We start from the raw sequence: 144,179 nt of genomic DNA on the forward strand, positions 1-144,179 counted from the left end.
TCGTCAGGATGCACTTGTTTTGACCAAGGGTGCGTGCAGGACTTCCTAAAATGTAGGACATTGGAAATTTAGGAAGTATCTCAGCCAATCCGATGAATGCATCCATTCAAATATTTTGCATCCACACAATTGGTGCGTGCTGCAACAGTCAAATGCTCCCATTCATTTTCCCCATTCATATTCCTCGGTTTTTTCTCTGGTATGGATTGAAGTTGATTATGGACGCCATTCAAGCACGAGGACATATCTGTTACTGGCAACTGCAGCCTTGCATTCTGAGAATGGCAGAAACCATGGTCCTATATTGCACCATTATTATAGCCGCACTCACTCTCTCAGGACACAGCATTATGCTAATGGTCACAGTTCTAGAAATCCATGAATTTGCTTTGGTGTTTTGCTATTAAGTAAAACTCTATTAGTAACCGGCGTGCTGCAAAAGCAAAGAAAGCCACTTACTTATCGGTCCATTTCTGAGCCTTACTTTCTGGTAATCCTGCTCACGTTGCGCAGCGTCCTTTGTGCCGGTCGTCGCCTTTGTTCTGTGTTTCTTTATGCCGCCATGGAAAGGGAAAAGGGACTACGTCTTGTCCCTTCTTCCATTCCACGGCTGCCATTTTCTTTGTTTACTATGTCCACTACAGATAGGTAGAACAAACTACATTTCCCTGAAAGCAGAAGGCATTTTTGTTTAGTTTTTTTTGTTACAAAATGCGCAGCATCTCGCAACCGAAAAAAAACACCATTAGTACCCCGGTCTAACGAGCTGGGGTACTAATGGCAATACGCCCCTCACCGGCAGGTCATTACCACATCTGTTAATGCCTCTGGGCCCTTCGTTAACTATACACCCCACAGGCATTACCTGACTGGCTTATTTCCTTAATAATCGAAGGCAGGTAGATAATCCAGGGACTTCAATACACAATTTATCAATCCTGTATTTTAAGGATTATGATTTCTTTTTTATCAGAATCGGTTGCCTCCTCAGAAATCCTGGAAAGTGGTGAGTAGCTCAATAGCTATTATGTAAATGTAGATGCAGCATCATAAAGGGGACAACAGCCATTTCCATTCATTATTAGTTTTAAAAATGATCAAGGGCACATTCCACGATGCCAAATATGAATCCCTCTGGATTTAGCTGAAAAAAAAGTTGGAGCTCTCTGTGACATATTTTTAATTAATGACATGTGCTTTGTCCCTGTCTGAAATATATGTATGGAAACTATGATTTATTTCAGGCTAAAGGAAGCAATACTTGTCTTCATTTTCACCGAACTATTCAGTCTTGTTACATTCCATGAAAGTATGAGTTGTGTAGCCATATCCAATAAAGTACTTAGTTGCAAAGCATTTTTCAAATGCACCTACACACACCTCATTCCCCACCACCATGACATCTCAGTAAAGGGTGACATTCACTAGTACATACTGGTATTGCCTCAGTGGTGAGGACAGCTTAAACAGAACACAAAAGCACACACATAAAGGTTTGCATACTTCTGATGTGAAAGGATCCCAGAGCTAATCAGCATTGCAAAACCATCAACATTGTGTAACCTCCCAACCAGTGAAAGATTGCACCCTGGGTGTGAACACGCACAAAAACACACATCAGAAAGTTAACCACAACGGAGCGTCTCAGAACAACAATACAATGAAACTGCCCAAGGACGGCATATGTCAAACAATAGTAGTACATGTTGTCAATAACAACTGAAATAACACTAGAGATAGATAAAAATTACAATGACACTGAAGTAATCAATTTAAAACAGCAGCACAAGCATTAGCGATCAAATCATTTTCACAATCGGGCAAGGGAGAGGGGCAGTCAATCCCGGACAGGGGAACAGGAGGCAGTGGGGAGGGCAGGGATCAACCAATCGCAGGTTGGGAATGCAGGCAGAAACTGCCAGTGGCCTAAAGCTTTCTCTCAGCTAGCGTAGGCCCTTCCCTGAGTGCCGCCATTTTGTTTTCTCTTTTATTCCTTGGCTTTTGCTTTTCATAATGTAGTTCTGAATACAGTGACTGTTATAGTGGAGACCCTAAAAATAAATACAATTTACTCAAGACTTTACAATTGGGTTTGGGAAATGCCATTATTTATTCTACATGTTACAAATGATATTAAAGTGCCAGAAGTCGAAAGCATAGTACCTTACAAGGCAGAACCAGCGTCTATGTCATTCGCGACTAAGCAATGTCTCATCCAGTGGAAATTGGACTGCAGATGGATAATGCTGCCACTTAAGAGCCAAGGCAGCACCTGAGCCTAGAACTTTTGACTGCCAGGCTATAAGAGTGACTGACCTCCATATGGATACAAAGCAGTACTCGAAAACGAAAACAGGTGATCACAGAGGAGCAAAGAGGGATTATGAGTATGGTGAATTAAAAACATGTGCTATTTTAAAATTCCACATATTTTTAAAAATGTCACCCGATTATGAGATGAGATCCTGTGGGATATTTACTGCATGACGTACATGCAATGCGCTGTAATTAGTTAATATCGTTATGTTCATCATCCAGTACCTTCTATGTACCCCATACCTTTACTACCAAAGAATCCCAACTCATAGTTAAAACAAAGGGGGGTCTGGGAATCTCTCTACCAGCACGAACACAGCCCAATGACCTGTTCTTGGGTGAATAACCCCTGGGAGAGACTCTACCAAGTCTTTAGCTCACTGTCCCTTTCACAGAGAAGAAATGTCCCCGCATATTAGCCTTTGTCCTGCCCAGGGGCAGTCCAGCGCCGAAATGCTAGGCAATTCTCCTCTGAACAAGAGTACCATCAGTAACCCCATACACGTGTTTCAGCCTTGTTGGGCATCATCAGTGAGGTGAAACTGTTGCCTCTCTAAGAACAGTGAGCAAGGGGTCCACGTCTGGATCGCCCTGTTAACTTAGGGTGAAACCCAAAGGTAATTTATTCAAAACAAAGGGGGGTCTGGGAATCTCTCTACCAGCACGAACACAGCCCAATGACCTGTTCTTGGGTGAATAACCCCTGGGAGAGACTCTACCAAGTCTTTAGCTCACTGTCCCTTTCACAGAGAAGAAATGTCCCCGCATATCAGCCTTTGTCCTGCCCAGGGGCAGTCCAGTGCCGAAATGCTAGGCAATTCTCCTCTGAACAAGAGTACCATCAGTAACCCCATACACGTGTTTCAGCCTTGTTGGGCATCATCAGTGAGGTGAAACTGTTGCCTCTCTAAGAACAGTGAGCAAGGGGTCCACGTCTGGATCGCCCTGTTAACTTAGGGTGAAACCCAAAGTTAATTTATTCAAAACAAAGGGGGGTCTGGGAATCTCTCTACCAGCACGAACACAGCCCAATGACCTGTTCTTGGGTGAATAACCCCTGGGAGAGACTCTACCAAGTCTTTAGCTCACTGTCCCTTTCACAGAGAAGAAATGTCCCCGCATATCAGCCTTTGTCATTGGGCTGTGTTCATGCTGGTAGAGAGATTCCCAGACCCCCCTTTGTTTTGCATTAATTAACTTTGGGTTTCACCCTAAATTAACAGGGTGATCCAGACGTGGACCCCTTGCTCACTGTTCTTAGAGAGGCACCAGTTTCACCTCACTGATGATGCCCAACAAGGCTGAAACACGTGTGTGGGGTTACTGATGGTACTCTTGTTCACAGGAGAATTGCCTAGCATTTCGGCGCTGGACTGCCCCTGGGCAGGACAAGGGCTGATATGCAGGGAAATTTCTTCTCTGTTAAAGGGACAGTGAGCTAAAGACTTGGTCGAGTCTCTCCCAGGGCTTATTCACCCAAGAATAGGTCATTGGGCTGTGTTCGTGCTGGTAGAGAGATTCCCAGACCCCCCTTTGTTTTGCATTAATTAACTTTGGGTTTCACCCTAAGTTAACAGGGTGATCCAGACGTGGACCCCTTGCTCACTGTTCTTAGAGAGGCACCAGTTTCACCTCACTGATGATGCCCAACAAGGCTGAAACACGTGTATGGGGTTACTGATGGTACTCTTGTTCAGAGGAGAATTGCCTAGCATTTCGGCGCTGGACTGCCCCTGGGCAGGACAAGGGCTGATATGCAGGGAAATTTCTTCTCTGTGAAAGGGACAGTGAGCTAAAGACTTGGTCGAGTCTCTCCCAGGGGTTATTCACCCAAGAACAGGTCATTGGGCTGTGTTCGTGCTGGTAGAGAGATTCCCAGACCCCCCTTTGTTTTGCATTAATTAACTTTGGGTATCACCCTAAGTTAACAGGGTGATCCAGACGTGGACCCCTTGCTCACTGTTCTTAGAGAGGCACCAGTTTCACCTCACTGATGATGCCCAACAAGGCTGAAACACGTGTATGGGGTTACTGATGGTACTCTTGTTCAGAGGAGAATTGCCTAGCATTTCGGCGCTGGACTGCCCCTGGGCAGGACAAGGGCTGATATGCAGGGAAATTTCTTCTCTGTGAAAGGGACAGTGAGCTAAAGACTTGGTCGAGTCTCTCCCAGGGGTTATTCACCCAAGAACAGGTCATTGGGCTGTGTCGTGCTGGTAGAGAGATTCCCAGACCCCCCTTTGTTTTGCATTAATTAACTTTGGGTTTCACCCTAAGTTAACAGGGTGATCCAGACGTGGACCCCTTGCTCACTGTTCTTAGAGAGGCACCAGTTTCACCTCACTGATGATGCCCAACAAGGCTGAAACACGTGTATGGGGTTACTGATGGTACTCTTGTTCAGAGGAGAATTGCCTAGCATTTCGGCGCTGGACTGCCCCTGGGCAGGACAAGGGCTGATATGCAGGGAAATTTCTTCTCTGTGAAAGGGACAGTGAGCTAAAGACTTGGTCGAGTCTCTCCCAGGGGTTATTCACCCAAGAACAGGTCATTGGGCTGTGTTAGTGCTGGTAGAGAGATTCCCAGACCCCCCTTTGTTTTGCATTAATTAACTTTGGGTTTCACCCTAAGTTAACAGGGTGATCCAGACGTGGACCCCTTGCTCACTGTTCTTAGAGAGGCACCAGTTTCACCTCACTGATGATGCCCAACAAGGCTGAAACACGTGTATGGGGTTACTGATGGTACTCTTGTTCAGAGGAGAATTGCCTAGCATTTCGGCGCTGGACTGCCCCTGGGCAGGACAAGGGCTGATATGCAGGGAAATTTCTTCTCTGTGAAAGGGACAGTGAGCTAAAGACTTGTTCGAGTCTCTCCCAGGGGTTATTCACCCAAGAACAGGTCATTGGGCTGTGTTCGTGCTGGTAGAGAGATTCCCAGACCCCCCTTTGTTTTGCATTAATTAACTTTGGGTTTCACCCTAAGTTAACAGGGTGATCCAGACGTGGACCCCTTGCTCACTGTTCTTAGAGAGGCACCAGTTTTACCTCACTGATGATGCCCAACAAGGCTGAAACACGTGTATGGGGTTACTGATGGTACTCTTGTTCAGAGGAGAATTGCCTAGCATTTCGGCGCTGGACTGCCCCTGGGCAGGACAAGGGCTGATATGCAGGGAAATTTCTTCTCTGTGAAAGGGACAGTGAGCTAAAGACTTGGTCGAGTCTCTCCCAGGGGTTATTCACCCAAGAACAGGTCATTGGGCTGTGTTTGTGCTGGTAGAGAGATTCCCAGACCCCCTTTTGTTTCCCAACTCATAGTTAGATAGGTATTTCAGAAACAGGAGGTTTTTACTGTTACAACATACTCATAACGAGGCTCCAAGAAGTGAAACCAAAACAAGCCATCAAAAAGGTTCTATGTCATTATTTCGATTTTTGTCTGTCGCCTGACCAAAAGATCAGGGTTTTTTTTGGCCGATTTTAGGTAGCCTACAAAAATGGAAATAATTACATTCCCCTACACCCCAACTCTCTCTTCCCGTTTTTAGTCCAAATCGGGGGTTGCACCCCCAAATCCTCTGCCCTCAGCGCCTTCCACCTCCCTCCTCTCTCAAGCCCCCCCAAAACGCACACAAACACACACGCGCGTACACCCAACACATCCACAAACACACACACACAAGCTTACCCAATCTCCCTTGTGGCTGCTTCCAGGTCTTTGCGTGCCTGTAAGCCACTGCGCACACACTCGTGTTCATCGTAGGGGCTGACAGCTTTATTTAGAAAGACAGCTCTGTGCTGTCACAGAGCGGTGTTTCATAATCGTTTTTTTTCTTCGATTTAAAAAAAAAAAAGGTCTATTGACCTAATACCATCGAAAAACATCAAGTACTTCCTAATGCTTTGAGGACAATTTTGTGAAGAAGTGAAGGCCAAGTGTGAGGGCGTGGAGCATAGATAGCCGTGCAAGAAATGTATCATAACACACAAGAGCAGAGATGTGCTTACTATATCCCATACAGTGAGGTCACCAAAAATGTCAGGTGGGCACTATAAGAGACCACTAACATTACATTACACAACAAATTGAAGTATCCAGTAGTGTTATTAATTCAAGCCTCAACCTTTGCACTGCTCTTGATCCAGGTCTTCTCTCTAAAATGGCTGGGCATGGAGATTTAAAGAAATTAGTAATGCTGCAGCTGATGTAAGTAGTTAGAAGGGGCACCTTTTTTCCAAAATTAAAATTTTGGAAAAACTTCTTTTTTTATGAGGAGGCTATTCTCATGTATTGAATTTGTTTAGACTGTTGCAAGCTTTAGAGAAGGACATAACACACACACATACACCCTTGTTTCAAATATAAACTCATTTTGTTCTAAAAAAACAAACATACCCGTGTTTAACCGTGTTTAAAACAACACACACGTTTTACATGCCCATTTAACTATAGCAAGCGTTCTATAAAGTTCTACTAATCATTTTTTAAAAGTAACAAAAGCGCACAATTGCGCCCGCGCTGTGCACACATTCACATTTCCCATCGGCGCTGGAACATTACACTTGTTTTGCCAGCTTCTATATTCAGTGGTTCCATGGTCCTTACAACATACATGCTTGGGCATGCTTGACCCTGCTGTACCCCCAACAATGGTGTGCCTAAAATCAATGCCACAGAGGGTGAAGCACTGTTGTTGATTCATCCTGAGGGGTTGGGGGGGCCAAGGAATGTCTGGGGAGCCCCTAGGATCAAAGTTATTTCTGGTTCACCCATCGGGGCCTGAGGAGTGTCTGGGGGCACCTAGGATCAAAGTTGATTCTAGTTCACCCATCAGGACCCGAGGAGTTTCTGGGGCCCCAGTATCAAAGTTGTTTCTGGTTCACCCATCGGGGTTCAAGGGGTGTCTGGGGGCCCCATAACATGGAGTTGTTCTTTTGTTTCATCCAAAGGGGCATGTGGCTCCAACACCCCAAATTCTTCTCTTATTTCTGAAAACCAGTGCCATGGAATGCCTGGAAAATGCTAACACAGTGTTTTTTGCAGGTGCGCTGGGCTGGGGCACTGTGTGCTGAATGATTAATTATAACTTCTAAAGCTATGTTGTTTGTGATATATTGTATGTGTTTTATACAGTTTTCAAGATGTATAATGCATCATGTTTTTTATCTACAGCTGTATTATTTTCAATTCAGAGTAAGTTTCGACATAGCGCTTAAACGCCGGGTAGAAGCGTGCAGCCATAGAAATGTTTGTTTGATCAACATTTAGAAGCTTGAAAGTCGCACCATTCGATGTGATTTAAACTCACTGAGAGGCACAGACTTGGATATCGGTGCATGCTTTGCTAATGCGCACATATTTGTGATTTTGGGTCCCACGCTACAACAACCCTTCATGTGTGTGCTGGCAGGCCGTTCTAGCTGCAGCAAGAGTTATTTTGTCAAAAAACCTTTAGAATACGCCCAAACCGTGATATCACATGTCCACGAAAATATTATTTGGTTTTACAGCTGCTGGCAACCTGTTTACAACACCCTTCAACAGCAGTTTAAACACCTTCGGGGGTGTAGAAGGAATGCCGAGAGTCTCAGCGATGACCGTTTGTTATAGCTGAGCATGGTGAATATGATTATGTGGACGATTTGATGAGGGATCAGAATGCCGAACTATAAAAAAAACCTTTACTCAATATTCCCATCATCGCAATCTGAGCATATGTTATATCGTGTAAAACGTATTTAACAAGGGGAAGAGTAACAGATCGATAACACTAAACGCTAGTTATATCATGTTATTTAACCCCACCTGCGATAAACAGCAACTAGCCGTGATATCCCGCCCAATGTATCTAACCAAAACGCATTTTTTCATGGAAGCTTTTGTAGACACGACCAATAAGCCCTACAGATATCTCCTGGTTGATTTAAAAACAACCACTCTAGAGGATTATAGATTACGCAACAATCTAGTTCCACCGGGGTTACCCGCTGTTTATATCCCGAGAAAGACATATAAAAAACAACATTAAGCACAATATCGTGCAAGTACCCAGTTGCGCTTTCACCATGTCGATACGCATACGATGAAACATGTTGAAAATTCTTGCATATGCCACCCCTCATCAACATAAGGCCATTCTAGCCACTGCCTCTAATGATCTCGTGACCACTTTTGCGGAGATTGCCCAGAACACTTTAAAAAACATAACATTGGACTTGTCAAGCTTATCAAACAATCTCTGTGGTGGTGAGGGGTGATGCGGATGGGATGGGATATGGCTGTAAGAAGCCAAAAAACAGGTGTTTTTTATCCCCAAAGTCTGTGAACAGTCCTGCGATGTCCGCAAACACTTCAGATGTTCAGGCCATCGATGCCTATTTCTGCATTGCAGGGTTGGATGGCTTATAACTTTGGCGCCACTCAATGAAACTGTATATAGTATTAGAATTTTATTATAGAGCTCATTCTGAGTGGTTTTGGAAAGGGTGGAGCTGTTTTGTCAATAGGGAACAAAATTAGAGGGGGGTCCCAAAATATTGTAAAGGCTTGTAAATGTGGTACCATTTGACGACCTATACAACAGTTTTCAAAACAATTTTTCATCTAGACAAATGTTTTTGCAAGGTTTGGTGGGTTTCTGTCAAGAGTGGGCAAAATTAGAAGGGGGTACCAAAATATTGTAAAGGCTTATAAATAAGGTGCCATTTGACTAATCTACACAAAGGTTTGCAAAAAGATTTAGATCTAGATATAAATGTTTTTGTAAACTTTGGTGGGATTTTGTCAAGAGGGGGCTAAATTAGAGCGGGGGTCTGAACATTTTTAGATGTCTTTGTTGCTGTTGGACGAATGTGGACAAAGGTTTGCAGAAAGATTATAGACCCAACCTTGAATGTTTGTGTAAAAACTCAATGGATTTTTGTCCAATGGGGGCTAAGTTATATGACTATTGTGTGCACATATATTTTGACACTTGAAAAAATAAAACATGGGCAGATTTCCAGCAAACTCATGTAAGGAGAATTGGCATGGTCCATAAAGCCTGGTTTTGCAAATGTGCCTGTGTTTCAAGTGTCAAAATGTAGGTACAAACATTTGTGATATACCTTTGTCAGTCAGTCAGTCAGTCAGTCAAAAAACTTTATTCGGCCGAAAAAGGCCATCAAAGTACATCCTACCAATACAGTTGTAAAGCTAAAGATACAATTGTAATACAGAATTGCAGTTGCACAACAAAGGATAAACAACAGGGCGTTATAAAGTACTGCCCCCTCCATAGAAGCCCCCACACAGAACTTCTAAACCAGAAATTAATTCTCACCAACCCCAGAACCCTGCCATTTCCCATGGCGCCTAGGTCCTAAGGCAGTCAAATTTGCCCCTGATAGGGGGCTGTTGCTCAGGGAGACCCCGATGTGGCAGACAGGGGCCTTGATGGGGAATGATTAAACTGTAATGCAACTTTTCCTTGACCACATTGCATTGGGACATTGCATTTTTCTAAGACAGCCCTTGCCATGTGGGTATTCCTCAAGAATAGTTTAACAGTGTCCGTATTTGCTATGGGATTGGACAGTCTGGTACACTCCAGCAAAGACCCTCTGGAGACAAAACTGCAATTCCCCACAGCCCGCAGCCAGTAAAGACATTTGTTATGAAGGGTGTCCCTTGGTTCTCTTGCAAAGGAGGTCGGTTTTGGGACACCATGGAAAAACACCCTGGAGGAGCTGCCACCTTCACGAGGATGATACCCAGACATAGGCCTACACAGGCCAGGGATTAGGGAGCCAGCCTCCCTCCCCACTGGACGCAAGATTCCCCGAGCACTCCCAATGGGGTTCCACAATGCTGAAGATTCAATCCCCGGATTTAAAGGCCCTGTAGTCCCAATGGTCTCCCTTCATTCAGATAATACTGGGAGATTATCCGCCTCTGGTCCACTCTTCAAAAAAGGGGTGGACCTGTCCACAGAAACAGGGGATAGCTCAGAATGGGAGGGGTTTATTCCCTTGGCAATTCCAGGTTTCAGTCCCCCAGACCCGCCCCCTGATGAACACATTCCTCCCCTTCCCACTCCTCCTTCCCCCTTGACCCCCAACACCCCTTTAATCAGGACAAGTAAGAGATTTTCAACCTCGGACATCTCAGAGAACAAAAAATGGGAGGGGCAACTTAGCGAGTTGGTGAAAACTAAGGAGGGTGGGACTGATGGACAAGGTTCTCCATTAGTGTTGGAATTAGAAGCCCAACAGGGGTTGAGAGGAGGGAGTGGGCTAACACATGGCAAAAACGGACTCCTATTGCTGGGTGGACAACTGGGCTTTTCTCCCAAACCAACCATTCCCACGTCTCCAACATCCAATGACACATGCACAGGAGGTGGAAATGAGTGAACTTCAGGACGATCCAGTGTCGACTGCAGGATTTGGGTATCGAGGTCTTGGTCTAGGCCAAGATATGGATGAGTGGGGACCAGTTCCAAATACAAAAGGGGAGCGCAAGATAGAACAGAATGTTGAGCCATTGAAACAGAGCCTCCAGCAAACTCTGACATGCCCGATGAAATCCTCTCACACCCATTGACAGTTTATTCAAAAGGTCAGCAGTAGCCTCACAATTAAAACCCCCACTGTGAGTAAGCAAATTAACAGGGTGTGCAGAACCTTCCAAGGAGGGGCTGGTCAAACTGTTGAGAAAGGAAACAGCACAGTACCACAGGACCCAAAGGGACCTGCCAACAAACTAGACATGTGGGAAACTCACTCTTTATCCCTCTCTTCTTCGCAGACAGTGGCCATAGTCTCTCCCATTCCACAAAGGGTCCCATTCCATGGTTCGTTGCCCTGCGCGACCCCCGGAATCATACGCAGGGTGCCCCTCCTCGATCTTCTTCCTATGATGGGCTAACAGTGTTTCACTGGGACCGGGGGACCTTGAAGTTTCAAAAGAAGGGAGGATTGCGATTGGTGATGAGGGGAGAAAGGGGAAGAAATATCTCCTTCTTCTGCAGCTCCTGAAGTTGTACTCCGAAGTGGGCCCACCATCATGTGGCTTATATGATAGGTGGCCTCAAGGATCTGCTCCAAAGTTACAAAAAGTTTGCCAAATCCGGGGGGGTTCCCAGGGGCGGAATGGTAGCTCACCACACCCCCCAACGCTGAAGGCCCACAACAGTATATGGCTCACCTCACAGTCCGGTCCAGCAGATCAGGCCCCCCTTGGAGCCGCTAACACCCCCAGTGGGCCATCAACACCCCGCACCCTTTCCCCGCGGGTTTCACCCGTTCGGGGTGGGGTCCGCAGCAGGAATAGGTGAGGGGGCGTGGCCAGAGGTACGGGGGCCCTCCAGGGACAGAAGAAACAAACAGCGGGCCGCCAACACCCCGCGCCCTTTCCCTGCGGGCTTCACCCATTCGGGCTGGGGTCCGTGGCAGGAATAGGTGAGGGGGCGAGGCCAGAGGTACGTTGTCCCTCCAGGGACAGAAGAAACAAACAGCGAGCCGCCAACACCCCGCGCCCTTTCCCCACGGGCTTCACCTTTAATGACTGAGGTATAGCCTGTGACCATGGGCAGTGGCTAGATTGTCCGGTTCATGGCATAAGGTCATGACCCGGGCAATCTAGCTACTGCCCATGACCACAAGGGATGACAAATGGGACAAATGTCCACCTGGGACCGGCTATGTGGTAAAGTTATTTGAAAGTGGGATAGGTTTGAAAGGGGACAAAAATGTGCTTATGTTAATATGGTCATAGGGTTCTCTCTTCGCCTCCTACAGGCAGCCATGGCAAGGGAAGAGGGACTCTGTGTGGAGCCCCGCCTTCCCTTTCCATGGTGGCCATTTTGCAAAAGGATTTTCCTTCCAACAGTGCGACGCCGCAGGAATCCCGGTGTAGGAAATAAAATCCTTCATCCTAATGGCCTAATTGCAGGGGCTGAAATGGGGGATAACGGTCCAGAGCCCTCGTTTTCCGCCCTTGCTTCGCTTGGGCCGATAACTTGGGCTGCTGGGCCGCTATCCCGCGTTCCGGTGCCTGGAACAGGGGATGATCGCCACATTATTTCCATTAGCATAACACAAAATGCTAATGGAAAGGTTGGAAGATCTTATTGAGTCTATGCACTTCACTGAGAAATGTAAAGTCGTTGGAGTCTATAAGATTGATTCTACTTTTTACCTTTTTCTTTTCCTAAAGGAACCTTTCTTTTGTTGTTTTTTAATGTCTTTTTTTTGCAGGAGAGGTTAGAACATAAGGTGAGGAGGGAAATGAAGAAAGAGGCAGCAAGCACTGATATGTAGGGGCAGGTGGACAGGGGAAGATGTTGCGCATGTTTTACTTATAAGGTAGGACCAGTGTTTCTCATGCTCCTTGATTACAGCTTCAAAAGCACTTTGAAATTGCTTCCCCTGCAGAGTGGTGTGTTGCAGTATATTCAGAGGACTGTTGTCTTCGAGACACATATGGATCAACATCCTCTTTTATTGCTTGCAAGGTAGCTAGTGGGATTTTGTGTCCCACAGAAGTAGGCTCTGTGGTTACAGTATTGGTTGAGGAAGATGAAGTGGAGGAAGATAGCCTACTACTTGGTAAGAAAGGAACAACCTTTCTGAGAGCATAGCAGTGGTTGGATTTGGTGTGGTGGCGCATGGAGGTGGTCGCATAGGAGTATGCATTTCACTAAGTTAGCTTTAGCCTTTGGTACATTACCACCGGGGTTAAAGAACTGCCACAACTATGATTCTCTCTGGATGCTAAAGGTAGGCACTTACTCTACATCATCTTCTTGGTCCTCTTCATTGTCTTTGGAAGTACTGTGCTTTTTCTGTTGTGTAGGTCCTCCAGCTGGTGGTGGTGATGGCTCTTGGGGAGGAGGGATGGCAGTAGCTGATGCCATTTTTAAGATAAATAGCAGCTTTGCTAATATTCCTCCAAGTATGTGCTTTGTACTAGATTGTTAATGGATAATGAGTAAGACTAGGTGTAGGAGCTGTGCAAGGGTACTTTTTGAGCTTGAAAGTTCCTAGATCAGTAAAAAATGCAATTCCGAACTGTCCTCGAGGCACGGACCTTGATCGCCAAGTGCGGACGTGTTTGTGGATACGTCAACATGCCGTTCACGAGTGCATGGTCACCTGGCAATGTCCAGAAAGTGTGCAATGACGTCAGACATTCGCGTACATCGGCGGATGCAAAAACAGTGGGAAACGTTGCAAAAAGTGAATAGAAGTGTTAAAAATGATGCTAGAAGGTGGGAAATATCAGTGTTTTAAGGTGAAATTTTGTAAATTGGACACAAATGTTGCTATACTGAAGTAAGTATGATATTAGTAAGACTTAGGAAAATAGCAGGCACTGGTAAAAACCCATGAAATTACCTGAAATAAATTTGTTAAAGGGACTTTATGGTTAAGTTGCACTTATAAAAACCTATAGAATTCACTGAAAAAATGTTGCTAAAGGGACGTTACGGTTAAGTTGCAATAATAAAAACATATGAAATTCAATGAAAACATTTTGTTAAAGAGACGTTATGGTTACAAGTAAAACTGAAAAGCCTCAGAAATCTGCCAGTTATGGTAAGCTAAGCAACCATAACTCGCGGCACCACCGTGCACTGCTAAGACTAATACGCAGGATATCAAAGATGACATCACAATGTCATTGATGACATCACATGTGAAATTAATTTAGATGAAAAATCCCTACAAGGGTTTGTGTTTATAATGTTGGTAACAAGATGTCAGGGGTGATTGGGAGACCTATCATGAACTACTTAAAGGAGAGTTCCGGGACTTTTTTTTTATTGTCCCTACGGGTCGGCCATGTGTTTGTAAGCATAAATCGGTAGATCGTAGGAAACTTTCCTATGGACCTTACCCGACTTTTCGCCCCTTATCGCACTCGAAATCAGCCTCCATTTTGTGATAATCCTATCATTCCGCCGCATCGACCTGGCTCACCTGCCTTTGCGGCACTAAATCAAATCCCCCGCCCCTGAAACAGACTTTATCAAAACATTCATATTCCCCGCCTCTATCCGTGACGTGACTGTGCTGCGTAGGCAAACGCGCCCAGGCGTCTTCTACGCGACTCCACACAGACCCCGGAAATCAACACAGATCAGCTCACAATACAGCGCACCACAATTCGGAATATGAAACTGTACTTTGAAATCAAACCGCAAGATTGTAAATGTGGTAAAGTACATTTATTTGACATCAAATGTTTAGAGAATATTCAGCGATTTGCATTTTTATTTGCTCATGTTCCAAAAAGTTCGTATTGAGGAACGCGATGGTCCTTTGCTGTACACAGGGTCTTAGAGCATCTCACAATACAGCACCACAATTCGGAATGTGAAACCGTGGTTTAAAAGCAAACGGCAAGATTGTACATTTGGCAAAGTACGTTTATTGGACATCAAATGTTTAGAGAATATTCAGCGATTTGCATTTTTCTTTGCTCTCGATCCAAATTAGTTCGTCTTGAGGGAAGCGATGTTCGTGTGCAGTACACAGGGTGTTGGTTTACGATAAAAATAAGCTCTTCTGTCGCACTGATAATCGCATGGCTGTTCCAACAACGAGGCGCTAGGCCACCACAATGGTAGGTATGTTGCATCTAACCGTTAGTACCGCGTAAGGGCATACTTGTACTTGGCGATCGTCCCATAAAATGGTCAGGGTGGTAACGTTGTTCACGCGGAGAAGCAACTGGCGGCTGTAGAAGCCGTCCGCCGGTGTCTGGTACTCGTGACACAGACAGTAGTGAATGATGTACCTAAAAACATAAAAAATGAAATTAGTCTCACCATCAGATCCTTATTAAAATTATTCATTTCATAGCGAGGACAGCGCTACTGGGTGTACACAAGTGTTTAAAGGCGTGGCGAGGCATGGAGGGGGGGGGGAGTGCAGGTGGAGAGTGGAAGGGCCCAGGACTGAGGTCGCAGACAGTGGACCAGTTGTAGCAGGGGAGAGGGAGAGAGAAAGCAGAAGCAAAGAGGAAGGTTTTGAGGTGCTTCAGTAAAAGCAGATGTTTCTCCTCAAGATAGTGCGCGGTAGAAAACAATATGCCACATAGAACGAACAAGTACAACTGAACCCGTCTTTAAAGCCACTGTATAGTAATGAAATTGCGGTATAAACTCATCAAAAGTTACTTACATTATATTTGCATTTTCCATTGTGTCTCTGTGTAGGGCAGACCCGAAACACCACTCCTTCTTTGCCGACGTTACTTCTTCTAATGAACGTGGCTCATCGTTTCGTTTCTGAAATTTTATTCATTATCTTTTCTTAGTCTTTCAGGATGGTCCCGGCCTGTCAAGGTCAAATCACAATAGAACCTTATATTGGGTCGTGGGCCGTTCCGCCACCCGAGCAAAACATCAAAGCAGCTGACCTTCACTTTGAGCGAGCACACATTTCTAGTTAGCTGCAGTTAGTTTTAGGGACATCTTGTCTGCGTGCCTTTTTTTTTATTGTCCCTATGGGTCGGCCATGTTTTTGCAATACGGAAACATTCTATAATTTTTGTAAAAATGATTTATATTACTGTTTGGTTTAATTGCAATGGGCCTGCAACATGAGGAGACTCGAGAGAACAGACAATCAAATTACAATCATTTAAACCGTGATGTGTATTTCTCAATGAGCTCTGCTTTAGGTGGACATGGAACAGAGGCAATGTTGGGTGGCAATGCAGTTGTCCCCTGCATAGGTTCGTTCACCACTCCATGTATGTGCCTATCGAGGACATCTACGATAAGTCTCTCAATAAACTCATATTGCATATCCTCAAACACTGGTTTGATCACCCATTGTTTACTTCTTTTAGTGAAGGCCTTATTGTAGCGAAGCGTCCCTAAAGTTCCGGTCGTCCTACTTTGTTGACGGCCAACATTATGGTTATGTGCCAAGACCGCTAAAAGAGTCCGATTTATCATGCCTTCCATGCCAAAATGCAATCTTTTGGGCCTGTACTTGAGGCACATATTGTGGAACACCTCCAAATCTCCTGTGTGGCAGAATTCCGTGAGTCCCCTCAAAGCTTTTGTTATAGTTTTATCAAATACAATCTTTTCAATGGCTTTGTGAGTGGGTGATGAAGGAATCAACCACTTCTTCTTCCGTGCCTCCTCTGTGGACAAATGGCCATGTTCACATTTGTGGAAATGCTCATTTGTCGACCATCGATGTACGTTGCTACAGTGCAACATTACTGACCGCCATTTTTCCAGTAGAATTTCCAACGACCCTTCACATGTTTTTGAGCTCCACCAAAGATGGTTGCTGATTGACTTGGACCACTGTGAAATACCTTGCAATTCTTTTTTTTTACCTGCAGCAGACAATTTTTTATTGATTGATTTTGCAAGATGCCAAACGTCAAATTGGTGATTTATATTTTTGTACTGTTCTCTCATTGTCTTGGCAATTGAAACGTGTCTGTCCGTGGCTATCAGGTCGATCACCATTCCCCGCGATTGTAGTTCTTGCAATGATGCTACAAAGCCAACTTTCTCCATGGCCACTGAGGATGTACTTTGTGACACCTGCACGACCACCGAACTCACAATTTTCTTACTTTCCATGTCCTGAAAGTGGTAGGTGCAGTACTTGGCTGAAAATCCTGGGCTGTCGCACTGTCCATCACCGGCTAGCCTGAAGCGTTTGCCCGCGAATGTACTTTCCATTGACATTTTTTCCATTCTCCAAGCTTCGCTGATGGCTGGAAATAGATAATCGGTTTGGTATTTGTAGAACTGACTTTTCGCAATGAAATGGATTCCCACAAACTGAAAGAAATACTGTAACTTTTTAAAACTTGAACCACTAAAAAGTGCGGCCGCTGCACAAAGTAGATTGCCTGCTGGCAGTTGCCCCAGCATGGGTTGTGCAGACCATGCGAACGGATGATATTGTGTACAGGTGGCATGTATTTTAAGGTTAGTGCCTCGAATTGCACGAGTCACATTAATCAATGGCTCCCCACATACTTCCCCACCAACCGAATGCCCACATTTCATCATCATAATAATATCCATCAAACAGCTATCGAATACAATGAATTTGGCCTCTTTCCTTATACTTTCACTCTGCATCCCAGCTGGTTCGGCCTGTAACGTTGAGGACATGTCACTCGCATGAAAGGTACAATCTCTGATATCGTCTTCCGCTATGCTGAGTGATATTGATGGTGTTTCATTGTCGTCCACGTCATTCTCTTCCATTGCAACATCTGTTCCTTGTCCGGAGATGGGAGAAAAAAACAATGTCTTCAACTTTCGCGCGCTCTTATTTTTTGCGGGTGTGGATTCTGTGAATTGATCTCCGACTGCATCCAAACTACCAGGAGGACATTCACTATCAATGGCTGGTGGTGGTATAGCTCCGTTGTCAATCACTTCATATTCTTCCCATTGGCACGATGCATCTCCAGTCTCAAGTCCCTGCCAAAAGGTTTGACAAGCAACATCTCTCGTTCGCTTCACTGTCTGTGTAGATTTAGTTCTTACACCCACTCGCAACTAGAGGACAGATTAGAAAAGGGATGTTCAGTTTAAACACAACTTACAGTATTGAACTATTGACAGTGAAAGACAACATAATATAGTGAACAGGACACTAACCTTCTTTTGCTTTCTTTTCTTTGAAACTTTCTTGCCTCGAACTTCAACATCTGGACGCTGTTGCTCCGACTCGTGTGTGCATGTCTCCACTTCCTCTCGCGCTGCAACGACTATATTTTCATGATAAGCACATCCATCACTCACTGAGGCTCCATCGACTCCCTGAAACATAGAACTTTCATTAGTATGTATAATAATATTGAAAACACAAAATGTACTTGGGGACCAATACCCATACGTACATCTCAATAGCAAAACACGAATGAACGCATTGTGTAGAACATTCAAACGACAATAGTTCACGCATTGTTGATCTAGTTAGATTGAACTGTCAAGATCCATACCTCGGGCTCCGCATAGACTTCCATTGATGATATTATTGAAGATGACGCTTCAGCAACTCCCTGAAACACAGTAATTGCATTAGTATGCTTTTCTATTTTGTTAAAAAGAACATAAACTTTGAGCAGGCGTCAACGGCTCATCTAAATAGACCTGCACAAATGATCAGTTGTCTAAAATAAATAATGGATATGTAAATATGATTCGATTTGCTCGATCGTTGGAAGTGTCACCACCCAGAGATCTGCATCAACTACTAGGGGTGATGTTCTTGTAGAAGAAGCTCCGTCATCTCCCTGAAACATAGTACTTGCGTTAATAAAGAAGGAAGTATAGCGGATGGAATCACGTCATATGATTTCGCTTGATCGAACTGTCAGTATCCATACCTCGAAATGCATAAGAACATCAAGGGACGATGTAACTGCGGTGCACACTTCTGCAAGCTGTTGCGCCGACCCGTAACTGCATGCTCCCCCTTCTACTTGGACTAATGCTCCATCGACTCCCTGAAACATAGGACTTTCATTAGTAATGAACACAATATTGAAAAAAGAAGACAAATAGGAGGGCGACGACAGAAGGACATATCAATGGCTAAAAACGAAAGAAACGTACCTCGAGCATCTGAGTGACATCTACGGTTGTCGTCAATGCGTTGGACTCCTCAGCATCTCCCTGAAAGACAGTACTTGCATTATTTTGGATAACAATAATTATAACTGAAAACAAAGACTAGAGGACGAGTACAAGGGTGTACCATTAGGTAAAATAATTACACGATCAATTAAAACTATTGATTTACATGCCTAAAACAAGTCAGTGTCAGAATAGCTAAGTAAGATTACCCGATAGGCGCTTGAAGTGGCTGATGACTGCAATAACGACACGGATGGAGAATCTTCCGCCTTCATATTGAGTGGATACATAAATGGGGAAATTATTGTTAGCTACTGCTACACACTACCGCAAGGCCGAGAACTAGATCCGTAAACTTGACTCACCAGTGGAGGCATGTGGACGAATAGAGTGGGAATAGCGGTTGAGAGCAATTTTCGCCTCGCTCGCGGTGTTTTCTTCTTTATTAGCAATGATGTGGAGTACATGTCTGGGCTAAAGTGCCTGCTGCAGATGCGGTATCGATCACCCCTCTTGTCCGCAAAGACTTCTAGGACTCTACTTTCTAGCTCAGAGGCTGGATATCCGCAATATCGGACCCATCCTCTTATCTGATCTATTGTCTTAGGGAAAACATGCATTATAGTACCTTCAGATTTGTTATGGGTCTTCGAAGGGCAACCGCCAATGGAACAGGCAGGCATTATGGAAAGTTCTGAAAAGTAAAGATCAACAATTCTCTATGAATACCAATGTGTTAAAACAGTAAATGACACATAAAAGGTTCAATGCAAGGTCCGTTTTGGTTCTTGGAACTATACACGTTATTCACATGCGGATAAGTATTTCAATAACTTTCAAAAAATAGAAAAAGTAATTTGACTAAACTCAGAACATGTGACTAGTTCCTTGCATGTACTGTCGTGAACGAAAAGAAAACATGGATGCAATTTGATGACTACTAGCAAATAGATATAAATTAAAAAATTGGACGCAAAATGATTATGGTACATGGACTTACCTTGACGAACAAACAGTTAGATGCAGGGATCAGAGTAGTTTCTTGTCGTAGAACAGGGAGCAGTTCACAGGTTGCAAACTGACGAGTTTGCTCAAAGTGGTCACGGAAGTTCACAGAGACGAAGAGCAGATAACCAGCACCTTCACGGGTTGACTAGCAAAGCGCAAAGAAGTTCTCATTAGAAATATGAGGTGGGTTATAAAGAATTCGAACCAGGGGTGTGTTTGTGAATGAATGACGTGTATATGTCGTGGCATTATGTGGATTGCAGGGGGCCGTCCAGCGTGAGGGGGATGCTTGGCAGGAGACACGGGGTCTGGAGGTAGACATGGGAACAACAAACCCATGCTCTATAGACCACTTTGAAGTGTACATGGTCTTTGGCACCTCTTGGCCTTTATCGCTCCCTGACAGCTCCACTTGCCAGCAGCTCAAGTACCCCGGTGCGAACTGCCTTTGATAGGGCGGGGGGTGGATCGGGGCGGTGGTCGTGCAGACAAGACCCGTTTGCCGCAGGGCCTCACCAAGGAGAGGCCATCTAACTGAATGTAAGAGGATGGCTGCAGGATCTACTACATGGAAGGCAGGGGGGTGAGTTTATAAATACCTCACCCTCCCAGGAGAATATACACTAGATTCATTTAAAAAATCAAAACAACCATTGTTAAAATATATGTTGGGCTTTATTTTAGATTTTAATTAAACATAAATAATAAACATTACACATTGTAAAGTTGAGGTTGCAGCACATCGAGGGAAAATCCGCGGTATTGTCCACTGTCACTGGGGAAATGTTGTCTAATGGCAAGTACCGCACAGGCAGGTATTACTCTCCGAACGCGGTGTCCGAGCCTCCCGTGAAGCCACCAAGTGAAGCAACGATAGGCCACCAGCCTGTACCACCTGTGAAAAAAAAAGATGCAAACTGTATTAAACTGACCAAACTTTCTTATCAATGTCGATTCAGGTAACACATGTCATTTTTCTTAGAAAAAAATTATATCTAGAAAATGCACTATATGGAACCAATTTACATGCGTTCCAATGATATGTAAATGTAATTTTATATGTGGGAGACGACCATGAAATAGTGGTGGCATCACTGACATCACAAACAGAGTATACTTACTCGTTACTCGGATTACGCGGACGAACAGTGCCACGAAGTTCGTGCATAAGCACCATCATCATCCTCAACACTGTCCGTGAGAGGCAGGCTTCCCTGAACTCTGGCAGCTCGGTGATGCATTGCGGACTTTGCTCGCCTTCCTGCTGACTTTGCTCGCTTTCCGAAATGTAGGCCAAGCACCCGGAATTTTCACGGCAGCAGCAGTTCTCCTCCTCAGTTGGCATTAGCTCGCACCGATTGCACGTGCACCAGGTGGAGACGCCGTCCATGCGACATGGTCCAGGCTCTTCATCCGTTGACTGGTCCTCCCAACTGCCGTCCGAATCCCCATCGTTTTCGCGTGCTTGCCTTTCCAGTAGTTCTTCCTCGGTGTACTCGGGCTCGTACATATACGGCATTATTGTGGCCATTGTGCGGTAAAGATAGTAAAATAATTTATAGCGGTGGTACTGGTATCTGTTCACACGGGCTACAAGCGGCGAAGGTAGCTGACCAGAGCACTGAAACGAGTCACAGAATACTCAAAGTAACACAGAGAGAGGAATGGAATCGAAAATCTGCTGCTGTATGTTGTGAAACGGTCTGTTTATACTTATTGGGGAAAGAGGCGTCCTGCCATTTCCATGGCAACACGTCAATAGCTGAGGCGCAGCGATTGTTGACACGAGACGTGCTTGAAATGGGCAGTACGCGTCTGCTGATGTCAGGCTCAGGGGCGGGGGATTTGATTTAGTGCCGCAAAGGCAGGTGAGCCAGGTCGATGCGGCGGAATGATAGGATTATCACAAAATGGAGGCTGATTTCGAGTGCGATAAGGGGCGAAAAGTCGGGTAAGGTCCATAGGAAAGTTTCCTACGATCTACCGATTTATGCTTACAAACACATGGCCGACCCGTAGGGACAATAAAAAAAAAGTCCCGGAACTCTCCTTTAATCTATTAAAGAATGTACTCATCTAAACAACATTGTATTGGAGTGTTGTTGTTAATACAGGAACCTAATCATGCATAAACATAGGCAATCGCTGCAGCATGCACCATAGAAGTATAATATTTATATTCTTATAATTCTGGATAGTAAAATAATGAATGCTACCTTATCAGAGTTTTGAGTAATTTTAAACATGTAATAACTAGATAACAATTCAAGACTTACTACACACTTGTGCTAGTACAAACAATAAATATGAAGACCCACAATGCATACATCAGAAAATGTTAATACAAATAAAGTTTATCTTCATGTATACAAATGAGTTGTGTGTTTGAGGCCTGATTATTGCCCCACGTATGTGCACCATGAGCTGAGAACAAACCCTAAGGAAAGTACATTAAGAACAAATTAGAAGGTCTAGATATATAGCACCTTTTGAATGTTAGTATTCTGAGTGAACAAAACCATCTGGCCTAGATATGTCAGTGAACAAAAACAAGTGGCCCCGATAAATGATGTCATCAGTGATGTCATCAATGACATGTGTGATGTCATCTTTGATGTTCTGGGTGTTAGTCTTAGCAGTGCACAGTGGTGGTACAAGTTATGGTTTCTTAGCTTACCATAACAGGTGAATTTCTTAGGTTTTTCTGTTTTACTTGTAACCATAACGTCGCTTTAACAATGTTTTTCATTGAATTTCATAGGATTTTACTAGTGCAACTTAACCATAATGTCCCTTTAACAATGTTTTTTCAGTCATATATATATCTATAGCTTGCACATGATTACATTGCTACTAACATGGAGAAGCCATAAGGGATGATATTGGAGTTATAGGCCATCAAACCCAGCAAGAAAGGAGACAAGTTCGAGAAACACAGACAAGCTGACACTATCCCCACAGCTCGAGGCAAGCAGAAATGGGAGGCACAGCCAAGGACAAAGGAGGAGCATGTAAATTCCAGCTACCAAGATAGTGAGCCACCTGCAGAAATTCAGGCTAAAATCCTCATAATTACAGATGACAAGGCTTCATTTTGTGGTGTCAACACACGTCACCTAGACAGAGAAGACTGTACCCAGAGAACCAGAGGATAGAATATGCAAGTGTGCCTAAATTTCGTTCGCTGGCTGCACTCTCACAGGCTTGGGGATCAGAGAATGGCAGCATTAGAGAACACTTTGCACCTCCATGTTCCTTCCCACCACCCTGGGAACTGCCTGGGTTCCCAGGGTTGGGGCAGAACACACACTGTTCAATCCAAATTCTCCTTCAGCATGGGGAAATCATTTGTTGCAGGGGCCAATGGTCCTCCTGCGACCATGCAACATGGTAGATGGGGCTCTAAGATGTGGTCCTAGGAGAAGTCACTGGACATGGCCAACCAATCCGTAAACTAACCTATGTATTTCCTATATGTAGCTTGCCGAAACCGACCAATCCGCATAGTCGATAGTTTTCCAAAAGGGAACCTGTGTTTATGATGTCATCTCGCAACAAACAGGGGTGCACAAGCTTAGAAGCTTAGATCTCTGGATGAAACTTTGTTTTTCTTGCGTAATCCCTGTTCGTTTGCTAGTAAATGACAGTAACCCTGTCCTATGGCTGAGACTCCGTTCTTGTGGCTAGGAGTTGTTGATAGTCCCAGGTGTACTCTGTTTTTATTGACCCCGGCCACGCTGTACAAGGTTGCAAGACTTATTCGCAATGAAAGCTTATATCCGAAATTTGATATTCCAACTATAACAATAAGCAACCGTAACGTTTGACAGAACTTGCATTATCAATGACATTTAAGTACAGTCGGCAGAACGATAATCAGATTAGCCAAGAAGTACACATAGGGTCAGACTGGGGTTTAAAATTTTGTCAGCCACCATTGAAAAAGTGGCCCACAGTTGCAAATGGCAATTCATTACTTTTGTGACAGACTGTTTGAATAGTACCCAAGTTGTAGTTGTTTGATAAAATATGATGCAAAATGTGCATTTTAAAGAATATTTATTCAGCAACACCGGTCAAAACTACTAGCCGCATAGCGAAGTAACTTATCAACTTGGCTTCCATTGGCAAAATAAATTGGTCCACATTTACCCAAAAAACTGGCCCACACTAGCATTTTGCGTTTTTTGTTCTGGCATTGCCGTATAGACCAGTCCGAGCCTGAGTACACAAACAAAACGTCAATTTTCTGATCTGTCTGTCAAGAAGCCACTTTCAACTGGATAGTACATTGCAGTAACCAAATTCAAACAGTTTAACCATGAACACATGCAAGTGAAGGGCTTTCATGGATCTAACATTGATGAAAACAAATACTGAGTTCAAACTTTCTGGAGAAGGTTCCATGCAAACCTCAGAACAGCCTGCAGGCATAACAATCAAAGGGGGTAATTCATAGAATTTCGCGCACAAGTGGCGCACGCGGCTGCCGCACAGTGTGCGCATGCGACTGTCTGCGCCAGCCGCGTGCGCTAAAATCGATTTCCGCGCACAGTGTATTCATGGATTTTAGCCTCCAAAACCAAAACCAGCTGTAGCGCAGAGTGGCGCAGCGACCCTGCAGCAGTGCCAGTTACACCCCTAAGAACGCCCTCGCGCAAGGAAAAGCCATCAAAATCCCCAATCCAGCGCAAAGGGCTGCGCTAACCCTGGACCAGTATACAGGGCTGCCAAACAGCAAACGCCAAGCGGAGACGTGGATTACTGGGCTTCGCGTGAAGTTTCACACGCGAAAGGGCCTGTGCGAGTGGGGTACGTGTATAACTGGGGTTTGCGTGAAGTTTCACACGTGATTGGAGCAGGGTACGTGTATTACGGTGTTCGCGGGAAGTTTCACACGCGAAAAGGCCTGAGCGAGTGGGGTACGTATATAACTGGGGTTCGCGGGAAGTTTCACACGCAATTTCAGCAGGGTACGTGTATTCAGGGGTTTGCGGGAAGTCTCACACGCGATTGGCTCCAGGTACGTGTATTTCGGGGGTGTGCGGGAAGTTTCACACGTGAAAGGGCCTGTGCGAGTGGGGTACGTGTATTCCTGGGGTTCGCAGGAAGTTTTACACGCGAAAGGGCAACGCCCGTGCGCGATACACAGACGCGCTTACGCACTAAGGGCCTTTGGTCCCATGAAATCGCGTACGTGTGCTGACCCGGTTACGCGCTAAGGGCCTTTCCTCGAATTACACGCTGACGTGCAATTTTTTCACGTGCCAAATCACTCCGTATCAAGCTGGCCACGCATAGACACACAGAAGACCACACTCCTGCCCTGAAGGCCATTTTCCTGCCCCCCAGAGCCCTGAACACGCTCCCACCTGCCATCTGCTGCTGCCTGACTGTCTGCTGCCCACGTGCCCTGCTATTTGGTGCCTGCACATCAGCCATCTGCAGGGGTCCAGTTGCTGTGTCCACCCTTGCTGGAACAGAACATTCCCGACTGGGATACCATCGCTCCACAGCCCAGCCCCAGGACCCACTTGCCCACCCACTCCTGCCTCTGGGGTTGCCATGTCGGGCACATCTCCATCTGGCACCACTGGCAACCCCCAGCCAGAGAGGCAGAGGGCTACCAGCTTCACTGCCACCAAAGTTGGTGTCCTGGTGGAGCATGTCCTGGGGCATTATGATGCCCCCTTCGGAACATCACGCGCCAACAAGGAAGGACGGGAGAGGATCTGGGACGACGTAGTGGTTGCCATCAACGCGGAGGGCGTGGCAACCCGCGACATCAAGCACGTCAAGAAGTGCTGGGAGGACTTCAGGTCCAGGACCCTCCACAAGGCCCGGCGCCTCGCGGAGGGGGGCCGGGCACGCATGAGTAACATCCAGATGAGGGTCGTGGAACGCGTGGGCCCAGCGCTCCATGCCTAGATCCTTCAGAGGCAGTCCCGCCTGGAGTTGAGCGGTAAGTGGCCAAGCATTGCTGTGTGAGACAGGGCATGTTGCAGTGGGCTGGTAGTCTGATGCTTGCCTGTATGTGTGACATAGGCCATGTATGGATGTGTGTGTGCAGGGACATCATGGTCATGCATGTGAGACCAGTTATGTGTGAACCACATGGTTGGTGCATGTGTTTTAATGCAACATGGGGGCCTCTATGCGGAATGCACACATGAAAGCATGGCTGTCTCTGTTCCTGGACATGAAGGGGGGGTGAGGAATGGGTGCTAATGTCATGTACATGTATGGTGCACATGTGTGTGTGTGTGCCTGAGATGTGTGTGTGTGACTTTGAAACGCCATGGATGCATGTGACTTTGAAGGCAACATCTTGGTTTACAGAGGCCATTCTACATGGATGTTGATGTTGATTGCAGGCGCCAGGACTGTTTCTGCATCTGAGTTGTGTGCATTCACCCATGTGTTGTGGAATGACAGGATGGAAGTGACATTTGACAGTGCCACTCATGTGTTATTGCTTCCTGTCTAGGGTATTTTGTACTGTATCCTGATGCTTGTGTTCTATCTCTCCCTCTACGCAGCGTCAAGTGAAGAAGAGGGAGGAGACGGCTCTCTGGAGCCAAGCGGTGGGGATGCCTCCACTGAGCAGCGACGCAAGGCCAAGCCACCCTCCCAGGAATTACCATCATCCAGGAGCGAGGGGGCTGGTGCTGCGTCTGCCACAACGGCTGTGGCGGAAGGGCCGGGTGAGCCCCCACAGGGGCTTCCAATGGCGGAAGATGGTGTGGAGACATCCAGGTTGGTGGTCTCCACAGAGGAGGAGGAGCCCGCTACTGAGCCGCACATGGGGCCTGGTGGGGGTAGTACTACTGGTGCAAGTGGTGCAGTCCAGGGCCAGGGTCAGGAGGCAGCACAGGTCACCGCAGAGGGGCCTGTGCATGTCACTGTCCCTGACCTTGTGACTGCACCACCATGCACCAGCAGGGAGGCCCCGTCCCAGGCCCGTCCGCAGGTAGGGGAGAGTGCCATGTCATCTGCCTTTCCACTACCTGTGGACGAGGGGTCCCACGAACGTATGGGCTCCGTCCTGGTTGGTGTCACGTTGCGCATGCGTGTCATTCGTAATTACGTGCATTCTTCCTGGGCAGAGAACGCACGCCATCATGGAGAGCAGCGTCGTGACGTGGCACTGCTGGGAGGGGCCCTGGTTGGTGGGTTCCTACATGTGTCGCGCACTCTGGCGGACCTCTCCTCCTCTGTGGAGACTATGCACCAGTCGTTCTCCACGCCGTCTATCGGCCCAGATTCCACCAGGGCCCCCTGTGGACCTGGCCCGACCAACACAGCCAGCTTGGTGGAGCTCACAACCCTGCCACAGTCGGGAGTCGGCGGCCCAGCAAGGGTGGACACCACAACTGGAGACCAGCTGATGGAGGATGTGCAGGCACCATCAGACACGGCACATGGACAGCAGCAGCAGGAGCAGGCTCTAGGTGGGAGCAATGATGGCTCGGGGCCATTAACATCGGAGGGGCAGGCATCGGCCAGAGGGCAGGAGGACCCAGGAATGGGAGTGTCTTCCGTGTGGCACCGGTTGGGCCAGCAGATAGGTGTGGAGCGGCGGCGGGCGGAATAGGCGCGGCTCACCATGGTCAGGGCGGAGTTCTCTATGCGTCGGGCTTTGAGGCGGGCAGAGTGCCTCGAGGCAACTCGCAGGGAGTTGGAACAGGCCATGAGTGCCTCCCTGCGAGACCTCAGGGCCAGGACAGAGGCCCGCCTCCGGCAAATAGACATGGAGTTCGATGATGCCCTGGCCCGGGGCACCACAGAGTGAGCCACTGGACTTGCCCGCCGCCATTGTATATAGTTAGATAGTGTTAGGTTTCCTTTCGTTTTTTCTTTATTTTGGTTGCGCTTGGACAATGCACCATGTTTTTGTATATAGTTTTTTATTAGGTAGTATTTTTGATAGGTTTCATTTCATCAGTTGGGCTCATGGACCCTGGATTGTTCATCTGTACATAGTTCACCATTGGATTGTTCTCTTTTTTTTTATTTTCCCCATGGAGCAATGGTTTTCACTTTCTTTTTTCCCTTGGATTTGCTTTGTTGGACTGTGACTTTGGACACCATTTCTTTTGGATTTCTTTGGATTATGATTTTTTTATTTTATTCTTTTACGGACATGCATCTTTTCTTTTATTATTCCCATTGTTGTGTGTTGGATTTTGATTACATTCATGTTGTGTTTAATACATGTTTTTCTTCATACTTCGATGTGTGGTATTATCTCATTGGTTTCATGCATGTCATGATATGGGTTTTCACATTCACTTGCACCCATTGTGTGTGTGTGACGGACATGTGTTCATTTACATACTTGCCATTGGGGTTGTATCATGTAATTGCCTTTTCTATGTGGGTGGATGCAATACTTGGTTGGGTCTTTGGGCTGGGGAGGCTGGCCAGAAGGGCCATGATTGAGGATTGTCATGACCTGGGGGGAGAGGGACATGAGTGGGACATGAGTGGGGGCCTGCTGGCAGGTGCCCTGCACTGCTGGTGGGTGGGGGTGCAAGGGGACATGAGTGGGGGCCTGCTGGCAGGTGCCCTGCACTGCTGGGGTGTGGGGGTGCAAGGGGACATGTGTGGGGGCCTGTTGGCAGGTGCCCTGCACTCCTGGGGGGTGGGTGTGCAGGGGGACATGAGTGGGACATGAGTGGGGGCCTGCTGGCAGGTGCCCTGCACTGCTGGGGGGTGGGGGTGCAGGGGAACATGAGTGGGACATGAATGGGGGCCTGCTGGCAGGTGCCCTGCACTGCTGGGGGGTGGGGGTGCAAGGCGACATGAATGGGGGCCTGCTGGCAGGTGCCCTGCACTGCTGGGGGTGCAAAGGGACATGAGTGGGACATGAGTGGGGGCCTGCTGGCAGGAGCCCTGCACTGCTGGGGGGTGGGGGTGCAGGGCGACATGAGTGGGGGCCTTGCTCGCAGGTGCCCAGCACTGCTGGGGGGTAGGGGTGCAGGGGGACATGAGTGGGGCATGAGTGGGGGCCTGCTGGCAGGTGCCCTTCATGTGTAGGACTCCCTGAGCACCCCCAAAATACATGTACCCTGCTGAAATGGCGTGTGAGACTTCCCGCGAACCCCCGTAATACACGTACCCCGCTCGCACAGGGCCCTTTCACGTGTAAAACTTCCCGCGCACCCCCGAAATACACGTACCCCGCTCGCACAGGGCCCTTTCGTGTGTAAAACTTCCCACGCACCCCCGAAATACACGTACCCTGCTGAAATGGCGTGTGAGACTTCCCGCGAACCCCAGTAATACACGTACCCCGCTCGCACAGGGCCCTTTCGCGTGTAAAACTTCCCGCGCACCCCCGAAATACACGTACCCTGCTGAAAGGGCGTGTGAGACTTCCCGCGAATCCCAGTAATACACGTACCCCGCTCGCACAGGGCCCTTTCATGTGCGAAAATTTCCCGCGCACACCCGAAATACACGTACCCTGCTGAAATGGTGTGTGAGACTTCCCGCGAACCCCAGTAATACACGTACCCCGCTCGCACAGGGCCCTTTCGCGTGTAAAACTTCCCGCGAACCCCTGAAATACACGTACCCTGCTGAAATGGCTTGTGAGACTTCCCACGAACCCCAGTAATACACGTACCCCGCTCGCACAGGGCCCTTTCGCGTGTAAAACTTCCTGCGAACCCTAGGAATATTGGCCCTGTGCGAGTGGGGTACGGGTATTCCTGGGGTTCGTGGGAAGTTTTACACGTGAAAGGGCCCTGTGCGAGTGGGGTATGTGTATTTCGGGGGTGCGCGGGAAGTTTTACATGCAAAAGGGCCCTGTGCGAGCGGGGTAGTGTATTTCGAAGGGGTGCGCGGGAAGTTTCACACGCAAGTTTGCTGTCAGAGTGGTGAACTGAATTTCGGGGGTGCGCGGGGATTCCTATACGTGAATTGGCAGTGTGGGTCCTCCCAGGTGTTCCCTCTACACCCCCCACGGCCTCTGAAGGCAGCCCACACCACAGGCGACTACCCTGTACCCCTGGTCATGTCCCGCAGGCAGCCCATCTACCATGGGCATGCCCCCCAGCCAAGCCACATGTCAGCTTGCACTATTGATCACCCACTCATTTCCCTTTGCACCCCCACCCCCCAGCAGTGCAGGGCACATGCCAGCAGGCCCCCACTCATGTCCCCCTGCACCCCCACTCCCCAGCAGTGCAGGGCACCTGCCAGCAGGCCCCCACTCATGTCCCTTTGCAACCCCACCACCAGCAGTGCAGGGCACCTGCCAGCAGGCCCCCACTCATGTCCCTTTGCACCCCCACCCCCTAGCAGTGCAGGGCACCTGCCAGCAGGCCCCCACTCATGTCCCCTTGCACCCCCACCCCCCAGCAGTGCAGGGCACCTGCCAGCAGGCCCCCACTCATGTCCCACTCATGCCCCCCAACACCCCCACTACCCAGCAGTGCAGGGCACCTGCCAGCAGGCCCCCACTCATGTCCCCCCCTACACGAAATAAAGATGCACAGTCATGGCCCACTTCTACACCAAAAAATCCCACATCACGCCACCGCATTCTTGAGACGCAATGATTTTCCAATCCACCCCACACTGACATGCCTATCTCAAGACACAAACCAAAACTCAACTATGTACATCAACATATGTCCATCACACACATACGCTGGTTGGCCTTGCCTGTGTAAACCCACAATTTCACATGCATCAACCCAATGAGCAAATCCAATACATGGAACTAAAATATGAAAATGTATTATGTACATAAATAAATAAATTAAATGAAAGCATACCAAAATATCAAACATGAAATGAAAAGCATGTGAAAAAGATGAAAGAATGAAAATGATAAGCAATCCAAAAAAATTAGAAAGAAAAACAGTCCAAACTCTCCCTCCACCAACGCAAATCCAAAAAAAGGTAAAAAAAACATATCCATTGTTTCATGTTCATAATGATAAATAAAAATGCAAAAGCAATCCATAGTACAACTATTTACAATACATTGTCCTGAAAAAAAAACATTACTCCATGTCCATAATGAAAAAGAAAATCCAAATGAATCCATGATGTGCCTATATACAATCCATTGTCCAAAATAAAAATCCATGAATCCATGTGCAAAAATCCCCCAAAAAAAACAATCCATTGTCCAACGATGTAAAGGGTCCATGAGCCCAACTAAACAAATGAAATCTACCTAAGACACTACCTAAAAATATAACTATATACAAATGTGTGTGGCATTGTCCATTGACCACAAATAAAAGGAAAACGAAAAGTAAACCTAACTCTACAAACTATTTACAATGGCAGCGGGCTAGTCCGACGGCTCACTTTTGGATGTCCCGGGCCAGGGCATCATCGAACTCCTGCTCAATGTCCTGGAGGCGGGCCTCTGTCCTGGCCCCAAGGTCTCGCAGGGAGGCACTCATGGCCTGTTCCAACTACCTGTGCGTTGCCTCGAGGCACTCTGTCCGCCTCAAGGCCCTCCACATGGAGTTCTCTGCCCTGACCATCGTGAGCCGTGCCTCTTCTGCCTGCTGCCGCTCCGCATCTATAGCATGGCCTAACCGCTGCCATACGGAAGACACTTCCAGTCCTGGGTCCTCCTGCCCTCTGGCCGATGCCTGCCTCTCCCATGACGAAGGCCCGAGCCATCATTGCTCCCACCTTGTTGCTGCTGCTGCTGCTGTGCCTCTGCCTGTGCCCTGGCTCTTGCTGTCTGCACATCCTCCTCCGGCTGGAGTGCGGTTGTTGATGTGGCCACCCCTGCTGGACGTCCGACTCCCAACTGTGGCAGGGATGTGTCCTCCACCAGCCTGGCCGCAGGGTCAGAGGCAGCTCGACAGGGTACCCAGGTGATACATGGGTGGGAATATGGCATGGAGTATGACTGGCGCATAGGGGGTTCAGTTGAGGAGGGGGTCGGAACAAGGTGCAGAAAACGGAGGAATCCGGCCCTGGTGAGCTGTCCCAGTAGGTCAACGAGCAATTCGAGAAAACGTGCAGTCTCCTCATGAAAAGACTGGAGGTCACCTAGCATGGCCCGTTGACGCAACGCCACCCCACCCAGGACAGGCTCAACCCGGTCCCGGATAGCCACGTCCGCAGGGAGAGGAAGGCCAGTTGTAAGCGGATCCCCTCCCTGAAAACGGGTCTGGACATAAGCATCCCTGCTGGTGCGGGATGATGCAGTCACAGGATCGGGCACAGGATTACACACAGGCACCTCCGCGGTGGCCTGTGCTGCCTCCTGTCCCCGCCCCTGCACTGCACCACTAGCACCAGTGGATCCCCACCTTCAGACCCCGTGTCTGTCCCTTGCACGGCCTCCTCCTCCACTAAACCCCCCACCAACCTGATTGACTCCGTGCCATCTTCCTCCGTCGCACCCTGTGGGGTCTCAGCTGCCCCTTCTGCTGCCGATGAGTCCAACTCTGACCTCTGCCTCTTGGACCTTCCTTTGGCAGCTGCGGCCTGGGACGCGGCACCGTACTCCTCACTCCCTGACAAGATGACAACCTGGGAGGGGAGCCGGCCGGCTGGCAGGATGATCCCTGCCGCTGTGCTCCACATCACCCTCTCCGCCTTCTTCAGTTGACGCTGCAGACAGGGAGAGATAAAACACAGGCATCAGGGCACTGTACAATGGAGTGATACACACATGACAGTTGCACATGAGTGGCATTGTTTAACTACACACACGGCATTACACTCCACGACACACATGTCATTTTAACTCACACACATGAACATTTCAACAGCAATATTGCACCAGGCAGCACCATCCATACACATACAACAGCATGAATAGCCAAAGGTGAGCCTGACATCACATGAAACACAAGGAGTGCACTAGACATGCACCCACACCACCACACTTACATGCATGTCTACATCTCCTCCAACTGTTGCAGTGATGAGATCGACATACATGTCACATCTGCCATTCATCCTTCTACATATCAGTGTCACGTGCATCCATGTTGCATCACAGTTGCACACTTGTCAGATACACATACATGCACATGTACACAGTGCAGATACATGCATTATGAACCACCATCCATGCCACAACCATGCTAATGTACATACACAGAAATTCAAACATGTGTGCTCCCACACCTGCATTTGCCCAGCATGCTTACCAACACATACACCATCAATGTGTCTCACAACTGAGAGGACTCACATGTGGCAGCCTCACGCCCATGTTCATACACATCCCTACATGGCCCTACATAAACACATGTGCAACCTGCACACTACTGGCACACCAAGACATGCACAGTGTACTATCAACATGCATGTACTTACCGCTCGACTCCAGACGGGTCTGCCTCTCAAGGATCTGGACGTAGAGCGCTGGGCAAATGTGTTCCTGGACCCTCATTTGATGGTTCGACAGCTGGCCCCAGCGTCCCTTGGCATCCGCTGCCTTAGCGATGCGCCGTGCCTTGTTGAGGGTCCTGGACCTGAAGTCCTCCCAGCGCTTCTTGACATGATGTAAGTCACGGACTGCCCCCCCCTCCGCGTTGATGGCAGTCACAATGTCCATCCAGATCCTGGTCCATCCTTCATTGTCGGCGCGCTAACTTCCAAAAAGGGCATCATACTGCCCCAGAACTTGCTCCTCCAGGACACCAACTTTGGTGGCAGTGAAGCTGGTGGCCCTCTGCCTCACTGGCTGGGGGTTGCCTGCTGCCAGATGGTGTTGTGCTGGACATGGCAACCCCAGAGGCAGGAGTGGGTGGGCAACTTGGTCCTGGGGCTGGGCAACTTGGTCCTGGGGCTGGGCTGTGGAGCGATGGAATCCCAGTTGGGAGTCTTCGGTTTCAGCAGGGGTGGTCACAGCAACTACACCCCTGGCTGACGCACCTGCAGCAAATGGCAGGGCACGTGGGCAGCAGGCAGTCAGGCAGCAGCAGATGGCAGGTGGGAGCGTTCTCGGGGCTCTGGGGGGCAGTAATTCGGCCTTCTGGGCAGGAGTGTGGTCTTCCGTGTGTTTTCACGTGGCCAGCTTGATACGGAGTGATTTGGCATGTGAAAAAATTGCATGTCAGCGTGTAATTCGAGGAAAGGGCCTTAGCGCGTAAGCGCGTCAGCACCCGCACGCGATTTCATTGGACCAAAGGCCCATAGCGTGTAAGCGCGTAAGTTACATTACGCACGTGCGTTTCCCTCATAGCACGTGATGACAGAGCACATGTGGAAAAACTGCACTTACGAGTGTCATCACCTTAGCGTGTAAGCGCGTAAGTTACATTACGCGCGCGGGCCTTTCCCTCATAGCACGTGATGACAGAGCACACGTGCAAAAATTGCACGTCCGTGTGTCATCGCGTGTAATTGGAGGAAAGCGCCCGTGTACATGCGTATCTGACGTGTACGTTTGGGCCGGTTTAAAAGCTATGTGTAGGACGCCATTTCCTTGTACGTGCTTTTTGTGGAGAGCGAGTGGGTGAAATTTGTACTTCTTGTTGGTTCACACGCGATTACTTCACAGCGTTTCTAGTTCGTACTCCCTGTTATCTCTGACAGCTCTTTTCTGAATTTTTGTTGGGCCTGTTTCCTCAAACAGAGTTCACTTCTCCTTTTGTGCTGTCTCCTCAGACAGCATACAATTCTTCTTTTGTAGGGGGTGTTGCGAACGCGCACACGTGCGTATTTTTCACGTTCTTTTTCCAGGCAGACGGTGAGTTCCGCACGTACTTAGCAACTGTGCTTGCCCCATGTGTCGCGTTCCCCTTCAGAGGTCGTTGTAGGCTGTGTGTATTACGCGTACGCTTATTTTTGTGTTTCTGGGTGCCACAACGTAGTGCGGGTTCATTTTTTCACGCACGTGGTCTACGAGGGGTTGCGTGCATGTTAATTTTTGATTTTGGGCTGCCTGTGCGTTGCGTGACCCGTCATCTTCCCCAAGGGGTCACAGCCAGCCTTGTTAGAGCACTAGGGTACGAATTCCATCTAGTATCCTACCCCTTTGACCCCCAATTGCCCAGGACAATATTTTACTGCAACTCCCATACGCACAACAACATCAGTGCCATGCTTGGGAGGCGACCAAGTGGTAAGGAAGGCAAAGGTGGCTGACCTTCAAAAGGTGGGTGTGGTGGGCGCGATAGGGGACGTGGCCGGGATTTGCAGGGTGCCCCTATACCCCCATGTGTGGAGGAACAATCAGGGAAACCCATGCCCCCCCATGGTTGAGGGAAACGTGGCTGACACCATCCCAGCTCAGCCCCTGTTGGACCAGCCCATTGTGGCACCTGACCTGGCACAGGATGACTCCCTGGCTGACTTCCAGGTCAGCAAGTCTAGGCCCTGTGTGGCGGTGCAAGTTGTTGTCAGCAAGCCACATGGATCTGGGGCAGCTATGTCATCTGCTGCCCCAAGTATGCAGGGTGGGGAGGCTGCAGGGGCAGCTGCAGCTCCATCCGCCCTAGCTCTGACTCTCCCAGCCAGGACAGTGTCAGTCCAGGTCCATCAAACTGACGTTCCCCCTGCCAACATTACCCTGCAACCAATGCCTGCATCAAGACCTATGGTCATTGTGCATTCCCACACTCCTACTACGCAGTCCACCGGTTATTCTGCCCCTACTGACCAGAGCGGCGTAAGCCACTCTGGCTCTGCTCCACCTTTAAAGAAGAGGAAGAAGGGTGCTCTGGCACGACAGGCTGAGACCCCAGACACGGCTGCACACTCTGGTACCGCAAGGAAGCCTTGCTTTAATGAGGCAGAACTTGATGCACTTGTGTGCTATGTGTCGGCACATAGCCACGAAATGCTGGTGACTGCAGGGTCCAAGACCACAACTGGTCAACGTAAGGCACACTCGCAGATCATCGCCGACCGCATAAGTGCCCTTGGATTTGTGAGGCGCACAGCTGATGATTGCTACAAGCGGTGGAATGACCTGAAACGCAGAGCAAAGAACAAGCTGGCCTCAAATCATGCCGCTACTCTGGTGACTGGCGGTGGGTCTCCACAAGAGGACAACAAACTCACTGAACATGAGTCTGTTGCTGGGGCCTTCGTCACAGAGGAACAGATCCAAGGTGTGGGAGAACTACCTGATTATGATGCTTTGTCCGGTGAGTGCCCATTCATGTGTGTGTAATGCATGTGTATGTTGTTTGGGTGACAGGTTCTGATTGAGTGCTAGGTGAGAGTGTGTGTGCCTGAGTGGTATGGGTCACCCATGTGCTTCATCCAAAACATTCAGCCGCCTTGGATTTGGGTGTGACAGTATCCCTTCTGCCCACAGTAGTAATTTAGCGCAACATTATGGCAGTTGCCCTTGAAGCTTGCAACAACATTGTTTGTATTTTTCAGTGTTCGTTCAGGCTGACTGTTTCAATTCTCCCACTTTTGCTACGCATTCCTCAGCCCTATTGTCACATTTGTGACATGCTTCTGTCATTGATGAACCCCACATTGGCCCACATGTCTTACCTTGTTAGGTGAATGATTTGACCATTCAGGCTGATTGAGTATTGGCCTGATCACATACATTTTTGGGGCCTGTTTCAATGTGGAACATGATAGTTGTTTCCTGTCATGTTGAAGTGCACAACCATGGATGTGTACATCGGCCTGCAATCGCTGTATTTTTGTACACTGGATGTGTTGCAGTGTGTGGCACATGGCTATTTTGTCACACTATGTAGCATTTTTCATCTCATCATGTCCATCTCACATGGATGGCTGACAGTACTCATTCACTGACATATGGATGTACCTGTGGAATGTACCATGGCTATGGTACATGCCATCTGTGTGATGGCATGTGTCATGTATGTGTATTGGGCATGCCACTCACAGGCCAATGTGTGATGGCAGTGCTACCTAGCATGCAGCAAATGTGTTGCTCTTCCATCTTGGTGTCATCAGTGTCTGCCTTTTGCCTCCCCTTCCAACTCAGTGACAGTGCATGCAAGGGAGGTTTATAGTCATGTGGGACATGTGTAAATCATGTACTGGTTCTGTAGCTTGTCAGGCCTATTTGTGTGCTATGGTGCTAATGCCTGTTTCCATTTTTTGTCTTTCATGTTTTTGCAGGCGATGACGCACTTGATGCTGTTGAGGTTGAGGAGATGGTGCAGACCCAGGAGGGATCTCAGGCATGACCGGGCACCAGTGGGTGACGTGGTGTGGTGGGTGAGAACCCAATCTTGCTGCAGACCATTCTGTCCAGGGGTGTCTCTGGGTGCACCTCCCCAGACCTCTATTCAGGTGCTGATTCGGATTATGATGAGACCTATGTGCCGTCACAGGTAAGTGTTTCTGGCAGGGATTCTGTTCTGTCCAACCCACCTGCACCAGGGATAGAACCCTCTATGGGGATGTCAGTGTTGGTAAGTCTTTGGCGGTTACGGATGCAGGGTCACACTCCACAACATCTGATCCTGTTCCTGGGCCAGCAGATCAGAGGGGGAATGGTGTCCTGCAGCCTCAGGCAGTGCTGGCACAGCAAGGTGCAGATCGCCTTGCCCCAAACAGGTGTGGTGCCCCCCGACGCGGTGTCCGTACGCCACCAGGCAATACCGCATAGGAACAATCCATGTACGGCATGGCTACCCAACAGGCAGCATCAGTTGAGATGATGGCTCAAGCAATGGAGAGGGTGGCCACTTCCATTGTCCCCCCTGAAAGGCAGATGGAGCTACTACACCAGGCAACAGACTCCATTTGCCAATCACACAGGGAGGACATGTTGGCGTCCAACAGGGACAGAAGGCGGCACTGGAGACTCTACGCCAATCTATATCAATAAGAGTCCCAGGGCCACAGGGAAGCCCTGAGGGTAGAACTCCATCACCTCAGGGAGACTCTTGTTGACCTTGAGGCTTCCACTAACTTGAGGACAGAACAGCAGCTGGAGCGGCTCACACGTTCGCTCTCAGCTGAGATGCAGGCAACTCGGGAGGCGATCCGGGCATCACGTCAGGTGGTGCATGGGGATCTCTGCACTATAATCCTCCAGAACGAGACCTTCCAAACCCGCATGCTTGCTGCCATGGAGGACCATACCAGGGCTTTGCGTGGGCTGCCTCCCATAGCACCACAACCTCCTGTGGCAGCAGCAGAGGGTGATGAGAGCAACAGCAGCAGTTCTCCCACATTGGCATAGCCGTGCAGGCCATGAGCCCATGGAGGTTTTTTATTTTCCCAACATCCGCACAGGTGGCTGTTGGTGTGCACCCTGTCCTCGGACCTCCTGGTGGCCTCCCCCCCTCCACCCCCCACATGGCCATTTTTGATTTTTGATTTTTTTTTACAGTGTGTTGCCTTGTGTGGCTCCCGTGGGCATACACTGTATTCCGACTGGGCACATGCAGGCTTGTCCCGAGTTTGGGTTAGATGCTTGGGTTCGTGAGACACACACCCCTCCTGCTTCCCGTTTCCATGGGCTTGCAAAGGGTGTGCCCAAGTGACAGTGACTTACACAATGATGTTGGACTCCCATGAGCTGTGTGGGCAGTCTGTAGTCAATACTGTGTATACATTCCTAGTGGATATTGTTGTTGTATTGTACACTGCATGGTGTATTGATATGTGCTTGTGCATCCATGTCTTCCTCCTAATTTGCAGGTTCATTCCTCATGTCTTCACAAGGCCGTCTACTTTGGAGATGGAGTTCATGTTGTAAGCAGTGCACTTACACATTTGCGTGGCAGCAACACTGTACAGTTGGAAGTGGTTGATGTGCTGGAATAATCAGGTTGTAAGACTACCACTACTTTAACTTAGTACTGCCATGTTTATGCTATGTTTGAGGTTGTGTAGCTGCATTGTATTGTTGTTAAGTATTTGGTCATGTGTGTTGTTAGTTCTACATTACTGGGTGCATATTGTGTGTGGCCAGTTTCCATTAGGGACACTGTACTTTCTGACACTTGTGTCATGTTTTGGGGATTGCTTTGTTTGCTCTCACATAGCATGACATGCCATGGTGTGTTGGGTGGCATTGCTGGGGAGGGGTTGGGTGACATGGCACTGTTGTCATGTTGTATTTTGCAAGGGGGTAATGAATTTAGCAGCATAGAAGTGTGTCTTTTGATGACACAGCATTGGTGGTGTTTGTGTAGCTAGGGATGCACACAATGTAACGCTTCCAGGTGACCAATCTCAGGCTGGTATGGTTGTGACAGTTGACTGTCCCTTATGTCATCATCATTGATTGTCAGATGGTATGTGCCAGGGCTGTGTGCACTCCACAGGGGTGTGATTTTAGGTGAAGTAATTAGCCACCAGCTGCGTCCGGGCTGCCTCACCCCATGCCCTTTCCCCTCCCATGCGCAGCAGGCGTGCATGTGGTTGGTGATGTGGGGGCACCGGCGTGTTGCAACATTGTGCAGGACACATGCTGCCACTATGATCCTGCACACTACTGGGGGAGCGTATAACAACTGCCCGCCAGAACGGTCAAGGGAGCAAAAGCGTGACTTGAGCACTCCGAATGTGCGCTCCACTATGCCCCGGGTTGCAATGTGGGCTGTGTTGTATCTTACCTCGGGTGGCGTGGTGGGGTTCCGAATTGGCGTCATCATGTGGGTTCTCAGAGGGTAGGCACTGTCCCCTGGGGAGGTGGTGATGGGTATCATTAGTGGGGTTGTGACATTACTCAGTATCTGACATACATGCATGTGCTGTGGCATTTATACTCACCGAGCAGCCATGTATCGCCATGCCGCCGAACTTCTAGGTCCCGGTTTAGGGTTGACATTCTGTAAATAAAACTGTTGTGGGTGGACCCTGGATAGCTGGCATATACTGAGGTGATGATTCCCTTGGCATCACATACTACCTGGACGTTGATGGAATGCCAGAGCTTGCGGTTTCTATAGATGTGCTCTGATGCCCTGGGGGGACGTAGAGCCATATGGGTGCAATCAATGGCACCTAGGACTTTGGGGGATTGTGCCACCCCGTAGAAATCCTGGACGGCAGCCTGCCTTTCTGCAGGTGTTCTGGGCAGGTATATGTGCCTGCGGACTGATGGGCGTGGAGTCACGATGGTCCAGACCTGGTGTAGGCATCGTGACTGCATGGCCTGTGACACCCCCCGACTATAGCACTTGTCCGCTGAAATGATCCAGTGACCAAGAAGTGCAGTACATTGAGGACCTTCTCCAGGGGGCTGAGTGCTTGGGAGCACAGGGTGGGTCATGTGAGGTCATCCTCCCACTCACTCACCAGGTCGAGTATTATGTGAGGTGGAAACCTGTACCTCCCATACACCTGGTCATCAGGCATCCCAAAAAGGATGGTCCTGGGTGTGAAAATTCTGGGCCTGACTATCCTCCTACTCCTCCTGCGGTATCTCACGACCACTGCTGCTAGGAACGGTATATTCATCCTGGCGTCTGAGCTTGTTTGTTGATTGCGCGCACTTTTATGCTGCGCGGGTCCACGTACGCCTGCTTCCTGCTGGCGTACGTGTTTCCGGATTAGCGTGTCTTTTTTGGCACATGCGTTAGCCCCTTTCGAATCCATGAATACGTGTTTTGAACGTGCGTGTGGGCGTTCCGCGCATTTGCCTCCTGTACTTCCCCCGTGACGACCACATTTTGACGCGTTGTTCCTCATTCTGCGTGTCACGCCCTCTGTTCCTCCTACTTTTGTTGTGTGCGCTGCGCTATGTGCGATTTCGCTGTGCGCATAGCGCACGCTGTTTGGAGACGTGTGCGCGAGCGTGGCGCCCATCCTGGGATTTACACACGCACGGACTTCCATGAATCGCTGTGCGCGGGTTTCGCTGCGATTTTCGCACTGACACTGCAATTCGCACGCTTTCTCACGCTTGCGCTGAAAATTTCTGCGCACATTGATTCCATGAATCGCCCTAAAAATGTTTATAATTTACCGGAGAAATTAGTTCCTTCTTCGATTCTTGCCATACCACGAGTCATACATTTCCCCAAGGTGATAAACTAATTGTATGTTCCTGCCTCACCTTACTCGGGATGCACGCAGCCTGCCATTGGGCACCCCCGGGCATCTCCTCTGTTGTGTGCACGTAGCTCCAGTAAAAGGATCAGATCAGAGCCAGCCGGGTAAACATGAAAGTGAAAGCAAAAGCTTTCTATGGGAACACGCACTTCCTATCAATGAAAGGCTTGATATTAGTAATTGCCGGGCCTTTGCAGCTGCCGGTGCTGCTTATTGTCTACGTCCTGTCCCGCCGCGGCTCAGTAGTTAACGAGCCGAGCAGGACAGCGGCTAGTGGCAAGAATTGCATCGCCAGAGCAGGAGGGTGAAAGATCCCCATGATAAGGGCACCGGTAAAGGAAAAAATCCTTTTTATTAATGAAATGCTTTTCAAGGGAATGCACTTGCTATTAATGAACTGCTTTAAACAAAATGGATTCCAACATAGCAATCCTGACTTTCACAGTTACAGCGCCATTTAAAAGTAAAAAATGGCTGCCAATGCACTACACAATAGGAATGCGAGAAAAGAGTGCAAAACGGGTGTGGTTTTAGGCGGGAATGGCTAGAAATTGACATAGGTTTCACCTGCAGATGGGCGGAATTGGGGGACACATAACCAAACAACACCTACAGACTAAGGACATGATTCACAGAGCGTTTTCCAATGGGGTTTTACCATTATAAAAAATGTGAATTAGGCCCTATGTATCCATCCTCATATGTCATCTCCATTTGAAAGCATTACAAGCCCTCATTCTCATTTCTAAAGCTCTTATTTCAATGACAATAATTTCAGTTTATAGGTGTGGCAAGCAACACCTAACAGCAGAAACTAAAAAGGGAGTAAAGGAATCGGACAATAGCCAATAATGCAGCATCCAAAGATGGGTTCTTCAACAACGAAATAGCCAGGGTGTGTTTTAAAGGCTGGAATAAAGCCAAGCCAGAGAAACAAGTTTAAGGCTTCAGCAAGGGGCTCACCTACATCTGAAGCTTTTGATTTAAAAAGGGCAAGAGGGACCTCATCAAGAGGTGCAGTATTTACCGCTACAAGAGAGCCAGGAGGCTGGAAAGATTCATGCCTCCCTGGGGCAATATAGCCTCTGTAGGGTGCAAAGATGATTGCAACCCAGGTGCTGAAAACACTCTGTTTCTAATGTTATCCCTAATAGTCTTCATTTTATTTGTAAAGAAAGCAGACAGATCGTTCCATCTTTTCTGAGACGCTGAAGCTGCCGATGCCAATTTAGGAGCAAAAAGATCTTTCCCAGTCTGAAATAACTGTTTTGGAGTATTTTTAGCTGCTTGTATAGAGCTACCAAATAAGGATTTTTTTGAAACCCTTAATTCTAGATGATAAGAGGCCTGCTCTTTCTTAAAAAAAAGTTTCAATGGTGAATCATAATTTGAGCGCCAGTTCCGCAAAGCTCTTCTGAGTGTTGCCCGCCGTGCCCGTAGTTCTGATGAGAACCAAGGGGCTGGTGGGCATCCAGCTTTTTTTTTACTCGTTTTAGAGGTGGCAATTTATTTGCAGCTGCCGAGCAAGCAGTAGCGAGCTGGGTCAGTGGCAATGGCAAAGCTAGAGGACCCTCCGTGGCAGTTTGATAGTCTGAAATAATTTGTTGCGCAAGAGCTGAAGGTTCAGTATGATGCCAGGTTATCCGCAACACTTCAGCTTGGGCAGTCCTCCTAATAGGTAAGGGGAGGAACATTTGTAAATGAAATCAAGTAGTGGTCCGTCCAAGATAGAATTTAGCCTGGAAAACCACCCAGCAGTTCTGGCGAAGCAAAAGTTAGATCGAGAGTATGTCCCTTCACATGTGTAGGGCCTGTAATGAATTGGGGCAGGGACAGACTGTCCATACAAGATAATATAGAAGCTGCGGCAACGCAGTCGGAAGAGTCATCCCAAAAGTTAAAATCACCTAAAATGCACAAATTATTGTGCGAAAAAGCCAAGGCTGAGATAGTCAGAAGAAAAACATTTTCAAAGGCCGTCAAATGAAAAGAAGGTGGACGATATGCTATCAAAAAATGCAATGTAAAAGGAGGCGTAACTGAGATTCTCACTAACATGGATTCCATTTCTATGGGCGGCGTCCCAGGCAAAATAGAACAGATTAAAGTGTCTTAAGAAATTAAAGCAACGTCACCCCGAGGGTGGGTGACTTCATGATCTACATGTAAAATAGAATAACCAACAGGTAAAATATGAACCATATCAGGGCCAGCCGCGGAGATAAACCACGTTTCAGTGACACAGACGATGTCAGGAGCTTAGTTGTGAAGAAATGTGAACATTTCCAGCTTATGCGCTGCAAGTGACCTTGCTTTAAACAGGCAAGCGTAAGGCGTGGGCTCAGGGGGGTGAGCAGAGATGGAGCCGGTGTTAGTCATCAACCCCGTAGGCAAAATAGTGGTATGTGGACTAAATACAAAAATAGGCCTGGGAGATGTCACCATATCTTGCCCCAGAGCTCCATAGCAGGAGTTAGGCGAAACTGCAGCGAGTGCTCGGTCGCTGCGCTCCCCGCGACCTCCTTTTAAAGATTCCACCATTCTATTGGCATAGCTGGTCCGAGTAAGAGCTCGGAGTAAAAATGAAGGAAAGACTTCAATACAATAACACGTGCATCCGTCCATTTTGGACCCATAATATAGCAACAGCTCATTCCCCTTCCCCCCCCAGAAATGTGTAGAATGAGTCTTGCTTTGTTTTTTGGCATAAAAAGACTGCAGATTTATTTCCACAGGTGCTTCTGGGCGGGCAGAGTGACGTTTCCTTGAGAGAAGCTGAGCCCTTCTTGTTCCCCCCAGAAGCCCCTGCTGCTTAGGCTCCCAAGGGGCGCTGGTCTGAGAAGAGCGAAAACCCGTCCGGCTTTCTCCTGGCTCCTCCGGAGTCTGTCTCTTGTGTTTGGTCACCCAATCACCGCCATGCCACAGTTGGGTTACCGCCCACTGTGGGTCCCCTCTGCTCCTCTCTTTACATTGCAAGGATTTTTGCGCAGAGATTCGAGCAAAAGAGATCTATCCCCAGCGGTGAGAGGTGCACCCCATCCTTGAGAAAATATTCCAGGGATTTCAAGTTAATCAGGCCGTGCCTGATCTGACCAAAGCCCCTGCCCCTGCAGAACTTGGCCATTGCACAATTTAGCTTCCGCCTGGACTTCTCCACTGCTGCGTGATTATCTGCGCCTCTCCATTCCAGCCTCGGGATTATCTCTGACCAGATGATTTCCGTTTCTCCCAGTTGTCCTGCCAGCTCCTGTAAAGAGAACATCATTTCCCGCATTAAAGCCCCCCCTCCCAGGCTTGTCAGATCATTACCCCTTAAGTGAATAACGAATACGTCCGGTTTTTGCTGTTTCATCAGCAATCTGTGCACCTGCAGCTGCGCCCATTTCATTCCTGGCACCCCGTGCCACCCAATCCTGAACTCCCCGGCCGTCAACTCCTCCTGTTCCGCCATCCAGCTTGCCCCAGCCCTATACACAAATGAATGTCCTACTACCCAGACCGATCTCCTTCTTCTCTGAGCTGGTGCTAATGGAGAGCGAAGGTGGTATGTCCATTTTAAAGCTTTTCAGGCCTGATATACCTCTTAAAACACACCGACTTCCATCTCCCAATCTGCTTGATTACTACTTCCCCCATGCCCATGGCTGCGGCTGAACACTCCCCTCGTCTCCCCAATTTTCTCCAGTGCCAGTTCCATCATCCTTCTGAACTGGAAGCGGCTCAGTGCCGACCCATTGTGGTGGATGAGCAGCGGAGCCCCCCCTACCGATGGAGGTCTTAGCCTGGGGAAACCTGACACGGCCCTGACCGGGCAGACTATGCTCCCTGTAATGGTTTGGAGGGTCACTGTGCATCCTTTTCCCTCTTGGTCCGTTTTTGATCTTTTTAACCACAACGCCACCTGCACCCTGAACAATGCACATCTTGCAACCGTAAAAACCCCGCACTCTTAGCCCCTTTGTTCTCTGATACAAGTTCACTCACCCTGAATGCCCCACAAAATGCTAGAATAAAAGCCGCTTTGAACAATGCTACCTCAAAATCCCTGTGGCAAACTTCCTCCAAGCATCCCACTAACTTTTGCAGATTGATTATGGCTATGGGCCTTCTCGTGTCGCTCTTAGGAATTCCTTGCTTAGCACAGCCCTTCATGGCCATCACAATGTAGTGTTTCTTTGTCGGGTCACCTTTCCCCTCTAGTTTGGAATAATGGGCGATAGCGGCCAAATGGTAAGCCATGCATGACCTGGTTTTGCCCTTGTGCCAGCCCCAACCCACAAAGGCCCTCACCGGCAGTTCCTGCTGACCCTCCTCCAGCACCTCCTGCTTGAAAGCCAAATACCGCTCCCAGCAAGCCTTGTATCTACTTGCCGTGCCTGGTGCTAGCGCCGTGTGAATCAAGGAACTCAGATTGCCCCAATAATGTCCCACCACTGATGTTTCGAACGGGGTCATCACCTTGTCTGCTCCCGGGCAGCTCCCTCGGAATTTTTCCCACTGCAAACGAGAGAGAGCATCAGCAGCCGTGTTTTTGACCCCAAGTATATGTCTTGGTCGTACCTCGATATTGAGCTCTAGCATGCATCTGGTGAGTTCCCTTAACAACCGCAATACCCTTGTGTTGTTGGCCGACCCCTGGTTTATGATCTGGACTACCACTAGGTTATTAGACCAGAGCATTACTTTGTTGTCCTTCAGCTGGTCCCCCCAAAGTTTGAATGCAATCACAATGGGGAAGAGCTCCAGCAGAGTGATGTCCCTGGTGATACCTTGTTGATGCCACTCCTTTGGCCACGCCATACCACACCATTTGGTGTCCAGAATTGCCCCAAACCCCAGGGCCCCAGATGAATCTGTGAACAGCTTGAGCCTGTCATTGTTACTCCAGTCCCCTCTCCACAATAGCACCCTATTGAATTTGTCCAAAAATGTGTCCCACATGCCCAGGTCCTCCCGTACTTCTCTCCCCAGTCTGACATGCTGGGCTGCATGCTGCAACCCCACTGTTTTGAGTTCTGGACTCCTTGCAAATGCTCTACCCACTGGAATGACCTTCCCTGCGAAATTGAGGTTCCTTGCCAGTGCCTGGAGTTCCTTCAGCGTTGCCTTATTCTTACCCCTTAAACCTTTGATGGCTTCCCTCAATTTCGACACCTTGTCCCGAGGGAGCCTGCATTCTCCTTTTACAATGTCAATTTCAATCCCCAAGAAAGTTCGACTGGTCCTACAGTTTTCTCCCTGGCTAACGGGACTCCCATTACCTTCATCAACCTCTGAAATGTACACATGATGGCCTCACACTCCTTGGACCCTTTTTTGCCGATAAACAGAAAATCATCTACACTGCCCCCACCCGACGCTCCTGTTTGACCGTAAACTCTAAAAAGGTGCTAAAAGCTTCAAAATAGGCACAGGAAATGGCACACCCCATAGGCAAGCATTTATCATAGTAATACCGCTCTTGGATCTTGAAGTTGACTTTCCTGATGAATGGGCAACAACCGGAATACTGACTCGATGTCGGCCTTCCCCATCAGGGCACCCCTCTCAGCAGCCCTCACCACATCCACTGCGTCCTCAAACAATGAATAATGCACTCGGCACAGTTCTTCGGCTATCCCATAGTTCACTGACTCCCCCTCAGGGAAGGAGAGGTGGTGGATCAGGTGATATTGCCCCTCCTCTTTCTTAGGGACCAGTCCAAAAGGAGACACTACCAGATTTGCCAATAGTGGTGCCTTGAACGGGCCTGCCACTCTGCCCAACTTTACTTCCTTGTCCACTTTACGTGCTACTACCTCTGGCATCCCTAGTGCTGACTGCAAGTTGAGTGTCTCCTTGCCCCCCTTTACCTTTGTGCATTGGGATTTTGAAACCCCACCTGAAACCTTCCCACAACACCCTAGCGTCACCACAATTATGGTAAATATTCAACCACAGAGTCATTACTTGTAAGTTAATCAGGGTTGGCAGCCCATTTTTAATCACACTCTTAAACATCTGATAGTGAGCTGGACTTAACATGCTGTTGCTACCTACCTTCATTCCCTCTTGACCTTGTCCTTTGCTTTGGGGCTGCTCCTCCTCTTCCCCTCGCTGGCGGAGGAGCTGCGGTCCCTGGTACCACTACCCCGTGGGTGTTTGAAGCGGCATGTTTTGCCAACGGGGCACCCCTTCTCAGTATTAACCCTCCAGCAATCAGCTTGCTCCCCCTGGGAGCTGGCTCTGTTGTTCCAGGAGGAGTACCCGCAAAAGGCCGCTCTCCCTCTCCGAGTGTACGCTCCTCTGCCCCTCCAAACCTGAGGTTTCTCCCCTGGGGATTTCTCCCCCTCTTCTCCTGGCGGCACCAATTTATCCAAAAATCCACCCACGTCCATCTCATCCCATGACAAAGCCGGCCATACCTGCATTTTTAACCGGCACCCCCGATCGTACTGGAACCAACCTTCACCCCCATGTTTCAAATACAGCTCATGGATATATTGTTCATATGCAATCATTGACAATGCATCCTGTGAGTACCTTTCAATCATTATAGACATATACACTTTGAAAGCCTTTAGCCAGTTATGTATGGATGCTTCCACTTTGGGTTCCTCCCTGTCTCTCTTTTCCTTCTCTTTTTCCGACAGGTCCTTTAACCCTTCCCCCAGCGGTTCCATCCCCACAAAATCCAGGATCTCGATAAATTCCTTTCTCCACACCCTCTCCTTGATGGTCCCTGGTATGTGCCATTATAAGGAGCTTACTGGACTTCAAGATGGCCGCCGTGGAGGGAGGACGCGTGTGAGCCGAGCTCCGTCTGCCCTCCCGCGCCACTGCAGCGGCTAAAGAAACTCGGCTCGCACGAATGACCTAGACTGGGCCTCGAGCCTGTGCAGCACTTGCCGGTACCACACTGAGGCAGGAAACGAACGGCTCCCCCAGGCGCATCACCCCAAGGACGGGCGCTTCAATACGCGGGAGGGCCTCCCGCCGACCACTACAGCCAGCGTCCTCATCGAGGGGCAGCGATCAGACCAACGGAGAGCCCGCCCAATCCGACTCACTTGCCGCCGGGGGGGGACGCCCACAGACCAATACTACGCCCCCGGGCCAGAATCCAAAGACTTTCCCAGCGAAAACCGGGACCCGGAGGAGAGATCCACCCAATCCACCGGCCCGAGCCGGGTGGCGCATTTGCGAGGCCTACACGCCGCGGACGAGGTGGCGGCGGAGGTAAGGCCTGAAGGCATGGCTACTCCGGCAAGCCCCCCTAGTACCGCCTCCTCCACACGCCTCCCCAGCGACCCGATCGTCGTCGCCGCCAGAGGAAACCGGGCAGGGAGAGCCCCCATCAACGGATCGGTAGTCACAAGCTTCTCCTAGAGGTCCTCCATTGTCGTTGGAGCCCACAGGCACAACGGCCCCTTGCCGCCCCTCCGATACCTTCTTCAGGGGACGGGCAACACAACGGACGAGGAATCCGCCACATCGGAGTGGGGGGTGAGCTTCCCCTACCGGAGTAATAAGCAAAAGCCTGCACCGCAACCGGGAGCCCAGATGTCACAGACAAGAGGGAAGAAAAAACAGACAACCCCTTCGTCCCACACGCAAAAACAGGACCAGAACCTGGTCCACCTCTGGGGGGGAGAAAAAGGGAACCCAGACAAGGCCGGAGTGCACAAAGCAACGGGAGGCGCCCAGGGAGTGGACGCTCCCCACACCGAGATGGCCACGAAGGAAGACCTAAAATCGTGGTTCGGGGAGTTCCAACTTTAATTCATGGACTCCATGAATTCGCATCTAGATGCCATGAAGAACGAATTTAAATCAGCGCTCCAGGAACTAAGAACAGAAGTCGATGGACTGGGTGAAAGAACGGATACCCTAGAGAAAGTAGTACAGAACATTGAGGAAGAAACGCAACAAACGGCAGAACTGCAGGAACATCTGGCCCGTGAGACGCATAATCTAGAGATTCAATGCGAAGATTTAGAAAATAGATCGCGTAGGTCCAACATCAGGATCAAAAACATGCCAGAGTCGTTGAGGATAAAGATCTTAAATCAGCCGTGCAACAAGTTTTCCTAGACATCCTTGACCTGCAAGAGGAAGAAGAAATACTGATAGATCAAATACACAGGGTGGGCCAACGGAGAACGATGACCCAAGGTAACCACCCGAGGGATGTCCTGGTGGCCCTCACGAGATATGCACAGAAGGACGAGATCCTTCGAAAGGCCAGGGCAATGGACCATATCCGAATGAATGGAGAGGAGGTACATTTCTATCAGGATATTGCATTATAAACGCTTCAGAAAAGAAGGGACATGGCCCAAATTACAAAAGAACTCACTACACGTCAAATTAGGTACAAGTGGACATTTCCATTTGGACTACTTTTCACCTGGGACGGCGCGCAAAAAAGGATAACCACAAAAGAGGAAGGTTTGACCATATTAAATCTACAGGAGCAGGACGACGTCTCCCCACAAGCAAGCAGCACGGTCCCATTCGCAAGGAAGAGCAGGGGGGAATGGAAAACGATAAACAAAAGGGTGCGGCGCCCCAGTAAAAGGAAATGAAGACCGACAGAGGGCAGGAATGGGGAGCCAGAAGCATGACAAGGTGGTGCGCAAGGAGCCAAGAAGATGACTGCAGGAAAAGCGAGTCCGATATAACAGGTTCTCAAAAACAGAAAAAGGGAGAAAGGATCATAGGACATGCCAGATAGCCCATAAACACCAATGGGAATAAAGATCTTGACACACAATGTCAGAGGCCTCAATTACCCCGTTAAGCGTAAAAAAGTGGAACATTCCATCAGGCAAGGTGCACATGATATCGTAATGCTTCAGGAAACACACATTAGAGAGCGGGATAAGCAGAAGGTGCGTCTCAAGGGCTTCAATCAAATATTTCAGGCAAATGCATAGGATAAAAAAGCTGGGGTACTGATAGCGCTCAAAGACTCTTTACATGCACAGGTTAACTCGTCTTGGAGAGACAAACAGGGAAGATGCCTAATAATAACTTTAACAATTGAAGGCAGCCCCCTCACTTTGGCCACAGTATACGCTCCCAACACTGGTCAGGAGGGGTTTCTGAGGGATTCCCTGAATAGAATAGAACAGCAAGCGGTTGGGGACATCATACTGGGGGGGACGTAAACATGGCGTGGGACCCATCCCTAGACAGATCCGGACCCAGACATCGAGATCAAGGCACCCCATTGTTAGGCGGAAACCTGTGCAGTTCCCTCTGGGACCACTGCAAAATATTTAGGACTACAGGTGTTTGGCAGTAAACCCACTTGGTAACAGTCAGTACCACACAGATTCACTTCGTAGCTGTGGCTGAGCAGTCAGACTTCCCTCAAGAAGTGTTAGGCAGTATGTGGAGTATACAAAAGAGGGCAATTTACACGGTAGAAAAAGCAAACACGGAACAGAGCTTCGGTGTAAAGATATATAGTTATTTATTTATAAAAACACATCTATGGAAAACACACTGGCACTAATACGGCAAACAACTTCAATCACAATTACTATAAGTAAATCAATCCCCCTAACAATAGTTCGACAAGTCTAGGTTCAACGGCACCACTTATTTGCAGACAGAGGTGAATGCTTTAACCTAGATGGCACTCTAATATTCGTTAGGACGGGAGAGAAAAGGCAGGGTATGAAATCAACTCGGTACCAACACTTTTACGAACAAATGCAAGGCAAGTAAGGCAGGGTCTACTGTAGATCGCAAAGTTCAGAGGTCAGGCCCACTCGGAGAGAGGCAAGGCGATATGTCCCAAAAAGTATCACAGTGGAAATGCACTTCGAGTCTTTGTCGCAAATTGTTATAGAAAGATTGGACCAGTTCAGAACAGAAAGTTAAGAAGGCTTGGAGGCGACCCAATGGAGAGGCGAGGATTAAGACACCTCACGCTAACCGACACAAGGGAAGCCAGGCGGACACGGTACCTTGTATGTGGAGAGACAGCTCTGGCGGGGGCAGTTGTTCCTGGTGGTGGATGCAAGTCGGGGCTTTGCCAAGAGAATAGATGATCTTGTCGTCGAAGGAAAGTTGAAGATAGTTGCACCACCAGGAAAGAGACCAGCCGCGGAGTGCTCCGTCACAAGGCACCACCTTTTGGTTGCGGTACGGGTTAGTGGCTATCCGGTTGCCGGGGTGCTCAGCACGGGCAATTCGACCACTACGCCCTGGAAGCGAAGAAAAAGCAAAGGGGACTGGTTGTTCCCACCAGTCAGGGGAAGAGACTCTCCGGCGGGGAGATCTCCTCTGTCGTCAGGAAGTGGTGAGTCGGTTCAGCAGGGCTCCACCGGAGGTGTCGTCGTTGCACGACGGCTCAGCTTTACCCTCGTCGGATTCTTAGGTCCTGTGGCGACTTCTGAAGATCCAGTCCCAAAAGCCCTGCTTTTATGCAGAAAAACCCATTCATTCAGCCTAGCTGTCAATCAAAACACGCTAAGTGGTGAGTGGGGTGGCTCACCACTTGGGCCAATCCAGGGTGCCTAAACCCCCTCCCACACCCCCTGTGGTACCCAGACAGAATGGCACCACTTTGAAGGGCCTCTGGGCAGAAGCCCACCAAAAGTATAACAAAGGGCTCAACCTTTGGTTTAGGAGTCACAGAGACGAACACAGGCGCCATTTTAAAAACCGAGTTCTGGCAGAAAATACCAACCAATAGATTTATTTAAGATAAATAAACCGGTGGTATGTTAGAGATTAATGAGAAAGCGTATTGACCTCCAACAATGGGAAGAATCCCATAGAGTTATATTCGGGGTCGAATATAACGAGTAGTTTCCACTGCCACCAGCCAAAACTCGAAGAGGGGGGACGGGGCAGTGCCCCCTCGAATAACAGACCCAGGAGTAATCGAATTACCCCTACTAGTACGTCCACAATAGGATGGTTTGTACTAGTTCTGTTAGTAAATTTAGGTCTAGTAAAGCCAATGGTGACTTTACATGCCCGGGGAGACAGTAGTCAGTCCCCGGGTATGGAGTCTATGGTGGGGATCCTCTAGGACGCCCCAGTGTTACGGCATGGAGGGTGCGGTCTAACACACATAGTAAAACATATGAGACCCTATGGAGTAAAAGACCCCATAGCCCATAGAACACATTGACATTCAAAGGAATTAACCACATTCATGTCCAAGAGTGGGAGAAAAAAGTCTCACTCTTGGCAGGATGGAAAAAATCAAACACCAGAAATCCAGCAAAGCTGCCGGGGGACTCACTATGTTAGGAAATTCAGCCTAAACAGGGAATTCTCCCTAACACTCGCCCCCCACAGACTAAGGGACAGGACGATTTAATCCACTCCTGGATGAATCTCATACCTCTAGTCGATGACATATATCCTAGAGAGACCATCAGCATTTTGGTGGTGACACCCTGACCTGTGCTCAATGGTGAAATCAAACACTTGCAGGCAGATCGACCATCTCAGTAGTTTTGGGTTTTCCCCTTTCATTTACATTAACCATCTCAAGGGTTGGTGGTCAGTCTGAATGACAAAAGTAGAACCATACAAGTATGGCCTAAACTTCTTCAGAGCCCACACGATAGCAAAGCATTCTCTTTCGATTGTTGCCCACCTTGTTTAAGGATCCTTTAGCTTGCGGCTGATGAAGCAAACGGGGTGCTCCCTACCTTTCCCATCCAGTTGACTGAGTACGGCACCTATTCCTACATTTGAAGCATCTGTCTGCACAATGTAAGTTTGGTGGTAATGAGGAGCTCTGAGTTCTGGGGCTTGGCAAAGAGCCTTTTTCAGGTTTTCAAAAGCCTGATTGCACTCCTCGTTCCATCTAACCTTTTTAGGAAATTTGGGCGAGGAGATGACATTCAGTGGAGAAGCTATGGTCCCATAGTTCTCAATGAAATTCCTGTAATACCCATTGAGGCCTAGTAAGGCTCTCACTTGGGTCTGAGTAGTAGGTGTTGTCCAATTTTGCACAGCTTCAATCTTACTGAGCAAAGGCCTTATTTCTCCACCTCCTACCTCATGTCCAAGATAGACTACCTTACTCTGTCCAATTTGGCATTTACTCGCCTTTATGGTCAGATTGGCTCGTCCAAGAGCCTGCAAAACATCTCTCAATTGGGTTACGTGTTCTTCCCAGGAATTGCTGAACACTGCTATGTCATCCAAGTATGCCATGCAGAAGTCCTCCATCCCATTCAGAACCTGGTTTACCATCGTTGAAATGTAGCAGATGCTTTTTTCAATCCGAAAGGCATTACCTTAAACTGGTATAAGCCAACGGGGGTAGAAAATGCAGTTTTCTCCTTGGCATGGTCGATCAGGGCTATTTACCAATAGCCTGACGTCAAGTCAAATGTGCTGAGGAACTTGGCTGCGCCAAGTTTATCCATCAACTCATCTGTTCTTGGCAAAGGGTGGGCATCAGTCTTGGTGACTGCATTAAGAGCTCTATAATCCACGCAGAATCTAAGTTCTTTAGATCCGGCCTTTGGTACTAACACAACTGGGCTAGATCATGGACTAGTAGAGGGCTCTATTACCCCGAGATCAAGCATCTTGCTGACCTCACCTTTGATGTGGGTTCGTACGTTTTCTGACATTCAGTATCCTCTGCTTTTGACTGGCAGACAGTCACCAGTGAGTATGTCATGCTGGCCCCAAGGGGTCAAGCCTGGTGAAAGCGAGAACAGAGAGGCAAACTGATTCAATATAGATTTGCACTCTTCTTGTTGCTCAGGTGTCAGATTTGAAGAGAGATTTACTCCTCCAATTTTTTCGTCTAAAGGTAAGCCTCTGAGGAGATCTGGAAGAGCTTCACTCTCTTCTTCTTACTCTGATGATGCTAGAAGCAACGCTCCTACATCAGGTCTTGAGACATACGCTTTGAGTTGGTTGGTGTGGAAGACTGTCGGAGCCTCCTTGGGATTGCCCAAGTCCACCAGATAGTTGACCTCTTTGAGTTTACCGACAACTCTGAAGGGTCCCATCCATTTGTCTTGCAAGGCCCTCTGCCTTGTTGGGATCATAACGAGAACGAGCTGGTCTTGAGCAAACTCAACCATGTTAGACTTTTGATCGCTAACCGACACAAGGGAAGCCAGGCGGACACGGTACCTTGTATGTGGAGAGACAGCTCCGGCGGGGGCAGTTGTTCCTGGTGGTGGATGCAAGTCGGGGCTTTGCCAAGAGAAGAGATGCTCTCGTCGTCGAAGGAAAGTTGAAGATCGTTGCACCACCAGGGAAGAGATCAGGCGCGGAGTGCTCCGTCACAAGGCACCACCTTTTGGTCATGGTACGGGTTAGTGGCTATCCGGTTGCCGGGGTGCTCAGCACGGGCAATTCGACCACTACGCCCTGGAAGCGAAGAAAAAGCAAAGGGGACTGGTTGTTCCCACCAGTCAGGGGAAGAGACTCTCCGGCGGGGAGATCTCCTCTGTCGTCGGGAAGTGGTTAGTCGGTTCAGCAGGGCTCCACTGGAGGTGTCGTCATTGCAGATCGGCTCAGCTTTACCCTCGTTGGATTCTTAGGTCCTGTGGCGACTTCTGAAGATCCAGTCCCAAAAGCCCTGCTTTTATGCAGAAAACCCCCATTCATTCAGCCTAGCTGTCAATCAAAACACGCTAAGTGGTGAGCGGGGTGGCTCACCACTTGGGCCAATCACCCCAGAGTGCGACTTGAGTTGGCAAGGCAACTCAGTCCAGGGTGCCTAAACCCCCTCCCACACCCCCTGTGGTACCCAGACAGAATGGCACCACTTTGGAGGGCCTCTGGGCAGAAGCCCGCCAAAAGTGGAACAAAGGGCTCAACCTTTGGTTTAGGAGTCACAGAGACGAACACAGACGCCATTTTAAAAACAGAGTTCTGGCAGAAAATACCAACCGATAGATTTATTTAAGATAAATAAACCGGTGGTATGTTAGAGATTAACGAGAAAGAGTATTAACCTCCAACAATGGGAAGAATCCCATAGAGTTATATTCGGGGTCAAATATAACGAGTAGTTTCCACTGCCACCAGCCAAAACTCGACGAGGGGGGACGGGACAGTGCCCCCTCGAATAACAGACCCAGGAGTAATCGAATTACCCCTACTAGTACGTCCACAATAGGATGGTTTGTACTAGTTCTGTTAGTAAATTTAGGTCTAGTAAAGCCAATGGTGACTTTACATGCCCGGGAAGACAGTAGTCAGTCCCCGGATATGGAGTCTATGGTGGGGATCCTCTAGGACGCCCCAGTGTTACGGCACGGAGGGTGCGGTGTAACACACATAGTAAACATATGAGACCCTATGGAGTAAAAGACCCCATAGCCCATAGAACACATTGACATTCAAAGGAATTAACCACATTCATGTCCAAGAGTGGGAGAAAAAAAAGTCTCACTCTTGGCAGGATGGAAAAAAACAAACTCCAGAAATCCAGCAAAGCTGCTGGGGGACTCACTAGGTTAGGAAATTCAGCCTAAACAGAGAATTCTCCCTAACACCCATCCAAAAACTTAAAGCAGAAATTAACGAACCTAGGGCTGACAGACGCATGGAGGAATGGCAACCCCAAACAGAAAACCTTCTCCTATTATTCACATGTACATAATACTGCTTCGGGAATAGACTACCTATGGGTATCAGCGGGGCTCCTAGGCAGGGTAAAACAGATTGAGATGGAACCCATCACACTCTCTGACCACGGCCCGCTGTGGGCAGATATTATCTGGCCAAGACATGGCCACCGCTTATGGAACTGGCGCCTCCCAGAGGACATCATTAGAGACCCAGTGATGAGCCAGACGCTAAGAGAACACATCCTAGAATACTGGGCCATTAACAATCTCCCCGGAACAAATATGGATACTTTATGGGACGCCCACAAGGCGGTCATTAGGGGACATCTCATAGCGCTTAAAACACAGAAAGAGAAGACGCACCGCCAGTGGGAAAAAGAATTAGAAGAGAAAATTGGGGCGATACAAGCAGAATTAATTCAGACGCCCACCAGAAAACTCATGCGCACGATGAGACAGGTTCAGGGGCAATTGGAAACACTCAGAACGAAAAAAGCAGAAAGGGCATTACTCTACACAAAACACTGGTACTATGTAAAGGCAAAAAAGCAGATAGACTCCTGGCAAGACAGCTGAGGGGGAAACAGCAGGCCCAGACAATACGAGCAATGAAAGAAGAATCATGCCAACTTAGAACACAGACGGAAGAAATTGGAAGGATACTAGGCAGATATTACCAAAAATTGTACTCTTCCGACCATCCGAAGGAGGACCTGCAGGAAGCCTTTTTGGCCGGGGTTCACCTCCCCGGATTGACGGAAGACGATAGACAGGCCTTGGATAGGGACATCACCATAGAAGAAGTACATGCAGCAATACAGTCCCTCCCGAAAAACAAAGCCCCGGGCCCGGACGGGTACACCGCCATATACTACAAGGCATATAGGGATATCCTCGCCCCGATACTCACATCCCTGTACAATACATTTGAGGAGAAGGGGGATCTGACATGATCTATGAACGAGGCAAAAGTGCTGGTCTTTCATAAAAAGGGAAAAGAAGAGCAACTCCCTACCTCTTACCGCCCTATAGCTTTAATCAACCTGGATGCTAAACTGTACACGAAGATCTTAGCGACCAGACTAGCCCGAGTACTTCCCAGGTTAATCCACCAAGACCAGTCAGGATTTGTTCCAAACCGCCAGACGCCCGATAACATCAGAAGAGTCCTACACCTAGTTGAAAAGATAGGCATCAAACAAACCCATGCAGCACTGGTAGCCTTAGATGCCGAAAAGGCGTTTGATCGAGTAGAGTGGTCTTACCTTTTTCGGGTTCTGCAAAAGATGGGAATGGGCAAGGATTTTATAGATAAGGTTAGAGCCAACTACAACTCCCCGTCCATAAGGATAGCGGTGAATGGAGGGCTATCGGACATAGTGTACCTAGGAAGACGGACAAAGCAAGGGTGCCCGCTTTCCCCCTTTCTATAGGCCATATACTTGGAACCTCTCTTGGCAAAAATAAGGGATTTGCCGGAGGTGGAGGGAATAGAGATGAAGGGGCTGACCCATAAAGCCGTGGCCTATGCTGACGATATGTTGGTGGCCCTAGGAGACCCAGAGAAGTCCCTCCCACACTTAATGGAAACTATAGAACGATTTGGAGAGATTTCAGGGCTGAAAATAAATAGGCAAAAATCGGAGGTGCTGATTCTGGCGGGGAATAGAGAAAAAATCGACTCAGTGGCCACAGACTGCCAACTGAAAATCGCCACCTCGGGCGTCAGATATCTAGGAATCACCCTCTCAGACCACATAGACAAATTGTATTCCCACAATTACCCGCAAATCCTAGATAAAGATAAAAATGATCTGCTAAAATGGAAGCCGTTAGCGATTTCCTGGTGGGGGAGAATCACAGCAGTGAAAATGACAATCCTCCCCAAACTAATGTATATGTTTCAGGCCCTCCCGATAAAACCCCCACAGGCCTTTTTCAAAGCACTTAGGAAGGCGATCTCCAAATATGTCTGGCAGAACAAGACCCCAAGAATTTCTGATGCGGTATTGACAGCTCATAGGAAGGAGGGGGATGTGCCATGCCACACTTCAAAAAATACTATGAAGCGGCTGTGGGTCATGAGGGATTGGATATCGGAACAGGGGGAGAAAATCCGGGAGAGGCAGGATAGGGCGGTAGCGACAACATCCACCAGGCACATGCTATGGATCAATAAAAGATTCCGACATGCAAACACCCACATTAGCAAAATAATGAAAACGGCATTGGGGGTATGGGACGCCGCCACGACAAACGAAACCCTGACCAAGGATCCCGCCCCGTTCATGCCAATATACGGAAACCCCAAATTCCCCCCGGGAATGGACAAGGGAGCGTTTCGCAAGTGGGAGGAAGGGGGGTGCAAGATATGCAACAGAATCAAGAGATCAGATCCTTCGAGGATTGCAAAACTCTTTTGAATCTGACACCAAAAGATAGATATAAATATGATCAGATACATCATTGGCTGAGCACTCCTCGTATAAAAGAAGCGCTGACTAGGGACCTGACCCCCTTTGAGAACTACATCATGACGCACTCTGGATCTCGGAAATTTGTTTCCAACACTTACACATTTATTAATGCACTGAAGGAACCTACCACATGGCTATATATGAAGAAATGGGAGAAAACCCTGGGCTACGCACTCTCCAAAGAGAGGTGGGAATACTTGTAGGGCTTGATGCCAAAACTGACAAGAGCCATTCAAACGAGAGAAATGTGGGTGAAGATGATGGTGCAATGGCACTATACACCGGAGAAACTGAATAAAATGTATGCTACCTCCGCGAATATCTGTTGGGGAAAGTGTGGCGGGCTGGGAGATTGGAAACATATCTGGTGGGACTGCCCGAGGATAAGACCATACTGGGGAGAGATAAAGAATCAAATGATCGGATTGTTCCAGGGAACAGAACACCTGGGAGAATAAATATGGCTAGGGGGCTTTTGGGATCCAAAAGACAAAACGCTAACTACCCCGCAGAAAATAAATTTTATGGGCCTCCTAATAGGAGCATGGTTGGAAATTGCTAGGAACTGGAAATACGAATCCCCACCATTGGTTGTTGATTGGACGCGAAGGGTCTGGTCACATCTGGCTCTAGAACTAATAACGTATAACATCCAAGGAGATCATGGGAAATTCCGAGAGGACTGGGGAGGTGTATTGGAATTCCTTCAAAAAGAATATAAAGAACAATGGTGCCCACACAATATAAGACTATTCGACCTATTCACGTGAACGAGGAAAAGATCTTCCGATATAAAACATATACAGACTGAGTTATGCAGGTTGGGGGGGGGATTTATTTGTTTTCTTTGAATGAAGTTTGAAGTTTGAACCTTGTATGGTATAACACTGTGCCAATAGAAACTTAATAAAAACATGTTTTAAAAAATAAGGAGCTTACTGAAACCCTGACTGGGCCAAAATCGGGCATTGCCCTCCCATGCTGTGTCATAACTGGCCCCCACATCCCCGCTTGTCCACCATTTGCATTGGAGACTGCTGGGAGCTCTGGCCCCCTCACCCTTTGCCCCCACCAGTTGGGTGCCTGTGCCACCCACATTGGTGCCATTCCAGCCTGAGGCGATGCTTTGACCCCTCCTATGGAGTCTGCCCTGGACACTGCATTGGCCTGTTGTCCTTGAGGAAACTGAGTTGACTGAATGCCACTCATGGTGTTCGCATTGGCCTGCTGGCCCTAGGCAAACTGAGCCACCCCCCTGGAAATGCATTTGCGAGGTATGAGCCCGTCCACTGGTTACCTCCCCCCGGTACCCTGTTGCTGGGCGGATTCCCTGTTTGGAGGCTCCCGGGTCCCAGCATCCCTGGTCCCAGAGCCACCCCCCTCTGTTGTACTACTGTTGCCTCGCTTGCCATCTGGTGAAAGGCATTCACATTTCCACTGAACAATTGCCCATTGCTCCCATTCCCCCATGCCTGCATACATTGCATTATCATACCTTTCACAGTTTCCACGGATGCAGGCCCATCTTCCCTCGCAACCACCGGTCTTGTTGCAGACGTGCTGAGTGGACCCTGGTTCCTTGGTGCTTCCACAGGTGTAGGTGCCGGTATGGCTACAACCTCCTGTGTCCTTCCCTTGTTCCTTGCCCCAGTTGCCCTGGGTTTCTTGCCATTCTTCGATTGTTCCTTGCTTGTCATGGCCTTTTGTGTCATAACTCTTTTCCCCGTTGGTTCTTCGTCTTCTTCCCCCAGCCCTTCCCCATCTTGGTCCTGTGTTTCTTCAATGTCCTGGAAAATGAATGGAGAATCAGGCCTCTGACTGCGCCCCGGCTGCTCCTCTCTTGGTTGTGTGATCAAAGCCTCCATCCAGTTGGGGCCATGTTTTGCCACTGCCAGTTTGGCCATGGCCATGAATGCCTTCAAGTCCATTGCTGTGCGCAAGTCTGCTTCACTAGACACTTTTCGGGCTTCCTTTGAGCGTCTTCCACTGCCCCTGTTGCCAGCCGCCGGCGCCTCGGTGCTTCGCGCTGGCCATGTGATGGAGTTCTCAGCGTGACCCGCCTTGGCCTGCTGCTGGCTGAACTGTGCAGGGTGGGCAGTCCCTGCTGTGTGTTGCGCTCGCGGAGTCTTTCTGGGGCTTCCTCACACCTTATGGTGCTCTGCGTTGGGCCTGGTACTGCATCCCTTTCCCTCGGTTGCGGTTCGGCAACGTGTGCACGGCAGCCTCTCTTGCTGCCCTTGATTGTGCGGTGGGACGGTGTGTGAGGGGTGGGCTGTTTGGTCCATCGGCCGCCTGCTCCTTCTGTGCCGATTGCCTGCTCACGGCCTCGATTGACTGGTGGGACGGCATCTGATGGGCGGCTGATTGGGCCTTAGGCCGCCCGGTCCTTTCGCCGCAATTGCCTGCTTGCGGCCTCGATTGACCGTTGAGGCACTGTTGGGCGAGCCGTTCGGCCCGTTGGCCGCCCGGTCCTGCCGCCCCGATTGCCCTCTAACGACCTCGGTCGCTCGGTGGGTTGGCGTATGAGGGGCGGGCTGTTTGGCCGTTGGCCGCCTGGTCCGTCTTCCCCGATTTTCTGCTTATGTGTGTCTCTGCTGCCTGCGGCCTCTGGGCGATGTCCCGCTCCTCCTATTACACCACTCACCACCTCTGCTTCTCTGCTCCCCCGGCGGCGCTCTGGCCCGACAGTGGTTGATCCTGCTGCCTAAGTCTGGTCTCGCCTCTGTGAGCGGGATCTGAAGCGGCTGCTCCTGCTCCCTCGACTCGGGGACACACGCCACTCGCCTCCTTATGATCCTGCGGCTTCTCCGACCCGCGCTGCTCCCGCCTTCACTGCAGTCCTCCTGGATTTTTCCTGGCTGCATGCGATCCTTCTCCGAAAACGAAATCCTCTTCTTAGTGACGGGCGGGCGTCCTTCTGCCGAGGCTGGATGCTGCCTGCAGTAAGGAGCCCGCCCATTATAAAGGGGTAGCCCCTCCCCTGTCTTTTGTTGCCCTTCGCAGGTTTTTCCCTTTTTTTGCCACGCTTTTGGCCGGTGCCTCCCCTTCGTCCCAAGAGGGGGAGGCAAGGAGGAGGACATTGCCCGGGTTATCGGGGTGCCTCCTCCATTTTGCTGCACTGTTCGTCGTCACTGTCATGTCCGTGGGGGTTTAAAAGTAAAGATAGAATGGAGCATAACCGGTGCAAGACGCCGACCTTCCTTATCAAGCACAGGCACGCTTGAACGCCACAGAAAACGGCAACAAGGAAATTAAATAAATTGATAAAGCAAAGATAACCTAAATAAACAGAGAAGTGCAATGTATGAAGATTATTTGAAAAAGAGTGTCCACTCAACGTCTCAGAAAAATGAACTTCAGGATAAAAGGAAATGAAATGTATAATAAAAGAAAAAGAAACAAAACTCACACAGTGTGTGCATGGTCCTTACCATAGCATCAAGGGTCAAGCCAGTAAAATTAGTTTTATTACATGGCTAGAATTGGTGGTAGTCGTGTGGGGGGGGAACCTGGAAATGTTTTCCTAATGTTGCATGCCATTTCATACTGGGCGTCAAGGATGAAACCAACATGATGAATGTTATTATGTGGCTTTTCTTAATCTAGCATGGAATATTTTACAGGGCATCTGTTAAGCTTTGGGGATATGGGATACCCCTGGGAGATGTTGGATCTTCCTCCAAACCACAGCACTCAAGCCTGAACGCTTGTGTGGAGTGATAGAGTGAAAGAATGGAAGGCGACTGTAGCCCGAAGGCCTTCTCCTATGCTGCAAAGAGAACCAAGAGACATTGTTTATTGCCAAGATACCTTTCCTATGGACATGCACCCATCCTCCCTTTCCTCTACTTCCCACCTTCCCTAATTGCAGAGATAAAACAACAACAAAAAGCTTAATGCCAAGCCCTGAAAATCCAAACGACAGAAAAAGTAATTCCTCAAATAAATCCTAAACTTAACAGTTACAAAATAAGTTCCAAATAATTCCATGGAAAAACAAGTTCCAATCTTCGCCCAAATGTGTTAGGGATAAATCCTAGAGAAAAGACCAAATACAGCTAAAGAACCAGGATTGAACAAGGTTTCTAAATCCAATGATGAACAGCACAAAAGGCAAAACCACCAGAAATGTATAGGAGCTCACGCAAAAAAAATCCAAAGTAGTAATCAGCAGGGAAAATCCAAAAGGCAGTCCAAAAAACAGAGTCAGATCCAGGAAGCCAAAAGAATCCAAAGGCGAAGTGGCAGACAAAGAGAATCCTGAAGCTAAATCCAGGAAAAGGAAGCAAAGCTCAGAAACAGGACAGACAAATCAGAGGTGCAGAAGATGAAACGCTACTCAAACTCCTGAGAGCCAGTTGAGAAACACAGGGAAAGAGTACTACATGGGTATTTGCTTTGGTGCTTGAGTGGTATGGATCACATGTGATGCCATCATCGTCTTGTGGCCCACACAGCCATCTAGGAACTGTAGTCTTTGTTGGTGGGCTTGTTTCCCAAGCCTCCAGTGTGGGTGACAAGAACGTAGTGCGGGGACTCTTGTAGCCTGCAGTCTTAACTGGATTGTAACAGCATTATTGGTAAATAAAACATGGCATGCTTTATTATGTGGCTAGACTGGCTGACATTGGTGAAGCCAGTGTGGATATATGCTTTTATGGTGGCATGGCATTTTTTACTGGCATCCAGGGTAAAGCCAACAAGATGAGTATTCCCACATGCCCATACTGGTCTGCATTGGTGCAGCCAGCGTGCACATGTTTTCTTTCAGTGCCATAGCATTTGTTACTGGTCATTTGGGATAAAGCCAACATGAGGAGTGTACTTATGCTGCCATACTGGCGTATACTGGTACTGTTAACTTGGACATCTTTTCTTTAATTGTCATGGCATTATTTACTGGCACTGGTGGTAACACGAGCATGATATGTGTTCTTACATGGCCATACTGGCCTACATTGGGGCAGTCTATCCGGACATATTTTCTTACTGTAGCATGGCATTTTTATACTGGCAAACCCACCAAAGTATCTTCATATATGGTAATAATATGGGCATATAATGGTGCATCAACCTTCAGGAACATGTATGGACACAGCCAGCACCAACATGTTTTGTCTTCCGACATGTATTGTGGACTAAGGCATCATGAAAATGCATTGGAAAATGCTCAGGTGCAGCCTTGGTGACTTGCAGTAATCAGATCCTTCCATGTGTTACCCTACAAAACGATTTTAAACTGTGTAACTTTTTACCACATTTTTCACAGAAAGTGTGCTGTAAAATGCACCTTGTTAAACCATTATTTTAGAAATGTTCTCAGGGAAGAACCCCTCCTGGAAATTTCCGCGGTTGGTTTAGGCTCCCTCGCTAAATATTTACATCCCTCCAATTAAAAAAGAAAATAACCAGACACCATTGGATGGGAGACACGGACCCAGTGGGCAAGTGATCCTATGTCACGTGGGACAACTTCAGCCAGTCCTGGCCTTTTGAGACAAGATCACTCCCTTCCATGTCTTGGAGGCCAATACTCATAATAGGCGAAAGAATCCTAAAGCTCCAGAATGCAAAGCACAGTTGGCACAAAAACCATGACTTGCACAAGAGTCACACATGACAAGGGGCCTGCTTCTAGCTATGCATGGAATCGTGTTTTTGTACCTTAGCTTCATTATAATTCCGTATACAACTATGGTCAAAATGTTTGATGATAAAAATACATTTAAAAGAAATTATAGGTTAATCGCCAATATGTCAAAAAATCTGCTGCTTTGATATAGTGGAGAGGCACATATGTTTGCTTCCCCCTCGGGCATTAACTGTGTTCCATCTGAGAACTGCACCGTGTTGCTCACCCATGAAATTCAGAACGCATTTCTATGACAAATTCGCTTGGCTAGAGAGCCGTCGAGAATGTTTGGCAGTGTATTGTCGGGCTTTCTGCGCTGCCTGGGTCACTGGTGTATCGAACAGAGCCTCCAGGAGCCTGCGAGGCTCTCAGACTCGAACTGAAATCAATCAGCTGTACCTTAGCTCTCCTTACACCGCCAAGAGGGGCACATCACACGCTCTGCTTTCTGCCACGTCGCATATCATTTCACAGAGAGCGGCGTGTACTAGAGCCGAGTCCGTTCTGGAAGCTTCTGTCAGGACAGGGCGTTATTAGGTGCTGGAAAAACAGCCATCATGCTCGAGGATAAACAAATAAAGGTTGCCAAATAGCAACTTGTGGGATACTTCTTAACGTCCTGTACCACCCATCCTAGCCACAGCCACCGCCCAAGGACTCAGTGGGCTTCATCCCAAAAAATAGTTGTATATATTGGACAGTGTCTAAATACATTAAATGGGTTCTGAGCCTTGCCCTGGCACATGACCAAAGAAGTGTGTTATTCTTGCATCTTAGGCTACAACCCATCCTCCCTTGCTTTAATAATTTATCATTTAGTATTTATATAGGCTACGAACCCTGAGGCATCTGAGCGCTGCTTATTACCCACGGTGTGTGGTGCTCATTTATCGACCTCGGAAGGATGAAAGGCTGAGTTTGGCACTGCCGTGATCATTTATAGACCTCGGAAGGATGAAAGGCTGAGTTTGGCACTGCCGGGATTCGAACCTGCGTCAGCAAGCTCTGCACAAAAGTCAATGCGAGCGCTCTACTCGCTGTGCTATTGGACCGGCTTTGATGGGATTATGTTTAATGTGCTCTGTCCGGCTTAGTACCAGCACTATTCGATCTTTCAAAATCCTCTTCACATACCTGTTTTATCTCTGCAGAGACTCACGCTGAGTTGTGCTACTCTCATAGAGGCGCGGTACTGCTATGTAAGGAGGTACAGCGCACAGACACTCCAGCAAGCACGCATGAACGCATGCACGTGGTGACGTGAGGGTAGCGTCACCACGAAAGTGAAAGAAATCGGCCAATGCACGTGCAGACAGAACGCCGTGTGAGAATCCACAGGCACCCTGAGTGTCATTGCCAGAACCAGCCTTAGGGCACGGCCGGCCGGGCGGCCTTCCGGGGTGCCATGAGCCCCCAGGGTGCCAGCTCGGGGGAGCCTTTCATGGGATACCCCAAACTGGCGTGGTTGGAGAACTGTCATTTTGAAATTAAAAGCACTCGCGGGAGCGGAGCAGGCACATTTAACAACAATAGGGTGCTGGCACCCTATTGCGATAATCACCACCCTGCTTCAGCGCAGGAGTGGGGTGATAATCCTCTTAATAGGGTGCTGCAGCACCCTATTGTTTTTAAATGTGCCGGCTCCCGGGAGCACACTTAATTTTAAAATGACATTTCTCCCACACAAAAAGAGACATTTGGTGCCTCCAATCCCCCCCTCCCCAACTGACCAGGGGCGCGGCGGGGGGAGGGAGGCAACAAATTGTTCTTTTTCTGCTCGGGGCGCTGCTGCCACTAAGGCCAGCACTGGTCATTGCCAATGTACCCGCCCGTCAGACAGCCGGAGGGCCTTCAGCGTCCTGCAGGCCACAAAGCACTCCCTGAGTGAAATTCAAGTCTCCCTGGCCTCTGTGCATTGTCAGGTCAAGGTGAAGGAGCCTGAAAATGTGGTTCCTAGCTAGAGGCCCCAAAGGAGCCTGGGGCCCATGTCCTCAGGTGACCTAGGGATATAACAACTGGCGAAGGAGGTAGCATCATGCCAGATTCAGATTAAGAAGTAGCCCCCCATAAAAGCACCTCCAACACTTCGCACAGCAAATAAGTAAGGGTCACCCGCAAATCTTACAGAAGAAAATTGATATGATATATGATTGTTTATTTATATAGCGCCTACACACAATGTATGTGTTTCAAAGCACTTCAAGGCAAGGGAGGGAACAAGGGAAAATACAATGACATTCTTACAGGCCATGAACAGTAAGGATGTAGAATTAACTATCATACTGGAAACAGGCGACTACCATACTAGGCCTGACGACATTTCTGGTAGAGCTGGAGAAAAACAAAAGGTGAGGTAAAGGGGTGCAGAAAGGAAGGGGAGGAACAAAACAAGTGACTATCGTACTAGGCCTGACAATATTTCAGATAGTGCTTGGGGGTGGGGGTGGCAAACAAGTGATGGGGAGGAGACAGACGAGGTTGCTATCATACTAGGTCCATGGACAATTCTAATAGAGTAAGTGCATACAAGAAAGTAAGGGGAGGAGGGGAGGAGATAAGAAAAGGGAGAAAGGTAGAGGAGGAGAGAACAGAACCGAACAGACCATATGCTGCTTCTGGACATAGGGCAAGCTGGGATTGGGTGAACAGTATAGACAGACTTACATTCTATAGGGGATGGATGATCTGATTGGCCTGGCCATATCAGGTTGCTCCTTCCTGGCACCACCCACAGGAGGCCAGTGTGGGCCTTCTCAACTTGGGAAATGATGTGCAAGGAGCACCCTCAATGTGGATTGAGAAGATAGAACTACATTCAACACCGCGCAAGATTTTGAGGCAGACGGAAGAAAAAAAATCAGCACTTCTCTTTTATGAAGCCTCAGACAAGCGAGGTAAGCACCATTGGAACCAATTGAGGTATTTCACGTCAACCTGCATTCTGCTCAATAAAACAGATGCTCTAAGGGCCCAGGTCATCTAAGGGAGCCTGGCATCTTGCTACAACGTATTATGCCCTTCTCTTGAACTGGCTGATGTAAGGGCTGAAAAAATCGAGGGAACATTCCAAACAAGTTACCTCAAGCAAGTAAAGGCGATCGAGAGGAAAAGAGCGGAAAGAGCGAGGGAACGCAATACAGTCATCAATCAAAGAGCATGAGATGGGACCCTGACTCACGCCAGCAACAGATCTTGTGACTATTGTGATGGGGTTCTACCTCACCAGGGACACCGCCCAGTGTTGGGAGCTGAGTGTGGTAGATAGGGCCTCACAGAACACTTTTCTAAAGTATGGAAGTTCTGCATGTTTGTACCAAAATCAGGGCATCCCAGGCCACAACAGGTCAATGGGCATCATGTAGATATGGCAATGAACAATTACCAAGATGGCTCGGAAGACGATCATGATTTATTCCTCATATCAGCCCTTGGCAAGTGGTCAGGCCAACGGAAACAGTCCCACTGTCGAATCATCACAGGGGGACAACACCATGCGAACAATTATTGTCACAGTAGCCTGCCTCAGCATAATGAGCACAAATGAGTGCACGCAGGAAGCGTCAACCGAACCTGCGACCTACGAAAGTACGTATTTTCGCTTAGGGGAGCGACAACCCCATTAACTGCAAGGAGTGGGCAGAGTGACATTAAGACATAATGACGCATCCACAGAAGGGAAAATACATATTACAGAACATTACAGACGCGAACACGGCCACACTACTAAGCTCCAATATGATCTGGTAAAATTTGAATATGAAGTACAAACAGAAGGCATAAAAGATCTGTTGTCGGAATTCAAAAAACTTTTTGAATGCATCGGGTGTTTGCACACACAGGACATTTGGCTACATAGCGATCTGACGGTGCAACGTACAGCGCTCAAACACCAACACAATCACCACCAAATCCATTTCATCTTCGTTCAAATATTGAAGAACTACAAAAGGTAGAGCAGGCAAGGATCATTGACAAGGTGTGCAGCCCTGCCCCTTGGGTGTCGCCCATAGTGATCATAAGAAAGCCGAAGAACACCCAGGAAGTAAGAATCTGCATAGTCTGACAATCCTTCAGATAGCATCACTTCTCCCTAGGGGAGAGCCCCTTTCCATGAGGCTAGGGAGGTGAGGCTGCTAATAAATAGGTGGTAACATGTGGGAGGTAATCCTCTCCTGGACATAAGGCCGCGATTGGGAGACACGGCCCATTTAAACCCCCAACGCTGCAGGCTGATGTTAATGCCTGAACTTTCTCCACATAGACTCATGTCCAAAACTATGTGTTATTGTAAAGTATCAAAACACCCTGATGTCATAGATACAGGGAAAAAGAAGAGTTTGAGAATGCTATAATCGGTCAGCTGCTGTCAAATGGACTGACTTTACGCTGGGGCCGCCCCTGCTATTTAAACTGAACAGCAAAGAAGGACCGGGTTCTTCATCTTTTTCGGACCCATCTGACCTTGGCCGGTGCAAAGCTGGTATGTTGTGAACTGTTGTATGTCCAGAAGGAGAACCTGCAAGTGAGGGGGTCGCTTTGAAGCCTGTAAGGTTGAACTTCAGCTTCGGGAGACTGCAGCAAGCCACGACTTCAAAGTGAAAGAGACAAGCCGGGAGTACGCCCGATAAGCGCCTTAAGAGTCGGTTGGGAACCAGCACAGTAAACCTGGAGAGACGGAAAGGTGGTGGCATGACCTGCAGTGGGTGGACCATTGGGTCTGACAACAGTGCAGAGACCACCTACTGTAACCTACAGAAAAGCGGTGTAGTTAAATGTGTGCGGAGTGCAAGAGACTGTGGTGGTAGCTTGACCTGCCGTGGGTGGACCGAGGGGTATGACAACTGCGCCAAGACAACCAGCAGTAATTGCCCATGGAGAGAAACAGGCCGCACAAGTAGCGTGGAAGAAGAAGTTCAAGTAGAGGGAGTGCACCCACAACCCCTGGCGAAACTGGTGAAGAGTTCCCCGGGAGGAGGTAATGGGAACAAGTACAAGTTCGGGAGGGGGCCGAGAAGATGAGAGACAGTAAGGCATGAGGAAGTAGCAAATCACTTCTTAGCCCAATTCCCTGGAGAGTTCCACAAGTGTGTGGTGCTGGAGAGTCAAGAGGGACTAGGGGTGCTATTTTGTTGCAGGATAAAGAGTATCGAGAAAGTTGAATGTGTGGAAACCTCCCTAAAGCAATTAGAGTTTTGCTGAAAACTATAAGGAGCACTGGGGAACCAGATAGGAAAAGGGAGCCATTCTCTGAGCCCCACGAGGATCCTATTGAACAGTTTTTTTGTTGTGAATTAAGAAAAACCCGGAACTTTAATATAGCATTTATTTTGAGAAAACTTGACATCTTTCCTACACATTACATCACGTAGAAGGGAGTAATTCTCCTGGGTCACGATCAAAACCCAAATGTTATTATTGGTTATTTTTTTGACAGGGATAGCATAGGAGCTTTTTGACTGGGACTGGGACTTTTTGATTCAGACTTACACAGACTTCGTGGCAAGCACCCAAGTTTCTTTAGAGACCCTGTTAGAGTAAATGGTAGATAGGTTTACCTTTATTTTGAATAAACGTTTGTAGCAAACATCATGTGAACACTTGGTCAGTCTCTTCATTCCTTTTCACCACAATAGATAATCACCTACCGAAAAAGGCGGTGAAGTGGGAGAGACATCTCACTCCTACCATTGATGATCTCCTGGAAGATATACCAGGGTCGCAATTCTTCTCAAAACTAGATTCAAGAGCTGGGTACCACCAGATGCCGCTCCATGGAGAGTCTCGCTACATTACCACCTTTTCATTTATATATTGGACTCCATTGTTATCATCGTTTGAGCTTCGGTGTGTCTTCTGCAGTGGAAGTCTTCAGGAGTATGATAAGATGAGTTAAAGCTGGTATTCCGCAGGTAGTATTCATCAGCGATAACCTAATTTTTGCAGCATCGTACAGTGAGCACGTGACACAATTAACAGAGGCGCTGCGCAGGATAAAGGAGCATGGCCTCATGCTGAACCAAGACAAATGCAAATTACTAAAAGATTGCCTAGTTTTGAGGTTTTGAATTCCTTAAGTCTGGCACATCCGCTGAACCAGAGAAAGTCAATAACATGAAAGCTGCTACTGCACCAAGTAACCAGTCTGAGGTACGCAGCTTTCGCAGTATGGTGAACTAAAGAGAGGAGATTCATAGCACATCTGGCAACCATTTCAGAGCCCTTGTGTCAGCTGATGAAGTCATCTGAACCTTGTGAGTGTGGTGATCTTCAGCATGAAGCATTTTAGGCTGCAAAGACTGCACTGGTGAATGATGCAACTTTGTCATACTTTGACCCCTGCAAGCCCATGGAGCTCACCGTGGATGCAAGGCATTATGGTCTGAGGGCAGTGTTGACCCAGAAGTACGAAAATTGAGGCATCTTGACCACTACATTTGCGACTCGGGCCCTGCCTCTCCCGGAACCCAGATAATCACAGATTGAAAAAAAGGTATTGCTGTCCTGTGGGTTTGCTGTCACTTCCCTCTCTATCTCTATAGGAGAAGGTTCCAGGTGCTGACGAACCACAAGCTGCTTTTTCTGATCTTCAATGGATCCTCTTTGCGGCTCACGATGGGCATTGAGAAATGTACATTACAGCTCCAAGAATTTGATTTCTCCATTATGCATCACGCCGGAGCCAGCAACCTCGCCGATTATCTGTCCCATTACCCAAAGGCAGCAATGACTGGTGAATTAAAGTTTGCGGCACAACTGGAGGCTCATGTCAATCTGGTAACAGAAGACCACATGCCAAAAGCACTAACTCTGGTGGAGGTCAATGAGCATCTAAGCACAATGAGTATTTTATAGCCATCAAAATGGCATTGTCGGGGAGGTGGAAGAACTTTCTGATGGAGCATGGCCACAGAATGGAGGCCGCTCAGTATCGTCTTGTCAGTGTTTACTGCAGCAGGATGGGCTGTCAGTTTCATTGGATGGATTCCTGCTGAGAGGCTCTCGCATCGTGATACCGGCTTCACTGACCAACAGATTTGTACTCCAGGCACACAAGTTCATCAAGCAATCAACAAAATGAACTCAAGGATGCAAGAAAAGGCCTAGTTCCTATGCTGGATCCAGCAGTAGCAGTGATTATATCACAATGTGTCCCCTGTCAGTCTGCCAAGCGTCCACCACCGATCCTGTCTATGCCACGAGGGAAAGACCCAGGGAGAGAATGAGTGCCGACATTGGTTCATTACCCAATGGGAAATACAGCCTGATGGTAATCGGTGAGTTTTTCCACTACCCGGAGGTAGAAATCGTGGAGTCAACAGCTGTATCAGCCATTATCCAAAGGTTTGAGAAAATCTTTGCAGCAAAGGGCCAATCTGAAGTATTCAAGGTGGACAATGGACCTCCGATCCATTGTCCACCTTGCCGCAAGCGAACAGTGATGCTGAGCGCTTTATGCGGACACTAAACAAGATGATGCAGATTGTGGTGGAAGACCAGCTAAACCCCAAATGGGCTAAATACTGATGTCTAAGGGAGTATCACTCAACTCAGCATGCAGATCCCGGGCCACTCAAGAGGCATTGTTACTGGGGGGGGCGCCGAGAACAACTATATCAATGGCTCCAAGCTGGTGAAGTCCAAGTTATTTACAGAAGAGAAGAAATTGCAATGAGAGAGAAAATGGAAGGAAAGGGGGCCTTTAATCTGAATATTTACATGGGCGAAGAAGTTCAAGAATTCCATACCCAAGAGCAAGTTTATGCTTCCATTCGAACTGTCCCTGATGAGAGTCAGCACTCATGAGGGTATGAAGATTACAGCAAAGAAATGGTCGTCCTCCATCACACATAATGCATCCCATTTTAACACCTACCTGAGAATGTAAGACTCCAGAAGCAACGCAGTTATTCCAGATCAGTCATTACTCGCATTCTCCAGATCAGAAATCAGCCAGGGGGCCCAACAGGTGATGCAGAGGGAGGATCTCTTAACTGAAAGGCCAAGTCAGGCAGAGGGACCAAGTCTGCCAGTGGACAATGACAGTTACCGGTGACACCCCAAGAGAGCCACCCAACCTCTGGTAAAGTTCAAAGACTATGGCCCTCGTCATGAGTCTGGCGGTAGCCGTGCCGGTAAAACCGAGAGGCTGCCGCCGGACCCATAGGGATTTACCGGCTCCAGACTTGTCAGAATTACCGGGGCATTACAGCCCCGGTGATCCGGTAATTCCAGAGCCAGCATTCTGTAAATCCCCATTCCCGTATTACGGGAATGGGAAAGTGGAAACACCGGCACCATGTGGTAATGGTACCAGTGTTTCCGCGTCCGTCTGCGGCCGGTGGCGTTACGCCCGCCAGGTCAGACCTGGCTGGTGTTAACACCACACAGCCACAACTCGTAGTTAGCCGGTCCAGAAAATGGTGCCGTTAAATCCGGACCGGCTAACTTCTATTGAGGCCCTATGTGTGTGAATGAGGCTCCAGGAAGGGACTGGAGGAGTCTGGGTACTGTTTATTAGAAAGAAGAAGGGATGTGAGAGTGTGTAGTGCTCTAGTCTTTCAGAGGTGCGATACCGCTATGTAAGCAGGTCCTACTCTTAGAACTGCAAGGTGTGCACAACAATTTAATAGCAAGCCAAGAGTGCATGAAAATCAGGTATGATGGGGCAAGAACATTAAGACACCATGTCATAGAATAGATGTTGAAACTCATGATAGATCCATATGGATTGTTTGGAGGGTACGTGCCCAACTGTACAACTCCTTTTTATATTCATGATGTTTCTCTAGAGCAGGTTAATCGTGTACAAGTCTGTCTATGTCGTTCAAACTAGACTTTCCACATTGTTCATCGTGTCACCGACGCTTCGCGAGGGCGGATCCCCCTCCTCTTTGTTTAGAGTGTTTGGGTCCGGATCACCATTGGGACTCCTGTTTTTACTGTGATTCCCTTTCGGTCCGGGTTCTTCAGCGTCGGTTGGAGCGGTGGGAGGAGCTTTTCCGACTAACTCCTCCTTCGCATTTGCAAGCGTTCATCGACGAAAAGCAGAAACGCCCGGTAAGTTCTTCACTTTTCAGAGCACCCCGGCCAGGGGACACCTTTCCGGGTTCCTCCCGGGCCGGGAGGGGCATTGATCGCTATGTCACCCGGGGTTCGCCCTGAGGTGCCCGTTGGGCCTAATAATTATACCAGAGTTTTCTCCAGGGGTCTCCGCAAGGGGCCTGTGGATACCGGACTACACTCCGAGGCCCCTCCTGTGGGGGCTGCTTGTAGACCCAGTTCTACTGAGTTGTGTGGTACCAGAGCTTGCTCTGAGGCCCCTCTGTCGGCTTCCCTCAAAAATAAGACTGGGGTTCGCCCCGAGGCCTCGGCGGGGCTTGGTGTTACTGAACGGATGTTAGAGGCTTGCGCCAGTAAGGCTGTTACCGGACCTGGATCCGAGGTCCCTCGCACAGAGGCTAAAGTTACCAACATTTCTGAGAGGCCTGGAAAGGCCTTATCGGTGAAGGTTGTTTGTCACCATTCCTGCTCTTGTGGCGACACCAGATCTGTTGAGGGGGCAAAGAAGGAAAGTTCTTCTTTTACCGACAGTGCCGAGGTCCTTCCTGGGAAGGCTAGTTTGGCGATTGGTATGTCGCAGAAACATTCCAGGCCACATAGTACCGGCTCAGCCGAGGTTGCTTATGTTAAGGCTAAAGTTAAGACCCCTGATCCATCGACGGGGACCCCTGCCTCACTTCCTCACGTGCCGCAGTTCCCCTCAGGTGATGACAAAATGGCACCCGTTCCCGCCACGACCGCGTCGGCCATTTTGGGTGTTACCCCTACAACTACGCCATCGGTGTCAGGTATAGGGCTTGGTTCCGTGGGTGAACATAGGGTTCCTTGTGCGCATCCTTATCGGCCAGTTTACGATTGGAATGCTCGGATGCCCCTTCCGCACAATGTTTTGTTGCCTGTGGGGTCGGCACCTTTGATTTATGTGGATACGTCAGTGGAGGGGCCGGTGTGGCACCCTTCCCCGATACGTCCCTGGAATTGTCCCCTCATGAGAGGCCTCCTCTGGTTCCAAAACAGTCCCCGGAGGATGCCTTTTTCGGCAAATTTCAAACGCTCATGCATACCGACCCCATGAGGGAATATTTCAAAGAGCTGTTTAGGGAGATATGTCCGCCTGCGCCTTCGGCTCCACCCGTTCCTCCGGTGGTTCCACCGGTGCCTCCCTTGCCTACGGTGCCTTCCCCGACTCTTCCGCCTTTGTCCCCATTGTTCCCTGTGGACAAGGCAGCGGCCGACACGGTTCAGTAGGATCCTGACCTGTCGGATGACGCACAAGGTGATCAGGGCTACGAGGACCTGCCCCGCTCTGTTAGAGCTTTTCATGACCTGGTACTGGACATGATGTGCTTCCTGGATGTTCTAGTGCCCGAGGCATCCGCTCCACAGGAGGGCGTGCTTTCTGGGGCGTTCACCCTGTCTCCTTTGGAACGTACCGGCCTGTTCTTGCAGAAGGACGTTCTGGCCGAGGTCTGCAGGGTCTGGGAAAAGCCACACTCTGGACTTTTTGTCAATAAGAAAATTGATGCGCGATATAGGCTACATTCTTCTGAAGAGGTGGCCCTGTAGTCTTGTCCGCCCCCCTCCTCCACAGTGGTGGCTGCGGCCACTTTGCAGTCCAGGCTTGCAGCATCCTCTTCCACGACGGCTACTCAGGTTCTGGGAAAGGAGGATAAGCTCCTTCACTCCCTTGGGAGAAAGATTTTTGGCAACTCGGCATTGCAGCTTAGGCAGGCCAATGCCGAACTGGTGTTAGCGGGGGCTAATATGCGGATGTGGAAAGGTCTGTCGGAGTTTGAAGAGTTCATCCCGGTCGAGAAGCTGGAAGATTTTAAAGTGGGATTATCTGACGCCAGGGCCTTGGCCCAGGATCTCCTGGAGGCTGCGGCTCACCACATAGATACCGCGGCTCGGGGAATCATGCTGGGGGTTGATACCTCACGACAGGCGTGGCTGCATGCAACCAAATTCTCAAAAGAAGTGCAAGACAAGGTGTTGGACCTTCCGTTCGATGGTAAGGAGCCCTTTCATTCTACAACAGATGTAGAGCTGACCAAGACGAAGGATAGCACTCACACAGCTAAGTCCTTGTCAGTTCTTGTTAAGTCCCCTTTCAAAACCCAGAAACCGTTGTCGAAAAGTCGACCCTCCTCTGGCTTTAGGAGCTTCCTAGACCGGAAATCTCTCAGAGTGGATACCCCTTTGGGGAATAACCGCCGGAGGCAACAACGGACTCGTGTTTACTCTCGCTCCTCAGCCTCCTCTTCAGGTTCAGGTGGCAACACTACCGAAAAACCTACAAAATGAGGGTTCTGCGCACTCGCACGAGACCCCGGTGGGAGGACGCATTGTGCCTCATTGGGAGGCATGGCAGACCATCACCGAAGACGGATGGGTCTTGTCAGTCGCTCGAGCAGGCTTCCGCTTACCCCTACCCCATACCCCACCCTTCAACTCTCCTTTTCAGCTGTCGGGCTTGCCCTCCCTCAAAGCCGAGGTCCAGAAGCTTCTGGGCCTCAGAGCTGTAGAGCCCGTTCCCCTTGGGGAGCGAGGGGAGGGCTTCTGCTCCCAGCTGTTTTTTTCGGTACCCAAACCCTACCAGGCTGGCCTGCGCACCATCCTAGACCTTTCCAGTTCAATCTTTTCCTACCCCAAGAGAAATTCAAGATGATCACGCCCAGCCAGATACGGTCCTCCTCGCAAATGGGAGATTGGCTCAGCGTGGTGGATCTTCAGGATGCGTATATGCATATTCTGATTTGGAATCCACACAGGAGGTATCTCCGTTTCTCTTTGGGAGAGGAGCACTTCCAGTTTTGAGTGCTTCCTTTCGGCCTCAGCTCTGCGCCGCGTGTCTTCACGGAGATGATGTCGGTGATTGCGGCCTATCCTCGTCTGCAGGGTATCCATGCGTATCCGTATTTGGACGACTGGCTCTTACATAGTCCTTGCCCGTTGAAAGCAGCGGGCAATCTTCAGTCTCTCCTTCAGCTCCTGTTCCATCTTGGGCTGTCAGTGAACTGGCGGAAATCTTTCATGACGGTCTCGCAGGACTTGATTTTCCTGGGTTTTCGCTGGAACACCATCGACTGCAGAGAGTACCTGACCGGGGACAGAATGGCGGATCTGTTAGCCACGTGTCAGAAGTTTGCGCAGTCGGAGAGCATGTCGGCCTGGTGGTTCCAGAGGCTTCTGGGCCTAATGGCCTCGTGCATGTTGGCTCTTCCTCTTGCTCGCCTCAAGATGAGGCGGACTCAGATGGCTCTTTGGAGTTCTTGGCGTCAGGCTGTGGACCCGGATTCCAAGCTGATAATGATTCCGGCGTCCATGAGAGTGGACCTGGAATGGTGGTCATCTCTCAGCAACCTGTCGGCGGGTGTGGGGTTCCAGGACCCAGCCCCTACGGTAACGATCACAACAGACTCCTCCCTCCTGGGCTGGGGTGCGACGTTGGATCTTCTTCAGGTCTCGGATCTCTGGTCGCCTCAGGACAAGCTCCTCCACATAAACCATTTGGAGCTTCTGGCGATCTTCCTGGTGCTCAGGGCATTCAGACTGATCATAGCCAACAAGGTGGTCCGCATTCACACGGACAATGGGTGTCGATGTATTATATCAACAAGCAAGGGGGGACCAAGTCTCCCCCTCTCGTGGACCTGTCCATCCAGATTTGGGAGTGGGCTGTGCTTCATGGTGTTTGGCCTCTCGCAGTGCACATTCCGGGCCAGCTGAATGTCACAGCGGATGCCCTCAGTCTGCGGACAGTGGTCAGCTACGAGTGGGAGTTGAAGGCGCAGGTCCTCTCATGGATTTTATTGCGTTGGGGCACACCGGAGGTGGACCTTTTTGCTACGGCGGTAAACAAAAAGCTTCCTCAGTATGCCTCCAGAGGGGGACTTGGAGCCTCCTCTCTGGGGGATGTTCTCGAGATTCCATGGCACACCATGAGAGCTTACGCCTTCCCGCCACTGCCTCTAGTTCACCGCGCAATTTGGAAGCTGAAGAACTCGGTGAACTGTTCCCTTCTACTCATAGCTCCGTGGTGGCCGGCCAGGTTTTGGTTCTCAGAACTTCAACACCTGTCGATGTATCCACCAATCAGGTTACCGGTGACCCCCAATCTTCTTCATCAGGGGGAACAGCAGATGTGGCACCTCTCCCCACAATCGCTCAGCTTGGCAGCATGGTGCCTGAGTTGAAGTCTTTAGAACATCTTAACTTGTCTGCGGATAACATGCATATTTTCCAGGCAGCCAGAAAAGGTCCCAGTACAGAAGCAAATGGCTCAGGTTTTGTCATTGGTGTTTAAGCAGGCAGTTGGGCCCAAGCGGGGCTCCAGTTGACACGGTTTTGTCCTTTGTATGCTTCTTAGCAGAGTCGGGTGTCCATGTTCTGTCATGCAGAACTTACCTTTCAGCTGTTTCTGCTTACCTTTCTACAGACCAATGCTCTTACTCTCTGAGTAACCCAGTGGTTAAGAGGCATTTTGCAAGCTTGACACGCCTCTATCCTCCAATTCGTAGTCCGCACCCATCGTGAGATCTAAATGTAGTCTGGACGGTGTTGTGTCATAAGCCTTTCAAGCCAATGGCCACGGTGGACCTCAAGTACCTGTCCTGGAAAGTGTCCTTTTTGGTCGCCGTTATGTCAGCAAGGCGGGTGAGTGAGCTCCAGGCCTTGTCGGTGGAGCATCCCTTTTTGGTCTTTCACAAGGATAAGGTAGTCCTACGGATGAATCCTGCTTTCCTGCCGAAGGTGGTATCTGAATTCCATCTGAATCAGTCGATCTCCCTGCCGGTCTTTTTTCTGAACCCTACCTCAGAGGCAGAAAGGGTTCTGCATTGTCTCGATGTCAGAAGGGCTCTTAAGTTCTATCTGGACAGAACTTCCGAGCTTAGGAGTTCTTCTCAACTGTTTGTGACTTTGGGTAACCCTCAGGGTAAGCAGGCGTCTAAGGCTACTATTTCTCAGTGGATCGCCGCCTGCATTATGGAGTCTTTCACCGTCCAAGGGCTGAAACCTCCTAGGGGTATTCATGCACACCTGGTGCAGGGCAAGGCAGCCGTGGTTGCTTTTCAGAAATATGTCCCATGGGAGTCCATTGGCAGCTACTTGGGCCTACCCATCTGCTTTTTGTAAGCATTATTGTCTTGACATGAGCTCAAGAGCTGATGCTCAGTTTGGTCAGGCTGTGCTGAAGAACCTGTTCAGTAAGGGGTATTTCCATCCACCCGTAGTTCCTGTAAGGAGTGCTTGGGAATCTCCCATAAGTATGGAGGAAAGGGGACAGGACATAGGAGTATAACCAGGTTACTCACCATAGTGACCACCTTACTCCTAGTCCATAGTCCCCTTTCCTCCATACGTCCGCCCACTGTCCCCTCTAATAAGGTTCCTCTGTTATTGCAAATATGTCTTAGACCTGGCGATAGAAAAGGACTGATGGGCGATGCGCGGGGCGGAGCCAAGGTGGGTGGGGTTATGGCCGTGTGCCGTGCCCCGTGCAAGAAAGAAAGGAAGGACAAATGTTTGCAAAATTTTGGATGCTTTTTACAAAGTGCTCCGGTCCCGTCCCACAGGACGGAGAGATGTCCCATAAGTATGGAGGAAAGGGGACTATGGACTAGGAGTAAGGTGGTCACTACGGTGAGTAACCTGGTTAAAATGTTAGTTCCATCAACACTCATTCTGTGATCAATTGTCTTAAGAATCTGATCTGGAAACAAGGCTGGCCAGAGATCCTTTGGGTGCAGTATATTTCAGAGGAGATGACCATGTTTCTGAGATACATGGGTAATTGGCGTCATACCACTGGACGTTATCACTACCACCGCATTGGTTTGGTACAATGCATTACATGCGTGATTTAAGGCATGGTGCAGGCAGGATTGCTTACTAGTGAGAGCGTTCCACTGGACAAATGGATTCATGTATAGGATCACCCCTCACTCTACTTCAGGGATCTCCCTCTTTTTGGTTATGCGGATAAGGCACATCGCTTCCTCCTTTCAAGTGCGGTGACTACTAAAACAACATTTGAAAATGGTCTCCCTCCTAGAACTGCAAGGTATGGGCAATGCATTAATGACGAACCAAGAGTGCAGGAGAATCAGATACGATGGGGCAAGAATATTAAGACACCAAATCATAGAGTAGGAGAGAGAGTGAACATTCTGTTGCAACTCATGATAGTTGCATTTTGATTGTTTTGAGGGTAACTGTCCAACTGTACCGCTCCCTTTCACGCTCACAATGTTTCTCTTGCGCCGGTTATTTGAGGACTTCCAATGGCTTGTCGCAATCACCAGGAGGGCAAATGTGTTGGAGGAGTGGAGACTTGTGTCCAAATGGCTTACACTTCTAGGGGTCAGAGTTTTATTGAGGGCCAGGCAATCTAAGATCCAGGTGAGGGTTTGCAAGGGATAGCATGCCTTCTTCCTCCGCCTGTCAATTTCCCTCCATCTTTGTTAGGTAAACTGTGCTCATTGCCGGGCATGCAGGGTTTTCTGTACCATGTGGGTTACAGCACGGTCGCAGCCTTGTTGTTCATTAGGCTATACTCATTCCGGCCTTTGCTCTTGGTGTTTTGTGAAGTGCAAGTGGGCTCATACCATGCCCATACCTGTCTGCACTGGCAGTCATGTCTTCTAGAATATGCCATGGGTAGCGTGCCAATGGGTTTCGAAGGAGGCTCTACGGCGGCGCGTAGTTGAGCTGTCGCTACTTGCTCCAGAAAACTCTACTTCCTATCGCTATTCCCAACATACTCCTCACCGAGAAGTAATAAACGTTAGTGGATTAAGAACCTCCCACGGAAAGTTCCAGTGCTAATTCTTTTTGGCTCGCCTGAAAAACAACTGCTTATGTGTAAAATGAGTAAACAGGCGGGTTAACTCAATTTCCCAATTAGTAAGGACTCATGACAATTCTGTTATTCGAAATGTACCTAATAAGCAAGTGATTACTCTTATAATGTAATGGTTGTGTTTAATTTTAATATGTGTTGAGTAATTTCACAGGGCATCCAATGCTCACCGCTAAGCACTTCTGCAGTGCTTACCAAGAATACCTCCTGAAGCAGTGATCACTATATGGGACAACACAAACAAATGCATACTTTGATGCGTGTTCATTTCAGACAAATTGTCCACAAAACATATTGACAGATATGAAATAATTAGCCTTAAAATGAAATATATTGAAATTAAACTTTTGCCCATTTAAAGCTATAACAGAGATATTTATTTGGGACCCAGCAAAGATTTTGTGAACCGGAGTCCCATACAGTATTACCTAAGATTTCCTAGAGTAGATTTTTGTAATCACAAAGCACCCTTGTGGGATGGGCCATTGCTTCCAATTGGCGTCAACTGCAGTTCACTGGCTAGTCTAGGGCTTAGCACTGTAATATTTGTTTTCAAAGACTGCTATTTAAAAGATTGCATTTTGTTTGTGCACTTTTTATCGAAATCGATCAATAGCACATACATATACCTGTATATGTGTTTGAGGCATGAGCGTAATTTTATGGGGGGGACAGGGGGTTTTGTCCCCCCCAACTTCTGTGGCATGCCTTTTTGTCCCCTCCATCTTTTGGAGGGAGGGCAAGGGGGCCACAATTATCAATTATATAAATCGACAGCGCAAGCCCAGCTGGGGTGCCCAACAAAGCTTGCGCTGTCTCATGAGGTAATGCTGAGATGCCTGGCAGCCGCGCTGGCACACATCCAGGGCCGGCATGCCCTGCGTGGCTCAGTCCCTCACCCTGGCTGGCCTGACTCATAGTCCCTCACCCTGGCGGCCATAGGGATGGGGGTGAGCAACGAAATGCAATGTGTGGAATTCCACATGGTCTCATTGGCGCCCACCCCTGCCAATTCTACTTTTTTGGTAACATTAGTTTAAGATGGCATTTTAACACACAACAACAACACTAAAACTGCAGGATCATTCCAGATGCAGGAAACCCCTCTATTAAGCTCTGTCCAAGCCCTCTGGGGCAAAATACATGCAAACTTCCTAATTATTATATGGATAGCACCAACAGAAAAGGACATTGCAAGGCGCATCATCAGTCTGATACATGGAGGCACCATGGATGTGACTTTAGAATAAGTTGCCATTAATAAGCAAAGTGACAAATAACTTTGTGGTGCAAAATACCTAGAATGCACTATTGTTATATGTGGAGAATCTCTATAATCATTAGGTTTTAACATTATAATACCATGATACATTAACATAAGCTTTGAAGTGAACCAGAGTCACTTGCAGAGCTTCAGATAAGGCACAATGTGATTAAATGACTTGCTCAGGATCACACATTTGGTTAAATGGTGAAACTGGGACTAAGCGATCGCGCACATCTTTCCAGGTTTAGTTGATATAGATATTTATTAAGGTTTTGCTTTACATTTCATGTGCTTTAAATATTTATAGCAATGCCATGGAAGCAAACCACACTGCATAATAAGCTAGCCATACACTATATACATTGTCATAGAAATATGTTAAGCAATGGGAGTATGGCTTTAGTTTTATTCTCCCCGTTCTGCATGCAAAGTCAAAATAGCATCATGTAGATTAAAGTGAGCAAAACAGATCCCCCTTGGGTTTTAAAGCCATAGACATTATTTAATAATGCAAGCAACATTATGCACCCTTCTCACTTCTGATCACTCCCTCCCATTCACATTTATAAAGGGACAAAAGTCCCTGCTAATAGTAGCCCCCTCCCTCCCATCAGTGCCTAATGGCTCACATTGTAATGCTCTGTTGATAAAGAGCAACGCAAGGACCCTCTGCTGCCCGGAGCTCCTTGGGACATTGTCCTGGCAGCGGCAAACCTCTACCATTCGGAACGGGTAAGGTGTCCTTCTGCCAGGACAATGAGTGTGCTGAGCAGGAATTGCTCAGCACACATTGTCCTGCCAGCGGGACACCTTTGCTGTTGGGCACCCTCTTTGAGGTGCCATCCGGGAGAGGTGTCCCAATGACAAATGTTCCCGTCTGGCTCTTAAAAGAGCCATGGGGGCAGCTTGCCCCCCCCCCCTGCCTCTCCCGTTCAGTAGTCAACTGCTTGGAGCCATTTGAACACAGGAAAACATACCTTAATTTTAATCAGTCAGAATCTTGTAGAAACATTTCTATCAGCATGTACACATATAAGGTGCTGTCCAGAACCCAAGTTTGGAGATATATGGCATTTAGAAATTGATACCAAGTATACTTGGTCACCCACTGCACTGCATTGAGGATTGGCTTCTGCCTTTGAATGAAAGGGAAAATCAAGGGAATTGTTGACATTCCAGTGAATCTGTTCCTTTCGGCCATGGCTTTATAGTTCAGCTAGGTCAAGTCAACTTAGCCCAAAATTTCAAGGGTCAGGAGTGATAAAGTCTGGTCTGCTCAATGGACCTTGCACCACTGTTTCCATGTGTTATGGTATCTGTACACATAAATGTTGTGTGCAAACAATGTATGTCAATGGAGGTGCTGGGTGTATTTGTGTGAGTGAGAGTGTATGCAAGCATATGTGTGTTGATTTTTGTGTCTGAATGAATGATAAATAATGCATTGGGCCTCATTATGAGTGCGGCGGTAAGGGGTTAACGGTAATGATGCCGGTGTCGTTAATCCCCTTACTGCCGCATCCGAGGTGGTAAAACCACCCGCCCTTAGCGGGAGTCGCTAAAGGACCAGGGAGCTAATAACAGGCCCGTTATTTGCTCCCTCCCCATTCCCATTGAGCCTTATAGGGACTCAATGGGAATGTGGATGGGTAAATTGAATGAGGAATGACCGTGTCCTCCAAGGTTGGAATGGCACGGTAATTCCTCATTCAAGGAACCCGAACCCGAGTTTGGAGGCAGCGATGCCGCAAATAGCGGCATGGCTGCCTCCAAACTCGGAAGGAGGTGGAATTAAGTTTGTGAATGTTATGTTGTGTCACTGGTTGCATGGCAGGCTGGCTGAAGATGTGTGGGGGCCCAATTGAATTTTAAAGATACGCCACCAGTCTTATTATGAAAGTTATAACAGAGCGTTGGCAATGGACTCTTGTGGTGTAGTCATCTAGTGTTATCCCTCAGGGATTTATGTTGTTTGACTGAGGTACAAAATCACAGCGGAATTGACCGTAATCATTTTAGCTGCGAATACGTTTTTACCTCGATACAAAAAAACCAAACCCATGTCCCCCCAAACCGCCTGTACACCCATAAACCTCCCCTACTTACCTTTTCTCCATCCGCCGCCTCCCCTGTAGCCTGCAGCATCAGATCCATCCATCTAACGTGGGTTGGATCTGACGCTGCAGGGTCCCTTTTTCTTCTTTTTTTTAATGGGTCCCCTGCCACCAATGCTGAGGAAGCAGGGGACATCCCCGCAACCGCCAAAGCCAAAAATACCAAACATGGGGAGCGGGGGACATCCCCGCAACCCCAGCTCTTCATGTTCGGTATCATTTGCTTCCAACTAATGGTGGTGACCGAATTCAGTTAAATCTACCATTTGACCACATTTTTCTCGAACAATTTGGCCCAAACGATCCCTAAGAGCCACCATCCACAGTCCCACCACCCCACCTGTGTCCCCCCCAACATTTTCAGCAAAGTTACTCCACTGGTTTGAGGGGCTAGCGAGGTGGAGAGGAGCGAGGTTTGTGCTGGAAGGCATCGGGGTGCCCCCACCCCCTACCTCGCAATGTAAAAAACAACATAACTGGTTTATTTCATGACGACCAAAAGTGAACGAAAAAAAATGCAGTCGATGAAAACACGTCAAACCTTGGCTTCATGCAACGAGAAGCATAACTTGACTCAGTGCTGACTGTGAGGCAAGCCTGCAAATTGCATCCTGTTTTACTGCCATTAGGACACGCGGTAAAGCTGCCCTTCTACTGAGGAAGGCCGGTCCGCTGACATTGATTGGAGGAAAAAAGGCAAAGCAATTTCATGCAACAAAGCTGTCATTGCCGGCCCTTATTTAGCACAGTCATTAGGCTGATGTATTGCTCCATGCTACAACCCTCCCGCACGGGAATTGCCTGCAACATTATTACACAATGGAGTTGTTAAGAAGAAGGAGAAAAAAAAACAACCAAAACACTGATCACTGTATCGTGTTGCTCCCTCGAATGCCAGCATGCGTTTTCAGAAGTCCGCGCAGGAAGCATTGATATAAACACAAGAGCGGGTTTGTACCATCAACACAGTGGATACCACGTAATACTCGTCGAAATGCCTTTTAGGAGGTCATTATTTAAGCTTGATAATCATTCTGTGTTTTGAGTTCCCCGGGGCCTCACATTCCTTCACAGCTGCACGTGGTTCTATGATATGTTTATCTGTGATTTATAAAAGCACCTCTACCATTAACATGACCTTGCGGCATGACGGGTGCTCTCAATCGATTGCTGCCAAACTGGAATGTGGCCCACATTTTGTGGTATAGGTATATGGGGTTGGCTGTCCTGCTAGGGGTGTTGGGAACAGATTGGCCCTACCCACGGATGGTGAAAGTGACCTGACCTAAGAGTTAGGGAGGAGTCTGGAGCTGTTCAATGCCTACATTTATTTATTTAGACATTTATAACGCGCACCGAACCCGGGGGCATCTTGGCGCTGGTATATATTCCACCCAATGGCGACTGCTCCTCAACAAAACTGCATCATTTTAGCTTTCTTGGAGTGGCCCCCAATGAATGGGGGGGGGGGTTGGCTTCATCGAGGGGGTTCACTCATTGACCTCCTCATGCTATGCTCCTCCCACCGGCCCATCTCCCCCTTCATAGTCTTCCTTCTTTCATGCCTGCTACGTGCACCACCTGTTGTTGTGCGATCTTGTCTGGTTGACATTCCCTGAGGGGTCACTTTAAGAAGCGATCTATAGGAAACACAGAGACCGTACAACGACTGGGGCTCCAGAGGAGACCTCCCACCACCACCCAGCACGATCGCGCCCCAGCCCTTAAACTGCACAGGACTTCAGCTGGCTGACCATGGAGGCCAAAAGGACATGATAATTGTCACAAGGACTGACACTCTCACTGGGCCCAAAATGACATCCAGCAACTGAGGTCTGGAGATACTCTGGTTGTGGTTGGTGTAGATACCACAACTGCCATGGAAGCCCTGTCTCCCTGGCCAGGTTGGACGCTGGAATCACACCCCACTGAGGGAGGAACAGGTCCTCATTATACCGCTCCCAGATCTCCAACACTTTACTATTACACCCTTGGCTGACAGAGTTGTTGCATACATTATATGTAGGCTGACAGCCATGGAGGAACTGCTGGAGGCCAATGGGAGGCGAGGGGTGGATGCCTGATCCTCGTTATTGGTATCCAATGATCCATGGAGAATGTACAACAGGAGTTGGAGGCAACCAAACGGCTGAGGGACAAACTGTTTGATGAGGCATGCGCAGCAAGGGAAGAGGCAAGGGAGGAGGCCTGGCTTACCCGAGAGCAGGCAGCAGCCTTAACACCAGAGGCATATGCGGGGGCCAGGGAGGATGCTCAATTGGCCGGAGATGAATCCTCTCTTGCAGTGCTACGCTGCTTTGCAGTGCTACGCTGGGGCCAGGGAGGACACCCGGTTATCCTGAAAGCAGGCCTCGGCAGGAGCAATAAAGGCCTACTCTCAGGCCAGGGATAATGCCCACGTGGCCCCAGAGTAGGCCTTTAAGGCGCAGCCTTGCTGCTTGCAATGCTGCCTGTGCCTCCTCTTCTGCTGTGCGCCACTTAGCCAGCAACAATGCCGCCATCTGCCGCTGCATGTGGCCTACAGTATTGTATACCAGCCTGCTAACTCACCAGGTGCATGTCCTTTCCCTGATGCAGGAGTATGTTCAGGGGACGCTGCACGCAGCACCCCTTTCATTTCGCCCACCTTTAACCAAATATCTATCCTACAGTGTGCAGCTGGGATGCCCCAAATACATCAGCTCCGCCATTGTCAGTCGGCTCTGCCACAAACACAAACATAACAGGCCAGGTGGCCAAGCTACCCTGGCAGGGATGCTACCCCACTGTTCCTGGGCACTCCTGATTCTGTAGTTTGAATTTCCTGAGTGTGGACATCTCTTTGTTTATTCTTCCCGTCTGCCCCCACCGTGGATTTGTTGTACTGCACCCTAGACTTGTTGGATTTAGGACTCGTCCTGGGCATCCCTTCCTTTCTACATGCCATGGACATTTGTAAGTGCTCTTGAGAAGGCCCTTTCGAGCCAGTAGAATGTTTGCTTATGCGTTGAATCCTGCTCCCCCGACTTTCTCCTCCACAACCCCCACCACCCCAGGGTCCCCCTTGCCGATCCTTATCTAGGTGAACCTAATGACTGACTTGCCACCCTTTGTGTGTATTCCGTACCCATCAGTCTTGCCCCATACCACTCTCATTTCCGCCGCCACCCTTATCAGGCCACTTGCCCGCCCCTCCCTTCCTGCTGTTTAATCTAATGGGGGGGATCTGCCCCAACCACTTTTTTTCTCCCCACACATTAGCCCTCTCCCAGTGCCTGCCTTTGCCTTCTGGCCATGTATGCACCCTCATCCATTGTACCAACCCTCGCCATTACCTGATGCTCTTTCAAGGCCATGGGCCCCTCCACCCGGCACCATTACCTGGAAGCCAGTATTGGCAAAATAAACGAGGGACTGGAGCAACTCTAATCCTCAAAGCTCTGGTGTCAGAGAGCACAGCAATTGAAGCGCATGTGTTAGCCCACTAGAGATTTGGTGAGTCGGGGTTCAGAAAAGGCCGGCTAACCCCTGCCCACAATGCTGGCCTGGCTGCATATGGCTCTGTTAAAAAGACAGGTGGGGTAATGTTTGTGTGACCGAGGGAGAGGCAGATGCAGGAAACCTTCATGTAGATGGGGGCAAGTTGGAAGCACCCACTGCCTCTGCGGTACAAGGGGTTCGCTGTGTTCAGTAGGGACAAGGATGCTGTGAGGTGCATCCATAAGGGAGACCTCAGGGGTGGGAGAGCTGCAATAGATGCCGTGTGAGTGTTGATAACAGCTTGGAAGGGTAGGAGGCTGATTTGCACGCTAGATCTTGTGAGAGGTCTGATTGGGAGTTAGTGTGGTCTAAAATGTGCATGAGGATGAAACATGGATAAAAGGTAGTGAGAGCCCAGAACAACTCTCTCAGACACAAGGTGGATTCCCTCCTTGGTTGCCTGGGATGTATGCTGGACTGAAGATGATACCATTTCTGATAAAGGTGCGATGTTTGTGGTCTGTTGATGGAATGTATAGTAGACTAACTCCTTCCTTACCTTTGGTGAGATATCATCTTTGAGTTTCACCATCACACCCAATGGGGGCAGCAGCAACATTCCCATTTTATTAATATCCCTTCCTATGAGATTTTGTGGTGGAATGGACTGCTGTTGCGTTTCCAGTTGGATGAGGAGTGCGGGTGGGTGGGCATTGCCCCTCTTTTTTTGATGATGGACTCCCCTCTATCGGAAGAGGTTGTCGGTGGCTTCCTCACATTTTGCCATTGGTGCTGAGGCCCAGGTGGAGACCCATGAGCACCATTGTCAAAGTCTGCATCATCTTCAGGTATATAGACATTACAGCGTATGGAGATGTTCTATATCATGCAGCACGTGGTCACACTAAGGCACGACCTCCCCAGCCGCCCTACTGACACATCTCCAGTACTCTAAAGGCAACATAGTCTACAATATCCCAAATTCCTGCTCAATGGTGTTGTGGGTGCAAGTGTGGGCACTGCTATACTGCTGCTCTCTCGGCATATAGGCTATCCTATGTCACCGGTGGAATACAGGGCAGAATTGAGAGGGTGTATCTTGGGATTCAGAGGTATCATCTTTTGCGTTCAAATGGGCATGTTTAATCATTGAGCATGCATTACTGTAACTGTGCCCAAGCCACTTGAAAGTGCCCTTTCTCCTGCAAAGAGAACAGATCAGACATATGTATGCGTCACTGTGTGGATTTGGAATGGGCGCCTGAAGGCCACTTGAAACATGCATGATTACATTTTGTGAGACGGCGAGTGATCCTATGTGCCACGACAGGTGGTTGTTAATATACTATGCACAGAGTAGAAAAAAGAAGGTGTTAAGATAGTGGAAGGAGTTGGTAGGGCTGCTCAATAGCACTGAGGGCACTTCTGCCCTCTGTGCATTTGCCAACACTGCTCATACAGAGTGTTTGAGAATGGGTGTTTGACCTCGCGGTTGCAGGTTGGAGACATTCTATCAATTGACTGTTTGAGGGTAATGGTGATTGACTCCTGCATATAGCAACTGGAACAGCGATTTACGATGCATCCTCTCTGCTTTGAATATATTCTAAATTCATAGGATTCCACTGCAATACCTCTAGGCTTGGAATTTCATGCTGGTTTGTTTATTTTGACATTTGTCAACCCTGAGGCATCTAAGCGCTTTATAATGGTTATAATGCTGGCAATTTTCCCAGGAAGGATGGTAATGCCTAGTGGGCACGCTAGGTCTGGTTTGCCTTGTCAATCCACCTGACAATTACTCTATATGTCCCTGGACCAATTTGAGATTTGCAACCAGAGCAGCGGTTACCATTGACACCATTTTGGGTGCCAATTATTACCAATCCAAGGGGTTTTGTAAATGGCACCCAATGCCCTACAATTGTGTTTTACTGTCTAGATTTTGGGTGCAGCATTGCATTTCCTATAAACCTTCCTGGAACGGATGCATGCTGGTGGCAACCAGAGTTTTGAAAAGCCATAGGGCTGTATAGGGCTTTGCAAAGCTGTTCATCCTTTGCTCAGAATCATGGGCCCTTCCCATAGGACAGGAAGGTCTATGGTGTCAGATGAGTTGGATCAGTGCTATTTGTACTTGTTTGCAATTGATGCAGGAGAACATTCAAGTTGACACATGGGGTCACTGGCAGGAATGGTACACTTATTTGAGGTGTGGGCATGTGCTTTGCCATTCAACATGTCATATGAACAGTGCAGTACCCCCATCATAGTGAGTTGCTGGCCACTGCATCCCCTATAAACCCCAGCCTTGACATCCAGGTCTGTCACATCATTTGCTGCATCCTGTTGCCTGGATGTGTTAATATTACCTTTCTAAGTCACATGTTTTCTAATATGAATTTTGTTTCTGTTTGTGTTGTCCCTTGTATATGTCCTAATTTGTTTTACCCTCATACTACCTCTCTACGTGATCTGATTGCTATGCCATTGTAAAAAAACAACCTCCATGGGAATGCTTCTGCCATCTGTAAATATGTTTTTGTTAGTCATCTCTGATTGAAATTGATATCCCTGTTCTACAAATAAATAAAAACAAATGTGTGCACAGTGGGAAGTGGGGATGCAGGGCAGATGGTCTACAATTGGAAACATCAGTGAGGTGGTGCTGTGCCATCTACTTACACAGCAGTCAGGCCCAGGGTAGGGGTACTCCATTCATGATAGTTGGCAGGCTTCTCTGAGCTGGGATCAAGGAATCATGGATGGAGCCAGGGAATCTGGTGCACACTTGTGAAGAGTAGGTACGCATCACAGACCATCTGCACAATGAAGGAGTGCTGCATGTGACTGGTCAGGAAAACCTGCTCTTTTGACCAGGTGGCACAATGGGCATGTGTGTGCAGTCCAAGGCTCCACCTACATTGGGGAAGCACGCTATGGCAAAGAGCTGGGCTTTGTTGGGGAAGAAAATTTGGTTCTCTGCCATCTCATCATGGCAGGCAACAATTGTGATGGAATGTAGGAGGAGCAGGGTTGAGTGATGCCACGTGCCATGGCCACAGTCTTCTAAAATGTGCCTGTGGTACAGAAATGCAGCACTGTGTGGAGATTCAACAGGATGGGATTGTTTTTCCTGCTTCCCTTTTGGGCTCTATGTAAGGCTCAGTTTCTTCCAGAAGCGTGAATATGGTGGGAATGTCCATGTGTATGGAGGCAAGCGCATGCTTTTCTATGAACATGTTTTGGTGCAGCCTGACCCTGGTGCAGGGCCTTCGAACTCTCTTACTCGAAGCCCCTACACCCTGAGACCTAGCTTGGCTGCTGTGGTGAGGCTGGTAGTCCAGGTGATGGGCTGCCTGGACTGGGAGCTTGGGGCTTGTCTGATTGGTTTTGTGGGCTGGAGGCCTGCCTAATGGGGTGCCTGAGCGGTGGACTGCTGCTGCTTGGAACAGTGTCTGGTTCTGTATTCTGATCACAGCCTGCACCATTTCCCAATACCATATAATGTGAGTAAAAGAGCATGCCATGGAAGTACCTGGTAGATGATGGCACTACCTGGCCATAAGGTGGCAACAGCTGGCGAATGATTGACTACCATGCATATTCTGTTCGTGCCTAGCACAGAGGTCTGCAACCCGTGGCTCCCCAGATGTTTTGGACTACATCTCCCATTATCCATAGGCAGAATAGTCGCTGGTGAGGAATCATCAGTCTTGTACGCCAAACTAGCTTGAGAGTCACAGGTTGCAAGCACATGGCCTAGCAAATGTCTCCTCAAATCCTATTTAAAAGCCAAAACTATCGCCTCTGCTACTACTTGTTTAATAAGCAGTAGGAATGGGGAGTTGTGGGATGCCATAATTATGATGAGAGAACCTGCATGGTATGCCGGCACGTGCCAATGAATGCAGCTCCTTGATTTGGCCAGGCACCCAACCATGGTGCTTATGCTTCGAAATCCTAACAATCACCTGCTTGATGCAGGAGGAATGACATTTTTTCTCTTCCATTTTCTAGTCTTTATTCGCTGCTAAAAGAAGGCCTCGGCCTTGCTGCGTTCCCATGACTTTTATCTGATCCTATTGCTTTCCTTCCTTTCTACCATTCTAAAAACCGACATTTATATGCCCTGAATATGAAAGCGGAGGAAGCCAGGTGCGACTGAAAGACCTCCCTGGATATTGAGCTCATGGTCTGGCAGGGGAGTTGCTAGGTCTGGAAAAGACCCGGGGCTACGCTGATGTCGGAACTTTTGGGACTGGGGGCTAGCTAGTCTTTTGGCTGTAGCTCCTGAGATTATATCCGGGGCTACAACCAAAAGATCAGGGGCTATAGCCCCCTTAGCCCCCCCCTAGCAACGCCCCTGTGGTCTGGTATCCCATCAATGAAGCCTGAGAACAGAGAGAGGCTGGCGGCATAAATTCCCGCGCTAAGGCGGTTTTACATCTCTCCTGTTGCCCATGCTTTATTTTTTTGTTTGCATGGGAGAGTTAATAACCTGCCTATCTTCCTATTCAAACTACAAATACTTGGACTAATTGGAAAAAAAACTTTCTCACGGATGGGGATAAAAAAGAATGCTCCGGAAACTTCTATTTGTGTCCCCATTAAACAAAACACAATGGGCCTCATTACGAGTAACGGCAGTGTGGGTAAAAGTGGCAGTAAAATTGCGGCAACTCAATTTCAGCCACTTTACCATCACATTACCACACCACCTTACTGTGAGTTTGGTGGTAAGGTGGAAGATTTACCTCCAGCAATCTTACTGCCAAAAATCAGTTACCTCGGCAGAATTAATGTCGGTAGTCATTCCGCCATGGAGTCCTATGAACTCAAAAACCTTCAAATTACACCACCCTACCACCACAGACGCAGTGGACTGTACTTGAGTGCTTCAAGTTAAGAGTGATTTGGGGAACAAAACTCCTTGGGGGTGGAACGGGTGCTGGGGGTCATTGAAGCCGAGGGTGCCGCTTGGTCTCGGAATAGATGATCATGTAATGTCTAAACTTTGAAAGAAAGATGATATCTACTCAATGGTGAGACTGAAGGCTTTTTCAACGAGAAGTGGGATGTTACGAGGGTTTTCAGGGTGGGCTTGGATCCGGGGGTAGGGGGGGCAAAGTCTCTGCATACTGTATGTGTGAATGTCATTTTCCGCACAGTAGACACGTTTTTGGAATTGGTGTTTAATTTAAATGTGTTCTTGATGTTTAAGTTTAGTGCTGTCTGTCACAAGTCAAGTATTTTGTTTTGGAAGGTGTTCCTCACGGAGTGTGCCTTAGGTTTGAAATGCATTTCCATGGTGTATTTGAGTGCTGGTGAATAGTCATTGGTGGAAATTGACATATGTTACTGGGTTACTGGTGGACCACCCCCCTAACCACCAGGTAAGATGCAGGTTCTGCTACCCACTGAACACAAGATGTCATAGGCAGGGAGGGCAGTTACGTCACGGACATGACCAGTTACCTACATGAATCAGCCATTCATTAGTGTACTGTAAAAATAAATATATACCGTATTACTAATAAATGACTTTTGTGGGGGGCTAAATAGTAATTTTGCACTGATCATCCCTCAGTGCCTATCAAAAGTTAAAGAAAGGCGAAACATGGCTATACAATTTAGATTAAATTATGTCACTGTTTATTATGCTGTCACTCTCAATGCAGGGAGTTCCTTTCCCCCCCACCAGCAAGGTGGAGCACAGCAAAACGCTTTACAGATTCAACTTTAGTCAGGCCTCCACTTCTATCGTACCCTACATCAAAATCCCCTCTTTAACACCAATGAGCTAGGAACCAGGCCGGTGTACAGTAAGAATATATATTTATTTAAGATTCAGCAATGAATCATAGGCAATCCCAAAAACATCAACCACCAATACTGTGGCACTACACAATATCACAAATTCAAATTTCCTGCACTAATTGACTAACATAAGTTCAAAAGACTTTCAGTTGCAATTTCATCAGATTTCATGCAAATTAACCAATAGGTTAATACAAAAAACACAGTGATTGCTTAGTTTGGCACACTACTCCATTCTTCCAGCAACGCCCACCATCCAGGCATCAATTAGATATTACCCCTCTCTTCTGAAGGCAAGGTACAGGTAGTGGGAACATAATGGAAAATTGTTAGGTAAAACTCAGTGTTTAGAAATTCTGATTTGTGATCCAAGGGAATAAATCAGGAATTTCATTGTGAACCATTCCTAAAATTTAAATACAAAGATGTGGTATTCTGGAGTGGACTGAAAGGGAAAATTCGTTTTGCACATGCAAGGTGTTGGGATTTTCGTTTTGGGGACACTAGCACATTCAATTGAACAGCAGGGTTGCCCAATTACATTACAGACTAGAGTCATTTACAGTGCACTGGGATAATCCTTTGGTAATTTCGAATTTTGACAAAAACATCCCATGGGAATTAAAAAAATATATATTTTTAGTTAATTGTGCTAACAGCATAACGCTTTCACCCCCCCCCCCCTCCTGCCCCCCACTAATGGGGGGCACCCACCAAAGCAAAGGTAAGGGTTAAACAGACAGATTCCAACACGATTCAATGTAACTGGATAGAGTGTTCTTCTGTAGAGAATTCATTGAGTTAACTTTTTAGTTCAATATGGACAGGGTCTACCTAGTCCCCCCCCCCTTCACCCACTAAGGAAAATGTATTAAGGCAGGTTGCTCCCCACACAATTGAGAGATTTGGGATATATCTACTTACATGGGAGATCTCTGTTCTTAGCTCAGGTGGCCCGCCAGATCCTAGCACCCTCTTTCAGGCAGATAGCTCACTCCTCAAGCCCCTATCCACCTGCCAGGTCCCTCCAGCCACAGGCCTCTCTCAGATAAGGCTCCCAGATTTCCAAGCAAAGTCCCTAGTTCTCCTTTTGTCCCTCCTTCTAGATAGGCCTTGGTTTAGCTTTGTTCCCCATTCAAAGTGGTGATGAATTAGGCATCTCTACTGGTTTCTGCTGGTCTCTCTCTCCCTAGTTCCTTTCTTGCAAGTCCCCTCTTAGATTGGAAATTGCCAAAATATAGGGCTGATGACACCTATTCCCACAATACGGATTGGCAAGCTCTCTCCCTTCACCTCCCACCAAGACGCCCACTGGCTGCCGATAGCACCAGAAGTTGGGAGGTATTGGTTATGGAAGCTGAGAAGGAGGAAAAATACATCATTTCAAAATGACAGGTAGTTTCACACTTTTGGGTTCTGAAATGCACATATATACTTTTGAGTTCTATATTTTATGGCAAGTCAGAAAATGCTAATTTTATTTCAGCACACCCTTCCTGTGCAGAACTACAATTTTCTGCGATTTTCTCCTGAGCCGAAATAGTCACAAATCTGCCCCTTCCTGATTCAAACCTTACTTCCGTAACCTATCATCACAACAACTTTCTATTCCCTGGGAATTATGAGAAGGCTGGCATCATAATTTTTCTCATAACTCAAGTCGTATCCATCACACAAAATACATTTTTCACATGGTCCAGACAGGCGTCTGATCCCCTTTAATATGAACCTGGGATGAGCTCAGTGGAACACACTATGCACTTTTTATTCAAGAAAATTTATTCAATGTTAGTCAATTGCAAGGCACCGCAAGTGTCCCCAAGTTTCATACCAGCCGACACCAATTATTTGGTTTAATTTCTCTTCTATGACCTGATCAGGACATCTGGCTGGCCCATGTGATCATGCTCTTCCCTTCTGGGCTCCATAGGTTTTTGTTTGAAGCTAATGCACAGTTAATGGGGAGACCAGACCTTAAGGGTAATTTCTGCTGGCTGTGTTATCTGCAAATCCCAAAATTCGTATCTAATTCTCTGTATATCCTAGCATTTAAACTGAAAACAAGACCTCCTTCACCTATAGGTCCTCAGCCAAAAGGTCTTGAGGACAAAGTTTCAGAGGCCCAGACTTTCCAGTTCAATGGGGAAACACAAGCTACATACATAATTATAAAATAATAGCATTTTACATTGACACAATGTAACATTTTAGCATTATATCTGGGCATGTGGTTTAAAATACAACCCTTCTTTTCTAATATTTTAGTACTTAGGTAGATTCATTATTAACTTTATGCACACAGATAGGCTGCAGTAAAAATAGGAAGCCAGTGTTCACTTCTACAAAAATGAAATAGGCCTTTTGCTTTACATGCTGTGATTTTATATGATGAAAATTAAGTCTCTTTATTCCTGATGAACACAATCTGTCACTTGACTTTATTTCTTAAATGTCAAGCATCATTCCTCCTTGATATTTTCACATGCCTATCCTTTCAAAGTATGTTTTCACATGTGTACTGCTGCAGTATTGAATCTGTCAAAAGGTGCCTTTTCCCAGTTTATACAAAGTCAGCATCTGCAGCACCGCAGGTTACTTCCCATTCATTGGGCATATCCATCAGTTTTAGGCTCTGAGGTAAATTCCACTTCACTTGCGCACCTATCCATTTTAGTGGAGTTGACTAGGCCCATTTCTTTCCATTTTACTAGGTCCTATGTCAGAAATCACTGTTTTGTACTGGCTCATTTCATATTTAATGTGGAGTTCCATATTTCAATGGAACTCCACATTAGCCAGCTTCACCCTCACAATAGGGGCCTAGCATGGCCTCTCCATCTCTGTCACTCTGGGGCTGTCTTTTCACCTCACAAGTCCCCCCCCCTGGGTATTTGACTCAGTTGACCCGTAGAAAAGAGCAAGAGAGAGTGGGGTTTTTGCTTTGTTTCTGCTTTGGCTTATTCCATGAATTTCCTCATTGGAGCAGGTCTGCTCTTTTCCTGTCCTGAGGGAGTCGCACTCTGTCTGCACTCCACTCTTTTCGGATTTTGGGGTTTGGTCCTGGAACCCCTCCCTTTTTGGAACTTCTTACCCCCAGGCTGTGAAGCTAAGGGGTTATTGAGTCAGCAGAGAGTAAAACGATAGGTTAAGTATATTATACAGTACTTCTTACCTGGTAAATAGACATACAATTTAGAAAACAAAAAAATATCACATAACACATTGACATTTATTTCCCTCACATGAACATTTCCATACATATTTTTTTTCTTGATTTTTATACCTTCTTTGTGAGCATAAATTCCTTTACTCCCTGTAAACGTGTGATATTCTCCATCCAGGTTTCCATCCTTTCCTTTCATACTTCAGATGGTTCCTGGGCTCTGCCTTCACTGGGCTCTTCAATCAGTCGTAGCACCTTTCTAGAGTGACAGCTCTTCAACTGATTGATATGGACCCATTTCTCTTCTGTATGTTCTCCTTTATAGATGCAGATCTTATAGGCAACAGGTGAGATTTTATCGACAATTTCAAAGGCACCACACCAAGAAGGGAGGTCCTTCTGCTCCTTGGTCTGGTTCCTTTGGAAATTGTACAGGTAGACCCTGTCTCCTACCTCATACTCATTCTTGGTAGTTTTTAAGTCATAGCAGGCTTTCATTCCTTCTGCCAAATTTTCTAAATTGCGCTGAGCATAAGCAAAAGCATGCTGAACGTGTTTCTGTAAATTCTCAATGTACTCATCGATAGTGGACGCGTTTATCAGGGTCTGCTCTTGAGTTCTGTAGAGCAGATGCAGAGGTAGCACCATTTTCTGTCCAGTCATGAGCTCAAACGGAGACATTTTGGTTGCAGAAGACGGCATGAACCTGATGGCCATTAGGTCAAGCTGTAGTCGGATATACCAACTTGGTCCAGAGTCCACCACAAACTTCTTTAAGATGCCCACAATTGTTTTATTGTACCTCCCAACTCCCTCGCTTGAGCCTGGGTGGTAGGCAATGTGGAGATTCCTCTTTACCCCTAGTACCTCCCACATCTTGGTCATCACCTTGCTGCTACAATGACTTCCTCGGTCCGACTCAATCCTTTGGGGAATGGCCGAAACGAGAGAAGGTGTGGCTGATCATTAGTGCGGCAGCTATCTCTGCCTTACAATTCAGGGCCGGAAGACATTCTATGCACTTGGTAAACAAGCATGTCACGGTCAACTTGTAATTGTTTCCTCTAGAGGAGCGAATCACTGGCCCAATGAAATCGACTTTCAAATCTGACCAAGGAAGTGTCATTCCCCTTTTCTGTAGGGGAGCTCCATGTGTGGGAGAACTCGGCTGAAACTGAGCACACAGACACCCCTTTAAGTAGATGTTGAGGTTCTGGCCCATGTGTGGCCAATAGGCGACACTGCACAAGATTTCTGATGTTGCATGAAACCCCCTATGACCGGCAGTGGCTGAGTCATGGGTGTGACTTAACAGGCTTCGGAATGAAGTAGGTATCACCCACTGGTCACATAAAGATATGGATCTCCGTACCAACAAACCGGCTTGGATTTGGTACATTTTCTAAACTTCATCAACACCTGAAGATCCCCCTTCCCAATATAATCGGATTCTGTAAGAGGAAAATACACAGGGTCTTCAATATGTTGATAAAATCTCCAAATAATTGGGTCCTCTTTTTGTGCAGTAATCAGATCTGCATCTGGGGTTTCTTTACTCCACTGGGCAGTGGACAGTTCATTATTGGCATGGGTTAGGGACCTGGTGACAGCAGCAACCTGGATTTTCCCCCAACAGGGATTCGGTTTATGGAAGATCCCTGTAAATGGCTCTGGTTTTTGCCAATTGGTCAGCCACGTAATTTCCAGTTTTGTCCCTCTATTTTGGAGTGACCTCTGATCTTTTTGAAATAGATGGTCATCGCATTAGAGGTTACCAGATCATCAATTGATACAATACATTTCCCATGCTTCAGTGTTTTATTGTTTGCACAGAGCATGCCACAATTTTTCCAGTTGATAGGGTGCTCCACAAACCCATTCCTGACATAATCAGAGTCAGTGATTATGACCAGTTCTTTGAGTTAGTGGTGTGCTACAGTGAGAGTGGCTTGATGTACCACCATCAGATCTGCCACCTGACTACATCAAGGACATATTTTGTAACCAGGGTGAAGGTTCCGGGGCATCATACTCCTAGGCATTCCCAATGCCAGCCACTAGTTATTTTTCTGCGTGATTATCCACATGGTAAGAGCGCCCATCCACATAAACTGTGGGAATCCCCCGACACGTGCCTTCCTCATAAACTTTGTGCAGGGAAGTAAGGTACGCCTCCATATTGTCATCGGCCCTTAGACGTTTGTCCCCGAGGCAGTTTTCTTGAACAGAGTCATGCAAGTCAGCCAATCCTTGTGCTAGAGGACCCTTCTTGTTTTGTCCATATCTGACCTCCACAGGAAAGCCTTGCATGGCAGAATCCAGGAAGTAATTCTGGAATTACTCACATTCCCTGCTCGGATTTGTCACTTTGGAGATATTGCAAGTGTTGGTGGGGAGTCTCCATGATGATGTGCTCCCCCTGGATGAATGTGCGGTCATTCTTCAATGCCCACACCATTGCAGGAGTGCCTTTTCACAATCATTGAATTTTTCCTCCGCAGAGGACAAAGTCTTGCTCGTGTACAAGATTACTGTGTTGACCTTGTCGTGCATTTGGTAGAATACCACTGTAAAGCAAGTATCTCAGAACCCAGTCTCCAAGAAGAACTTCTTTATAGGGGAAGCCAAACAAGGTGCTTGGGAAAGGTTTCTCTTTAGTTCTTTTTACCCCACTCCCACTTGACCCCGGCCTTTAATAAATGGACCATGGGTTGCATGAACTCTTGGTAGTCTTCAATAAATGTTCTGCTATAATTGGTGAGTCCAAGAAGAGGCTTCTTAGTAGCCACAGAGTAGTAGGGTCTTTCAATTTCAATAATGCTTCCACCTTTTTTGCCTGGGGACTGAGACCTTCAGGGGTGATTTTGTGCTAGGTCTTACATCACTGTGCCTTCTGAGAGGACAGTTATCCTTCGGTTTTCTGCCACTGGGTCAGAACATAGCATATGCCACTATATGTTCCTCCACAGTTGAGCTCTTGATTAAGACATCATCTCCATGGGCCAGGTTTCCCCTTTCACCCAAATCGGGCATGGCCTTATGTAGGAAGATGTTAACTTCATCAACAGAGTTTATGTAGCCAAAGGGGGTTCAGGTCCACGTATATTGCTGCCCCCGAAGGTAAAGGCCAGCTTGTACACATCTTCCCTACTCACTGGTACTGTCCATTAAGTGTTGATAATGTCAATGATGGTATACACCTTTGATCCTTCGATCTGGGCCAGACCCTGATCGATGTATTGGTCATTGGGTTTGAGTATCCCCAGTACCGGGTCAATAAAGGTACTGTGGATTGGACAAATTATCCCACAGGATTCTATGTTTTTAATAATCTCTGTGAGTGACTCCATGGACGCGAGAGGTAACTGGTATTGCTTCACAAACACTGGAGTCATCTCGGGGTCCGTTGGTATGGTGGTTGAATGTATCTCTGTGCATTTGCAGTCAAATGAATCCACTGCAAAGATATCCTGAAAATCCAGAAACACATGTTTTCGGCTTCTGTTTTTGTTCCACAGGCATCAGCGAGATTGGTTCGTTCTTCGACCATCTGCTTAAAGGCTGGAAAGACCTTGGGCTTGGCAATTTAGGTGGTATCCAGAACTCTTGTGATGGTGTTGGCCTGGACGCGAGGTTCAAAGGATGGGAGGTAATCACTGTTGACCTCATCGTTCCTGATGTCACAGTTCACCTCTTCCACACCATAAAGGCAGGAAGAATACATCAAGAAATTCCCCCCTTGCCTGGTAAAAATCTTTTCCAGAGGGATACTGTCATCAAAATTGCAGCATCATTTTGAATTGGCACAAGCATTCCATTACCTAAATCAATAGAATAATGTTTGGCATCAACCGCCAAACCAATGAAGGTGTCTGCGCCCAAAGTGATACTTCGAGGGTCGCTGTTATCCACCAATATTCTAATGGTGTCATGTTCTGGGTCAACTAGGGGTGTTGGATATATATATATACAGACCTTGCTGTTGGAGATAATAATTCAAATTTATATAGGTTTCCTGGTTTTTGAGGTTCTGTCCTTGCTTAATTTTTAGGGGAATTGTAAATTGTCGCACCTGTACTGGGATGGTAACCTCTTCTCTCACTTGAACTTCAACCGCATACAGCAGCAATTGAGCTGACTGGAATACTTTCTCAGTGTTGTCAAAGCCCATGGGGTTACCCCCGAGTCATGACCAGGCTTTGTTATTAATTAGGTCAAAATGTATTGCGAATCGATTGGGAATGTCAATGCCTGAGTAAAAGGCAGACGGGACATCTCTCAGAACCTAACAATTATGTTGTATACTTTTGTCACCAATGGAAATTATTAGCATACACCTGCTAGGCAGGAGATGTTAGGAATTTGGAGTTTCCAGGCCCATTTCCCACTTATCAATCAATTTAAATGTGGGAATGGTCTGACCTTTTGGGCGTTTCCTGAATAATGCTTTGCTGATGAAGCTTCTTCCGTTATTCTGGCATACTCTGGTGAGAACAGGCTTGTCCCGCTCATTTATCTGAATGGAGAAAAACAGCCGTTCACCCTTTATTTGGATGTCGGTCAAACATTGAGCTGGTTTTTCATCATCTTTTGTCATGGGATTTGGGTTTTCCTCTGATTGTGGATTAGTATAAAACTTCAGAGTATTTCCATCCAGTGTGGAATGCCACTTAAAACTGGCAGGAAGGTTTATTTTCAAGAATGGAAAAGGGTTCCCATCACCAGTTCTTTCTCCTGCAGAGATGATGGTGATGTCTGGGACTTGATTGTTCCTAAAATGGAATTCAATTTTGTTGGACCGTTCTTCAATCATGTGGCACGTGCCATTCAAACTCACATAATTTGTGCTTTGCTCTAATTTAATTGGCCAGCTAGTCTGGGTCCAGAGGACCTTGCTCATGCAATCAATCAGGGGTGATAACCTCCAAAGGAGGTCATTGCCCATGATACATGGTGTACCCTCGACGATCACTGGGTGTTTCACCCTATGTCGCCCAATTTTTATTTTCAGATGCGCAGTCCCTTCGACGGAAATATCATTCCCATCAAAGTTTTGGAGTTGTCCGTGAAGTGGTTTGAGGGGAATTTGGCGACTTCCAACCTTCCTGAATTTAGTTGGTCGAAGGCCCTTTTGGGCAGGAGGGTTGCTTGGGATCCAGTCTCCACCAGCTCTGATAATGCACACTGACCCTGTACCATGATGGAAGCATAAAATCTTCCTTCTCCCTCCTCAAGGGGGCAAAAAAAATGTGCATTCTGTGCCAGCTTGGTGGTTAACTTTTTTATATTGAACTCCGGCACTATATGATCTTGGACAGTTATTTGTGTCGGAGTCCGGGAATCTACAAAAAAAATATTTTGCACCCAGAAACAGGTGGGATTGAGAATTCCCCCTTTTCCCCTGATACTTTGCTGTCCCTCTTTTCCTGGAGACAGTTACCCGAACCGGTTTGGGGGGAAGATACCACTGTGATTTCTGGGTCCACCGGGTGACATTGTTTAGGTTGAAGAGCTTGCTGCTCTGGGTCGGTTTCCATACTTACCCTGTCAAAATCAGGGTCTTTTGGGACCCATTTTTGCTTGTGAGAGACCCCTCCATCTCTAAAAGAGAAGATTTCCTCCCTGAATCCTCCAGGGATTCTTCTCCTTTGAAAGGGATGATGCGGACTTCCTCCACAAAATGGGTTGTCTTTGGCTTTCAATTTCTCCTACTAACCCTCTCGATCAAGGCTGCTGACTGAGCCTCATTCATCCGATGCATCGTTGGGAGGAGCAGGAGCTCCTTTGCCCCGTGTTTGCAGGATCGTTCCACTCCAGGAGCATTAATATCCCCACAAGGTAAGCCAGTTGGCTATGGACACCTCGTAACCTAATCAGTGTTTGCCTCTCATATCCCCTGCATCGTCGCCACAATTGTATTGAATTGCGTGGTAACGTTCTTGAAGCATTCATCTACTACAGGCATGATCCAGACCCGCTTTACTGAAGAAAACGCGTGGTCTGAAGTTCGTTCTAAGATGGCCGCCGCTTATTCCTCATCTGCTCACAGACTTTGAAGTAGACCAGCTGATTGGCCTGCACACTGTGCCATATAGCCTATCGGCAGAACCGGCAGGCGAAGCCGGCCCTCGCTGAGGGCACTCAATCAAGGCTGCTGACGGAGAGTAACGAGCTAAGAGCGTGCCACCCTCTTTCAGCTCTGCTTGGTCAGTCCTTACCCCCCCATTCCAATATAGCCTATGGCGCCTTACTACTAGTACTGGATGCACTAGAAGTTCTTCACAGACACATCGGTATGAGCGCGCTGCCAGCAGTTTATTGAGACTCTGCGGTTCCAGCAACGCTGCCCTAACACGGTGAGACCCTCTGAGTAAACTTCAACCTGCTCTGCAACCCGCTATGCCACTGAACTCACCATCTGACTTTCACGCTGCATGCCTCTAATGCACACATTGTTATAGCCGCATTCGTCTTCTCAGCCTGGCTCCGCCTTGAACACTGTCCGACCTCTGCACTCCGTTCCACTTTGTGCTCTTGTTTCTTTCCAAATTATCTGTTGCCTTCTCTACTCTGCATTCGCACTCGACCCTGCTAGTGCAACAGCATCTGACTTTATCTCTTTTTGCTTGATCGTCCTCCTCCTAACCTATACCAAATCAGCCTAACATTGTATTAGCATACTGTAGTGCATGTGGTGTCTTAACACCCACTGAATTGTATCATTGGTTATACACTGTCCCGAATGCCAGACACACCTTTATTATTGCTGTCTGACTCCCCTGTGCTTTTAACTTTGTTTACCGTCATTATCAGACACAGTAGACTCATCCATTATAACCTACTGTGAACCTCAATGTTCCCACGGAAACTTCCTGCTGACTGTCAGATCTTATGTGCTCCACTAACATAGCAATTTGCTAACTATTATATGTACCCTGAAACTACCGATTGTCTACTACCTACTGAAACTACTTATTACATACTATCAGCCACTGCCTTTGACTTTAGCCTAAGACTGCCTTATGTGCCCTCTTGAATTGAGCCTATGAAGCATAAGATTGCCTGTGGGCCCTTTTGAATCTAGCCTTTGTAGCCTTATGTGCCTATTTGAACTTAGCCTATGCAGCCTAGTATGCTTATTTGCAATTAGCCCAATGCAGCCTGTTTGGCCATTTGAATTTAGCCTAAGAAGCCTAGCGTGCTTATTTGCATTTAGTTTATTGCAGACTTGTGTGCCCACTAGAATCTAGCTTGTGTGTCTGTGTGCCCATTAGTCTTTGTTCCCAGACCTTGCAGCCTCTTTGCCCACTACCTTCCAATCCAGCCAAGCGTATTCACAAGCCACCTGCTAGAGGGTTTCTCATTTAGTATCTGCCTCTCTATACATTATTCTATTATACATCATGAGCATCACAGCCCAGCTCCTGCTATTCTACATATGCCTACACATGTTTATTGCTCATCCCCCACCAATGTATATAGGTAACATACACATAGCAGTCAGGAAAGCTTCACCTAACTCCTCCTGTACATCACTAGCCACCCCCGCCATTATGGAACGCATATATCCGCGGGCCTCAAAGTAACCCATGCAGTCTACTATGCAGAAATGCCAGACTTAGAGCAAGACTCTTGAAATGGCATGATCCATCGACTAGAACCCTACCGCATGCCAATATAAGATTGTCTACCCAGAAAGCATATATCCCATCTATCAAAATCCAGAAGCTTATAACAACTCCTACCAAATACAACTTAAACATTCTACCATAACAACCCCCCCTCATAGGCAGACTAATCAATGCCAGATCCATCATGGCACATGCCACGGATATCTACGATTTAATTTTGGCCGAGAATCTGGACTTTCTCACTATCACAGAGACCTGGTTGCATGACGCGGCAGGACCCCTGCTGTCCCTAGCAATCCCAGATGGGTACACCATACTGAGACAGGACAGAATAAATATGCACGGTGGCGGCATTGCCATCATTGCTAAGACTAGCCTAGGCATGAGAACCATACCTACTATAGTGTCTGAATCATGTGAAGCGCTTTCGATCAAACTTCCTCTAGTTAACTCCCAGACACTGACCATACACCTCATTAATAGACCTTCCGGACCCATAGGGACATTTAAAGAGGATATCCATAATTTACTTTCTAACAACCTAAAAATGTCCTCACAACTACTTGTCTTAGGTGATTTTAACCTGGGCTACAATGACCCCCTAGACAAAAATGCCACCATCATTGCCAATATTCTGTCTGATCTGGGTATAACTCAAAAAATGTTTTAACCCCCTCATATCGAAGGGAGAACTCTTGGCTGGTTAGCAGACTACAACTGCACCGTTGATATTAAATCCATCGTCCAACAACCTTGGACAGACCACTTCCTTGTGTCCTTCACATTATCCACTTCCAAACCATCCTCGCCAGTACCTATTTTGGCTTTGCCTTATCCTACGAGAAATAAAAAGAGTATTACCAAGGTGAAAGTGATTCCTGCAATCCTACCCATCCTTAACCAACTAGCGGATCATTTAGACCTTGAAACACTCATCGATGAGTACCACAAAATCATGTTAACCACCCTGGACAACATCGCCCCCCTGTAACGCTCACCTGATTCCCGTAGAGGCGCCGGTCTTGACTGGGCGTATACCGTATCTTCAAAGGTGATGTGTAACACACGGCTGGCTCTTTGGGCTGGACCTCTGTGCACTGTATGTCTGGCTCGAAGGGTAAGATGTCTGCAGATAGAAAATGTGGGATTAATGAACTGGGTTATTGAATGTCTCTCTCTTCTTCCCTTTCTCTTCTCCTGTAGAACCCCAAAGGTTAACGCTCTCACCTTAGGTAAGTGAACGCCGTGCTCTCCATCTGCCTCGAGGCAGGGTGCTGTAACCAGTTTCTTCACTGGATAAGGGGAGCAGGCCTCTTGACTTCAGAGGACTGCTGTCTGCCGTTTACTGCACGAACGGTAAGTTTCGAGTAATTCTAATGTCTTTAAAGTCTTTAGTAATGATGTCTCTTGTTTTGCAGGGTTCCGGCGATGGCGGATGGCGGGCTGAAGTGAGTTGATGATGGAGCCCGTGTGATGAATAGAAGCGCCTGGAAGCACGTAAGTAAGCGCTTGTTGCCTGCTTCACGATGCGCTCTAACTGTCTTTTTATTTTGCAGGTACAAGTTCGGGGCGGCTGCAGGGTGCCGGAATACCCACTGGGTTAGATGTGGAAAGGAGTAATGGCACGTGAGTATTAAAGTTCCCCAATGTCTTTAAACGCACCTTGTTTTGTCTTTCAGATGCGGGATGCAGCGCCGAAGGCCTCCGGAGCGTGCGAAGAGTTGGTAAGCTTTTGTCTTTCAGATGCCGGAATGCAGTGTGAAGACTTCCGGAGCGCACGAAGAGTAGGTAAGCCTTTGTCTTTCAGATGCCGGAATGCAGCGCGAGGCGTTGGTGACAGCCGATGGACCAGGTAAGTGAAGAGCTGTCACTGAAGACCCTAATGCTAACCTGTTCTTTCTTGTCTTTATAGGTGTTGCTGAAGACTGGATTCAGAATGGTAAGCCTTTTTCCTTAGGCCCAGGATCAGATGCAGAAGACACGATGAGCGTTCTGCTGCTGAGGATGCAGAATAACGCAAAGCAAGATTCATCCATCGGGTGTGGTTTAAATAGCCTCCTGTAGTGCTTAGGTGTCTCCTTCCACAGCCACGCCTAGGTAAGAAAAGAGTTCCTGCTTTCCAGAAGAGTTCCAGTGTTCTGAATCTAGGGAGTGGCTCCTGCCCCACCCAACAGGAAAAGTAGTTCCAAACAGAAGAGGATCAGAGACTCAACTGGCAGGCAAGTAAGCAGCATGGTCTGCTGCAGGTAAGTCCACCCAAGCATTATGAGCCCGGCGCTTCCAGCGCTGGGACTGGGCATATTTATGAGCCTGGTGCCACTGGCGCCAGGACTGGGTCCAAAAGGTCCCAATTGGGACTGGTTGGCACTCGGAACCTGGGTTATGGATCTGCTTCCAAGGGAGTTGGGAAAACCCTGACCTTTTGGAAGCAGAGATCATGACAGTCCCCCCCCTGAAGGCCCCTCCCAAACCGGGCTTCTCCGGGGGTTTTGGCTTGTCAGGAAATGTTCGGTGAAATCTTTTGATTAGGCGAGGAGCGTGGACATATTCAGCAGGTTCCCAGGATCTCTCTTGGGGGCCGTAGCCTTTCCAGTCAATTAGGTAGAATAGTTTAGATTTGGAGATCTTGGAGTCCAGAATGCTTTTGACTTCAAACTCGAGTTCTCCATCAACTAGGATAGGTTTTGGAGATTTGGTTAGTCGGGTTTGAGGTTGCACAGGTTTTAATAGAGAGACGTGGAAGACCGGATGTATCTTCATGTGCGGGGGCAAGTCCAACTTGACCGCTATTGGGTTTACTATGGTAGTGATGGAATAGGGACCAAGGTATCTTGGGTTGAATGTGCGTGGCCCTTTTAGAGGTAGATATTTGGTGGATAACCAGACTTGATCCCCTACTTGATATTGAGGGGCTTCCTTCCGATGTTGATCTGCTCCTTTCTTGTATTGTTCTTTAGCCCTTTGAAGGTGAGAAACAGCTTCCTTAAAGGCTTGGGTGATTGTAGAATGCAGGTAGTCTACTGCTGGTGTTTCAAGATCTTGGAGGGGATCCAACTCCGAGGTTCGAGGGTGACTGCCGTACAAAAGAAAAAACGGGGTTTTCCCAGTTCCCGAATGGACAGAGTTATTGTAGGCATATTCGGCTATCCAAAGGATGTCTTTCCAAGTTTTTTCAGTTTGTTGCAGCATGCAGCGTAAATACTGTTCTAGAGTTTGATTGGTCCTCTCGGTTTGTCCGTCGGTCTGAGGGTGGTGACTGGTCGATAGTCTCACATCAATTTGAGCCGACCGACAGCAACTTCGCCAAAAATGAGAAATAAATTGACTACCTCGATCCGAAATTAGGGAGTTGGGAAAACCCTGACCTTTTGGAAGCAGAGATCATGACACCCCCTAAAACTCATACCGAGTAAACCCAAAGCCCATTTAAACAAATGGTTTACCTCTGAACTAAAAGATCTACGACTCCTCAAAAGGGGTTGTTAAACAGCATGGAGGCTTACCCCTTCAAAAGACCACAAAAATAAATTTACGGAAATCTCCTCCCGCTACAAGAAGGAAATTTACTTGGCTTAACAAAACTCCTATAACAAGCGTATATCCAATGCCAATTCGAGTATGAGAGAACTGTTCACTATCCTTAAGGAACTAGAGTCCACATCCCCATCCCGGACACCTGCTCCAAAGACAAAACGTGGTGTTCTGATATTCAACAAGCACTCTCAAACAAAATAATTATGCTCCAAAGAAAATATCTAAGAAAAAAGTCACACTTAGTCAACCACCCCAGACCAATAATGTAAACACAGCCCCATCATCAAAGGATCAGGATTTAGCTGCATGATTCATGTTCCTAAAAACCTCTACTCTTGGGATGGAGAAAGTCATCCTCTCTCTCAAGCCATCTAATTGCCAGGATGACTCCTGCCTTACCCAGCTCATGGACGCTGCCAGAGATCTCTCATCATTTATTTCAAAACTTGTCAACGCCTCATTCACGTCAGGCATTGTTCCAACCAACTTAAAACAATCTTGGGTACTGCCTTTGCTCAAAAAGCAAACCTTAGACCCTCTTATTCCCACGAACTACCATCCAATCATGACTGTACCTTTTCTTAAAATACTGGACAAGATTGCTTATAACCAGATTCAGAAATTCTTCGAACAACATAAGCTCCTAGGAGTACGACAATCAGGATTCCGGCCCCAACACAGCACTGAGACTGCCCTCATTGACTTGAAGGCCCAAATAGATGATAAAGGCAAAATGGCTCTCCTTTTGCTGCTGGATCTGCCAGCTGCATTCGACCTCGTGGACCACGGGGTCCTTTGCAGCCACCTGGACTCAGCCGCACACTTTTCTAAAGAGGCCATAACCTGGATTGAGTCTTTCCTCAGCGACAGGACGATAAGAGTGTTTTCCCCCTCGGCAACTGCCGACCCGATCCCCATCTTGTGCGGAGTCCGCAGGGCTCTTGCGTCTACCCCACCCTATATAACATATTTACTAAGCCCCTTTTTGATGATCTGGGCCATCTTGGTATCACCTACACTAACTATGCAGATGATACCCAGATTCTCCTCCCTCTTTCTGGGGATTACAACAAGGATTTGGCCTTGGTAAATAGGGTGTATATCATCATCCAGGCATGAATGGCAACCCATGGACTATGCCTGACTGATGATAAAACAGAGCTCATCATCCTGGGGACTCACTCCAACCTCGAGAAATGAGGCCAAGACTACTCCTCATTTGTGATTGATGGCAATACCATCAAGGTGTCCAAGAAAGTGAAGACACTCGGGTTCTATCTGGACTCTACCCTCTCATTCGACAAACAGGTGAAGTCCATGGCATCCGCCACTGCTTACACTTGTAAGCTCATTAGAGCAGGCAAACACTTTCTATCAGACAATAACTGTATCATCTTAGCCAGAGCCTTGATTCTATCCAGGCTCGATTACTGCAGTGCCCTTTACATTGGTCCCAATAAATCCATCATCCACAGAATACAAATTCTTCAAAAACAACGCCCTACGTGCTGCTCTCGGTGTGCCCAAAAGAGCGCAAATATCCAACATTAGAGGCTAAAATAACTGGCTGTCCACCCAAAATAAAATGCACCTTAAAATGGCATCCTTTGTTCACAAAGCCCTGAACAATGCCGCACCTAGTTATCTTACGGACAAATTCCGTAAAAGGAGCTCCACTAGACCAGCAAGAACAGCCATTGCCAATAGCCTCATTATACCAAGATTCAGGCTGTCCAAGGTTGGGGGGAGGCATTTTCCAGGTCCAAGCAGCCCAACATTGGAATTCAGTGGCCCACCCTTTACGTGAGGAGCAGCCCTTTCTGAAATTCAGATCCAAGTATATCAACTTCCTGAAAACTGCTGACAACTAGTTTACTAGCACTTACTCAGTCCTGTAACCTCCTAGAGTAGCTATGCTTGATACCACCTAGCTGCCGCCCATATGTACATATTCCCTTGCTCTAATGTTGATGTCCTGCCAGCACCTGTATATATGCCGGCTTAATTTATTCTGTATTTGACCCTCTTTGGTCATTGAAAATGTTTCCTGTATGTAACCTGTACATTACTATATATTCATGTTCTCTATTGTATATTATCCGCAACCTGTAATTTAAGCTTCGCATTGTCTGTACTGTTGCGCCCGGCTACCTTCGGGTTTGGTGCGCATTATAAGTGAATAAAACAAACAAACAAACCCTCTGTTCTTTAGGTTGAGCTTTTCGGGGGGTAGAAAATGCATGTTCAGGCTCAGAGGTTTCCAGGGTTTGTGTTCCGGTGGAAAAGAAAGCTTCCTCTAGGGCTTAGAATCTACCTTCCGCCCGGGCCCCCTCCTCTGGAACCAGTTGGTTGTCAGGGTTTTCTTTATGTCATTTCTCCCCCAGGGCACTAGACCCAGGTGTTGAGTTATTCTGGGCAGCAGTTTCCAGTTGAGGGTTCTGCTGAGCCTTCAACATGTGACCAGGTCATGGGTTAATTGTTGGACTTGTTGCTCCAGTTGTGAAATTCTTTCTGGTTATAGGGAGGTCTAGATTCATATCTTTGCTGCTCCTGGAAAGTGTAGCTGTCCCTTCTACCAGGTGTGTTTGATGTTTTTTTTTTGTGGTTATTCTTACTTTCAGAGGGTTTTTGTACCTCATAGATCCTGGTGGCCTGTTCTATCACCCAATCCACGGTCCTACGCTCATGGAAATCCCTTACTAACTGGGTTGGTATGTATTTTGGGAGCGCATGAAAATATGTGTTGATGAACTCCTGGCTATTGGTGTTCACCTGCATAGAAATGTTTGTTTCAGCTCCTGCACAAACTCTTTAGGTGCTTGGTCTTCCCCAGACTGCAGGTTGAAATCCACCTTGCGGTCCTGCTGCTGGTTCCTATGGATTGAAAGGGGTTTAAGAACGGCTGCATTATAGGTGGACCATATTTGGTGATCTTGGTCCTCCAGCCCTGCAAAGAAACTTGAGTATTCAGGGATAATCTCCATTTGACAAACTCCATGGAATTTCTATCATTCTTAATACCAAATTATGTCATCATTTGGTCAAAAAGCTGCTGTAGGTGCTCCCATACCAAATGTTTTGCGTTCTTATGTTAGGGAGTCATAAAGTTCTTAATGTGCTTTATCTGCCGAAATGGTTCTTTCACAAGACTTCTCTTCTGTTTGGCAGACTTCCTTTTCCACCACACCTGAGTCTACTCCTCCTCTGACTCAGAGCTGCTACTGTTGGTGGTCCATTCCCTGTCTTGTAGGCACTCCCTACCTCTCTAAGACCAGGAATACCTGTCATCCTGTCAATCCTGTCGTGCTGTGTGTCTCAGGGTAATTTCCCTTATACTCCCCTTTTCTCACCAGAGTCCTCATCCTCCACATCCCTCCTTCCAGGTATGGTGGAGGATTTTAAGATGAGGCCTAAACTCTGGTTCTCCTCTTTCTGTAAAGCGGACCAGGTGGTCCCTTTGAAATTAAATTTTTCTGCCAGTCCAACTCCCTGTACATTTCATCATAGGAGCCCAACTGGTCAAAAGTACATGTAAGGGTATATTTAAATTCCCAGAACCCACTTGTCCAGCCACCGTCCCTTCTACTTTGTAACCCTGAACTCTCATTGATGTGCGATAAGGACTGACCTTCTGGATCAGTTGGACTAGGCTTGGTTGACTCCAGCTTCCTCATGTTTCCCTGTTCTTGAGAATTGGTATGCATGAAGTCAGCTGCACGCTGTACATATGAGGTGGTAAATTGGCTTGAGGTCCCTGGTAGATTGGCTATTTCACTTTCCAACCTCTCACATTGTTTTTTTTAGCCACAATCTCTTGGTGGTATGCAAAGTCCTGAGTTTTCAATTCTGACACCAGTGCTTGAGTGGCTTCTAGCCCTTTATTTTGTGCCATTAATTGGTCTCTTAGTCCCTTGGTTTCTTCACAATGGGACTCATTTTCCTTCTGTGAAGCTTGCATCATCTGCGCATATTCAGAGCATTTCTTTTTCAGGAGACTTATCTCCTATTGCTCAATTCTGGCCTGTGTTATCTGCTCTGTGTCAACCTCTGCTTGCCTCACATGTTCCATTAATTTTGCATTTTCTAACCTCATGTCAGTCAGTTCCTGAGAATATGACTCACTTTTCTCCACATCCATCCTTAACTAATGCACTTCTTGAAACAGGGTGCTATTCTCTATTGACTTCATTTGTTGTTTTCTTCCCTCAACTGCTCTCTCTGCTGTTTCAATGTGCTCAGATCTTGGTGCATCTGATCGAACTCACGCTGAGAGTCAACCCCTTTGATAATTAACTGTCCGTTTTCAGCCTTCAGTTGTTTTGCATGGGATTATAATGTGAAAATGTCCTCTAAGCAGGCTCTATTATGAACAACCTGCTCATTTAATTTGTGTTGACTTGCGCTCAGATTTTCAACACATTCTTTATACTCCCATTGATCTGCAGAAAATGGAGTCTCGCGGTCTGAATTCTCTCGCTGCTGTGTTTTCAACTATTCTTTTAGCTGTTAAAATATCCTAATTTTAACTCCCAATTTTGGCTCTGTTGCGCTTTCGCTTCTATCTGTTTTAGCTCTTTCTGGGCTTGATTCAAAAGCCCAGCCTAGTTTTGTACAGAGGCCACACTATTCTGGTGTCTTTCTTCAATGATCAGCACATGGAAATACATCTATGCTGTGAGCTGAGCCAATTTAATTTGCTCATCTTTGCAGGTTTGTGTAATGTAAAAGTTTGTCAGGGCCTGATGTAACAGCCCATTATCCTGCCACATGTCAACATTTGCAAAGGTAACCTCTTGCATCATTCTGGCTTGCCACATTTCATGTTCTTCTTCTACCCAATCACCTAAAGAAATAATTTGGATAGGAGATGTTTCCTGGCCATATTGATTTCTGCATTGCTCATTCTGAAATGTGTTCTGTACCCTATATACTCTCTATGCAAGGGACAATATCTCAACCCTGTTCCTGATTAGTTTCCACTCACAATGACAACTCAAAATCAACACTGTTTTATCTATACACTGCAAAGGAACCCAGGGTACAAATCTGAATGACACCTTAACAATGCAAACACAAGTTTCAATCCAGTGCAATGTGATTACACCCAAATGAATAGTCTGCTGATACTGCACCGTCACAAGTGAAGACTCTCAACCAATCCTGGCGAGCTCCCAATTTTGTCACAGTTTATTATATGGTCACTCTTAATTCAGGGTGTTCTCCCCCCGCCCCAATCAAGGTGTCACACAAGAAAACGCTTTACAGATTCAACTTTAGTGAGACCTCCACTTCTATCGTACCCTACGTCAAAATACCCTCTTTACCCTCTTTACCACCAATGGGCTAGGAACCAGGCCACTGTATAGTAAGAATATATATATATATATATATAAGTTTTAGCAAAGAATCACAGGCAAAAACATCAACCACCAAAACTGTGGTACTACACAATATCACAAATTCAAATTTCTTGCACCAATTGACTAACATAGGTTTAAAGGACTTTCAGTTACTATAAGACACAGGTAACATTTTGAAGTTTGCAGTCACAATTTATATCAGATTTCTTGCAAACTAACCAATAGGAAAAATACAAAACACACATTGATTGCTTAGTTTGGCACAATACTCTTTTCTCCCAGCAACCACCATCCTCCAGACATCAATTAGATATGACCCCTCTGATCTGAAGGCAAGGTACAGGTAGTGGGAACACAATGGAAAATCGTTCTGGGCTTTTTATTTAGGTAAAATGCAATGTTTTGGAATTCTTATTTGGGATGCAAGGGTATAAATTGTGATTTTCGTTTTGCAGCACTCCTACAATGAAAATGCAAGACTTTGGGCTTCTGGTTGGACTGAAAGGGAATTTTCTTTTCGCAGAATTGGTTTTCAAAGGGAATGCAAGGTTTTGGGATTTTCGTTTTGGGGATACTAGCACATTAAATTGAACAGCAGGGTTATCCAATTACATTACAGACTATAGTCATTTATGGTGCACTTGGATAATCCTTTGACAATTGCAAATTTTGACAAAAACATCACCCCCCACCCACTAATGGAGTGCATCCACCAATACAAATGTAAGGGTTAAACAGACATATTCTAACATGTTTGATTGTAACTGGATAGAGTGTTCTTCTACAGAGAATTCATTGAGTTAACTTTTTAGTTCAATATCGACAGGGTCTACCCAGTTTTGCCACCCCCCTTCACCCACTAAGGTTTAAGGCAGGTAGCTCCATGCACAATTGTTAGCATTGGGATATATCTATTTACATGTGAGAGCTCTGTTCTTAGCTCAAGAGGCTTGCCAGATCCCAGGACCTTCTTTCAGGCACGAAACTCACACCTCAAGTATCTATCCACCAACCAGGTCTCTCCAGCCACTGGCCTCTCTCAGATAGGGCTCCCAGATTTCCAAGGAAAGTCCCCAGGTCTCCTGTTCTCCTCCCTCCTAGTTAGATCTTGGTTTAGCTGTGTTCCCCTGTCAAGGAGGTGCCCTGATGGATTAGTCAGCTCTCCTGGTCTCTCTCTGCCTAGTGCTTTTCTTGCAAGGCCCCTCATAGATTGGAAATTGCCAAGCTATAGGGCTGATGACACCTACATATTATCATAATTCTTACTATACGGATTGTTTAGCTCTCTCACTTTACATCCCACCAAGACGCCCACTAGCTGCTGATAGGACCACAAGTTGGAGGTATGGGTTATAGAAGCAGAGGCAGGAGGAAAAATACATCATTTCAAAATAACAGGTAATTTTACACTTTCTGGTTCTGAAAATCTAACAACATGGCAGCTAACCTAATTTTTCAGATAATTACCAGCACATATATATTTTTGAGATCTATATTTTATGGCGAGTCAGAAAATACAAATTTTATTTCGGCACGCTCTTCCTGGCAGAACTGCCATTTTTCGTGATTTGACGTGAGCCGAAACAGTCACAAATCTACCCCTTCCTGATTTAAACCTTACTTCCATAACCTATCAGCACAACAACTTTCTAGTCCCTCTAAATTATGAGAAGGCTAGAATCATAGTTTTTCTCATAACTCAAGTTGTATTCATCACAGAAAATGTGTTTTTAGCTACTGATCCCCTTTAATATGAATGTGGGATGAGCTCAGTGGAACACACTATGCACTTTTTATTCAAGAAAATGTTTTAAATGTTAGTCAATGACAAAGCTCCACAAGTGTCCCTGAGGGTCACACCAGCTCCCACCAATTTTTAGGTTTCATTTCTCTTCTATGACCTGATCAGGATATCTGGCTGGCCCATGTGATCATGCCCTTCCCTTTGGGGCTTCAAAGGTTTTTGTTCAAAGCTACTACACAGTTAATGGGGAGACCAGACCTTAAAGGTCGTTTCTGCTGGCTGTGTTATCTGCGAATCCAGCAATTCTGATCAAATTCTCTGTATATCTTAGCATTTAAACTGAAAACCAGTCCTCCTTCTCCTAGAGGTCCTCGACCAAAGGTCTTGAGGTCAAAGTTTCAGAGGCCAAGACCTTACATTTCAATGGGGAAAAACAAGCTACATACATAATTCTAAAAGAATAGCATTTTACATTTATTTATTTATTTATCCGTATTTTTAAAGCACAAATCAGTCTTTAGGCATTGTGGTGCTGTTAGAGATAATCATTGCTGCTTACAAAGGGAGGAAAGCATAGCAGTTACATAAGATTATATATTTGGTTCTTGCTTGTAGTTAGTTACATAGAGATTGCATTTCCTGTTTGGCGTACGATTTCATAGACACTGAGTAGCTGGGTAACTGAGGTGTAAAGAGATGCTTATGTGAATAGCGTGGTTTTGAGGGACTTGCAAAAGGCGAGTAGAGATGGTTCTGCTCTGAGTGCGTTGGGTAAGGCATTCCAAAGTGTGTGTGCTAAGTAACGGAAGCTAATGGCACCAGCGTTGGCTCTTTTTATGGTGGGTACTCAGAGTTGGTTGGCGCGGTGGCTTTGTGGCGATGTGTTAAAACATGTAACATTTTAGCATTAAATCGGGGCCTGTGGTTTAAAATACAATCCTTCTTTTTGACTATATTAGAACAGAGATAGATTCATTATTAATCTTATGCACACAGCTATGACACCATTTAAAAAAATAAATTTTTATTATTTTAACAACAATACAATCAAACTTGCAGTACAGTTAACATTATTACAATATGACTTATTTTTCAATGATGTACCCTGCTCCCTCTGACCTCCCCCCTCCCGAGCCTATTCTTCCACACCTTCTGTTCCTGCGCCTTGCAGGTGGAGTCCTTCATCTGAATTCTCTACTGAGTCGCAATAACTCGACCAATCCTGCGTGGGCCCAAATATCGTAGCCCCTAAATGCTTCCAAGCTGTCAAGGTTTCTGCTTCCTTCTCCCCACCCGAGTTACCTGCTTCTTGCCATACTGCGGTTTCAGCTTCTGACCTCTTCTGTAGATCTTTCCACCACACTTCTACTATCGAACCATGGCATTCATTCCAGTTCATAGCAACTCTACGTTTCGCAAGTATATACGCCAGGTCTTTAAGTTTACTGACGTGCTTCAATTTATGTGGTCTGGAGAACCCCCCTATCAGGCACGCCCATGCCGATTTTATCGTTAGCTTAACCCCTTTTTGTGTTCAGCCTATCCGCCACTTTCCTCCAGAATCTTTCAATCAATGGGCACGCCCAAAACATGTGCACCATCCCAGCATCATTCTCGTTACATCTAGGGCATGCTTGCTGCCCTGCATTAGCAAATTTAGCTATTCTTTGGGGGGTCATGTAAGCTCTGTGGGTGATATACAGCTGTATCTGCTGCAACCTAGCATTTCTTGACACCTTCTTATGATATCTTTGGGCTCTCTCCCACATCCCATCAGTCATAGGGGTGCCCACCTCTTCTTCCCATTCTTGACATAATCGTGTTGGTTCTTTCCCCACTTTAGACATAACCATCTCATATATTCTGGATATCTCATGTCCCCCTTCTGCTATGTTGTATATAACATCTAGGGTGGCATCCGGTTGGCTTTCCAATATTATCTCTGACCACGTTTCTTTAACCCGCTGCACCACCCTGTGGTACGTAATATACTGTACCCTGTGTAACCCGGTTTCCTCCACCAAAGTCTCAAAATCTATAATCTTCCCCTCTTGCCATACATCACCCAGCGTTGCTATCCCAACTGGTTCCCAGTGCTTCCTAATCGTCTTCATTAGTTGGGCGTCTTTTCCCACAAGTGCCACAAGTGGCACCTGCGGGGAACATGGGGAAGGGCTCTCCATTACCTGACAGGCCCTGTGCCATATGTCCCATCCAAGCAACATCATTTTCGGACACTCTTTCATATTCGCTCTGGGCAGCCACATCATTTCTTGCAAAAAGAATGGTGCACATTCCGGTCTAAACAGCCTAGATTCCTAGGTCGAGTCTTCGATAAACATTTTGCTACATGTAATTGACTTGCTAAGTAATAGACCTCGTAGTTTGGTAGTTTTACCCCTCCTTTCTCATGTGTATTTTGTAGCTTCCAGAGTGCTATTCTATTTCTTGTCCCACTCCATAGGAAATCTCTACATATACTATGTAATCGGGCAAAGAATCGTTTTGGGATCAGATGCGGTATATTACTAAAGTAGTGCAATAGTCTCGGCAGGACCACCATTTTCAACATTGTCCCTCTTCCCATCATCGCCAAAGGAAGCTTCACCCAGAACTTCATACTACTTTCGATACTCTTAACTGCCCTCTCAGTGTTATGCAGGTGCTCTGCCTCCACTGTATGGTAGATGTCTATTCCAAGGTACCTGAACGTGTCCACCTCCCATGATATTAGTAATACAGGCAATTGCTCTAGTGGGGTCCCCTTATATCTGCCCAGCGGGAACACACATGATTTTTTAGGATTCACTGCTATGCCGGACAGTAACGCGAATTGTTCCATCACCTCTAGCACGTATTGGAGGTTTTCTTCAGGATATTTCAAGTACAACAGTATGTCGTCTGCATACAGTGAGATTAAATGTGGCTCTGCTTTAATGTTGATACCTATCACCTTGTACTGTTGCCTTAGGTATATTGCTAGGGCTCCAGAGCTAAAATATAGAACATTGGGGACCATGGGCAACCCTGTCCAGTGCCCCTGCTAAGCTGCCACTTCTCTGAGATTATCGCTCCCATTTTAACCCTGGCTAGAGGTGCGCTATATAACAATTGGACCCATCTAAGGTACCCTGGCCCTATCCCATAGCTGGTCAGGGCTGCCATCATCTAGGGCCACTTTACTGAATCAAAGGCTTTTATTGCGTCCAGTGATACAATTGCCATCTCTCCCTCTTCTTCATTCACATACTCAATGGGCCTCATTCCGAGGTTCGCGTTAAATCACCGACTTTACCGGCATGGCGGAAATACCGAATCCGCGTTGGTAGCAGGGCGTAAATAGCACCATATTCCGACCTCGCGGGTATGAGCTTTCCGCCATGCCGGTAAACCCCCTAGCGCCATACCGGTAGAGGGTGCGTCAAACCCCTTACCGACAACAACCGAGACGTAACTAACACCATCGCCCTCCACCTAGTGCGTAAATAGCGGTGCCCGTAATTAACGATGACCGTAAATTACAGGCACCGGTAAAAACCGCAAACGGAAATTCCGTCATCGAACAGGAACGGGAAGTATCATGGCGGCCATCTTTAAAATCACAATCCATTGCAATCCTCCCCATACAGGACTCGTGGGCATATTGTGATAGGCAAAATAGACTCCAGAGACCAGCATCATGCCAAAAGCATTAAAAAAGGGTGCATCAGGAAGGAGAAATTCTCCCAGGATGAGCTCCAGGTACTTGTCGATATTCTGCATGAACATGCAGAGATTGTTTTCAGCAGCGACATGCGCAGGCCCACCATCCTCAGGAAGAAGGAGATATGGGAGCTGGTCTCGCAGAGGGTGAGCGCTGTCAGAAACACCCCCCGCAGCACGACGCATTGCCGCAAACGCTGGGATGACCTCCGTCTGAGGGTGCGGGCCATCCTCACAGCAAACCGCAATCTGGCCCTAGAGACAGGAGGAGGCCCAGGCTCACCCATAAAAATGATGCCCTGGGAGGAAACATGTGCAGAGATGATGGGCACAGAAGCCATCGAAGGCGTTGGCGATATGGATTGTGGTGATCCTTCATCAGCTGACGCAGGTGAGTGCCATGAGTGTAAACAGTACATGCATTCCTAATGCATGTCATCGCCAAGGGCAGGTCAAGCAGTCACATCATGTATGGGTAAACCCCCCCCCCCCAATGATGCCGTAACAACTGGGACCCAGGATGATGTCAGGTGCAAGGCTGACACCCATATTGGGCATGCCACACAAAAAGCTGGTCAATGTCAGTCACTACAGTACTCCGCCAACATGAGTGACCTGCCGACAGTATGCTCTTCCCATCCAAGCAAAGCTCACAGACCCACTCAACACCCAAATGTCACCAAAACGCTGCTATCACATTGTAATACCATTGTCTGGAAGTAATTCTGACCCCCAGATCATTGCTCATGCTGTCTCTCTCTTGCCCCCCACAGGCACCGGTCATGAAAGTGAGGACCAGGAAGGCCCCCGGACAAGTACCTCCCGGGGCACAGGCAGGGGACAGCACACACCTGCAAGCAGGAAGAAGGCACATGCCACACCACCTGCCCCAGCAACCCCCATGGAGGGTACACAACCCATATCCGCGGCCCTGGACATGCCTGCAGTTCTGCGGGACACATGCCCCACGTTGCACCATGAGGAATCGAGTGCGTCAGGGGAGAATGCTGCCATGTGCATCCTCGATGTGCCAGGCAGCACATCACCAAACACCATCGACAACGTGGAGGAGCCCAATGTCTATGTACAGAGCCCAGACACTCCCTCGTACAGCCAGGTTGCCCATAGCGACCCTGGGTCGAGTGACGGCCCAGGGCTCACAGGCGAAGCGGATACACCTGTCTGTCATGTGCCCACTTCCCCTGCAGGAAGTCCTGTAAGTCCTGCAGGCACGACAACACGCAGCCTGCCAACCACATCGCCCACATCGGCTGCAGAAACAGTGCGCTGCCAGCACCTCACGGGCATGATAGAGGAGTTCCTCCGGGACAACCGGGAATCAGGGTCGGTGCTACATAATGACCTTCAGGCCCTGGGCGAGGTCATCAGTACCAGCACAAACCGCATCTGTGAGATGCTTGGCAGGATTGCTGATGCCCTGGAGGCAGCACCCCCCAGACCACAGCCCCAGCAGGAGGAGCCACCCTCCCAGAGCTCCTCCACGCAGACCAGCCCGGTCCGTAGGTCACTGCGCACGATGCGCCGGAATGGAAGGGATGCCCCAGGCTCTGGCAGTGCCCATTGACCGTGCAGCCACACACATGTGGCCAATGCTGCACTGATGGCAACATTGTGGGGTTGTTGTGGGGGGAGGGTGGGGGGTTGTGGGTGTGTGTGGGAGTTGGGGGGAGGGTGGGGGGTTGAGGGTGTGTGTGGGAGTTGGGGGGAGGGGGAAGGGGGTTGAGGGTGTGTGTGGGAGGTGAGGGGGTTGAGGGTGTGTGTGGGAGTGGGGGGGGAGGGTGAGGGGGTTGAGGGTGAAGGATCTGTTGTACACGTTTGGACATCATCATGCAATACACAGTTTGGTCTATCCTACAATACAGAGTGGACATTCATTATTGTGCATGTGTCTTTTAATGTCTCACAGTGCATGTAGTACATGTATCCCCACACCCAGTGCCCAATGCCCTGTCATCCTCACCCCCTTAGCTGACTTGTGATTCAGAAATATTGCTCGATCAATGCGTGTCGCACGGTACGTCCCTCCCGTGCATCGGCACCATGTTGCTGTTCTGCCATTCCTTCCTCCACCTCCTCATCTGGTGGTAGCAGTCCCACGTCAGGGGGCAGTGGCACGTTCCGACGGATGCACATGCTGTGCAGCATTACACATGCCATGGTGATCTTGGACACCTTCTCGTGGCTGTAGATGAGGGCCCCACCTGACCGGCTGAGGCAACGGAATCGTGCCTTCAGAAGGCCGAAGGCCTGCTCTATGACCACCCGTGTACGGGTATGAGATCTATTATAGTCCTCCTCGTGCCTGTTTTGGGGATTGCGGACCGGGGTCATGAGCCACGGTTTCAAAGGGTAGCCAGCATCACCTGCATGAGAGTGGAATGAAGGTAAGTGTTGGTACATTCATGGTGGAGAACTGTGCTAGTCTTACATTGCAGCGGGTGATGACTGGCCATGCACACATGTCCCTGGATGCAATCAACCCATTACTGGTCCGGCCATGTGTGCTGGCCAATGGAATGATGGAGGGGGTAGCTTCTCCCTGATGGGTCATGGTGCGCACTCATGTCTTGTTGCATGTGCATCGTTTATGCATGCAGCAGTGTTGGACTGCATTAATTGATGACTTGCATGAGACCTGCTGTAAGGGTGTGTTGGTAGTAGTTGGTAGCATAGCCTTCATTCAGCACTGATCCCTATCATGGTGATTGGCAGCTATCCTATGGAGGTGCCAAACCAGTCACACGCTGTAGGATCCCTGTCAGACTAACCTCTATGCACTCCCATGGATGACTGTCCTTTGTGTTGAGATGCAGGAGTCAGCGACATGGTGCTATTGCACTGCATGGTGCACGATGACCTTACGGTGTGTAAGGTCCACCAATGTGTGGTGCATGTGTCGTGGTCTTAGGCCAGGGTAACTGTTTGTCAGGTACCATTAGGTGTTGGCTCGTATTCACTACTGTGTGGTTAGGTGGTAATGTGGCGTGCCACTTGTCATGGGGCACAGTGTTCTGTGAGGTGCACAACGTACAATAGCGTTGTTATTCCCTCCCGGGTGGAGTATGCACCCTCCCCTTTCCCTCCCAGGTGGAGTATGCACCCCCCCCTTTCCCTCCCAGGTGGAGTATGCATCCCCCCCCTTTCGCAATGGGGTATGCTGGCAACCTACTCAGAGACCCAATGCACTGGTATGGCCCATTATGGTTACTCACCAAGCAGCCAGGTACGTTGTCCGGCATGTCAGCCCATGTAGCGTGGTAGTGTTGAGTTCCGCAGGACCAAGGAGTCATTAGTTGATCCGGGGTACCGAGCATTGCATTGTGTGATGGCTTTACTGGCATTGCATACCATCTGGACGTTGATGGAGTGGTATTGCTTGCGGTTGCGATACGGCACCTCCATGGCATGGGGAACCACCAATTCTATGTGGGTGCATTCGAGGGCACCTATGCAATTTGGCATGCCTGCAAGTGCATGTAAGGCAGCTTTGGTATCATAAATCTCCTGTGGAGTCCGGGGGAGGCATATGTAGTCCCTTCTGTGCTTGAGGAGGGCATCCAGCACTTGGTTGAGTATCCGGGAAAATATTGGCTGTGAAATGCCATGCATGTGCCCCGCTGTATGCTGGTAGGTGCCTGTGGCAAGGAAGTGGAGCACAGACACTACCTTTAGTAGAGGGGGGATGGCAGTGCTGATTTCTATGAGGCTCACTATGTCGGTATGTATCAGGGCCACTATGGTGGTTATGGTGTCCCAGTCAAGCCGGTAAAGGGTGTGGATCTGCTCTGGTGTGAGGTTGAGGGGGTGGCTCTGATGCGGGGTATTGGGGGCTGCCGGCGTGGTAATGGTGGCTGCACTGGTAGGGCATGCTGGCCCTGTCTCACCCTCCTTCTCCTCCTGTGTATCCTCTGTGGTGGTTGCTGTGGTTGCTGTTGTTGCTGTTGTCGTAGTTGCTGCCTTGCAAGCAGGGCCTCCAGCTCCAGGAATGCTGCTACAATTGGTATCATCTTGGTCTGGGTGGGGGTGTGGTGTGTGGGTGTGCTCCTTTTGTGCTGTGCCAGACTCTACTGCCTCCACCTGTGCTGATTGGGTGCACCTGTTCCTCTTCCAAACACTGATCAGGGTTAACACCTTCCCCGCGATGCCGGTATTAACGCCATGGCGGTAAGGTACTTTGCGCCCATGTGGAGGTCGTTATTTCCGTGTTCGCTTTGCTTGGAATCGGAGATGGTTTACGCCTTCCCGTTATTTACGGGATGGTGTGTCGGGCGCGCGACACTGGTCCGCTATTTACGCAATCGTAGTTTACGGTGGCGTAAATAACGGTGTGGCGGGTCAGAATAGACCGTAACGGTAAAGGAAGTCGTTATTCTTTTACCGGCCTCGTTTTTCCCTTAACGGCGGACTCGGAATGACCCCCAATGACTTGATGGCGCCGCCTATGGTTATTCGTGATATTTCTGCCTGGGACATACCCAGTCTGGTCAGGATGTATGAGTTTGGTGATAATTCTTCTCATCCTGTTTGCTAGAACCGCTGTGAGTATTTTGCTATCCTGATTTAGCACTGACAATGGTATATATGATCCACATTCCTTGGCAGGCTTATTAGGTTTTGGGAGTGGTATAATTATCGCCTCTCGCAGGGTCTCCAGGAACCTACCCTTGTCATACGCCTCATTTAGCATTGCCAATAGTGGGGGAAGCACCTCGTTTTTGTATTTTTAGTACAATTCGCTAGGGAGTCCATCAGCTCCCGGGTTCTTGCTTGTGGGCAACTGCACCACTACCTCCTCTAATTCTTCCAGGGGGATCGGGGCATCTAGCTCTTCTCGTTCTTCAGAACTAATTTGTGGCAGGCCTAAATCTTTTAGCGTTTCATTTATTCTCCCATGATCGCTCCCTACTTTATCGCCATATAAGGTTCAATAATATTCTACAAATTCTTGATTAACACCTTCTTGGGTGTCCACCGTACTCCCATCATCTCTCTTAATTGTCCTGATTGAGGGTCTGGGGGTTTCATTTTTTTAAAGCCATGCCAGCATTGTTCCTGGTTTATCCCCTCCCGCATGCAGTCTCTCTTCGTACTTCTTATAATTCAGATTACACAGTCTCTCCCAACATCCGACACATTTTTGCTGCTGCCCAAGTATCTCTTTGTTCTCTGCCCCAGTGGTGCCGCCCCTTCCCAGCGCTTTTTCCAACTCGTTCTCTGCCTCTTGTAGTTCAGCCACTATCCCTCCTTACAGTCCTTAGGATTTTGCTATGGCCATTCCCCTTACTACTACTTTAAAGGCTTCCCACAGCAAACCAGCAGTCTCAACACTACCAGTATTAATTTCAAAATAGCTTACTATGTCGTCTCTCAGACTTTCTCTAAATATAGTATCTCTCAGCACTGAGGAGCCAAGTCGGTATCCTTGTTCTCGGGGGCTGATATTGCCATCCAGTATTAACGGTGAGTGGTCCGATGGGACCCTCGCTTTATATTCCATAAGTGTTACCTCCGACATTAACTCATGCGTGACAAACATGTAATCCAGCCTACTGTGCAAATTTTGTGGGGCTGAGAAATGGGAGTATTGTCTCTCTGGCATATGTTGCGCTCTCCATGCATCTTCGAACCCCAAGTCGGTCAGCGGTGTTTGCAGCGTTCTGGCCGCTGGGGCGGGTCTATCTATTTTATTTTTCGATCTATCGATTCTCGGATTCAGCGCGCAATTAAAGTCTCCTCCCCAGCCCACCGCCCCCCCAAGCACCTGCCCATCTTACTATACAGAGACCTAAAATACCCCGCTGTATCCTGGTTCGGGGCATATGTATTGATAATACTTATTTCTCCGTTTTCTACCAGCCCTCTTATCATTATCATCCTCCCATCCACTTCCACCGTGGATTGTAGCAGCTGGAAAGGGACATGTGGCGCCACCCATATGATTACACCTCTGGCATATGCCGAAAATGTGGTGCCTACCACAGTCCCCTCCCATTTTTTCCATATCACTTCTAGCTTGTCGTGCGTGAGGTGTGTCTCCTGTATCAATGCTATGTCTATTTTTGTCTGCGCAGGTACATCATAACCTTGTTCCTCTTCAGGTAGCTATTGATCCCTCTTACGTTCCACGTAATAATTCTGAGTTTTCCCATTATTTGTCAGTCTGTCTCTCCCCCTCCGACCGGTGCAGTTCTTATTCAAAACATTTATTTCCGTGTGTAGATTCATATAGGCTCGGTTCCCAACTACAGATAACACACTCAACTTCCCCATCCCCCTCCCCACCCTCCCTTTCCCCATCCCCCTCCCCAACTTGCCCAAACACAAGGTGTACCCCCACACTACTCCCCAACCCTCCCAACTGTTGCCCAGCTCCATCCCTGGATCTCAGGCACCCCTGCATCTAGCCCTTAAACTGACAATTCGCACGCTCGGGGCTCAGCGGGGTGATTCAGCCCTAGTGGCTTTTCTCCTCACTCTATTTACCGGGGGTAGGTCACGTCCCTTTTGTGTCTCCTTCATTAGTCATCACATTGAAATATCAATATCAATATTTAACAAGTCCATCTATAATCCAGTCCAGTATGTCCAGCATCACTGATCTTGAGCAATCAATCTCATGCCATAAGGCTGCCCCCATTCCCTTTCTCGGCAATCCATAGCATTGCTTCATATCACTTATCTTGTGCATCTCGTCTCTGTTCCTCATCATCGTCTAAGCAACCTTGGGCATCCAGCCAGTTTGTCGCTTCTTCTGGGGTGTCGAAGAAATGTATTTTGCTCTTATGTATTATCTTGAGTCTCGCAGGATACAGAAGCATGTATTTAAGGCCAGCTGTGCGTAGTCTCCTTTCCACGGCTACAAATCCGTAGCGTTGTCTCTGCACTTGCATAGTGTAGTCGGGGTATGCGGTTATGGTCGCTGCCGCTCTTTTAATCGTCCCTCCTTTCCAGAAGAACTCCAGGATCTTCTCTCGGTCTCTATAGTTCAGGATCTCCAATATGATCTCTCGGGGCGGGGTCCCTGGTTGCGGCCTGCTCTATGTGCGCGTTCAATTGCGAATTCTTGAGAGAGCTTGCCTGCCCCAATTTCCTGCATAATCATGCTTTCCACGTAGTCCGTTGAATCGTGGCCTTCCTCTCCCTCTGGAAGGCCCACCACACGTATGTTGTTACGTCTCGCTCTCCCTTCGGCTTCCTCTGCTCGGTTCTCTAGGTTGGATACTTGCTGCTTCAGTACGTGAACCTCCTTAGCATTGCTGGTGCTAGTTTCTGTGTTGGTTTTGACAGCACTTTCCAGACTAGTCGTCCTCTCTGCTAGCACCCTCATATCTTGCCGTAATAGATTGACCTCTATTTTGGTCTGCAGCGCCACTTTTAAGTCTGCCATCATTGTCCCCCATGAGGTTTTCAATTCTGTGATAGCAGCTAGGATTGCCTGGTTATCTCTCAAGGGGGCGGTTTCTGCTGACACGCTGGTGGGGGTCTGTGCCGGGGTTGTCGGGGTCTTGGAAAATATATCTATCATTGATTGTTTAGCCTTCACTTTGCCTCCTCTCACCGACATTATCCCACTCTTGCATGAGTAATTGCGGGTCGCCAACACCTGGTCCTTGCCCTGGGACCAAAGTCAATACTACTTTCTGTGCTGTGCTGACCGGATTTCGGTCTCTGCCCCTCCGATGTCCACCAGCACTGATATGGCTGTGGGGGTTATGCACAATGCGTGTCTGCTTGCTCCTCCGTTACATACATCGCTTTTCACCAGCTGTGTACATATGACTGGCCTCCTCGCAACAACCTGCGTTATGTTTATTTTCAGTCTGTAGGTACCGACCTTTGTGTGGAGCGGGCACCATCTTGTTTGAATTTTCACAGTTTTCTGCTGCTTCAGTGTCTTCTAGTTGCAGTTTCGCACTTCGCTTCCTCATTAGGGCTTGTTCGCCCCTCGCTGCTCAAGCACCCTCAGCTATGGGCATATCAAATTGGCTTGTGCACCAGCACTATCATATATGCCCGTTCGGGTCTGGCGGGTCAGCTGGGGTCCAGATGAGGCCAACGTGTCTCACCATTCCATAGGGAACTTGTCAATGCGCGCAGGATGTTCCTTATTTCGCTGCTTGTCCACCCGCACATATCGGGATCGGCCGACCGGCTGTGCCAGTAGCGCGTGCTTTATTTCCTTCAGGCTATTCAGTTTGCTTCCTCTTATCATGGCGTCTCCCGTACAAGCACTCGTAGTATATTAAGCCTGCTGGCTGTATCACTTCACAGCAATACTTTGTTACGCGTAGGCCGCCGTGTGCGCTGATCTGCCAGACTACCGAAGCGTGTCAGCTATGATCCCTGCTGCAGCCGCTCACTTGTATCCAAGTTCTCTCCAATGTTTCAGATCCGCTTTTGTTGGCAAGCGGCGCCGGTCCGCGATTTCTCAGTGCGGCTGTCCAAAGGCTCATCCCTTTGTTCTCGCATGAACGCCATTTTGTATCTCTCACCGACCAAAGCTCGCTACCTAATTAATAAGGGTAGGTAGACCTTTCCTATCCAATGACAGCTGCCTGATCCTGGCAAGAGCACTCATACTATCTAGGCTTGATTATTGTAATGCCCTCTATAGCGGTGCCAACTAAGCCATTATCCACAGGCTCCAAATCCTACAAAACAATGCCTTGAGAGCTGCCCTCGGCATTAATAAGAGAGATCATATCTCAACCACTAGACGCCAACAGAAATGGCTCTCTACAGACAACAAAATCAAACTAAAGTTGGCCTCCCTAACCCATAAAGCGCTCAACAATGCCGCCCCCAGTTATCTGATGGACAAGGTAAAGAGAAAGTCCTCCATCCGACTAACAAGAACTATCAATTCCAACCGTCTGATAATCCCCAGATTCAAACTCTCCACCATTGGTGGGAACAGCTTCCCGGTGAAAGCTGCCACGCTCTGGAACTCTCTGCCTCACAACCTAAGAGCTGACCAACCATACTCGCACTTTAGAAGACACCTCATCAGTCACCTTAACTCCAATAACCCTTGTATTTAGCTGCACTCTCCTACTCCTATGTATAGATAGCGATACTCTTGTTCGTATTTCTGCCTTCGCCTCTAACAGCCCCGCACACTTCTGCACATTTACCTCCTGTATAGATATTGACTTTTAATGTTTGAAGACTTGTATACCTCTTATTCCTTATTAATTCTGTAATCCTGAATATTCCTTTAGGTTTACCCGCCTCTAACAGCCCTGTACATATCTGTATATTTACCCCTGCATAGATATTGACTCTGTATATATGAAGATTTGTATATTTTCTATTCCTGTAATTCTGATTATTTTTATGACCACCTCAAAGTCAGGGACGTCATTTGGGGGTCGCCAGGGGTCGCAACTGCGACCTCTGTGGTGTCCCTTGCGACCTCTGTGGTGTCCCTTGCGACCTCTACTAAAAAAAAAAATATATATATATTTTTTTTTTTTTTTTTTTTAAGTTATGCAAGCTCCTGGGCTGTGGCTCTTTACTTCTGGGGTGGCTGGCTTTCTTGTTCAGGCCCCTTAAAAAAAAAGACTTGAGGCACTTGTTCTTATTTTTCTTCTAACACTTTCAGCACTGACCCTAAATAAGAAAGAATAGGTATACCAAATAATGTGTCTTTCTGGAATTCTATACAGTAATTGCTGGCCTCATTAAATGTTTATTTCAGGCACACTTCAGGGGGTGAGTCACTGATTTAGTCTGTTCTTAAACGCCTCACTAAGCCTAAGCCGTTCATCCTTCTGAGGTCGATAAATGAGTACCAACACAGGTTGGGTGATATTGGGTGTATATTTTTTCTATATAAAGCGCTTAATGATGTGTTATTATATAGCACTTACGCTTATCATTTGGTCATGGACGTCTGCTTGCATACACAGTCATTTGGTAATACGGGCCAATAAACACTGAACTTAATGATACATATGGCGATCCATTCTTGAATGAATGTACATCATATAGTGATATCATAACTATATTTTTCATAGTATAAAATGCTATGTGATGCCACTTCCTGTTTTTTCAACGGGTGAAATGTTGTGTACCATCGCTACCCGCTATATCACTTTGGGGCGGGGTCTAATGACATCACTTCCTGTGATGTCATCAGAGGGTCAAGGGTCGGGTGATGTCACTTCCGCTACCCCTGGCATTTTGGTGAAATGACGTCCCTGCTCAAAGTGTATATTTCTGCAACATTGTAAGCTTCGAATTATCTTTTGCCTGCGCCCTGTTGCCCCTGGGTAAGGTGCGCTATACAAATAAATAAACAAACAAACAAACCTTATTTAACTCACAATGCAGCACTCCGTGCACAGTTATTGCCAGCTCCACTACCTCCGCATGCTTCTCATATTCACGTGCTTGCAGTTCCAATAAGACAGCACTCTGCAGGCTCAAAGTATGTTTTTTGGTCGGATCAGCGTCGGATTAGCAGGAGCTTGTAGGGATCACATCCTAGCCCGTGGCCATGTAGCCACGCCCCCGCTATGACACAGTTTACATTGGCAACCAGTTTTCACTTCTACAAAAACAAAATAGGCCTTGCTCTTTACATGCTGAAATGTTATATGATGAAAATGAAGTCTCTTTTTCCCTGATAAAGGCAATCTGTCACTTGACTTTATTTCTTAAATGTCAGGTATCATTCCTCCTTGGTAATTTTCACATGCCATCCTTTCAAAGTTCATTTTCACACGTATGTTGCTGCAGTTTTGAATCTGTCAAAAGGGGCTTTTCCCAGTTTACACAAAGTCAGCATCTACAGCACCACAGGTTACTTCCCATTCATTGAGCATATCCATCCGTTTTAGGCTCTCAGGTAGATTCCCCTTCACTTGCGCACCTGTCCATTTTAGTGGAGTTGGCTAGGCCCATTTCTTCCCATTCCACTATGCCTTATGTCGGAAATCACAGTTTTGTACTGGCTTTTATATTTCAATGGAGCTCCACATTAACCAGCTTCACTCTCACAATAGGGGCCTAGCATTGCGTCTCCATCTCTGTCACTCTGGGGCTGTCTTTTCACCCCACAATTAAGTACCTCTGATAGAACAAAGGCATATGAGGAAGCCTGAGATTAGACATTGCACTAACATAAGGTAATTGATTCGAATGAATGATATGGTATTGATAACATGTATATGTACACTTTTGTGAGTTGAGTACATGGTAGAGGAGTAATGGTTGTAGAGCAGAATGGGTGATACGCAGCACATATTCTGTATTGGATTAAAGGAGCAAAAAAATTAAGAACAAATCTTTTCAGTAGAAGCAAAATAACTGTTCTATCGACGTAGATGAAGATATGATAAGTTGTAGATAGAATGTCCACAGAGTTTTTTTTTATATCCAAGTGTTTATGGTGTTTCCACAGGGAAAAGTCCAGTGATAGGACACCTGTACATTCCCATGCACAGGATTAAAAGACAATCATTGCATAGTAAGTGCGTAGAAGGCAGAATATAGTGCCTTTGAAGCTTTTTGTGTAGCAGACAATATACACAACATGGTAATTGCTACATGTTTCTTTTTCTCTTTTCTCTTCTCTCTCCCTTCTTAGCTGTACTACCCCCTCTTCGACTTTCAGATGTAAAAAGAAGTGTCTAAAGTGATACATTCCGAGACAGGATTTAAGGAGCCACACACTTTGATGTTGTATTAGCCTGAGGGATATATTCCCATTCAAGTAGTGTCATGGTTGTTGTGTTTTCTTGTATGTAGTGGGATAACGTTGGTCCCCTGAAGAAGTTCTCTCAATTAGAGCAAAATAGCCCTAGAAGAACAAAACATGTTGGGTGTTGAGCACTGTGACCTAATAACAGTGTTGTGTTACCAAAGATACTAATTGGGTGATACCTTTCAGTTACAAAGGAACTAAGTAATGTATTCTACTAACATGATTTGAGGGTACCTGGATACAAGAAGGTCCTTAAAATTGTTAAGTTCCAACACAGAATTTGCACTACACTTTTTACTATTATTATCATTATTCACTTTGCACTTTAGGGTTGATCTACCCACAGTGGCCGAAAGACCACTGTGATTAGATAAACGACACAAAGTCATATAGTCACATGTACTGTCTATAAATATGTATTGTTTTATGACCATTTATACTGGATTGTGAAGGCTTTTAACCACATTGGGTTTTATGAAGATTGTATTCTTAAGATATTGTTGTGCTAAATAATACTTACTAATAACAATGGATCTTTTTAATATATACATTGTATAATCATTTATGTAAATACTCAGTACCTATTTGGTAAATGCACTGAGTAAGTACACGAGAGCATGAAGGGAGATTTAGAGAAAGAAGAGACACATTGGTTCCTCAGTTTAAAATATTTACGTGTGACATAGGCAGAACCTTTGGGTCGTTAAAATAGCCTGTTGTCTCTTTTTGTTGTATCTGGTTTTAGCATGGGTTTGACCCACGAGACTTGCCAATTTTTCGAATTCAGGTTCCAAGGAACCCCATTGAAATTTGGTGTAATTAGCACTGTGGGCAATTAATACTGGTTAGACTGAGCAACAGATATAAGTGTGGAGATCATCACTTAGACAAAATGGCAGTAGAAAGAACAAAGAGCTATGACGACAAGTATGTAGCAGAGCTATTGGCTCAATCTTCTCTTTTTTCTGATGAAGAAGAAGGTCCACTAATCACCAATTTGAGTAATTGGGATGAATTACTCCAACTAAAAAAAAGGTTAGTCCTTAGAGAGCTCCATGGAATAATTATGATTGAATATGTGCGTTCAGGGTCACTACCACAAGGGCTCATAGTAAAAAATGAACCACGACTGTTCTTAGATGATAAAGAGTTTGTGCTCAGTGGAGCTATATCGCAAATAAATGCGGACGTGATTGGGTGATCCTTATAATCGACACTGCTCATAACATGTCAATTAAAATTACAAGCGAATTGGAGAAAATGGATGATGATATCAAGAAATTAGTTCCTCTAGAGACATATAAAAATCGTCTAGACAAAATTGCATTAGAAATCACAGAGTTCAAGACATTCTTCATAAACCAACAGATCGGAATGCACTGTTGCGGTTCGACAGCTTCCATCCTCGACATATAAGGGAGATTCTACCATTTGGTCAATTCTTGCGCTTGAAGCGGAAAAGTACACAACAGTACATTCCAAACTGAAGCAAAAGCATTATGTTCAAAATTGGAAGACAGGAAATTACCGCATAAGATTGTGAAAAGAGCTTTGAAAAGGTCTAAACATAATAATCGAGAAGCCCTTTTGGAATACAGAACAAGAGATGCTAATAATCAACAGATGGTGTTTGTGAGTACTTTTACTCCAAAATCCAACAAGGTTATTGGGATCATTAAGAAAAATTGGCATATCCTGCAAAGAGGGGAACACCCCTTGGAGAAACCTATGTGTGCTTTTAAACTGACACAAAATCTGAATACTAACAAAAAATGACACCTCGGAACGACCACTTAAACAACAAAGTATCACTGAAAGCTGGGGACTTCCAATAATCAAAGGACACTTTCCGTGTGGGGGATGTGTAAACTGTAAGTTTACTACACGATCATCAGAAGTAGACATAGGTCTTGCCAAACCCTGGTCCCAACCTCACTTTACAAATTGCAATTCGTCAAATGTGGTGTATGCAATCTGGTGCCCCTGTTCAAAAATCTATATTGGTATGACCGAACGCAAGGTTAAAATAAGGATCAGCGAACATCGGAGCAATATCAAGAACAGAGTGATTACAGCACCTTTGGTAGGTCATTTTGTATCAATGGAGCATGGGTAAACACTTTAGGATGGACAGTATTGCTTCAAGTTAAAGATATTTCCTCTGGTCCAAACTCGAACAGAAGGCTTTTTAATCGCGAACAATGGCTGATCTTCCTGACTAATGCCTCTGAGATAGGTTTGAATGAACAGGTAGAATGGCTAAAGTGTTAAAGTGACTGAAGGCACACATACAATGTAAGCCTCACACTATTTCCAACCAGATAACATGAATGAATATTCACCTTACTACCAGGATCACGTGATATGGGCCGACATAGATGTTTTCATTAGCTCCATAGAAGGAGAGAGGTTCTATTTCCGCGCGGTAGTGGGGACGCGCTGCAGGTGGGGTCCGTTGCGACAGAAGACGTGCACGACTGGTTTCCCAGATTCCTAATAGAATGGTGGCCAATGGTGAATAGTGGAGATCAGGTGCACAGAGGAGCACATAGACATATACAAATAATAAACACATTTTTTTTACATACTGTTGTGACGAGCTGCCTTCGTTGAGGAACTTTGTTGCGCCATTACGTTGTTGGGCCGGGCGGTACTGTGTATGGTGGAGAGAACAACCGTCAGCCCTCCGCATACAAATGCTATTCTATGATTGGTAGGAGAGTGGACACGCACCGTACGGCTCCGCTCCAGTGGTGCGAGGTCACATGATTCGATTCAGAAGCCACGTAAAGGGAACATTATGTGCGCAGAACTACGAGCGATGAGCAATCCAAACCGCGAAACACCGATGAGAAGAGGTCAGCAGGAGAGGAAGGTGTGATCCCTGCCACCACAAACACGGTGAGGGAATGGGGGATTGAATCCCAGCCCAAGTACAGGTAGTGGCGGGTTGGAAAAGGAATCGGACCGTTCAGTAAGTGAACACAAGATTCACGGCAAGTGCGATTTTAAACACATTCCGCTCGTTGTTGTTTCAGTGTTGCCGGGAACAAACAGTGAGCACTGACGAGAGCCGCGGATAGGGTTGACAAGGCCGTTGCCAAATAGAATCAGAAAAACAAACGGAACAAGGCATATGAGGAAGCCTGAGATTAGACATTGCGCTAACATAAGGTAATTGATTCGAATGAATGACATGGTATTGATAACATGTTTATGTACATCTTTGTGAGTCGAGTACATGGTAGAGGAGTAATGGTGGTAGAGCAGAATGGGTGATACGCAGCACATATTCTGTATTGGATTAAATAAGGAAAAAAATTAAGAACAAAGAACTAATCTTTTCAGTAGAAGCAAAATAACTGTTCTATCGACATAGATGAAGATATGATAAGTTGTGGATAGATTGTCCACAGAGTTTTTCTATACCCAAGTTTTTATGGTGTTTCCACAGGGAAAAGTCCAGTGATAGGACACCTGTACATTCCCATGCACAGGATTAAAAGACAATCATTGCATGGTAAGTGCGTAGAAGGCAGAATATAGTGCCTTTGAAGCTTTTTTTGTAGCAGGCAATATACACGACATGGTAATTCCTACATGTTTCTTTTTCTTTTTTCTCTTCTCTCTCCATTCTTAGCTGTACTACCCCCTCTTCGACTTTCAGATGTAAAAAGAAGTGTCTGAAGTGATACATTCTGAGACAGGATTTAAGGAGCCACACACTTTGATGTTGTATTGAGGATATATTCCCATTCATGATTCAAGTAGTGTCATAGTTGTTGTGTTTTCTTGTATGTAGTGGGATAATGTTGGTCCCCTAAAGAAGTTCTCTCAATTAGAGCAAAATAGCCCTAGAAGAACGAAACGTGTTGGGTGTTGAGCACTCTGACCTAATAACAGTGTTGTGTTATCAAAGATACTAATTGGGTGATACCTTTCAGTTAGAAAGGAACTAAGTATTGTATCCTACTAACAAGATTTGAGGCTACCTGGATGCAGAAAAGTCCTTAAAATTGTTAAGTTCCATTGCAGAATTTGCACTACACTTTTTACTATTATTATCATTTTTCACTTTGCACTTTGCACTTTAGGGTTGATCTACCCATAGTGGCCGAAAGATCACTGTGATTAGATAAACCACACAAAGTCATATAGTCACATGTACTGACTATAAATATGTATTGTTTTATGACTATTTATACTGGATTGCGAAGGCTTTTAACCACATTGGGTTTTATGAAAATTGTATTCTTGAGATATTGTTGTGCTAAATATTTACTAATAGAAATGGATCTTTTTAATATATACATTGTATAATCATTTATGTAAATACTCTGTACCTATTTGGTACATGGACTGAGTAAGTACATGAGAGCAAGAAGGGAGATTTAGAGAAAGAAGAGACACATTGGTTCCTCAGTTTGAAATATTTATATGTGATATAGGCAGAACCTTTGGGTCGTTAAAATAGCCTGTTGTCTCTTTTTGTTGTAACTAGAACAATGTGTACATCATTTTATGCACACACCGATGAGTTACTTGAGGAAACAACAAGACATTACCTAACCCGCACAGAATGGATTCAGGTCGATCTGTATGATATAGTCTGCATACCCTCATCACAACAAGATAGCAGCCTTGATTCCCTGGTACCTACACTACTCCATCTCACTGGAACATAGCCGTATCCCAGGGAAGGACCACTCACCTGCATACATCCGCAATAATTCATGAACTGACTCCATAACGCACATCATCTCTGCCATTATAATTCGGTCCAATTCGGCACATAGTCTGTCTCCATGACTTGTCGACTCTCCTGACAGTCTATCACAGCACCCATCCATTAACCAGTTCCCTATGATAGCTAACAGGGACTTAGTCGCCCCTCCCTACCTTCGTGCTGGCTAAAAAGCACATACAGGTTTCAAAATTCCACCTTCCAATTCTCATACTTCGCTCCTCCAAGATGGTTTATCCCACAGCACTTTGACGCCATATCAATGGCATTAGGCACTATACAAATTGCATATACCATAACGTAAACCGAAGGGACCATGTGGCAGTAACAGTAATCGAGTTTAGTAGATGTACTGCCTAACTCGTAATGAGGCACAATGTAATTGACAGATAAAGGTTTTTGCCAAAGAGAAGATGAAAAAACACCCTGACGTTGACAGTCTTTTGCACGGTTTCATGACATGCAAGAAATAATGTGGAAAATATAATATTTCCAGATCCAGCAAATAGTTTGAAATCTGGAAGCGGGTAATACAAAAACAGAATACAGCATATTGTTAATATTTAATGTTCTAGTAAAAATATAAACTAATAAATAGCCTGTAAGGGACATTACAGAACTGTCAGTCAAAGCTATTGTAAAAAGTATTTTTATTTAGTTCTGCTGAAATGATGATGTATTTGTTTTGGTGTGTTATGGTGTTGCATGTCGGAACACAACATATGGTTACTTTTTCCTTTCATTTCTAAAACAGTTTTGAATTTAATTAAAATTTTATTTATGAATCGCTATACGTCAAAGCGATGTACATAAAACAAAAAGCTGATACAAAAATTAAATGGAATAAAAAAAATAGTAAGCAAGTAGAATCAAGAAGTGAGGAGATGGGTTTGGAGCCGAGAACGAAAGAGTGGAAGAGATGACAAGAAACGAAGAGAAAGAGCATTGCATTGCTTAGGGGCGAGGAGAGAAAAAGATTGAAAGCGGGAATTAGCACAGCGAGGGCAGGGAACATGGAGTAGGAAACGGGATAGGGAGCGAAAGGAGCAAGAGTTTTATCAAGCACGCATATCACAAGTTTAAACAAAAGGTGAAACTTTGAGTATTAAAGCTCTTCAGTGAGAGCCTCTTTGGTACATCTGATAAACAATTAAACAATCCCTAAATTTACATTTCATGCCTGTCCAACCTAATGGGAGAGGTGGGGGAATTCTAGAGCAAAACCGAAGGCCATGCATGGGAACAAACTGCACTGAGGAGACACTGGGAAGCAGAGGGAACGGTAAAACATGTAGGAACACAGATAGGCTTCAATCCCACAACCCATCTGCTGTTAAACCTCACAGGTACCACCCAGAAACATGAACAGTGGGTTACATGTACCTAATCCTATATGAAGTCCCACATCACAGCAGGGTTTACTTAATGCTAACCACTGCAATAATGAAGTTACTGATCCAAATAAAATGCTTGCCCCTGTTATTCTCATAGATGTAGGTTTATTCTTAAACTCAGTATATGTTAGAGTAAATAAGTAATTAGGGCTAGACTGATCAGGAAGGAGCACTCCCAAACCTTTATTTACATATAAATCCACAAAGGCAGGAAAAGGGCAACACTAAAGGAAAGGTCTGAGGTATCATGCCAGGTGTGATAGTGTCTCGCATCCCATTTGGATTGCGGATTTTTCAGTTGTTCCCAACGTACTTCCAAACTCATTCCTCAAATATGAAAAGTATCTCAGTCAGGAGTGAGGATGGTCCCAGGTCTGTCAACTCGACCTTTCAGCATTTAGCCCTCCCTTAAATTGGGTCCATTCTCCTTCATGTCTCAGGCCTCCCTTTCCACAAACTGACTCCTCCTCCTATGTCCTTGCTGCTGTGGTTTCCTTCCTCCTCTTGTATGCTCAGCCTGCCTAAGGGCATCCAAGCGTTCTCATGCCTTCCTGTTCTTTTGTGGCTAGGGAATTACCCTGGCCACACCTCTTTCTTGATAAACCACCACCATTTCCTCAGTTGTTATGAGCGCCTCCTTTCTATACCATCTTCTTCGATTCATTCTTCTTATTGTAATCCGAAGCTTCCCACCACTCTACACAATCACATCCAAAACCCCACACTGGGGCAGAGTACTTTAATACCGTGCTCACTCCTCCACCTCAGTGAGCCTTCCAGAGGGCTTGCAATTTGTTTTGGGCTGGGATTGCCTGAGGCTGTCTGGTCGTCAAAGGGCTGGACCAAGACTATTATTGGCCTGCCCATCTGTGGCAGCTCATCCATAATGGACGATGGTTCACCGACCTGCACCCAAAATGGAGAGGCCATCAAGTGCAGAGACTACAAAAGCAGGGACACATGGTTTCCCTTTTTGCATTTCCCCAGCATGCATGCTCAAAGGACCATGCAAGGCCAGGGTTGTTTTTCTTCTCCAGCCCTGCATGGACCATTCGTCAAGCATTCTGGAGATCTGCACGTTCAAATGTGCACCTCCCCGCACATGCAGCGGATTTGGGGGACGGGGGTGTAGGTTCTTGTGCTCCAAATCGACTGCATATGCCAGGATCCATGCAGAGCCTCTTCATTCTCCCTGGTTCATGTCTGCATTGTGCATGTGTGCAGGCACATTATGGTTACAAGTAAAAGCGAAAACCCCCAGAAATTCGCCGTTATGGTAAGGTAAGCAACCATAATTCGTGCCTCCACTGTGCACTGCTAACACTAACACCCAGGATATCAAAGATGGCATCACACATGTCATTGATGACATCACTGATGGCATCACATATCTAGGACACTTTGTTCACTAACATATCTAGGCCTGGTTGTTTTGTTCATTGACAGACAGAATATGTAAATTCAAAAGGTACTTTATATCTAGACATTAACCTTTTGTATGCTCTTAAAGTAGTTTGCTTAGCGTTTCGTCTCAGCTGATGGTACATATAGATAGGGCAATAAGCAGGTCTCAAACACACAATTCATTTGTATACATAAAGATCAACTTTAATGTTATTGACATTTTCTGGTGATGTTGTTTCTTTCTTCCTTACTTTAGTTTCCCTGTGTGTGCCTCTGAATTGTATGTATTGTGAGTCTTTATATATATTGTTTGTACTAACACATGTGTGCAGTAAGTCTTGAATTGTTTGCTATTTATTCCATGTTTAATATCACTCAATACTTTGATAATGTAGCATTCATTATTTTACTATCCACAATTAACATATTAAAATTATGGTGCATACTGCATTCCCCAATAAACAAATCAGAATACACATTCGCGTTGGCAGAGGGTCAGGCCCACTACCCAGACACCACATTTATATTGCTAGATTTTCTACTTACATTCTGACGCGTTGTAAAAACATGCTTACAAAAAATATAACATAATAAATGAGCAGCCAAACGAAACACATGATCCTTTGAACATGAGCTTAAGACGAGGCCAATCTGAGGAACTAAATAAATCACTCCAAGCGTCAATTGGCGACCGACACCACGAACTGTCTATGGTTCCCCAACGACAGACGCACAACAAAGAACCACACAGACTTACCATGAACGCTGGGGCTAAACATCAGCCCACCATAGAATATACGCAAGCTCCCGATGATGAAAAGAATAGCCAAGAGGCTCCAAGTTCCACAACAAAAGGACAACAACCATACAAAGCTTCTCAATATACGCTCCAAGGAAACGAACACACAAGAGAGCCCAATCCAATAACAGACGATGCACAAGCTACTACCACAGTCCATTCAGATCTAACCACCATTGGAATTGGACCACATGAACCTCTCAACGGAAGTGGACCCCGCGAACCTTTTAACCTGCAATCAGATGAACAAAGGATTTGTACAACATCACGCAATTCACAAACAAATACAACTCAACAAGCGAAAAAGGAGAAAGCAAGACTAGCTAAGCTTGCATGGCTGCAATCTCACAATTCAACCAAACACCCACAAGTGTCTGACAACACCAATAAACAAACCATAACCAAGGCAAAAAGATTATCAATGGATATAACAGAAATCGAATCCATCATGCAAAATCTCGACAAACGAAAAGAAATATTCGGCACAACAGTAGGAACCCACAATGCGCAGCTGACCTCAACGCCCTGTCTATTACAAGAACTTGGAAACAGAATAATCAAAAAAGAACACGAGAAGCTCCAACCAGGAAACCAGAAATTTCCCAACCAATTTAACTATGACACAGATGAATCATTTTACACGCCTGACATTTTCAACAACATTGAGCAGCCAAAACAGGCAACATATGTTCCAGAAACCAAACCTCCAATCCCACCATCTGAGCATAACGAACAGGATGAAAACATCATCCCCAGGATTCCAACCACGATGCTCGACCTGCAAAATACGTTGATTGCAGTGCTCTCGCAAACAATGATACCTTTTATTAAGATCCAAGAATCAATGAAGGATAACATAAAGGACCAAGCAACTCTGTTAGCCATGATCCATTCAAAGCAGATCTACATCGAGAATTTCCTTAATACAATAGAAGTACGATTGAACTCAGAAGCAGAGCAATCAAATCGCTGGCAACAACGACTAGCAGAAATGGCTAGAAGCGATCGACAAGAAAAAACCAACTTAAACTCTGAACTACTAACCCTTCTTAAAGCACAGCGAGAACAACAACATAACCAACTGGTGGACATAAGAAGCAACCAAATACTAGTTCAACAATCAAATGAAAACCTCAGACAAAGTACGGCACAACTACAAAAACCTGGTGTAAACATGAAACAGCAGAGTACCGTGTCTGTTGCAACTCCACTCCCAGAGACACAAAGCGCAGGTCATCAAAAAGAGAATAAAACCGAACAATACAAAATCTTCTCGAAAGAAAAAGAAATCAATGCTGTAAAACCAACACAGCCAAAAGCTATCAAAAAACGACAAACAGGCTCTAGAGCGTTTCTCAGAGCAATCCGACCCACTGAACAACTCCCACAACCAAGAACAGTAGACCTGCTGGAAAAAACTCAGTCAAGATCTGCTGAGAAGAAATCAGCAGGTACGATCAATGTTACTCCTAAACAGTTACAGAACGGAACACCACCCTTACGTCCTCAACTTACATCAGACTCCGCTTCGCAAGAGGATGACCTACTAAATTACACAACTCACGAAGATCATGTACCAAATGACACGCCACCAGATATACAACATGCAACATCCTCAAGCTACATAATAATCGATGAATATAATAGTAACAGAGACCAGCAGACAAGACTACCATACGAAGATATCTCAGAAAGTTCACTACAGGAAAATTCAATCACATCGTCTGATAGCGATGGCCCCTCATCAGTGGAATACTATGATCAAATCATCGATAATTCTTTCACCTCACATATAGCAACCACATCCGACTGCAATTGGCCTACGTTTATAAACCCACTACAACAAAGTCAAATCTATGAAATCCATATTGAAAACCGAATAAACAGAAAAGAACCTCTTATACTGAACAGAACAAACACTCTCCGCCTATTAGGAGCAATACCTCAACTACAACATATAACAACAACTGAGATTGACCTAATCAGCTTTAAAGATCACAAGTACCTAGACAAAATTGTCGCTGAAATCTCGAATCAGGATGACCAAGAACTGATTGCATCAAAAAGCGCTCAATTCCTCAACCTTGGATTCAAGTGCTGGGCCACAACAACAACAAAGAAACACTCGTCGAGAAACCATCGGCCCGCTCGCACAAATAATCAATACGCCAATAACGAAAAAACGATCAGAGATAAAAGAGCTGAACAATGGAAAAATCAGGAGCGACCCTTTAAAAGGATATACGATCTAGAGCTTTCAACCACAGAAACCATCTCTTCAAGAAGCTCAGTTTATTCATATTCATAACAATTAAACAATACAAATTTCACATGGTCACTCTGTTCATGGAACTCAAGAGGGAATCTGCACTTATACACCCAGCCATCAACTGACCTTGAGAACATTCAAATTATATGCCTACAAGAGACCTGGATCACTGACACACCAGCATGCGACGGTTTCCTTGCATTCCTAAATCCTGCCATCAAAAAAAAACAGGGAAGGCCAGCATCAGGTCTCCTTACCCTAATCAAAATAAATCCCTATTGGAGGGTACTGACCACCGAAAACATAAACCCTTGGATTCAGATGACCATAATAACAACAAAGACCCATCAAGACCAAAAAGAAAACGACGAAACAAAAATCGCCATACTGAATCTTTACTGGAACCCTGCAGCCATCACAACTAACGAATTCATTGACGCTGTATTCATCACAGTCGACAAACTAGCTGACACTTATCAAAACTTGGAACTAATACTTTGTGGAGACCTAAACATCAATCTCATCACACAGACCGGCACTCCACGATCACCTGAACATCTATCGGCTAAAGCGTCAAGATGGATGAAAGAAATCCATATTCGAGATCTCAGCCTGCTAAACCATGCAAAAAACAATTCTACGCCCTTTATGCCAACATGGAGTAGAGCCTCCTCTGTAGCAATCATCGACTATATTTTTCTCTCTCAAACTCTGCAAGATTCGGTCGACATTGCTCAAACCATAGTCTGCGACGACAGTGATCATAACAAGCTAACAGTTCAGTCCCATTCTACCAGACAGGAAGAAGCATTTCTGGCTCAACCTGCACTTGAACTGGATGGTACATCATCAAGACTCCGCATTCCACAAACAGCACTCCCATCGCTTCCAAAGAAACTACTAACCCCTCAAAAGGCAGACCTGGAAAAATTGAATTATGAATGGACTCTGCTCCCCTTCCAGCAAACAGTCGAAAATCGCCCACAGAAAACTCATTTACACAGCTACAATGAGGAAATAGCAGCAAAAAAAAAGGAGCTAGCGAAACGGATAAGACAGCTCAAGAAAAATAGACAACCTGAAAACATCAGTCAGATTGCAAAATTAAAACAAACATACAACAACTGGAAAAAATCTCAAAAGGCTATAATACTACAAACAGACGCAGAAACAATATTGAAAACATATCGGACGAATAATACCAAAGAACTCTGGAATCTCTTGAATGAAAATCATCAAAAACAACAAAAGTTAACAGCCAATGTAACAAAGGAGACATGGGTCAGGTATTTTTCAACCATGTACGCAGCTCGACCTGGTGCAGATAAACAAGAGGAAACCAAAGATAACACAAAATGGTCAGTACCGACCTCATATGAAGATCTTCTATTCATGATCAACCGACTTAACACCTCAAGAGCTCCGGGCCCTGACGGACTGTCGAACGCCATGCTCAAACAAGACCCCTCGGCATGGGCTAGCTTTCTGCACAAGATAATTGACATTATAAACTTACACAACCAAATTCCTACTACCTGGAAAACGGCAACAATAGTCCCTATACACAAGCAAGGCGCGCGCGACAACCCACAAAACTTTCGCCCCATCGCCTTACTGGACCCTTTAGGGAAACTATTTGCATCAGTCCTATTAAAACAACTTACTGCCTGGGCTAACTTGACCGGCAGATTTTCAACACGACAAACTGGATTCACTCCTAATATTGGAACGAACATCAATCTTCTTTTACTCCATCTAATCAAACATGAAGCGATTAACAGCAAGACCAGGATATACGCCGCGTTCATCGATTTAAAGATGGCCTTCGACGCGATATCTCGGCAAAAACTATGGGCGAAGCTCAAGGCATGGAACTGCCCTCCGAATATTCTTGAACCCATCAAACTACTCTACTCAGACACTTCAATCAAAGTCAGGCTCACAAAACAAGGAATAACCACTGAAGCAATTCCAACATCTAACGGACTAAAGCAAGGATGTCCCCTAGCTGCGACTCTTTACAACCTCTATACATCAGATATTGAACATCATCTGGAAAACAATAAAGTAAACCCCCCAAAAATCAATTCAACCCCTGTCTCCATAATGGCATATGCAGACGACATCGTCTTAATGGACAAAACTCCATTTGGCCTACAACTTTCACTTACAGCCCTGAGCAACTACATGACCCAAAATGATCTCACAATCAATATCACTAAAACAAAATCTATGCAACTGACGAAACCTCAACCTAAAGCAAAATATCAACCTACCTTCAATATCAAGGGAAACAAGTTGGAAAACGTGACAACTTTTAAGTACCTTGGTATCACGATCAACCAATCAAATATAGAAGCAGAATGGTTGGACAAAATTGAACAGAAAGCACATGCATTGGCACGCCAAGGCTGCATCCTACACAGAAAATTTGGAAAGTTTTCATTTAAACCGATAATTGCGTACTACAGGCAAAAATACATCCCAATAATAACTTATGGCTCTGAAGCAATGTTGAATGCACAAGAAATAAACTGGATGAAATTTGAGTCTATATTCTGGCGTAAGATCTTATCTCTACCGAAATCGTACCCTATGCCACGAATAAGGTACGAATTCGCAACTCAATCTATCGGCTCCATGGTACGATGGAAACGTTTGGACATCTATCGCAAACTCCTGTCCGATGATAAGACACCGGCAATCCAAATTCTTAAAACTAAAACAGCAAGCTTAAATATCACAGTTCTATCAAAATGGAAAAAATCTATTATCAAGGAGATGGAACAAGAAGAAATATCTGAAGAACTTTTAACGAAGCGTCCCCAATATGCCAAAGTCAAACTCCTGCAAAATGACTGGATTAAAACCATCGAACAGAAAAATTCCTATAAACGGACGCTACACTGTAACAAGGACAACAGAAAACTAAATCAACCACAACCATACCTGCGATTATTTCCTGATCCAGTGATTAGAGCAACATTTCTGAGAATTAGATTGAACATCCTGCCGACAAATTGCTACCTAGCCACAACAAACCAGATCCCTATGACAAAGAACTACTGCCGTTTCTGCGAAATTGAAACCATACCGGAGACCATATTCCACCTAGTCATGGAGTGCCCGGTGCTTGCACCTCAACGCATGCAATTTGGTTCCCAATTCGATCTTGCCTCACAACAAATGAATACAGATGAAAGATGGAATACTATCCTCAGCGGAAATAGTAACAAATACATATTCACAGTTGTTCTTTTCCTGACTAACATTCTTGATCTTAAGCGAAGAAAATTGTAGAGCTCTTTTTACATCCTCTTCGCCCTCGTAAAAGATACACAATGATGTAAAAGTTTACCACTAAACTAAAAACATCAAAAAAAAAAAAAAAAAAAAAAATACAACGTTTTTAAAGCTGCGGTTTTATTTCTAAGTTTTCCGGGCTCCTCCAGCCCGGAAAACTTAGAAAAAAAAACGCAGCTAGTGCTTATTTTTTAAAAAAAAATAAATAGCACTTACCGAGATTCAGCTGTAGCTTTCCTGCTCTGGTCTCTGGTCCCCGTCCTCTGCCTACAGCACTAATGAAGGGAAAGCCACCCAGCGGTAGCCTTTGTTTACTACAGCTGGCTGGCTTTTCCTTCATTAGTGCCGCAAAAGCCAGCACAGGAGGGCCTCCTTTCACAAAATGGATGCGCCCATGTGCTTGCTTTTGCGAATTTTGAGCTTGAATATCTCAAAATTTTACATAGGAAGTTTTAAAACGGAGAATGCTAGTATTTTTTTTTATGTTGCCTATCTATTTTTTAAATAAACATTTTTACTAGACCATCCCTTTAATTAGTTTGACAAGTGCAGTATTGTTTTTCAATATGTTTTAATCGCGATATCCGTGAATCCAACATAGCGTCTGTTTCAAAAGTTTTGACACATCCCATGTTTTTGGACATCCAATCAGAAGGCGCGTCCGATGTCCACAGACATCACGCCCCACCCTAATTGGTCCGGGGGGGGGGGAGAGGGACGAATTGGGAAGTAAGTCCACAGACCGGACCCAGATATCACTAATTCTGGTTACCTATTTTTTGGCTGTTTTTAAAAAAAAATGTACCGATTTACACCAAATTTACAATAGCACGCTTTTGGGATCAAGCCGCCACTCCTGCTGCAAATTTGGCAAAATCTGCCCAGCGGTTTGGGCTGTAGGCATGAGCAAAATTGTATTTACATTGCATCTATGAGGATTTCCACAAATTATGGGACTACCCCTACAAATTTGCCACCCCCTGAACGAAACTATACCAACTTTCGCAAAATCATTCTGATGGGGCCATATACTTTTTTGCAAAGTTTGGTGAGGATTTGTCCGGGGGGCAAAGTTACAAGCTTCCCAAAAAATGCTCTTTCTATGACCACAGGGCCGCTACCGCGGGCCGTGAGATATATATAGCGGCACTGTGGTTATGGTTAAGTTGCTAAATCCATAGGAAGAACACTTTTTGGGCGGCTTGTAACTTCGCTCCCCCTGGAGGAA

Source organism: Ambystoma mexicanum, chromosome 5q (genome assembly GCF_040938575.1).
Source record: "Ambystoma mexicanum isolate Mex_15411 chromosome 5q, UKY_AmexF1_1, whole genome shotgun sequence".
NCBI classification, from domain to species: domain Eukaryota; kingdom Metazoa; phylum Chordata; class Amphibia; order Caudata; family Ambystomatidae; genus Ambystoma; species Ambystoma mexicanum.